Genomic DNA, 136,995 nt, shown 5'->3' on the forward strand with positions numbered 1-136,995 from the left:
TAGTTAACTGGAGAAAAGACTCTGCAAGACTTTCCTGCCTGGGCTGGCTTTGAACCTCCATCCTCAGATCTCAACCTCCTGAGATGACAGGCATGAGCCTGTGGCTAGCTTTCCTGGTTGTTAAAATGGGGGTGGTTCAAAGCCCAGCATTGCCCAAAGTAATAATAATGAATGACACAAGGAAAACGAAGGCAGCCCAGGTGTCCAATGGTGGTGGGTGCTCAGTACACAGTCTTCACTTCTGGGAGTGCCGGCAGGTTCCTGCGGTGTCTGTACCCCTGTGGGGACTCAGAGCGGCCCCTGGTAGAAGGGGCTTTCTTCCGGACACCCCATTCCTGGGGACCAAGCCGGCCTCCCCCCTCGGGCCGGGCTGTAGGTATGCAGGTAATGAAGACTTGCTTCCTCTCAGGAAAGGAGGCGGGAGGAAGGGACGCAGGTGCTGGGCGAGTGAGCTGATCGAGTCTGACGATTGTCGCCTCGGCCTGGGCTCGGCGGCTGCCTCCATGGCCCGCAGGCACGCAGGAGACCGGAAACCACCCAGCACTTCTTAGCCCTGCAGGATGCAGGAGGCCAGGGCCAAATGTCATCCTGGGCCCGGTGGGCGGCCTCCCCCAGCCCCGCCCCGGGCTCTGCTGAGAGGGGATTCCTAGGAGTGGATCTGCCGGGCTGGTGTCGCACTGGAGGCCTGGGAAGTGACAAGCAATGTGAGCCTCTTCCAGGGGACCAGGAAACGTTGACCCTCAGAACCTAGGACCTTCCTGCGTTCTTGCTTTACCTTCTTCTGGGAATTTAAGATATTGGAAAATGTAACCTGGTTTTTTGTGGTTTGATGTTGTAGAATATTCTCACTTGTTTCTCGGCGTGACAGGCGGCAGCCACAATCATTTCTGGAAGCTACCACGTCCCCCCGTTCCCGGGCTTGGTGGGGAAGGAAAGCCTGGTGCACACAGGCAGAAACTGCCTGTAGACGAGGTGACGCAGCAGAGCCTGCCCAGCAGCGGGTCTGGTCCACACGAGGAGCACTGAAAAGAGAGTTTAAAACGGAAACAGAATGTGGGATCTTTGCTGTAGGCTCTGTCTGGGATTGGGTTCCTGTGAAGAAAGTGGAAGGGGATTCATGAGGCAGCGTGTGTGTGTGTGTGTGTACACGCACGTGCTGGGACTAGAACTCACGGCCTTTCATGCTTGTTTGGCTTTTTTTTTTTTTGCCAGTCCTGGGGCTTGGACTCAGGGCCTGAGCACTGTCCCTGGCTTCTTCCCGCTCAAGGCTAGCACTCCGCCACTTGAACCACAGCGCCACTTCTGGCCGTTTTCCATATATGTGGTGCTGGGGAATCGAACCGAGAGCTTCATGTGTTGGCTTTTTTGTTCAAAGCCATACCTCCACTTCCAGCTTCCTGTTGGTTATTTGGAGATAAGGAATCATGGACTTTCCTGCCAGGGCTGGCTTCAAACTATGATCCTTAGACCTCAGCCTGTTGAATAGCTAGGGTTACAGGCGTGAGCCACAGTGCCTACCCAGAACGCAGCTTTTGTGTCTCCATTCAGACAGGAGACCCAGCCCAGTGTCGCATGAAGCCCTGGTCCAGGTTCAGAGCCACCTCCTCCAGGCAGATGGGCCGTATAGCTCGGCCTGGGATCAGCTTGGCACTATTTCTCCTGGGAGTGGGCAGTGCTAGCTCCCCTGGGCTCCTCCTGTGCCTCCAGAGCTCCCGTGCCCCCCTCCTACCTCCACCCCCCCGGCTGCCCCGGCGCCTAGAAGCTCAACCTAAGTACAGTGAGAGAATCTTTAAGTTAAATTTTACTGTAAGCGTGACGTACATAGGGGTTACAGTTACATAAGCAAGGCAATGAGTGTATTTCAGTTTGAAGATCATTATTACCCCCTCCCTCATTTCCTGGTAGCCTGATTATTTTGGTGGGTTACAAGGTGTTCCACTTCCTGTCCCAGGCTGTGGCCACTCAGCCTACGCCAGCCTTTATTTTCCCTTCAGTTTGTTTCCAGAAGCAAATGTTGGCATCCCGTGTGCCTACATGTTGGCATTCCCTGTGTACAAACATATGGAGATGTGACAAATTCCAGACTCAGGGTGGTTGTTAGTTCACAGTTTATTACAAGCCTGTAAATGTGCCACTGGGGTGAGACATGGGGAAGGAGCTCCGAGACCGGTCCCGCCAGTCGTACAGGATAAGATGCCTGGCCTCCACCCACAGAGCCATCCTGCAAATGTCTGTGTGGATGTGAACTCACGTGGGGACAGGTGGACACGGGCCTGCACTTCCAGTTACCCCAGTTAGGTTGGCAAGAAGTCCGGCAGGACTTGAATCACTCAACCAGATAGATCTGGCTACCAGCAGGCAGGAAATAGATTTCACCCCTCCCAAAGAGAAGGGTTTTTGTTTGTTTGTTTGTTTGTTTTTACCTAAGACAGCTTGGATGTAAGAAGGGTAAAGGAGCAATTCCCACTCAAAGAGCAATTCCCGCGGGAACATGCCGGAAGCACCTGGGACTGTCCTTATTCGCATGGTCCCACAGCAGATCCGTGGGGAAAGAAAGGCTGGTTGGTCCCCAGCTCCCCCGGGCCCCTCAGTGTGATTCCACCTCCGCCAGTTCCTGCACGGTTCCTCCAAAGCCCACCCAGCTGCCTTCCCAATCCTTGTCCGGGAAGGACCCACGGGGGCTGGGTCAGGAAAACACGCGCGGATGGGAACAGCTGCTGGCCCTCAGCCCCCTGCGGGCGGAAGGACGGATGGGGGACGCCGGGCCCAAGTTCGGGGTCAAACCCGCTCACAGCTGCCGTAGACGCGCTGAGCCAGGGTCTCACCTTTAAGGTTGGTCTTAGGCCCCGGAGAAGCTCCGGCATTCCTCTGCAGGGTGGGTGCTCCGGCTGGAGAGTGTCACACACCTCACAGTCATCGCACAACCACGCACGCGCGAAGCCATCGCCCTGCACCACGCGCGCGGAGAGGGGGCCCGGCTGTGTACAGCCCAGCCCGGCTCCCCTCCTCGGACACGGAGGAGGGTGGGGAGGCCAGGCCCACGCCCAGGGGGTTCCGGCGTCTGGGCCCGCTGGGGGCCGCGCGCCCCCCGGCCCCGCCCCCCGGAGCGCCAGGGCCTAGCCCCGCCCCTGGCCCCGCCCCCAGACACGCGCCGCCCCCGGGCGCCCCGGCCCGCCTCCCCGCGCACCGCGGCCCCGCCCCGTGATCGCCCCGCCCACCGCCCTGCGCCGCCCGCGGGCGCCCCGCCCCGCCCCCTCGGCGCCCCGCCCCGCCTCCTCGGCGCCCCGCCCCGCCCCCTCGGCTCCCCGCCCCGCCTCCTCGGCGCCCCGCCCCGCCCCCTCGGCGCCCCGCCCCGCCCCCTCGGCGCCCCGCCCCGCGCCGGGCCCTCCTTCAGCCACTGCCCGGCGGCGGGCGGGACGCCCGGTGAGGCGGCGCGCGGGGAGGAAGCGCGCCCCGGCTGCGGCCCCGAGAACCTGCCCGGAGCGCGGGGTCGGGAGCGCCCGCCGCGCCCGCTGGTCCCGCGTGCCGGCTTCCCAGGTGTGCGGGGATCGGGGCGCGGAGCCGGGCCGTGGCCGGCGCGTGCGCGCGCGCCCGGCGTTTCCTCCGCACGTGCCCCGCCCAGCCTCGGTCGGGCCTCCGGGCTCGGCGCCGGGCTGGGCTCCGGCCGCCGGCGGCGGATGTCCTGAGCCCGCCGCCCGCGGGCTCCGCTCGCTTCCCGGCCCGAGGGCTGCGCGGCGAAGGGGGCGCCCGGCGGCCGGGCATGCGCCGTCAGCATGGGCCGGCTGGGCTGGTGGCTCGGTGAGCTGCAGTGGTTCGCGCTGGTGTCGCTCTTCCTCGCCGCCCTGGTCACCGTGGGCCTCTACCTGGTGCAGTGGGCTCTGGCCAGGACCCGCGCCCCGGCCCCGGCCCCGGCCCCGGCCCCGCCGCCGCCCGCCGAGCCCGCCCGGGGGCCGCGCCCGCAGCCGGACGCGCTGCTCGCCTGGATCCTGACGCTGGACAGCTGGCGGAGCCAGTGGCAGGCGGCCTGGGTGGACGCCCTGAACCGCGAGGCCCGCAGGAACGCGGTGAGTTTCGGGCGAGCTCCGGGGCTCTGGGTGGGGGCGCCCCGGGGGGTCCCCGGGCCGGCGATCGCGGGGCGCCCCGTGGGGTCCCCACCTCCCCCCACATCGGCACAGTGATTGCGGGGGACACGCCACCACCCTGCCCGCCGAACCTCCCCGGCTGGCCGTTCCCTGTGCGTGGGACCCTTCCTGATCCTGCACCCGATGAATGAGTAACTGTGACCCAGATGTGCTTCCGTCTCTCATCAAGCCCAACTCTTCTCCGCCAGGCGTTTATTTCTAAAAGGCTTGCATTTCTGGGCGTGTAAAAACCGTCCCCATTTGTTTGAGGTCCCGCCACTTGGGCCAGCCATTTTGACGAGCGTTTTTAGGTTCCTATGTCATCTCTGAGTCAGCACCAGTCCCGGCAGAGGTGTTCTGGCCATTTTACAGGTGGGGAAACTGAGGCTGCCAGGGGTGAAGGGCCGCCCCGGCCTGTGGGACGGAGTCAGGGTGTGAACTCAGCTGCTTTGACCAGAGACCCTGGGGCTTGTTGCCGTCTCTGGTGCCTCACGCTTCTCGTTTCATTCACTGTTTATTGCTGGTGACTTATTTTTACTTTTACGACACTTAGCTTGATGACAAGCTCTTGGTCGGCTGTTTGGAGGCACTCCATGGGAAACCGCCGGAGCTGGTGGTGGGTTTCAGGCAGCCCCTTCTAGCACTGCGGCTGCCCCCGGGCCTTCAGGTGTCCGCCTATCTTCCTGCACCTGCTGGGAGACCCTGTGGAGAAGCCCGGGGCCTCTGGCCCCGGACACAGCCCTGCCCCAAGACTGGACCATCAACCTTCAAAATATTCCACAGCAGGCTCTCAGCCTGGTCCTTGTGCCCTGGCCTTGGCACGTGTGTCTGTGGAGTTAAACAACAAAACAAAACAAAACAAAACAAAAAACCAGGCTTCCGGTGTAAGTCAGCATGAATCCAACAATCCGAGAGACTTTGTTCTGAACCCTTGGAAATAATCGTCGTGCTTTTTGGATGGAGGCTTCGGGGTCATCTAGCTGACATCTGTCCTGGTGCCTAGAATTCAGGTCCGGCAACTGAGAGCTGGCCACCAGCCAGGGTCAGCAAACATAGGAGCAAACATGATCTCCCTGCCCCCCCCCCTCCCCCCAGAAGCTGCTGATGGCCTTGCTGTCATAGGCCTCGCTTCTGTGCTGGGCCGGCTGCGGGCTGGCAGCCTGAGCAGATGCCAGCCGGGTTCACATCCCCTGCAGGGTGCCAGCAACGTCCTGAGCCAAAAAACTCCCCGTGGACTCTCGGGCCCTAAGGCCATGGCCATCCTTTCTATACACGGAGAGGGGTGGCTGGCTTCATGTCCCTGTCAGCTTCCAAAGAGCTGAGTGAGTACCTTAGATAAAATATTCCCGGCTTTCCTTGAACCTGAGTGTTACTGGAGAGAGAGTGGGGACAGCTCTGGTCCTGGCGTGGGTCTTGATTGAGGGTTTGGGATGAGGACCTGTCACCTGAGTCACTGGAGTCATCGTGATGGAGACGAGGGCTGGGGGAAGCACTCGGGAGATTGCCTTGTTTGCATTTTTCAGTCCCTTGTCTGCTACGGGCCGGGAGTGGTAAGATCCTGGGTTCAGGTTCGGAGCGGCCTGGCATCTCGGACGGAGCAGCCACCGCGTGTATGGACGCACACGGACCCTGGGCGTCGGACGCACTGCGCTCCGCGAGGTGGTGGGGTCCTGTTTTCCTGGCACAGAACTGCCTTAGCTGGGAGGGGTGCCTGATTTGAATGGAAATGGATGGTTTTGCAGGGCGATAGCATCTCAGTAAGTCACCTCCCTGCTGTTGACTTGTCACTTCTTCCACGCCTTGGCCACCCTGTTGTGAGAGTAATGACAGTGTGGGTGAGTAGGTGCTGGTGTTTGTGCTCCTGGGAGCCCGGCAGCCACGCCTACCCACAGGAGTTTCTCTCTGCACACCACCCCCCCCCCCCCCGCCTTAATTCCCACAAATCTGAGATTAAGGCTGACACTCCCAGCTTGTGCTCTGCAGAGGGAGCCCCGGCTTAGTGGCCCCCCCGCCCCCTCTGTCCCAGTGCTGTTCATCCAGGGAGGAGGGGACCTTGCAGTCCGTCACTAGTGGGTGGAGAGAGCCGTGGAAAGTGGGGTTTTCTATCCACTGGAGACAGTGATCCCATCCATCGTAGGCCTTACTGCAGTTCTGTGTTTTAATTTGCGTGGGAGCCCCATGCTTTTGGGTGTACTTGCCAGTACTGGGGCTTGAACTCGGGGGCCGGGGTGGGGTACAGCCCTGTCCCCACACACTCAGAGGTCCTCCCGGGAGGACCAGCAGCGTGCGCTCTCACGAGTCACCACGCGGCCAGGAGTTACAAACACCCGGTTCTGTGGACGGGCTCCCCGGGAGCAGGAGGTCTCTGTGTGGCTCCGGCCCCGGCCGCCAGAGCCGCTCAGGCTCCCCGCCCCCCCCCCCCCCCCCGCCCGAGTTCACGGGAACGCACGCACACAGGAGGGGTGCTGATAATCATCAGTTTCACCAGCGATGCCCCACGCCCGCCGCCTACCCCGCAGCCCTGCCATGGGTCGTTGCTTCCACCGTCTCTCTGGCTCTGGCAGCAGCTGGCATCGCCATAGTCCAGGGGTTCCTCCCCCGGCTGATGTCCTTGTGACAGCACGGGCCCCGAACGAGGGCGGAGGCGCATAACCAAGTGTCCCTGGTTAGACCCCTGAGCCCAGCTGGCAGTGGACCTAATCAGGAGGGTCCCCAAAGCTGTTGATTTCTCCATACCACACACACACACACACACACACACACACACACACACACACACACACTTTGTCAGTGCTGGGGCTTCAACTCAGGGCCTGCACTTGTCCTTTAGTTTGTTTTGCTCAAGGCTTGGCCCTCTACCGCTTGACCTGTGGCTCCATTTCTGGCTTTTTGGTGGTTCCTTGGAGAGTAGAGGCTCATGGACTTTCCTGCTGGGGCTGGATTTGAACTGTGGTCCTCAGATCTCAGCCTTCTGAGTAGCTAGGATGACAGATGGGAGCCTCTGGCTCCCAGCCAGCCTGGGATTTCTTCAGAATGTTCTGATGCAAGTTGACCAAGACTGTGTGAATCTATGCAGTCCTTGTGGGAACAGGATACTGTGCGAACTTCTTAGAACAGGATGCAAACGACTTGGACTTGTCCGTCATTTTCTACAAACTACATGTAAACAAAACTTGGGGTTTTCTCCTCGCATAAGGACCTTTGAGTTTGTGCTTACAAAATCCAGCGACAGCGATGGAGGCACAGCAGATCCATTGGCGACACTGTGGCAGCCCTTGTGGGTAGGGCAATGACTCTGCCCTTCTCAAAGAAGAAACCAAATAGAAGGGGAGGGGGCCTGGGGACGCCCTGAACTCTACACCCTTCCCTCACCCCATCTCTGTTCTGCCAGGGCCTTTCACGGGTGGTTGTTCCTCCGTTTCTTGCCTGCTTTCTCCTTATTTAACTTCTCCAGATCGTTTAGATGGCAGCTCAAAGGCCCCCGAGTCCCGCTGGTCCGCAGAGGTGCCGCTCCAGGCTGACGGCGGCAGCCGGCGTTGGTCCCCTAGCCGGCACGTGGAGGTCGTTTGTGCTTCCGGCCTGGTGAGCCTGGGAAGAACTCGGTCCGTCCAGGCAGAGCTGGACCCAGCACCTGACTCAGAGCTGGGTGGGAGCAGGCCCTGGGTGACGGCAGGGTGAGAGGGGCAGGCCCAGTGGAGGGGCCGTGCACATGGGGCGGGCTGGACACTAGCCCCCTGGCTTGGGAGCCCATGCACACCTGGGCAGAAGAGCGAACGTGAAGGGAACTGGCCGGCGACCTTGCGGACGTCCGTGGGGAGCCCAGCAACAGCGCCTCAGCGCGCAGCCCCGCGCCCCGCCAGACAGGAAGTCAGGAACGCGCGGGCGCGGGGTCACCGCCAACCAGAATTCAGCCAAGCTCAGTTTTTCCCGCCAGCCCACGGCAGCATGCTGGAGGAGGAAAGGGACTTCTTTAGCCCCCTTGAGAGCTGTGTGAGGCGGCCCCAGAACCGACTGAACCCTGAACCGGACTGCCAGGGGTTCAAACCCAGCATTTGGGACGGTGTTACCGCCATCCGCACTGGAGAAATTAACATTGTGCAGCACAAGAAGTTAACTTTGGTACAGTGTTGCCGTAATTCACAAAGCCACAAAGTTAACATTATAATAATACAAAGAAGTCAACCTTGTTGGGACACCTTTAATAATAATGGACTGGCACGGAAACCCCCAGGACTCTGGGTTGGTACTTGGCAGCCTCGGAGTCCGGGTTCCTCCTTGCCTTGCTAAAGCAATGTTGCTCATTATTTTTGTGTACATGTGCCGGTCCTGGGGCTTGAACTCAGAGCCTGGACACTGTCCATTTGCCTTTTGACTCAAAGCTGGTACGGTAGCACTTGAGCACACCTCCACTTCTGGCTTTTTGCTGGTTAATTTGGAGGTAAATCTCTCGTGGACTTTTCTGCCCAGGCTGGCTTCAAACCACGGTCCTCCGATTTCAGCCTCCTGAAGAGCCAGGATTACAGGCGTGAGCCACCGGGGCCCTGCGGTTGATCAGTACATTGATGAATGCCCCCCGTTTTTCTGGTGCTTCCCCCCAGTTGGACTGAGTGGCACCCCTGTAAATGCCATGTGGCAGGGGGCCTGTGGTGCCGGGGTGCCTTGTGGCCGGGAAGTTTGGTCCTGGTCCCACGGACAAGGTGGCGTCCTGCAGTTTTCCTCTCATACTTTGTCTGCTGATTCCGCTACTTGCTTAATGGTTGCAGGAGATGTTTTTTTTAAGTTTGTCCTGTGTTTTCCCCGCCACGAGCCCCAGCTCCGGCCATTCCTCTGAGCAGCCTTGATTGCAGTCATCGGACAAGAGATCCGGGTGTGCTCCTCTGCTTGGCTGTCATTCCTTCTAGAAGCTTCCTGTGGGCCGGGCACAGCTGTGTGTCCACCAAACTCGTGTGGCCCTGGTCTGTTTTCCTGTCCTTGGCTTCTGAACCATGAATGTCCATACTTGGACTCCCGGCTCGGCAGCACCAAGAGCCTTTTAGCCTTTTCTTTTTTCTCATTTTTTTAACTTTCTTCTCCAAGAGAAGACACTGGAATGAAGACGTGGGGTGTGATCAGTCTTAGTCTGTGCCAGGTGGTTTTCGGATCCTGGAGCCGCCCATATCCTGTCAGCACTGACTGCACATTTACACTGTCCTTAGTCAGAAGTTTGTGGCCTGGAGCTTCTAGGCCGGACTTGTCATCCCGACCCCTTCAGGGCGGTTGGGTTATTCATTTGTGAGTGTCAGGCTCATTTGTTAGTGTTTGATTCTCTCTGATGTTCTTCCAAATACCAGTACTAGGGCCTGAACTCAGGACCAGGGTGCTGTCCCTTTGTCACTCAAGGCTAGCACTCTGCCACTTGAGCCACAGCTCTACTTTCAGACTTTTGCTGGTTATCCAGAGAGAAGAATCTCACAGACTTCCCTGCCTGGACTGGCTTTGAACCGTGATCCTCAGATCTCAGCCTCTTAAGTAGCTAGGATGACAGGCGTAGACCACCAGTGCCTGGCTTCTATCTTTTTTTCGGGGGGGGGGAGGGGTGGTTGGTTGGAGGGGTGGTTGGTTGGGTTTTTAACTGTATTTTGTTTGTTTTGGTACTTACTGGGGATGTTGCACTTGCTAGGCAAGCACTTTGCCACCGAGCTACATCCCAGCCCTCTATCTGTTTTGAAACATGGTACTTTTTCTTCTTTTGTTAGGCCAGCCCTTCCTTCATGCTGGCTCCCAACACTGCTGACCACCGTGGCTCACACGGAATCCTACCTTCTCGAGAGGCTGAGCTTGGGAGGGTTGCAGCCCAGGCCAGGGGGGCAGCTCCTTCCCAACAGAGTTGTGTGTGGTGGTGTATACCTGCGCCTGTCATCCTAGCTACAGGAGGAGGAGCCTGGGCGCACACCTCGGCAGGAAGCAAGACCTGTCTTAAAAGGAATCAGCAAAACACAGGACTGGAGGCGTGGCTCAGGGGTAGAATGTGTGCCTATAGCAAGCGTGAGCCCCGAGTTCAAACCCGACTACTGCCAGAACAGCACCGCTACTCATATGTTTGCAAGCCAAATCTCACCTGTTGTAAGCAGAGGCCCCCTAGGTCATAAGGTGCACCTGCCTTCACCCCGTCTGCAGGGCCGCGTTTCCAGGCTGCTCAGAACCAGCGCCGCGGGGTTTGCTTGCCGTGCCAGCCGGTGCCCGCTTGGCTCTGCGCTAGGTACTTTCCTCTGAGCCACGTGGCCAGTTACACAGTTTTGCCTGTCCAGAACAAACTCCACAGCCGGGGGGCGGTGCCCCAGAACGGCCAGAGGCTGATTTCGTCCCTCCTGATGCTAGGGAGCTGCTGCCTCCCTGGTGGCGTTCGGGGGAGGGGTGGGCGTTGCTAGCTCGGGGTGAGGCTGGTAGCTTGCCCTTTGGGCTCGCCTTGATGAACTGGGAGTTCCCAGGCCGCCGCTGGGCGGTCGCCGCGTGGCTCGCTCGCTCTCTGCACCACCCTGGCCCCCACGGCGTCTGCGTGGCGTGTGCTGCCTCTGCCCCCCACCCTCGGCCCCATCTCGTGCGTCGCTGGAACTGGCTCCCCATCGAGTCTCTGGAGCGGAGCCACACGTGAAGCTGGGCGGGCGTCCTGAGCGCTCCGCAGAGCTTGTTGAACCCGGACGGGCTGTCTACAGCATGTCGGGCTTCCGTGTGTGGCGAGCCTCTGCGGGAAGTTCATTTCTACAAGGACGAGACTTGGTTGGCTGCTGCTACCCGTATTTGCTCTTTTATAAAGCATTAGTCACATTCATCTAATTGCCCTTCTTTTGGAGATCCCCCCCCCCCCGTGTGTGCCAAAATGAGGGCTTGAACTCAGTCAGGACGTTGCACTCTTACTTGGCTTTTCCACTCAAGGCTGACGCTTGAGCAAACCAACCACTCGAGCAACAGCTCCACTTCCGGCTTTTTGCTGGTTGCCTGGAGATAAGAGTCTCTCTTGAACTTTCCTGCTCCAGCTGGCTTCGAACCACGATCCTCAGATCTCCACCTCCTGGGTAGCTAGGATTACGTTACGGGTGGGAGCCCCCGGTGCCCGAATGTCTTTTGGGGAACCAAAACGCACGTGAGCCCATGCGAGCTACGGGAGCCGTTCCTGGAAGGAGCTGGTGAGCCAGGAGGGCTGATGGTGGTCTTGAACTGAGGCCCGAGGGTAGAAGCCGGACAGCTGTGGAGGGCTGAGGACACGCCATCTGTCCGCTCAGGCCCCCGGGAGAGGCCAGGCCCTGGGGTCCTTCCCTGCCCTGCATCGCTCGGCCGTGGGAGAGGGGGATGGGGGCAGCGCGTCGCTGTCACGTCGAGTCACGTCACAGTGTCACGCAGTCCCATGCAGCAGGGACAGGCCGCACCCTCAGACCAGAGGAGGGGCCCGACACCCGAAAGCTGGCTCCTCTGTGCAGGCCAGGAAGAGCCCTTGGGTGCTGTTGGTCTCGGGGTTCGACACCCCCTCGTGGGTGGTGTTGTGTCCTGCGCTCCCCCTCCCCCCCGGGCCCTGCCCACCGGTGCGGCTTGGCAGGCTGGTGAACCTGCGGCTAGGGGGCCAGGGGGGCGGCCCGGTGGTGGGCTTCCTCACGTGTGGGGCGTTCCGCGGGAAGTGCATCGCTGTCTGAAGCACGCTGCTTCTCTTGCAGGCCCCCCTGCCCCTCTCCTTCCGGCAGCACCCGCAGCCGCGGCCCCTGGAGCTGGCCGTCGGGGAAGTGTCCAGCCTGGCGAAGTCGGCGCAGGAGAAGGTGAGCAGGGAACCGGCACGGCACGGGCTCGCCCCGCAGACGGCGCACGCGTCCGTCGGGGGAAGGAAAGAGGTCCGGCCTGTCCCGTGGACTAAGGGACAGGCGACAGGGCTCTGCCCATGGGTGGGAATAGCGCTCAGCCTTTCCAAGGGGGAGCGGCACCGGCAGGCACCGCGCGCCGGTGTGCTACGTCCGGAAGATCCACAGCAGGCGAGTCAGCCCACGCAGAGCGGGTCGAGTTGCCGCACGGCGATGGCGGCCTGGGGTGGGGCGGTGGCTGCCAGCGGGCGCAGAGGTCTCGTCGGTGAGACGAAGTGTCCTACAAGCGGTGAGGGTGATGGTGGCAAAAGGCATCGAGGTACGGAGCTTGCACGCAAGAGTTAGGTCTGTGAGCGCTGCTGACACGGTCTTTGTACCCGGGGTCTCGCTGTGGTGTCTGCCTTTGAGCCGTGAAGGAAGTTCCCAGAATCCCCATCCCGCAATCCCAGGAAAGCTTCTGGGCCACGCCCGGCACAATGTTTCCTCAGATTCGAGGCCCCAATGTGCCGCGTGACTCTTACTTGATGTTAATCGGGTTAGCCTTGCTGGTATTACAGTTGGCCTGTGTGCTCTGACCTGTCCCCGTTATTTAAAATTGCCAGATACTCAGCCTGCCTCGCAAGCCCTGCTCCGAGTCCCCCTGGACACTCGGCGCTCCAGACTGCGGTGCGCATTTCCAGGAGGCACGAGGTGCTGTCTATACGTGAGGAAAAAGCAATCCATCCGTGTCGTGGCGATCGCGCCTCCGTGTGTGTGTGTGTGTGTAGGTGTGCATGCACACGTGCACACACGCACACACCCCCCCACCCCCCACAGGGGCTTAACTTGGGGCCTATGGCTCCCACTTGGCGATTTTGCTCAAGGCTGGCACTCTTAACACTTGAGCCACAGCGCCGTGTCCAGCTTTGTACCGATTAATTGGAGGTAACAGTCTCATGGACTTTTCTGCTGTGGCTGGCTTCAAACTATGACCCTCGGGGCTGGGGTTATGGCCTAGTGGCAAGAGAGCTTACCTCGTATACATGAGGCCCTGGGTTCGATTCCCCAGCACCACATACACAGAAAATGGCCAGAAGTGGCGCTGTGGCTCAAGTGGCAGAGTGCTAGCCTTGAGCAAAAAGAAGCCAGGGACAGCGCTCAGGCCGAGTCCAAGGCCCAGGACTGGCCAAAACAAACAAACAAAGACCCTCAAATCTCAGCCTCCTGAGTAGCTGGGATCGCAGGGGTGAGCCACCAGCACCTGGCTCTTTTTTTTTTTTTAATAGTTTTTGGTGTGTTTCATTGTGCTATTTTCATGTGTCGATAATGTACATTATAACATTCACTCCTCCCCAAGAATATAAAGGTTAAACTTTCGCCTAGAGAGAAGCTCTGTCTCCTGTCCCTTCCCCCCCCCCCCGCCCCCCAGGCAGTGACAGTTCTCAAGTCCAGCTGCTTGGTTCTCAGCCCTGTGTGTTGGCACTCCACCTGTGCGCTTGTCGGCAAGATGCTGTACCGAGCCAGGGATGTGGCATGGGAGGTAGAGGCCTGCCTAGCTAACACGAAGCCACGGGTACTATCCGAAACACAAACCTGTCGGTCCCGAGGAGATACTTAGCTGTATGCTTAGAAATAGTTAAGATGCTGCCTTCTATGGTGTATAGAATTCATCACAAGAATGAAAAAAAGGAAGTGTATACGGCCTTTTCCGGAGGCTCTTCCACACGATCAGAGTTGTGGTTCACCAATCTTGTCAGGTGCCCCTGAATTTATGACTGTGGGGGACCGTATCTCCAGGTGTGGACAGGGCCTGGTCTGCTCGGTCTCAGGTGTAGACCTTCTATCACTACAGAGCCCCGCCCGTTGCGGTAGGAAGCGTGCGCACCAGAGGAGCCTATTAAACCTACCTAACAGTCTCCTGAGTCATGAGCCGCTGGGCAGCGGTCCCGTGCTTGCCATGGTGTGCGTTGCTGCTCTGTGTTCACGTATTTCCCTCCCCGGTTAGATCAGGAAGCATCTATCCCGCGTCCTCCCACGTCGATACAGTGCTTGCATGGGCAGCCTGGGCGCGGGGGCCCGGAGTCCACGGCGCCGTGGTTGTGTGGGAATGAGCAGGTGCCCTGGTGGGTCCCGGCCCGCCCTCTGTGGCTTGGCGCTGCGTCTGTGGGAGTCGAGCGGGGCACGGGGCGGGCACGCGGGGTCGGGCACGCGTGGGGCGTCTGTGGGAGTCGAGCCGGGCGCGGGGCGGGCACGCGGGGCCGGGCCACGCGTGGGGCGTCTGTGGGAGTCGAGCCGGGCGCGGGGCGGGCACGCGGGGCCGGGCCACGCGTGGGAGTGCCGTGTGTCCTCCCACCGCGCCGCAGGCGAAGCGCAAGTGTTTGCCAGGGTCTTGAAGCACTGCGCGGGGAGCCCTGGCGCGTGCATGGCCACCGCGTGCGTGTGACGACACGACCCAGGAACCGGACGTGGAAGTGCACAAAGCTGGATGGGGCCCTTAACCCCGTTCGTGGCAGCGGACTCCCTGCCGGGGAGGAGTGTGCGCCGTCTCGTGTGGATGTGTGGCGGTGTCCCCCCTCATCCTGGACTTCTCTGTCTTCCTGGCCCGGGGCGGAAGCGAGTCCTGTCTCGGCTTTCTCACGGGCCCGGCAGGTGCTGTCCTCTGTGTTCTCGTGGGCTGGCGGTCAGGTCGGCCAACCCTCTGCCTCCCGCCTCCAGAAGCCAGGCCCCTGCGCCTGCCCAGGCCCTGGGAGCGTGGGGCAGTGATTGTAGTCATCATGGCCCTTACTCAGCGTAATTCCTGAGAGGAAATTGTGACCCAGGAGGGGGCCGGGCCCCCCGATCTCCAGGGTTCTGTGAGACGGTGATGAGCTAGGATGGGGGGGCTGGAACCGTGTTCCCTCGGTGCCGTATTTTCCACTGATGACCAGTTCTCCGGCACTGCTCCCAGCTGTCTGTCCTGCAGTTCAAGTCCCTCCTGACCCTAGCTTCTGGCAGCTGTTGCCCGCCTCAGTGGCAGGCTTCGTCTCTTCCGACTGTCTGGCACTCAGTCGGAGTGTCGGTGCTGTACCTTGCAGAACTGGCTCGTGCAACTCTGTGTACCCGCGGCATACCGTCTATGGCCGAGGGTCTGACTCGGGACCAGGCACGTGGAGGAGGTCTGGAGCCCGGAGTGCAGGGTGCGGCCCTTCCCGGGGTGCGGCGTACGAGCCCACCGCCCAGCGGGGGGCTGCGTTGCTTTGACGTGACGATACTGCCCCGTGGGTCTCTGGGTTTGACCTCAGGTCCCCTCTCTGAAGCTGTCTAGAGGTCATCCATCTTGTTAGCACACAATGAGTACCCCTCACTCGGAGACCCCCAGGGCTCGGGGACCTGCAGCGGGGAGCCAAGGACAGAGGTAGGATTTCACGGCTTGCTGTAACTACCCCCGCGAGGAGGTGCCCTTCTCCCATCGAGTCCCTGAGCTCGCCTCCAGCCCCCTTTTCAGGAGAGGCTGGTCTTCTGTGTGTGGGCACAGCCGGGCTCAGCCGGGCTTGTGGGTTCCAGCATGCCTGCGATAGATAGGAGAGGCCTCCCTGGGGCGCCCTGCCCCGGGGGCCTGGTCTGCGGGGGCCCGCTGCCGCCTCTGCCCGTCTCAACGGGTACTGAAGGCGTTTCCTCCTGCCAGACCCCAATGACGCTCTTACATAAGAACAGGCTCCTACCTACGTCCTCTTCCCTCACGTGCCGGGAGGAGCTTTTCTAGAATGTTCTGTCAGTAGACAGCAGCCTCGCCTGGTGTGCGGTGAGTGGCACTGGAGCCAGCCCCGTCTCTGCAGGGCACCTCAGGGCCCGCACGGGGCCTCGTGATCGGTTTTGTGGGTCCGACATGCTCAGGCAGAAACCCACCATGGCAAGAGGGATGGCTGCCCGCTACTCCAGGCCGCTGCCCAGAGACACTGCGTTTCCTTAGCGAGGGTGACAGGTGCCTGAGTGTAAGGTGTGCTTGGAAAACTTGCCTGCCTAAGCAGCGTCACTGGGGAGCGGGGGGGGGGGGGGGGTCCTGGGACATCGCATGTGACATGCCCTTACTCCCAGGGGCTCAGTGCCCCATTAGACGCTTTGGTGGTCTCCATTTTGGTGCCATTTCTAAATAAACCAGAGCTTCTACCCGTGTAAGAAGCAACTAAAAGTTGCCTCTTTGTGTTTGGTGCTGGTACTGGGGCCTGAACTCAGGGCCTGGGCACTGTCCCGGAGCTTCCCCCCCCCCCGCCCTCATCGAGGCTGGCGCTCTACCACTTGAGCCACAGCTCCACTTCCAGTTTTCTGGTGCTTCATGGGAGAGAAGAGTCTCACAGACTCTGGCGCCTGGGTGGGCGATCCTGGGATCTCAGCCTCCCCGGTTGGTGGGATGACCCGGCGCGAGCCACCGGCGCCCAGCCGGAAGGTTTTAAGGTCACACCCGCCCGGTGTGTAAACCACCGAGGCTGTTGGGCCAGGGGGGTGACGGTGGGGGTGAGCTCGCCTCTCCCTCCCGGCCTCAGGCTCTGCGGACACACCTGGTCACGCACACCACCGCAGCGTCCCCCAGGGCTCACGAGGGCCGTGGGCGGGAGCAGACCTGGGTGGGGACTTGCGTGCGTCCATCGTCACTCACGCTCCGCCGACGGAAGATGAGTTGTCCCCCGTGGTCCAGAGAGAAACCTGGGGTAGAAGGTGGCGTCCCCGATGAAGCACGCAGCCCCCCAGGCGGGGAATTGGCACCGTAGAGCCCCACGAACAGGGCCGCTGGCTGGGCGTTGTCCATTTGTGCTGTCACCCATTCACCGAAGCTCCGGCTTCCCCCATCTGCCGTGAAAGAGGCCGGAGGAAGAAAAGACGGGGCAGAAAACTGAGAAGCACCGGCCCTCCTCTGTTTATGTGAAGCCATGGCGACCCGGAGAACGCGGACAGTGGCGTGGCACCCCCCGCATTCTTAGCCCATGATGTGGGCGGGGTGTGGGCGGTGGAGTGTACGCATTTGCGTCTACCTGTGGTGACTGGACTCTGAAAGCATCCCGAGAGCCGGGGTCTCCTGCCCCCCCCCCCCACTGGTGTGTAAGGACAGTGTAGTGTAATTCACAGCTGGGCATGTTTGTCTCTCTACTTACAATCAGGAAGCTTAGGGCTTTTTGTTGTTGTTTTGCTTTATATGAGTTGAATTCCAGGTACTCCATCCATCTGATATTTAAGCTAAATATGCTCATGCTAACAGTCCGTGAGATCGTTTTGAACTGGCATCGTTCCAAGGGCAGCTAGTAGAGTCTCCACACTGGAGTCCAGCCTTCTGAGGTCCAGGGGAGCTGCTGGCTACCTCCCCCCCCACCCCCGGAGTCAGGCCACCACCTCAAAAGCCACCACCTGCTGGGTGGTTGGCCAGGGTCAGCCCTCTGGGACAGGCCGACTCTGGAAGGGTGCAGGGTGAAGGGACCCTTGAGGGTTCCAAGATTTGGTTTGGTTATTGTCATATGGAACATTTTGGGGTCGGTGACAGTGACCTGACCCTGAGCACGGAGTGCCAGCTGCCAGCCCAGAAAAGACCTAGTTCCTCCTGCCTTCCATTTAGAATTCTCTCTCTCTCCCTGCCTCTCTCTCCCCTACAGAGTCCATGAATGAAAATAGCACACCTTAAGCCACGTACCCATATGCGCAGTACCTCCTTGTAGTGCAGTATTCCTGAAAAGCCTCCCTGTTCGCTTCTTAGTATCCCAGCCAAGGAGGGGATGGGGACCTTTGCTGAGGAGGGGGGTGCGTTGGAGCCAGGCATGCCTATCTACCCAGCATGCCCTGGGTTTGGCTGCCATCTTGTTTCTGATATCTTTTATTTCCCTCTCCTGAGGCAGTATGTCTTCAGCCACCCGTTGTGACTTTGCTGTCAAATGGGGCTAACTTTGTAGATGCTCTGGTAGTATTTAGCTCCAGTGGACTTTGCTTTTTTTTTTTTTTCAGTCCTGGGCCTTGGATTCAGGGCCCGAGCACTGTCCCTGGCTTCCTTATGCTAGCACTCTGCCACTGGAGCCACAGCGCCACTTCTGGCCGTTTTCTATATATGTGGTACTGGGGGATTGAACCCACAGCTTCATGTATGGGAGGCGAGCACTCTTGCCACTAGGCCATATTCCCAGCCTGAACTTTGCTTTTTTAAACTGAGGATTCATGTTCCATTCATATTGTCTAAGAATATTTACTGAGGTGAGCATAGATTGCAGAGTCAGGAAAGATATGTGATTTGGAGCCACAAATTAGTTTGGGGTTTATTTCCATGGGGTGGGGGTTTCTTTCCTTATAGAGTGTGATTTAAGAAAAAAAAATTCCATAATTTAACTCTTTAAGATGCATTTTTCCCAGCTGTGTGTTGCTAGTTCGTTTGGAGAAAAAAGTGATTAAATCATTTCCAGGTCTCTACAGTCTTCTAAGAGAACAAGCGGAGGCCAGAAACTTAATTGAGGAAGAAAGGGGAAGAGAGCCACAGGATTTGCAGGTGTTAAGGATCTTTCTGGTCGGCCAGCAGGCCTGAAACTTGACTCGGCCTGGGGTCCCAAGGGTTGGGTTCCAAGGAATTCCAAGAAAAGAGAAGCGTGGCTTCTTAAGCCTAAGGCCTTGAAGCTGGAGAGAGAGGGGGCAGAGAGGAGGACGGAGGCTCCGGCCGTCCGTGCTGGCGCAGGACCTCGTGCCGGTGATGCTGGTGCGCTCCTTCACCTTCTGACAGCGCTCTCAAAGCAGTGCTCTCCCGTCTGTAGGCAGCACCAAGCTTCTCTCCCGCGTGAAAACCATTACCTTCCACCACAGCCCTCGGGGCTTCTCGGTCCTGGACTTCTCACCCCTCGTGGCCCACCCTCCCCAGGGAGGAGCCGTGCAGATTGGGAAGCCCAGATCAGCCTGCTGCGGATTCGGATGGTGTACCTCCTTTAGGATCCTCGCTTGTAAATCGGAGGAGGAAAGCCAGGTCCCTGACTGGCTGTTTAGCAGGGAGCTTGTTCCCGGTCTCAGCGTGTGTGGAGGCCCTCCTGCTGCCTGGCCGCCAGGTACTAGGTAGACGCTGCTGGAGATGACTCTTCAAAGAGCCAGCGTTGGCAACGGGCATTTCAGCTGGTGAAACTTGAAACCCAAGTCATAGGACTTAAAAAGAAACGGCCCTTCCTGTTCCTCATACCCCACGCTGTCGGGAAGCTCACTGGAAAGCAAGAGCATTGCACAGGCAGGGCTGGGCTGGGGCAAGGCGGGTGTTCCTGAGCCTGTCACAGGTAGGGAGGGCCCTGTCCGACAGGGAAGCCTTGACCTGCCTGGTCTGTGTGGTTGGGAGAATTTAATCCTCCTCGTGGATAACACCTTAATTCACTAAAAGAAGCTTACGTGGCTTTTAAACCTCTTTTTCATTTTGCTCTTGTCCATTTGCAAATGGGGCATTATGGTTCTCAGGCGTCACAGGGCAGAGTTGGGCCCAGGAAAGAGCTGGGTCCTCTCTGGCACACCCAGTGGAGGGTGGAAGGGCCTTCTTGGGGTGCACCCAAGAGTTGAGTCGGGTTTGCAATGGTTTCTTGAGTGAGCTTCCTGGCAGAACATCGAAGGTGGCCGGCTTTATATTCAGAGAGTGAGAGCTGTAATGCTAACCACTCAACAGGCTGAGATCTGAGGATCAGGGTTCAAAGCTAGCCTAGGGAGGGAAGTCCATGAGACTCTTCTCTTCAATTAACCAGCAAAAATTGGAAAGTAAAGCTGTGGCTCAAGTGGTAGGGTGCTATCCTTGAGTGAAATGGCTCGGACAGCACCCACAGGGAATGGGAAAACCACCCCCCACCCCAGGACTGGGGTCGGCTCTTCTTGTGTGTCTTGAGAGATTGGCTGTCGCGAGCTGGCAGGGTGGTGTGCCTCAAGTTTTAAAGCCTTTTCATTTGAGCTGTTTACTTTTGAGGGTTTGTTGTTGTTTTGTTTTGTGTTTTGCCAGTCCTGAAGGCTTGGAAGGAACTCAGGGTCTGAGCGCCGTCCCTGGCTTCTTCCCGCTCAAGGCTAGCACTTTGCCACTTGAGCCACAGCGCCATCTCCAGCTTTTTCTATATATGTGATGTTGAGGAATTGAACCCAGGGCTTCATGCATGCTAGGCAAGCACTCTACCGTTAAGCCACATTCCCAGACCAACTATTTGAGCTAGTTATTGACTTGTTTGTTCGCTTCCTTTTAACTAAGCATGCCAAGTGCTTGAGTGTTCTGTGTTTTCAAGGAATGTGTGGTGGGAAGCGTTGCGTCCTCCTGGAAATCAAAGCTGCTTCCCCCTACCTCCCCCACCTCGGTGCTGCCACTGGGGTTTGAACTTGGGGCCTTGCTTGGCTTCTCTGTTCAAGGCTGGAGCTCCACTACTTGAAGCACACCCCCCCACTTCAAGCTGGTTAATTGGAGATAAGTCTCTCAGATTCGTCTGTCTGGGCTAGCTCTGAACCTCAATCCTCAGATGTCAGCCTCACAAGTACCTAAGATGACAGGCGTGAACTGTCAGCACTTAGCCTGGGCCATCTGCTTTCTCCGTAAAACTGTAATTCACTTGAAGATTTCCAAGACGGGCCCGTCCGTGTCTGCTCCCTGCTCCGTGGCGGCTTGACTTGGGCTTGGGCTGAAGGTCGAGGGGCGGTCCCTGGTCCCTGGGTGACGTACTAGGTTGCGGGGAGCTCATCCAGCCTTAAAAATCGGTGTTTCTGGGCTGGGGATATGGCCTAGTGGCAAGAGTGCCTGCCTCATATACATGAGGCCCTGGGTTCGATTCCCCAGCACCACATATACAGAAAATGGCCAGAAGTGGCGCTGTGGCTCAAGTGGCAGAGTGCTGGCCTTGAGTAAAAAGAAGCCAGGGACAGTGCTCAGGCCCTGAGTCCAAGGCCCAGGACTGGCAAAAAAAAAAAAAATCGGTGTTTCCGGTGGAACTGCCTACAGACCGTTTACCTTTAACGTGCCTAGGCGGCATTTCTTTTTTTTTTTTTTTTTTTGCCAGTCCTGGGCCTTGGACTCAGGGCCTGAGCACTGTCCCTGGCTTCTTCCCGCTCAAGGCTAGCACTCTGCCACCTGAGCCACAGCGCCACTTCTGGCCTTTTCTCTATATGTGGTGCTGAGGAATGGAATCCAGGGCTTCATGTATGTGAGGCGAGCACTCTTGCCACTAGGCCATATCCCCAGCCCCGTGATAGCTGGCATTTCTTATCCAAACATGTCTTGTTCCAGTGCTTCGTGGACCGGGGGAGGTGATGGCCGTACGGAACCAGGCCCCGCTGCGGGGTGGGCAAACGCGTTGCGTCGTGCAGCTTTCTGCCAGAGCGGGAGAGAGGCTCTGCTCCGGGCTCTGAGCCGCTGGGACGTGTTGGGATGGGGGGTGGAGGGGGGGGGTGTGGGAAGCCAGGGATGAGAAAGGAAAAGGCAGAGGGCCTCGCCTTGAACTTTGCGTAATAGCCGGCCTTGGCAGAATAGTTATTTTGATAATCTTTCCTCCTCTTCGTATTTTCGATGCTGATAAACCCACCAGAGGATTGAGGAATTTTCCTCCAACCCCCCCCCCCCGAGTGAGTTCCCACAGTGGGGTCAGCCGCTCCGCTGGGGAATGGGGAAGTCCTTCTTGTATGGACTCCCTGCGGCTCAGCGGGGGCCACGCTGGTGGGTGGTTTACCAGGCTGCTCCGTCCAGCCTGCCCTCAGGGCCCCGCGCTCCCCGCCACACACCTGGCACCTGGCCTTGGGCTTGTTCGAATCCTGCCTGGGGATGCTGAGATCTTTCTAGAAGGTCTACTCCCAGGGGTTCCATGGCAGAAACAACCCATTTCTCTGGGCTGTGGTGGCAATACATGGATGAATGAGGGCTCTGAACGCTTGGAGAGACCTGCCAGCACTAGAGCTTAGTTTATGCCTCATGTAATTACTTGACTCTGCCTTTAGATGTTTATTCTGTAAAATATGTTCATTGTAGAACTGAACTCATGTAATTCTGTTAGTTATGGCTATACTATTTTGCAATCATTTACTATTTCATAGGTTCTCTAAATTCCTTCCACATTTATGAAAAACAGTGCTATATTAAAATTGCAAAACCATTTTTTTTTAGCTTCTGGGGAAATTTTTTTTTTTTACTTGTAACACCTGTGAGTCATTTACTTCTTAAGACTCATTTTGAGGAAGAAAAGATAGCTGGCTAATGGATTTTACTCTGTCGGAATTAGAGACGTGTCTAGAGGATCTTAGACCTGCTGCTGTGGGAAAATAACCAATCAGGATTTGGGGGACAAGCGCTGCTTGTCTGCAGAGCGGTCCCAGCCGGATCAGAACGAGCCAGTTTAGCTCCTGAGAAATCCATCAAGCAGTGAGGCTTCTAGCTTTGGGGTTAGCCCGTGAGAGAAGAGAGGCACGCGGAATGCTTCCCGTCGCTTCAGGTCTGGTCTAGGCGGCCACCGGGAAGGAAGGGCGGGTGTTTTCCTGGGGGGTCTCACCTGTCGCCTGTGCCTTCTCCAGGTGGTGATGTGTCATGTGGTCGGCGAGGCCCTTCAGTTCTTGGTCACGGCAGAGCCCGCCCTGGCCGCCAGCCCACAGCAGCAGCTCTACGACGTGCACCTGTCTCCATTTCACTTGCAGGTAAGTCTGGGGAGGGTGCCAGGCCTGGCACAACAACTCCCGCGGACTCGCCACCCTCTGGTTTCTCTGGTGAGGGATGGGCCGTGAATATCCATGCTTTTATCTTAGACAGCAGAGTATATGGGCTGGGCCTGGCTTCCTTAGTTTGGGGAAAAGTCAACTTAAAAAAGAATCACAGCGATCCTAGCTAGGCATGGTGGTTGTATGCCTGTAATCTCAGCCACTCTGGAGGCTAAAGCAGGAAGGTCCCAAGCTTAAAACTAGCCTGCGCCACTTAGTGAGAGTGTGTCAAATTTAAAGCCTGGCACGGGTGGCTCGTACCTGTGATCCTAGCTGCTCAGGAGGCTGAGACCGGAGGAGGGTGACGCAAAGCCAGCCCAGGAAGGAAAGGCCGTGAGTGAGTCTCTTTCCTCCAGTTAACCAAAAAGCCGAGGTGAAATTGTGACTGGTAGAGTGACAGCCTTGAACGAAAAAGCTACTGGACAATGCCCAGGCTCTGAATTCAAGCCCAGTATAGGTACAAAAAATAAATAAATACAATTAAAAAGAGTACAGTGAAGGGAAGGAGAAAGTAGGGTAGGAGGCAGCTGGAGGAGAAGGAAGGAGGGATGTACTTAAGAAAGTAGGAACAGTTCCTAGACCGGTGGTTTTGAACCTATACTGAACAATAAACTACTTTCAACAATCAGATGAAAACGGGGATCCCAGGCCAGGTACTGGGTAGCTCACGCCTGTAATCCTAGCTACTCAGGAGGCTGAGACCCGAGGCTCACCCTTCAGAACCGGCTTGGGTAGGTAAGGCCGTGAGATTTCTTAACTTCAATAAGCTAATAAAAACCAGAAAGTGGAGCTGAGCTCAAGAGGTAGAGTACTAGCATTAAGCCGAAAAGCTCAGGGGCTGCACTAAGGCCCTGAGTTCAAGCCCCAGGGCTGGTACATAAGAATGAAAGAAAGACAAAAAAGAAAAGGGACTCCTTATTCTCATAAATTAAAAAAAAGAATCCATGTTTCCCTTCTTCTATAAGCACTGTGCTAGAGTTGCAGAAACTGGGGTCCTGTCTTGGTTTCTGTACTAACACCAGCAGAGTACACACAAGAAGTATCTGCTCTAGAGCCACAGGACAGAGGTGGGCCTCTTTCCTAATGTCCAGTGTCCTTTGTCTTAAGATTTGATGCAATATGCTGATAGATAATAAGAAATAGATTTCTGGTGAAAAGTTGAAAACTAAATGCTACCTTTTCTTTGAAATACTTAAAAAAAAATCATGTTGTCTTTCTGGACTTATCTATGGAAGGTCCACCCCCGGGAGGGCTCCACGCAGATGCCCCCCCACCTGTTTAAGTCTGCACCTGGTACCCATGTTACCTAGGTAACGGGCACACCTGGAGGCAGCTACCTCCTCCTCCTCTGAGGTCAAACCCAACCCACCCAGCCATGCCTTTCCCTATAGAATCCGGCTCAGCACGAGTCCCCGCCCTCTTTCCCTTTCTCTCTTACTCCTCTCTTTATCCTTTTCTCTCTTGCTCTCATTTTCTCTTCTCCGCCCTCCCCCCCCCCCATTTCCCCACACCTCCATCTTGTGTGGGCTGGCAGTTTGCTTTCACCCCAATAAACTCCTTTCTGCCAGAACCACGCGGCGGGTTTCCTTTCCCGTGAACCTGACGATCTGTGTAATATGTAGTACGTCATATAGTTTTATAGGGAAGCACATGTATCTGTAATAGACTTGGAGAAACTTCCAGATGCTCACCTCATCTTGACTGTGCATCTCTTAGGTGAAGCAGGACATTCTCCGAATGCTTCCACGTAGCCAGTGTTTAGAAACCCCGCATTTGCAGGCTTGCTGTAGAGTCACCGCTGGCTCGACCTCCTGTTTCATCTCCTCTGCCCTTCAACCTCACTTCTGATTTTGAGAGGGAGTCAAGACCACTGCGGGCGTTGCCTTCAGAGCCCACACACGTTCTCCCTCAGTGGCTGTCGTCTGAGCCCTGCCCCCAGCCCCCGGCCGCCCCGTCTAGGGAGTCCAGGAGCTTGTTGAGAGCTGACACCACGGCACCCCCACAGCGTTTGGGCAACAATGCCCGAGACGTCCTTACCCAACACCTGCCGCGTGCTTGGGAACCCAGTGAGCTTGGCAGGGTGGCACGCGGGCGGAGGGGGTCACCCCGAGCCTGCTCATGGCACCAGAGCTTCCTGCCGCCTCGGCAGCTGGTGCGTCCCCACGGTACCGAAGCTGCTGGCCGGGTTCCCTCCCCTCCCCCCGCACCCCCCGCCCCCCCGCCAGAGCAGGCAGCTCAAGGTGGGAGAACTTTCTGAGTCGTGGTGGGGTGGTGGGGGGTGCGGGGCAGGCATCGGCAGAACCACCTCGCCTGCCCGGTAGGGTGGGGAACACAGTTTGGTACTTGTGGCAGTGACATTAAAGTATACTTTTTCTAGAACCGTCTGCAGTTGCAGGGTGAAGGAGGCCTTATTCCCTCCCTGCTCCTGGCGTGAGTTCAGCTGAAGCCAGGGTTCCCTTCCCTTCCCTCCCTTCCCTTCCCCTCCCCTCCCCTCCCCTCCCTTCCCCTCCCTTCCCCTCCCCTCCCCTCCCCTCTCCTCCCCTCTCCTTCCCTTCCCCTCCCCTCCCCTCTCCTTCCCTTCCCCTTCCCTCCCTTTCCTTCCCCTTCCCCACCCTGCCCTGCCCTCCCCTCCCTTCCCCTCCCCTCCCCTTCCCCACCCTGCCCTGCCCTTCCCTCCCCTCTCCTCCCCTCCTCTCTCCTTCCCTTCCCTTCTGTCCCGGACGGTGCCGGGGCGGCTGAGATCGGGGTGCTCAGCCTCCTGTTTGCAGTTGCTGCTGAAACTAATGATCAACCCAGACGGCACAGGCGCCGTCACCAAGGCCAGCGTCGCGGCCATGTTTGCAGCCGCCGAGCAGCTCGCTTCCTTGCTCGTTGGTGGCGTTGGTGGTCAGTTCCCTGGGGCTGCAGGACCGAGGCCGGGGTTCCTGTGCCTCAGGCTGCTCCTTGGCCCATGGTACCCTCCCCCTCCCCCTCCCCCTCCTCCTCTTCCTCCTCCTTCTCCTCCTCCTCCTCCTCCTCCTCTGCTTCCCCTCTGCCTCCCCTCTGCCGCTATGGGGCGAACCTTCCAGCCAGGCCTCTGGGCCCCCTCTTCTGCCACCATCGTCTTCCATGTTTAAGAACTCTTGTGACTCCTTTGGGTCCCCTAAGGAGCCCGGGAGCTCTGCCCCCCTCGGGGCCCCGGCTCAGTCCTCTGCCGCGTCCGGCCCTGTGTGCGCTGGCTCCAGGGTGGGGGCTTTGAGGGTTCTTCTTCCTTCCCCAGGGGCGAGGGATCGGCCGGGGCGTGAGTAGAGTCGGGGCTCCGGGGTCCCCGGAGGGGGAAGGGCTCCGCTGAGTCCAGGCACGGTTCCCAGGGGTTGCGCAGGCAGAGGCCCCGGGGGGGTTGGGGGAGGTCTGTGTCCAGGACTAGGGGTCAGCAGCGGGGTCCCAGGTCCTTCCTCTTCCTCCTCTCCGGGTGACATGCCCAGAAAGGGACATGGGAGGCGCCGCGAGATGACTCCTTTCGCACATTAGCCGCCAGAGCGGAGGGTCCTTTCGGAGGGCGCAGCTGGGCCAAGGAGGAGGCCGGACAGGAGTTGGGGTCCTCGCTGGCGTTTTGAAAGCACGCGGGAGGCCGGGGTGGGGGCCGAGCCGTGAGAAGAAGCGGACGTGGCGCCAGCAGCGTCTGCGGGAGGAGCGGCGTCCGCTCAGCTGCGTGCGCTGTTTCCGCAGCTGGAGTTCCACGTGAAGGAGAAGAGGGAGGACATCCAGATCACCTGGTCCTTCATCCACGCGCCCGACACGGCCGTCCGCATCCAGCCCTGGGATCCCACAGAGGTCAGTCCGTGGGCTCGCGTTGGGGCAATCTCCGTGGGCTGGGGCGGTCCTGGGCAGCCTTGGAGGCCATGTTGGGGTGGGGGGGCGCTCCTGGCAGTGGGGGGCCCCTGAGAGCCTCTCTCTCGCAGCAAGGGACAGGCTAAAGGCCGCTGTGTGCTTCCTGGCATTCCTTCAGGATGCATCCGGAACTGAGGGCACTTTCCCTGGGTCTCCTTCAGGTTTGAGGGAGAAAACTTGGGAGCAGGAAGCGGGCCTGCAGGTGGCACGGGGGTAGGGGGACACTGGGGTGACACTTTCCCTCCCCCTTGCTGTTGAGCTCAGAAAAGCCGTTATTCCAGAGACCTGGGTTATCCGGAAGTTGCTTCCTGGGGGCTCTCGTGGCCTCTTGTTGTCATTTGACTCCCATTGAGTTCAGCTGAGGTATATGAATTTAACAATTTAATTCGCTTCTTTGGGGGTCCCCAGGATGGAAGGTGGCAAGGGCTCCTGTATCTAAACAGTGTTCTACCACGAAGCCCATCCCCAGCCGCGTCAGTAAATATGTTAACCTTTATGTCTTAATGTTGTCGTGGTTTTGTTTTTGTTTTTGTTTTGGCCAGTCCTGGGGCTTGGACTCAGGGCCTGAGCACTGTCCCTGGCTTCCTTTTGCTCAAGGCTAGCACTCTGCCACTTGAGCCACAGCGCCACTTCTGGCCATTTTCTGTATATGTGGTACTGGGGAATCGAACCCAGGGCCTCATGTATATGAGGCAGGCACTCTTGCCACTAGGCCATATCCCCAGTCCTTGTCGTGGTTTTGGGGGGGATTTCTTTAGGGGGTGCTGGTCCTAGGGCTTATTTGTTTTGTTTTTGTTGCCAGTCCTAGGCCTTGGACTCCGGGCCTGAGCACTGTCCCTGGCTTCTTTTTGCTCAAGGCTAGCACTCTACCACTTGAGCCACAGCGCCACTTCTGGCCTTTTTTTTTTTTTTCTATATATGTGGTGCTGAGGAATCGAACCCAGGGCTTCATGTATACGAGGCAAGCACTCTACCACTAGGCCATGTTCCCAGCCCCTGGTCCTAGGGCTTGAACTCAGAGCTTGGGTGCTGTTCCTGAGCTTCGTGCCCAAGGCTAGTGCGTTACCACTTTGAGCCACAGCACCATTTCTGGGTTTTTTGGTAGTTAACTAGAGATGAGAGTCTCATGGACTTTCCTGCTCAGGCTGGCATCAAACAGTGTCCCGTTCTGTTCTGTCTTTCTTACATGAATTTATTAATATGAAAATACAGGTGGAGCATTGCTCATCTGAGAATCTTCTATTTCATTTTTATTTTTTTTAATTATCTTCAAGTGTTGAACAGAGGAGTTGCCATTTAACAAAGGAGGTTATGCATACAATGCATCTGAGTCAGTGACACCTCTTTCAACATTCTCCCTTCTTCCCTTGCGTTTCTTAATTGTAGGGTGTACACGTTGAGTTATTGACTGCATTCTCCCTCTTCCCTTCTCCATTTGTCTAACCCTCTCTTCTTGGCCCCACCCTACCCCTTACAAGTACCCACTTCCTGCTGTTTATTTTGTTGAGCTTTGGCTTTGTCTTTCTAAGGAATTACATGATCTGAAATTTCCCTTGAATCTGCTGTATTTCAGCTAATACATTTGTCAACATTTGAAAGCCCCCAACATGTTTACTTGCAGGTTTGTAAGCTAATTCTAGCTTCCACATTTGAGAGGAAACATGCGCTTTGTCTCTCTGGACCTTACTTCACTTAATATAATTTTTCTCCAAGTCTTTCCATTTATTTACAAATGGTACAATATCATTCTTTCTAATGGATGAGTAAAAGTCCATTGTGGATACCACCACACTTTGATTCATTCATCCACTGAGCAACATCTGGTCTGATTCTATATTTTTGGCTATGGTGAATAGTGTTGCAATGAACATGGTTGTGCTGGTGGCTTTATTGTTGCCTTGTTATGTTTTTTTTAAATGCTCAGGAATGGACTTGCTGGGTCATAGGGTAGTTCGAGGCTTAATTTTTAGGGGAACCTCCATACTGCTTTCCAAAGTGGTTGAACAAGTTTATATTCCTACCAACAGTATGTTAGGGTTCCGTTTTGACCGTATCCTTTGCAGCATCTGTTATCATTTGTTTTCTTGATAATGGCCATTCTAACTGGAGTTAGGTTGGATCTCAGTGTTGTTTTGATTTGCATTTCCTTTATGGCCAGAGAAGTTGAGTATTTCTTCATGTGTCTATTGGCCATTTTCACTACTTCTGAGAAGTCTCTCGTTAGCTCATTAGCCCACTTATTAATTGGGTTGTTGGTTCTTTGAGGGTTTAACTCTTTAAGCCTCTGTATATTCTGGATTGAGGCCTCCTTGTTTTGGTGTAGATTCTCTCCCTTGGCCTTTCCACTCCAGGCTGGTGCTCTTACCACTTGAGCCACATCTTTACTTATAATTGGATAAGCATCTCTAAGATTTGTCTGCCCAGGCTGGCTTTGAGTCTCGAGCCTCCGCTCTCGGCCTCCTGAGTAGCTAGGATGGCAGGTGTGAGCCACTGGGACCCAGATGTATTTGTTTTACTTTTAGCTGACAGGTTTGAGGTGTCTTCCTTTGAGCTTGCACACGTGGGTGCTACCCTTTGGGCCTGGCATTGCACTTACACAAAGGCTGTAGAGTATAAGCACCGACCTATTCAAGCTCCTTTTGTTTTTCTTCTTCTCGCTGCTGTTGGCGTCTCCATCCTTCACACGGCCACTTGTGTGTCCCTTCGTGGGGCACGCACCCCTGTGTGGCACTTGCTCCCCGTGTCTCCGCTGCCAGGGCCGCGATGGCAGCCCTGCCCTTTGTGGGAATGTCTCCTGCCCATCCACAAAATACCTGGATCATAGTGTCCTCCGCAGAGCACCGGTTCATTTGCCTCTGCTACACGCAGTGGTGTGCCTCTTCCCTCTGTGTGCTGCTTTATAGATAGCATCAAGGAAGAGATAGCTAATGGAGTGAGGCCTTGGGTTGACTTTTTGGGGGTGCTGAAAGTGTTGGCAACATCTTACAGGTGGCAGGTCCCCAACATTGCAAGTATGTTGCGTGCCAATGAAATGTCCATTCTAAAAGGTTGGCTTTATGTCCTGTGAGCGTCACTGGATTTAAGATACAAGGCAGATTGTCAGGGACCTGTTCGCTGGGGAGAGGAGGATGGTTCCAAGTGTAGGCCCTGCAACCTTATCTGTCAGGACTTGACTCCTGCCTCTGCTGCTAGGGGCTGTGTGACCTGCACATGTTAACTGTCTTCTCTGCGCCCCCAGTTCCTTATCTGGGAGGTGGCAACAGTGATGTTCAAGGCTGTTGTAAGGATTAATACTTGTGAATTCATTGATACACATACATGCACCGACCTGAGCTCGGCGTGGGGTCAGAGCATGGTACCAGCTGTTTTGATTCTTATTATTTTAGAGATCCTAGCAGAGAACCAAGTTTAATAGATGGACTGGCCCTGTAAGAAGTCTGTCCTAGCAGGGGATGGATCCCAGCCAGTTCTGGGGGACGGCACAGACTGGCCGCAGACTGACCGCTGAAAGCCCAGGCAGGGAACAGGGCTGGGAAGCAAGCCTGGGCTTCCTACTGACTTCAGGGTTCTCCTGAGCGACAGCACTCTATCTCATTAAAACAAGGCCCAGGAATAGAGTTCGGCGGTAGAGCACTTGCTTACCGTGCACAAAGCTCTGGTTTGAGCCTCAGCTTTGCAAAATACGTAGGTAGTTCCTGTACACCTGACAAACACTTTATTGAGACCTGACGCGTGCCCACTGCTGCACAGTGAGCTCCCCGCTCACGCGGTGGCACGGGCTGTCTCCCCAGGAAGTGCCCCGTGGCCCTTGCACGGCCCCTCCAGGGGCACCGGGACCCTGACAACTTCCGGGTAGGAGAAATAACCGATCCACAGACCCCGCAGCTGGAGGCAACATGCGCTTAGTACCCGTGGCTCCTGGGGCCCGGAGCTGGCCCAGCTTGGAGAGGTCCTAGCTCAGGGTCTCAGCCTGGCTGCACCCCTCAAGAGCTCAGGACCTGTTCCAGGCTCCTGTGTCTGTCGGCCAAGCGCAGCTGTGTGTGTGGCTGACGGAGTCAGGTGTTGGATTTCTCTCTGGCTGGCTGTCAGAGCTGTGCTGGGCGCTGGAAGCCCGCTGAGCACCAGGCCTCTCCCAGGCAGAGGAGAGCTACAGCCCAGGACGAGAGCCAGCGCTGCCCTCTCAGATTGCTGTACGTGATGACGTCAGGCCTGCCCGTCAGGCGTCCAGCACCTGGTGATGGACGGATCTGACTCTCCCTCCCGGACCCAGGATGCCATATCCAAAGTCTTCCCCCCCCTTCCCTCTCTCACCTCCCAGACCCAGGCCGGTGAGGCAGACGCCATCTCTGAAGCGCTCCGGGACATCTTGAAGCAGCTGGTTGGCTCCGCCTCTCCATCAGTGGTTCTGAGCACCAGGCCGGCGGACGTGCGGGAAGCTCAGGTGAGTCCGGCCGGTCCTGGGGTCCCGGGGCTGGCTTCTGAGCTCGGCTGGGGTGCAGCCACAGCTCTTGGGGACTGTGCATCTCCAGAACCTCCGCCTCCGTGCTGCAGCCAAGACGGCACCGCAGGTGCCTGAGAGCCGACGTCCGAGGCCTCCGGATGAGGCCTGAGAGTCGGGGCCCGGCCTCCCCGAGCTCCGCGGGCTGGGAGTGGACCCGGCCACCAGCAGGGTCTCCTCCCCAGGCCGTCACGGCCGCCCGCGTTGCGAGCTTCACGGGACAGATGCCAGTTGGTCTAAGGGTTTGCGCTACGTGCTGGGTACCAAGGCCTTGGACACACGGGGTACCGTTGTCACCCCCACGTCACTGCCGGGACGGGACAGGAGGGGCTGTCGGCACTCACGGGGGCCGGGCATGCATCCCAGGAGGTGGGGTGGCCCTCCACCCTCGGCCCCCTTCCGGTAATCCTGTCCTAGGCGATCCTCGCAGAGCCGAGGGGCCTGGCTGGCCCTGAAGGTCAGTGCTGAAGTGTGAGAGAGCCCCCAGAATGTAGAATGGTTTCAGCGCCTGTGGATTTAGAAGCAAAAGGCTCACGGTGGTGGGCGCCGGCGGCTCCTGCTTGTCATTCCTGTTTGAGAGCCGGGATTGGGAGGGCTGTGGCGTGCGGCCAGCCTGCCGGGATTGTGTGCAGAACCCCTGCCCAGCCAGTAGCTGGGCGCGGGGGCACCTGTCACCCAAGCCACCTGGGAGTCCAGCTTCGAAGGATTCTGGTTCCAGGCCAGACAGGGCAAAAAGTCCACCTGAGCGGAAGGAGCTAGGCAGAGCAGTGCACACCCATTGTCCCAGCTGTGGAGAGAAGCTTCAGATAATCCGTACATCGTGCTGCCCCCCAGGGCGGAGGTGAGGCTCCACCTGAGAGATGACCAGAGCAAAGTAAGAGGACCGGAGGCACGGCTCGGCAGGAAAACTCCCGCCTCGCCAGTGTGAGACCCCTGAGTTCAAACCTCCGGGTCGTTCTAAATCAATCAATAAAAACGCACATAGATCTGGGAAGGCTTTAAAATAAATTTGTAGAATATTATAGGAGTAGTATGTGCATTGGTCAAAGTTCTCCTGGGAAGCTGAACTGGGGGGAGAGGGAAAGAGGAGAGGGGAGAGGGAGAGGGAGAGGGAGAGAGAGAGAAAGAGGGAGGGAGAGGGAGAGAGAGAGAGAGAGGGGAGAGAGAGAGAGAGAGAGAGAGAGAGGGCATTTATGTTCCCATAAGGCTTTACTCTGCCATGCGGCCCGGCCTTTCTATTCAGATCTTCAGCTGATTGGACGAGGCCCGCACCTCCCATGCCAGGAAGGGCAATCTACTTGACCCGGCCTCACAGTTTACATCCAAATCGTCCTCCCATTAGCCCCACAATAGAGTGTGAACAAGCATATGAGCAGGCCTGGCCCAGTGAAGTGGACACCTGACGTTCACCGCCACTCACACGTTGAGGGAATCCCGCCCAGTCCCAGCTCGGGTGTGTGGCCTGTCCTCCCTGGCTCACGCACGCATGTGTGTCCCCCCCCCCCCCCCGCCCCTTCAGCCTTCCTACGCCCTCAGCTCCCGGCTGAGCAGGGCCCGCTTCAGAACAGCGTGTGCCAGATGGTGCCTGCGGCACACGGTGTCCCCGGAGGGGTTGGCCTGCCCCCCTGCCGAGTCCTGGTCCAGCTGGCACCCAGGAGCTCTGCCTGCGGGCCGTGTGGAACCCGGTGCTTTAAGCAAGCAGACTCAAGCAAGCGGGAGTTCAAGGAGCCCATCTGAGGAGCGCCGGCCTGCAGACGTCCTCGCTGACCGAGCACCGGCCCCCGGCCCGCGCGCGGAGCTGCTGCTGGTCTCCGGCCCCAGCTGGGCCCGAGGTTGCCGGGGGCGGGCGCCGAGGAAGCAGCCGCCCCTGGCTCTGGCTCGGGGAGGGGCTTCGCAGGGTCTGCTCCGTGTCCACGTGCCCGCCTCGAGGGACGTCAGGGCTCCAACCAGCCGCATCCACTCCCCCAGCTCCAGAGCCTTTGCACGCAAAGCCCATGCTGCGCTCCGCTTCTCCCTACAGAGCCCGCGCCGCGCGTCCTCCCCCGCTCAGGAATCCTGTCCGCCCAAACCCCCGAGGGCCCACGAGCTGAGACTCCACGTGAAGAACCTCCGGGCCTCGCTGCTCAGCCATGCTGCCGCTTCAGGTGGGTGGGTGGCCTCTGGGGAAGGAACTGCCCTGGGACCTGACTCTGCCGGGTTCTCGCGGGCCTGGGGGGGCCCCCGGGTCCCCGCGGTCGGGCCTTCAAAGCAGTCTCTGTCTCTGCTGGTTGCCGGGCCCTTGGGGGGCCCGGTGGTGATGCAAGGTTAACAGTGCAGGCCTGGGTGAGGCGGGCCCGTGGGTTCCGTAACACAGAAGGGGGATTGTGGTGGGGGACGGCCACATGATGTTTCTCCATAGCGAGGAGAGGACACAAAGGAGCCATAGCTGTCTGAGGGGACCCTGTGCCCGTTACTCTAGGCCTGGTGGGGGCACTAAGTCAGTCCAGGCCCATTGCCATCAGGTTCAAGGGCTTTTTCTTTTGGGTGTGTGTGTATGTGCATGTGTGCTGGTACTGGGCTTGAACTCAGAACCTAGTGCTCTTGCTTGACTTTTACTTGCACTCTACCACTTGAGCTGCACCTTCACTTCTGACTTTATACCTGTGAGACTGAAAAGAGTCTCCCCTGACTGGCTTCAGAACGCAGCTCTCAGATCTCGGCTTTCTGAGTAGCTAGGATGACAGGTGTGAGCGCCACCAGCTCCTAGCTTCAGGCACTGAGGTTGAGGGTCTGTAAATGGCAAATTACAGAAAGAGTGGACTGTCAGGAGTGGGTAAGTTTATTGACTTTAGTCTTGCTTCTATGTGTGCACGCCACGTCTTAAAGCAGCTCGGAGACCAAGCCCGTTGACGTTACTCTCTTTGGTTGTAGGCAGCGTTAACCTCGTGTGCACCGTCCAGCTGAACGACCCTGCTCAGAGCTTCACCGGCATCCTCGAACAAAACACTACTGACCTCACGTGCGAGGAGGAATTCACCTTGTAAGTACCACCCATGTGGTCCCAGGCTGGGGGCCACTGCGAGGTCTGCTTAAAGCCCACAGATCCTGAATCCTCGTGTAGCGCTGCTATAAGGAAACACTCCATAGAAAAGGAAGAACTTTTGAAGCGTAGTCAAGGTAGCTCGAAGTCGAGCTTGGATTTCCCTTTCTCCTCTGGCTCATGACGAGAGTATCTGGGGTTCCCCCAGCCCGTGGAAACCACCCAGGGCAGAACTGAACAAACTTCCAGCTGGTTCCAGAATCCAGTCAGGTACGGAAAGGGAGCGTGCAGACCACTTAGGAATAATAAGATACAGGGTTATAAACAAAATGCCATCAAATAGAATCAAGCAACACACTGAGAGTAAATCCAGTTGAGGCACTCCCCAGATAAAAAGATGGTTCAGCATTAGGAAATCTGTTAATGACTCTCACGCTATCGATAGATCAAAGAAGATAAGCTTATTATCTTTATATGCCCCAAAGATAGTCAGTGACAGTTAATTTCCACTCCTGATATTTAAGAAAAAAATCTTAATTAGAGCTGGGTGCTGATGGCTCACGCCTGTAATCTTAGCTACTCAGGTGGCTGAGATCTGAAGATCATGGTTCAAAGCCAACCCGGGCAGGAAAGTCCATGAGACTCTTATCTCCAATTAGCCACAAAAAAATCCTGAAGCAGAACTGTGGCTCACGTGATGGAGCACCAGTCTTGAGCAAAAAAAAACAACTCAGGGACAGCACCCAGGCTCTGAGTTCAAGCTCCAGGACAGGCACAAAAATTAAAAAAAAATAAAAACTTAATGAGAACAAAGTTTATAGATATTTAATAAGATCTCTTTTAAACCACTGCGAGGGACTGGGAGTGTGGCTCAGTTGTATGAAACCACTGTGAACGGTGAATGCCAGTAACAACCTACTAAAGTTAAAAAAGGAAAAGAAAAAAATCCTGGTTTTGCTCTAAGAACTAAGAGAGCAATCAGAGAAGAAGTTACAAAAGAGTATATACATCCTGGTGGGCACAAGATCCAGGTTTAGTGCCTGGGACAGGAGAAAAAGAGAGTGGCGAGAAAAGGAAGAAACAAACAGAAAGTGCTAGAAAGGACAGGCGCTGGTGGCTCACACCTGTAAGCCGAGCTACTCAGGAGACTAAGATCTGAGGATTGTGGTTCAGTGCCAACCAAGGCAAGAAATCAGAGAGCCTCTTAACTCCAGTTAGCCACAAAATCACCAGAGGTGGAGCTGCGGCCCCTCAGCAAACAAAGCCAAGGGACAGCCCTGATCACAGAGTTCAAGCCCTAAAACGGCATGGAAAACACACGGACGAACAAAACAGAAAGGAAGGGACAAAATGAATGATTTCTTAGGGTAGTTGTTTACTGAATTTCAAAAATATCAACCATGGGCTGGGAATATGGCCTAGTGGCAAGAGTGCTTGCCTTGTATACATGAGGCCCTGGGTTCAATTCCCCAGCACCATATATCTAGAAAACGGCCAGAAGTGGCACTGTGGCTCAAGTGGCAGAGTGCTAGCCTTGAGCAAAAAGAAGCCAGGGACAGTGCTCAGGCCCTGAGTCTAAGGCCCAGGACTGGCCAAAAAAAAAACAAAAAAACAAACAAAAAACATCAACCACAACGATTAGAGGTAATAACAGATGTGAGATAGACAAATATTAGAAAAGCAATAGGAGCAATAATTCCATAATGTGCCCACCGTCAAAAGAGAAATCACTTTTTTTTTTTGCCAGTCCTGGGCCTTGGACTCAGGGCCTGAGCACTGTCCCTGGCTTCTTCCCGCTCAAGGCTAGCACTCTGCCACTTGAGCCACAGCGCCGCTTCTGGCCGTTTTCTGTATATGTGGTGCTGGGGAATCGAACCTAGGGCCTCATGTATACGAGGCAAACACTCTTGCCACTAGGCTATATCCCCAGCCCGAGAAATCACTTTTTAATGTTTAAGCCATAAACAACTATAAAAGATAATGGAAGAGAATGTCCTGTGTATGTGTGTGTATACACACTCAAAGTATTTTCTAAGTTGCTAGTGAAAATATGAACAGTTCCTTAGGAAACTAAAAGTTTCCAAAGCCGGAATTCAAAAGCAAGAGCCCCGGAGGGCCAGAAAGTTCTAAAGGAGAGAAATTGGTTTTTCATTTTCCAGTCTGGAACTGGAGAAGAGAGTCGAGCTGGGCATGGCGGCGTATGCCTGTAATCCCGGCACTCGGGGTTCAATGCGGGACAGTCATCTCAACTACACAGTGAGCTCCAGGCCGGACGAGGTCACATCATGAGAGATCGTCTTGACAGTTGAGAGGGGCACGATGTCTGCTGGGGGCGTTCATGGGAATAAACATTCTAGACACTTCCAGAGTTCCTTTGTATTAAAGGAAACACACACACACACACACACACACACACACACTTCATCTGTAATCCCAGCTCGTTAGGAGGTGGAGAACGGGAGGACGGCATTTGAGGTCAGTCCAGGCTCCTGGGGTAGTAGCCCGTGCCTGCCACGTGAAGCTACGCGTGAGGCTGAGCCGGAGACGGTGGGTGTGGTGGTGCAGTGTCCTCATGAGCCCAGTGATGACAGGAAGCCCAGAAGCGGCAGGCGGGCCGTGACTCGGGCACAGCTGGTTAGCAAGTGAGACCCTGTCGTAAACGTGGTGAAGAACAGGGCTGGCAGCTCGGCGGCGTGGCTCAGCAGTAGAGCGCTGACCTAGCAAGCTCAGGGTGCCGAGCTCAAACCCCCAGTGTGAGTATCTTGAAGAAACCATGAGGCACTATTATTTTGATGGATTTCTGGTTGTTTTTCCTTTCCACAGCGAGCTGAATGCCAAGTCCAGGGAGTTGCACCTGCAGATCACAGAGGACGGGCGGGCCTCGGACGGTAGGTCCCGTCACGTGAGGCAGACTCTCCTACTGAGCTGTCCCCCGCGGACGGGATGCTTTCAGGTCCCCAGAAGCATGTCGAGGTCGGGAAGAGGGGTGCCCTCACTGGGTTTACCCAGCGGTACAGTCAGGACTGATGGCAATGTGCACAGCTGAATGTTCTTGTCTTGGGTTCCTTAGGTCTGCTGGCGATGACGACAGTGGCTCTGGACTTGTTCAGGAAGCAGCCTTCGGGCCCGCAGATCTTCACCCTGAGCAGCGAGCCGGCCCCTCGCAGCCCAGCGCTGGGCTCCGTCACTGCAGAGGTACGGTGCGCGCGCCCCATGGCCGCCCCCAGCCGCAGCCTCGCTTCCGGAGGGTTCCCTGGAGTCTGCAAGGGCTTCCCGTCACCTCTGTGTGGTGTGAGGGAGGAGGCTCACCTGGGGGAGCACAGCTTCTGCACCGGTGCAGACAGACCCGGGTGCTCACGATGGGGTCCAGCCCTCCGCCGTGCAGGGCGACTCCAGCCTCGACGCTCTTCTTTTTAAAATCTTCCTTCACGTGTTATCTTCACGGGCTGGGTTCGGCCCTCGTGGTTCTCTGCCATTGCTGGGGAAAATCCAAGTTAACAGACAATGCCGGATGTCCCGGGTTATTCCAGAGGAGGCCCGTGTTCCACGGCGACTCAGCATGCCGTGGGGTCAGTTGTGGACTGAAACTCAGTGAGAGCAATTCAGCCCCATGAAACACGCGTGGGCCTTGTGCTCCGGGCCACTGGTCCTTTGGCAGCACAGAATGAACAACTCTTTGCAGAGGGTTTACCTTGGGGTGCGGTGTGGGGTCCTCTAGAGGCCGTTTAAGGGCTGGAGATGTGTGTGGGTGTAGAGTGTCCACCTGACACACACAGCCTGAGTTAAGTTCAAGGCCAAGTGCGGGTGGCTACGCGGGAATCGAGACACGGCTCGAAGCCAGCCCCAGCTAGAAAGCCTGCGAGGCTCTGAGGTCTCCGGTGAGCCAGCAGAAAGCGGGGAGAGGCGCTGCGGCTCCAGTGACAGAGCGCCGCCGGGCTTCGGCAAGAAGGCGCGGGGGCAGCGCCCGGGCCTCAAACCCACGCCCTGAGACCGGCGCCAACCACGGCCCGCGGGTGCGGGGCGGAGGGGGGGGCGCAGGGCGGTGGGAGGGAGCGCAGGGCGGCCGGGGGGCGCAGGGCGGTCCGGGGGGCGCAGGGCGGCGGGAGGGGGCGCAGGGCGGTCCGGGGGGCGCAGGGTGGTGGGAGGGGGCGCAGGGCGGTGGGAGGGGGCGCAGGGCGGCCGGGGGGCGCCGACAGCGCGCTGACCAGGGCCTCTCTGCAGTTTTCCTACCTAGAGCCCGGCGAGGGGAAGGCCTGTGCGGCGCCGGGCCCCGCGCCCACCGCGAAGGTAGAGAAGGACCGCACCGTGCTGCCCTGCGGCACCGTGGTCACCACGGTCACCGCCGTGAAAACCAAGCCTCGCTTCGAGGTGGGGAGGGCGGCCTCCCTGAGCGCAGGTGAGACGCGGGGGGGGGGAGGGCGGGGGGGGGTGCTCCTAGGGCGCGGCAAGCCGGCGCATGCTCACGGGGTGCACCTACCTTGCGGGACGTCCGCGCATGCTCCTAGGGTGCGGGGAAAAGGGCGCATGCTCACAGGGTGCACCTACCTTGCGGGACATCCGCGCATGCTCCTAGGGTGCGGGAAGCCGGCGCATGTTCACAGGGCGCACCTGGACGTCCGCGCATGCTCACAGGGCGCACCTGCCTTGCAGGACGTCTGCGCATGCTCCAAGGGTGCGAGAAGCTAGCGCATGCTCAGTGCGCGCTTGCCTTGGATGGGGGAGACTCAACGCCTGCTCACAGGGTGCACCTGCCTTGCGGGAAGCCTGCACATGCTCACAGGGCGCGCCTGTCATGCAGACGTCCATGCATGCTCAGTGCACGCTTGCCTTGGGGGAAGACAGCGCATGCTCACAGGGTGCACCTGCCTTGCAGGGAAGACAGCGCATGCTCACACCACGCACCTGCCCCCGCAGGAAGTCGGCGCATGCTCACAGGGTACACGCAGGAAGTCAGTGCATGCTCACACCGTGCGCTTGCCTTGTGGGAAGTCGGCGCATGCTCCCACGGTGCACCTGCCCTGCAGGAAGCCAGCGCATGCTCACACCGTGCACCTGCCCTGCGGGAAGTCTGCGCATGCCCTTAGGGCGCACCTGCGCAGGAGTCCGAGCTAGCCCCCAGAGGCACCTGCGCGTGCCCCCGGCCTTCAGAGGGCCGCCCTGACGCTGCAGAACCCCAGGGCCCGGGAAGGCGGTCCCAAGGCTACCCCATGCCGGCTCTGGCGCCAGGCCCGGCCAGCGAGTGCGTCCCGCAGCACAGGTGTGGAGGCTCCTGACAGCAGGTGCAGCCCGCCCTCCCCGGGGCTCACCTAGGGACCCGGCGCTGCCCGGCGTGAGACTCGGGTTTCCAGTTAGCCAGCAAAAAGCCAGGAGGGAGAGCCAGATGGAGCGCTTGCTTAGTGTCCAGCCCCGAATGCAAGCCCCAGGACTGCTACACCACACACACACACGTGCGCACATGCACATGCACACACACACACGCACACCCTTGGTGAGATGTCTGACATGCCTTATCTATTCAGATCCAGTTGAATTCTGTACCTGGCCCCACAGCCTCAACCTTGGAGAAAGCTTCTTGTGGTGTGTGACGTATCGTTATTTCATTTCTACAGTGTCTCTGCATGCAAAAGCGTTACCTCCCCAGACTAGATGCCTTGGCACACACAGGTCAGGAATGCAGTTCTGGCTTCATTTAAGTGGCTCCAAAGCCTGGGCTTCCAGCCCCACTTTGGTCCCCCCCCCCTCCAAGTAAAGAATGATGGAGATTGTAGATCTGAGGTTTGGCTCTGGTGCCAAATGCAGGGCCTAGCCGCGTAGTGAATGTGTCCCTCCCACCCCCGGAACCTTCCACTCAGCTTTGTTGTGCCCTTGGTGATGGGTGCCTCCCTGGCAGAGTCTCCCGTGAAGACCCCGGTGAAGGTGAAGGTCATCGAGAAGGACATCTCGGTCCAGGCCATTCCGTGCCACAGCACGCCTGTCAGCAAGACCTTCTCTTCCTCGGACACAGGTAGGGGAGCCCCTGCTTCTCCTCTCAGGTTTTGCGTTCTTTGAGGTGAAGATTCCCAAGTTTAGGAAGAGGAGGGGTTTTCAGTAGGAAGTTGGAAGTGAGATCAGGGGCTGGGGCCTGGCTAGTTCCGGGGAAGACTTTAACAAGATCTACAAACCCTAAGGAGGCGTTGCTCTGTAACTCCCTACAACTGTGTTTCTTATCTTTAACGCATCAGTGACCCCAATGCCATCAGGTGAGCATGACTGAAGGGACCCCACCACCCCGCCGCCTTCTGTCCTGCACTCTGCTCTTGCCTCCTAGCAACAGCCAACCCTCCGGGTACCAATTCTCACATTTAGTGACATCTTTAAAATCACAGCAAGGACTAACTTCTCCTCCCCCCCCCCCCTTTCTCTCTGATCTTGCCCAGGTCAGAGTTGGGACAAGGCCTTCTCTGGGAGTTCCTGCCCACCCTGGGGGCGGTCTGTTTTCTCCAGGGCACTGCTGCCCTTCCCTAGAGGGTTCCATGGCCTCTGTGGACACGGCCCTGCTGGCCTCCCGTGGCCTTGCGGACGCCGGCCGTGCGCTCCTCCGCCTGTGACTCGCTTCTCTCCCCCCCCCTTCTCTCCTGCGCCAGGCCCCTCTCCTTGGCAGAATCCCGTTTTGTAAAAGGCTCCTGGCTGATGGAGCCAGCTCTCGGGTCATGGGCTTCCCGGGCCTCCCCAGAAGCCCCTGCACCTCCACCCACCCAGGACTGCTCAGCAACCAGCCTCAGGGGCGGGCGGGCACGCTTCTGCCCACGCTTCTGGAGCCAGCCGGGCGATCCCGGATAGCCACACGTTCCAAACAGGAGTCCTGCAGCTTAGGTCACTTGTGACAGTAACCACCTGGCTGCAAGCACCCAGTCCCCAGGTGGCCCGGGCTGGGTCTGACTTGACATACAGGCTTCTGGGTATTCCCTTCCTGGGTCTCTGGGGTTCGGTGTCAGCTCGGCCTTTCAATGCAAGGCAACCCTTCTCAGGTTTACCGTTCCACTGGGAAGCTTGTCCCTGGACAGCCAGGGGAGAGGGAGGGGGAGGGCAAGACCCATGAGGGTGACAAGCCGGGTGGTTAAGGCTTGGGTGTGCCTTCCTCCTGGCACTGGCTGTGGGGGCCACCCAGAAACTCCGGAGTCGGCCACTTAGGGATGTAGGGCCCTTCCATTACCTGAGCATCGTTTCTGGAGTCACTGGTCGTTAGAGATTGAACTCAGCCTCCATTTTCCCTTCCTCACCTTGCCCCACAAAGTGACAGTTTTCTGATCATTGTGTTGTTTCCCGTGGCAACCAGTCCCCATCCTCCTTAGCGTCAGTTGGATGTGGTTGTGAGAGGCTGATCGTGTATAATAACAGACAACACAGGAGATTCCCTGGGCTCCCGCAGCTGTTGTGTCAGGACCTGAAGAAAGGCCAGGTCTCTCTTTCTCCCCTGTGCCTCTCAGTACCTCCAGCCGCTGCTCCCTGCCCCAGCCCCTTCACTCCCCTTGGGAAAGGCTCCTTTTAACCTCCTGCTCTGCCATGTTTTGGGGGAGGTCTTGGGGCTTGAGCTCAGGGCCTGGGCACCGTCCTCGAGATTTTTTTTTTTTCTCAAGGCTAGCTCTCTACTGCTTTGAGCCACAGTGCTACTCGCTACTTCTGTTTTTCTGGTGGTTGGTTGGAGATAAGAGTCTCATGGACGGATTTTCCTGCCTGGGCTGGGCTGGTTTTGAACTGCTACCTTCAGATCTGAGCCTCCTAGGTAGCTAGGATTACAGGTGTGAGCCGTTTACACAATCTTATCACAGCGAAGAGGAACTTCCCTGGATAGGGCGGGGGAGATATTAGCCAAGATGGAGTCGGCTTCTGCTCTCTTTAACTAATCTGAGATGGAGTCGCTCTGACCCCCCTCAACAGCCCATGATCTGACCTCCCCGTTACCTCAGCTGGTCCTTCGAGCTCTGACTGCCGTCCCGTGACTTACTACTACTCTTGGGAAGGAGGAGGAAGAGCTAGGTGCCTTTTAAAAATCTAAACCTTCTAGAATTCTGAAGGTTCAGTCGTTCTTTACTCTCTCGTTCTTTGCATCAACCCTGTGGATGAAAATCCTCGCCTTGCCTGTAACACAACACCGGACGCTAAAGTGCACGCGTTAGTGAGGAAGCACACAGGGCTTCCCGCCACATGAACACAGTTCGATTGAAAGCCAGCCGTGCCTGTTCATTCCGCGTGGCCCCTGGCTGCTTTCACTCCCCACGACGTGAGGGGTGAGCCGCGTCAGAGACTGACAGCCTGCGCGGCCGAAACGACTTCCTTTCTGGCCCTTTGTAGAAGATCTTTGCTAAGCACCGCGTGTAGACCCAATTCCCATTCGCCCTGAAGTCTTCCTTTCTGCTGGTGAGCTCAGCACTTCCTCTCTCCGGCAGAGCTGCTGGTGTTGAACGGCTCGGACCCTGTGGCTGAAGTGGCCATTCGCCAGCTCAGCGAATCGTCCAAGCTGAAGCTCAAGTCACCTCGCAAGAAGAGTACTCTCATCATTTCAGGGATCTCCAAGGTAGGGTCGGCCCCGCCCCCTCCCCCTCCCCCTCCCCCTCCCCGCCGGGCCACACGCCTGGTCAGAACGGCAGCTTGCTGGTCTTACGGTGACACACGCAGTCCCGTTGGAAGGGAGTGTGCGGGGCTCTGCCCGTGATGCTTTGCGCGTGGACGAGTTGGTGTATCGTTTCGTACGCGAGGGGAGGCTGCCTTGTGCTGCAGGGGCCCCGTGGCCGCCCGACTTGGGGGGACCGCCCCTGGAGCTGCCCGTGACCCATCTCTAAAACGCCTTCATTTTGTTATCAGAGACAAAGGAAGGTGACTGTCCAGCGTGTCCTGGTCCTCGCTCCTCCCTTCCTCCCGCCGACGGCCCCCCGGCCGGGCTGCAGGGCAGGCCGCGCCGCAGACCCGGGCTCGCTCTTGACCCTTGCGAGCGTACCCGTGGAGGGACGCTGGGGAGGCTTGTCTGCAGTGAGACAAAGAGGAAGCAGTCTGGCTCATGGACTGGCTATTGAGAGGGTGGCTAGGAGAGAATGCTGAGTACCAAACACCCAGGGCCAAAGCTTCCATGTACCCTGGGCACAAGCCCAGGGAGAGCCCTGGACATCCGCAGGGTGGGCCAGCTCTCTTCTTGGAGCATGCGGCAACAAGGTGGGGACTTCCCGGCTCAGGCTGGCTCCGAACCATGATCTCACATCTCAGCCTCTTGAGTAGGGTGATACGAGTGACCTGCCCCGGCACTTGTTTTTATAGATAAAGGTGGATTTTTTTGTTTTTGCCAGCTCTGGGGCTTGAACTCAGGGCTTGAGCACTGTCCCTGGCTTCTTTTTGCTCAAGGCTAGCACTCTGCCACTTGAGCCACTTCACAGCATCACTTCCGGCCGTTTTCTGTATATGTGGTGCTGGGGAATCGAACCCAGGGCTTCACGTATACGAGGCCTTAGTCCCAGCCCTATGGATAAAGTCTGATTGGAGCATTGCCATGCTTGTGCGTTTGCGTTTCAACAGCTGCCTTCTGCACACAGCGCTTGGGGGCTTCGCTCTGTCGGGGACGTTGATGCCCCCCCACCCCCGTCAGTGTCGTGGGCAGCGACGTTCCCGGTGGCTCCCATCCCCACCCTTGTGGTGTCCGCCCGGCCTCGGCCTCTGACGGACGGCGCGTTCTCCTCCGCAGACCTCACTATCTCAGGACCACGAAGCCGCCCTCATGCTGGACTACGCGGCCTCCCTGGACAACGCCCGCCAGGAGGAGGCGGCCCCCAAGCCCGCACCCCCAGAGGCAGCAGCCTCTGCCCCCGCCGCCCCGCCCGAGCCCCGGGACGGCGACCTGGACCCCTGGGACCTGGAGAAGGGGTCCCAGGCCGCGGCGTGGTGCGGCCCAGCCCTGCTGGAGACCGACGGGGAGCGGTCAGAGAGCTCGCTGAGCGCCTCGGAGCCGGGCGCTGCCAAGAAGCCCAAAGGTACCTGTTGGGGGGCCCTGTCGGGGGGCCCCGGCTCTCCGCTCGGTGGCTTTGCCCCTGCGCCGGCTCCCATGGGGAGGTTGTGTTCTCATCAGCCTCCCGTCCCTTCGTCGTCCATGTCGTCCATCCAACATCACCTCCTTCCTCCTAAACCGCCCTGTGCAGAGTGCTCAACCACCCCCCCCCCGAGCTGTGGGGCATGCTGGGGGTTCCTGTGTGTGTGTGTGAGTGTGAGTGGGGGGGGCTTCATCATCTCTTGCGCTTGGGGCTCCTTTGTGCTCATGCCCAGGGCCACTCCCTCCGCCTGGCCTGCTCCGGAGCTAGCCACGGCGTCTGAGGGTCACCAGGGTCACGTGTCAAGGCGGCCAGAGGCCCCCAGGAGAAGCCAGCGGAGACCGGGGCTCCCGCTGCAGAGCCGCTCAGCTTCCTCTTCCAGCTTGAATCAAGCTGAGCCTCATTCCTGGACCTCGAGGATCTACAGGAAAGGAAGGCCCTAGAATCAGGGATTGCTCAGCCTCATATGCGTGTGGCAAGGAGCTCCAATTAACCACCAAATACACGAATGTCAGTGGAGAGGAAGGAGAAGGGAGGAAGAGGACTCGAGACCCCCGAGTCCTCAGTGCTCCCTCCCTGTTGACGCTGGACTAAGCCTGGCTTCCTGACGCAGTCACAAAACGCCGCCCTCTTCCGGGGCTTGCTTGCTTCCTCCCGGGCCAGCGCCCCCGGGTCCCGGCCTCCCGGGCTGCGGCTGCCCGGAGCCTGGGCCGCCGTGCTGGGGCCACCCGTCTGTGGAGGACGGGGCCCCTGTCGGCGTGTGCTTGGAGCGTCTGAGGGGCCGGGCTCTCGGGAGGGACACCCGTGTCAGCCACGCGGCTGCCCCCACCCGAGGTTTTCTAAAAGGAGGTCTTTGGCAGAGGTTTTATTCCTTGTTTTTGTCACGTCAGGGTTTTCCAGAAGATTCCTGTTGAGCATCTCTTGAGATGTTTTGCAGACTGTTAGATGAGTCTGCACTGTGGTTCCCAAGTAGTTTTCACTTCACAGCAGAACCTTTTTGTCAGCTAATGCTGTGGGAGCCATTTGCAGAGTCCGTGTTATCTCTGCCCCCACCCCTCTCTCTCTCTCTCTCTCTCTCTCTCGGCACTTTGGGGTTGGGGGGGGGCTGGGAAGGGAGTGGTTGCTGGCAGGGTCTCACTTCGTACCCAGGCTGGCCCTCAAACTCTTGGTTCTCTTGTCCACTTCCATTAAGGCTAGGTCCTACAAGTGTGGACTCCCATTCTCTTCTCTGTGTCAGTACTGGGACTTGAACTCATAGACTGGGCAATGTCTGAGCCTTTTTTGCTCAAGGCTAGTGCCCCCACTTCTGGCTTTTGGTGGCTAATCGGAGATGAGAATCTCATGGAATTTGGGGTCTAGGTAGCTACGAACCACAATTCCCAGGTCTCAGCCTCCTCAGTTAGCTGGGATTACAGGAGTGAGCCACCGGTGCCCCAAACTTATTTTCCCATTAGCATGCCCCCTGCGCCTTCTGTCTTATTGGCAAGGATTCTCTTCGGGGGTTCCTTTGGAAACCTCTGGAATTTGGCGGGCTGGCTAGAAATCTCCATACGGCGGTGCTACAGCTAAGCTTCCCAAAACATGAGCTCATTTTTTTTTTGTCTTGAAAAGGATTAGCGACATTGTTCAACACCAAGCGTGGACGTGATACCCCTAAACTTCACACGCAGAAATGCTAAGCTAGTAAGTCTTACCCGAGCTGCATGGTTTATCGCGACAGCGTCAGGGGAGGTTTTGAAAAGCCACCTGGCAAGGAAGGAAGCCTGGCCGATGCCGTCGGTTCGCGTCTCTGCACGCGTGTGTCCCCGTGTTTGCATGCCCGTGTGTGCGTGTGCGTGCGCGCCCTGCGCCTGGTCCCCACTCTGACTGCCCTTCATTCTGACGGTGTTCTCGCCTGCTTTTCTTTTTACCTCTCCGTCTCCGCACCTCGTGCTCATTCCTTTAACCTAAGAGGACCGCTGTGTCTGCCAGAGTTCATTGCCCGCACCGTAAGTGACTTTCCGCTTCTGTTTTCACATCGCGCGTCGCTGTAGTGGGAGCAGTAGGGAGCAGGAATGGCAGTGCACGCCCGGAGCCCCAGGGCGCTGCTGGGCCCCCGGCCCCGGCCCCGGCCGCCGGACGGGTCCTTGTGGTGCTGCCTACTGGCACGGGTCGCCGTGGAGTGTGTCTGGGTCAGGGTCCCTCACGGGGCCTGGAGTCATCGAGCCCGGACGAGGGGTGACTCTGGGCCCCTCGAGGGGCCTCCTGTCCTAGCGGTTGGTGCTGCACGCGAACCATTGTACCTGCCTGTTTGGAATCTAAAGCTCTTTGCTCTGGGCTGTGGTTTTCCTATTTTAAAGATTTTACGAGGGCTGGGGATATAGCCTAGTGGCAAGAGTGCCTGCCTCGGATACACGAGGCCCTAGGTTCGATTCCCCAGCACCACATATACAGAAAACGGCCAGAAGCGGCGCTGTGGCTCAAGTGGCAGAGTGCTAGCCTTGAGCGGGAAGAAGCCAGGGACAGTGCTCAGGCCCTGAGTCCAAGGCCCAGGACTGGCCAAACAAAAAAAAAAAAAAAAAAAGATTTTACGACACTTATTTCTGTATTTTGCTAGTGCTGGTGCTTGAACTCAGTGACTTGTACTCTGGCTTGGCTCTCTCGCTCCAGTTGGCACTCTACCACTCGAACCCCATCTCCACTTCTGGCTTCTTACTGCTTGATTAGGGAGAAGAGGCCCGTGGACTGTTCTGCTCAGGCTGCTTTCTAACCTCAGATTTTAGCCTCCTGAGTAGCTGAGATGAAAGGAATGAGCCAATGGCACCCAGTTTAAAACGTTCCTCACCTAGCTGTCTCTAGCTGCTAGGGATTACACGGACGGGGAAGATACATTTAGAAACGCATGCCACACGAGGGCAGTCATTTAGAAGGCTTCTGTTGTAACTGTGCATCAGCCTTCGTGTGTGTGTGTGTGTGTTTGAACAATACTTGGGTTTTGAACTCAGTGCCTTCTGCTTGCTAGACAGGGGATTTACCAAGGGAAGAAGTCTTTCTCTCCTCTCTACCCCTTGTTTAAAAATCAGCTGAAGGACTGAAAAAGCAAAACCTGAGGCCAGTTCATCTGGGGTGATCTCCTTCCCTTAGCACCGGGGATTCCGGCCGCCTGCACAGGCCCTAGCCCAGCATTTGGCGGAGTCGCTGGGCACCAGGGCCGGGTCAGTACCGGCCCTGGACTTCCCGGGCCCGTTCCCAAGAGCCGGCGGGACACGGCCGTCTGTGCCAGCCTCGGAGCGAGGGAGCGGGGGGACTGTGTCCTGGTCACCCAGCGAAGCTCTGTGCCTCGGGGGGGTGATTGTCGAGCTGTGTGGCAGTCAGGTTTAAACAGACTTTTTAGTGGTTGAGGGACAAGGCCCTGGGTTGGATTCCCTGCACTGACACACGAAACAACCACAAAAACTGCTGTTTAGAAACGAAAGCCAGATGAGCTCCGGGGGGCCAGCCGTCCCACGTGGCCGATCCTGGGGTGCTCTGCCCTTCCCCAGCACCTCGCTGGAGATGAAATGGTTCCAGAATCCGGCTGGAGCCGGTGTGGGGTCACAGGCCTTGGCTGGAGGCCCTGCCCGGGGCTCCGGCTTCCGGCCGTCTTCCTAGAGGACAGCGCCTACCTGTGGGCAGCCCGGGAGCCGGGGCTTCCGAGTCAGTGTGGCCGGCGGACACCCCAGGCCCGTGCAGATCGGTGCCAGCACCTCAAGACTCGGGTTCTCATTTGTGATCTGGGTCCTGGCTCCTCACCCCCCACCCCCCCGCCCGGCTCTGAGTAGCCCCTGGAGTCCACCGGCGGAATTGTGAACCCCAGTCGTCCCCCCCCACCACCCCACCGGTGTGCCCTCTGTGCCGGCAGAGAAAGCAAGACGTTGTCTCAGAAAATAGCCAGCACAACCTAGGGGTTGTGGCTCCGATGGTGAAGCGCCAGTCCCTGAGTTCAAACCCCAGTACCACCAACGCATTGTTTTCTGGTACTCCATCCATTCTCCAAACTTCCCCGCTCCTCTGGGACCGCCGAGAGGCGGGAAGTTCAGCCGCAAGTCAGCCCCGCGGCCAGACTGAGGTCGCTCTTAGGCTGGCGGCGAGGCTCGTTGAAGGAGCACCGGCGCCTCACCGAGCGGCCCCGGCCTTGCCTTCTCCCCCGCCTCCGGGGGTGGGGGCGCTCTGTCCTGACCCCCCCCCACCTCCCTCTTGCAGGAGGAATGCTGAGGAGAGGCGCCAAGCTGTTCTTCCGCCGGCGGCACCAGCATAAGGACCCGGGCATGAGCCAGTCGCACAACGACCTCGTGTTCCTCCAGCACCCCGAGGGGCCCCGGAGGAGGGGGGCCACCCTCACCAGGCTCCTCAACCGCAAGCTGCTCGCCCGGCACCGAGGCAGGAACCGCGCCGGGAGCCGCAGCCCCGACGGCAGCCCCCGGGAGCCCTGGGCTTAGCTGCGCCCCTCACGCCGGAGCCCCGGCCCCGCGGGCTCCAGCCACGTGTCCGCGCGTGGGGCTCGGGGGCCCCCGACCCCCCGGCCTTCTCCAGGGAAGAGGCGGCCTACCCGGGGTGGACTGGCCAAGGCCAGCGGCCCCCGGGGGCCCCGCGGGACTGCCCGGGCTTGGGCGGCTGCGGCCGGGGTGAGGGGTGGGAGGAGCCCGGGTGTGGTGAGGGGTGCAGGGGTGCAGCCCCGGGCCGGGCCGCGTCCCCAGGAGCAGGTGCCTCGGGCCGTGGCTGTTCCAGCCGCTGCTTGGCATTCAGGAGCGCACCTGTCGGTGGGGGGGGGGGGGCTCCCCGGCGGTGGGGTGGGGGCTCCCCGGCGGTGGGGGGGGCTCCCCGGCGGTGGGGGGGGCTCCCCGGCGGTGGGGGGGGGCTCCCCGGCGTTGGGGGGGGGCTCCCCGGTGCAGGCGGTGAGCGCCTCCGCCAGGCGCCCAGGGGCTCTGGCCGGCGCAGGGGGGTATCTGCCCCTAGCGTTGGCCACGGGACTTGAAACCGCGCCGTGCACGGGGCGAGGAGCGCTTCTCCCGCGTTTACCGGGAGCCCGCTCGTCCTGGCCTCCGCAGTCCCACGCTGTGCTTCCCTCGCACGCCAGGGGCTCTGCTCACACCCGCGGCACAGCTAGCCGCTGGCTGGCCTTCTGGCGGGCCGGCCGGGCGCTTGCTCCCACAGCAAGCCGAAACGGGACGTCAGGAACGGCAGTGGGCAGCCACTTGTGAAACACACGCGCGTGTGCGCGCGCACACACACACAGGTTTTGCCAAATATTGCCATCAGCCAAACCAAGTACTTGTAGAGGAACAGAGGCAGTGGTTTTGGCTCTCAGGTACCACCCCGTCTTAGGGATGGAGGATTTAACCCACGGGCCAGGCACGCGTGGGGACGCGTGGGGTTCCTTCAGCATTCCGCTGTGGACACGCTTCCGGCCATGTGGTGGGGGGTGGGGGGGAGACCTGGCCTCGGGTCTCGGGCGTGGAAATGACGGGCTTGGCACACAGCTTTAACAGGACCGCGGTGGCGGTTCCCTCCGCGGCCCCCGTGGGCGCGGACACCCGTACCCGCTAAAGAGATCCTCGGGTTGGGCACCCCTACTCAGAAAACCACTCAGACTCCCGTCATCGTGTTCTTAAATTCTGGGTGCTCGACCTGACCGTTTATTCCCCCAGCTTGTTTGGTTTTAAATAGGCAAGTTCAGCGCACTCACGTGGGAGCGGTCGCAAGTTTGGGGTGCACTTTCTCACTCTCGAAACCAAGCCCAAACCGTCACTTTGGGCCACCCCGGGCCCGTCGTCCGAGGCTCGGTGCCTGTCTGGGGCTCTCCTCCCCCTGGGCACCCCGGCAGAATCTCCACCCGACACCCGACACTAACGGGCGGGACCTCAGGGAGCCCCGGGGAGCCGGGCCTTCCGCGCCGCCCCTTCACGGTGCAGGATGCCTGGGCGGGTCGCGTGTCACCCAAGGTGGAGATGGACGCGGCGGGGGCTGACACGCGTGTGCGCTGAACCTTGAACCTTGAACCCTTACCTCTGATGCGGGCTCTCACGTGGTGTTCGTCCTGGTGGAAGTTTTTTTTATTTTATTTTTTCGCCGAGCGATGTTTCACAGGCAGCTCCTCGTGGGCACTGACGCGGCCGTGGGTTGTGACTCTGAGCTGGCTACTTGTCCCTTCCACTCGGTTCACCGTGTCCTCCGTGGAGGCGTGGCACAGAGCCGTGTGTGTGTGTGTGTGTGTGTGTGTGTGTGTGTGTGAACATAGCAATAAAAAAGATCTTTGTTCCAACTGAACACCTCCTGTGGGAAAGTGGACTGGGACAGAGCACTTCATTTTAATCGAGTTCAAGTTCAGCCCGGGCCCGGGGTCCTCGCCGCGCCTCGCCGTCAGCCGCCGCCGGTCACGAGACTCCCAGGCCCTCGGGCTGGACGGGAAGCGCGCGTCCGGGGCTGCCCGCCCGAGCGGGGGTGTTCAGGGCAAGTCCACGCCGGGCACGGCGCCTCCAGCCGTGGGAGGCAGTGGGTGCCGGGGGCCCCGGACCTGTCAGGCAGAAACGGATCTCAGCGCCCCCACCCTGCCGCGCTGGGCCCCCTCTCCACTGACCAGCACTGGCCAAGAGGCGATTTCCGAGGCGCCCAGCGGGCGGGGCCCCGTCACCGCCCCCGCTCGGCGGAGCCCCTGGCGGAAGGAAGGCCGGTGGGTCGGCGGCGGGTCGGCACCGCGCACTGACACGAGGACTTGCGGCGCGCGCGTGTCTCCCCCAGTCAAGCCCACGTTTCCAGAAGCCGGAGCCAGCCCTGCCCGGGGGAGAGGCGGGGTCCATGCCGCCCGCCGCCCCAGCTCCCTCACTGTGATTGTATTCCTTGCCAGCACTTTAGACGGGGCGGGGGGGGGGGGGGGCGGGGGAGCCCTGGCAGCTTCCTTTGCAGAGCTGGGGCTGGAAGAAATAAATGTACACGTGAAGCACCGCATGCACGCCGGGTCGGTTTTCTGAGTCTGGTGCAGTCCGCGGCCTCCCCCCCCACCCCCCCCCACCTGCCCACTGGCCCACAGAGCTTCGCCCTCCGGGAAGGGGCCGGGGCTGGGCTTGAAGGCCCCGTGTGCTGGCCTGGCGTCTTTGCTCAGGGCCGGTTGGGCCGCACCTCCCCTCCTGCCTCGGTGGCGGCTGGCTGGGGATCGTTTCTGTTGGCGTGGGGGCCGGGCTTGGGGCTCAGATCCCCTTTCAGGGTGCGAGGCACTGTGGGTGCTGCGGGCCGGGCTGGCTCGGCCTGTGGGGCGCGTCTGGGAGGGGGAGGTGACGGCGGGGTGCGGGGTGCCCGCCTGCCGTCTGTGGGAGCCGCTAAGGCCCGCGCTGGGCACTTGGGGGTGAGGCGGGAGGGCGCCGCCCTGCCCCCGGGCCCCACGGCCCGTGCCCGTCCCTGGCAGGTGGCCCGGTGGGCGGTGCAGCCTGGCGTGACGGGATCTGTGTGTGCTGGGGGGGGGGCGGGCGAATGGAGCCTCCGCGTGGCAGGCGAGCCCCACGCCACCTGCTGCGGGCGCCTCGTCCCCCGGTGGCCATCGGCGAACACCTGAGGACCTGGAGACCTGGTGCACTGGGGGGGGAGAGGTGGAGAACAGAGGGAAGGGAAGGGCCGGCGGGGCGCGGCGGGGCAGCCAGAGGACATGGAGGGCACTCCTGGCAGCACAGGCAGCGGGCACTGAGGAGGGGGGCTGGGCGGGCCCCCCCCTCACCCCCCCCCCCCCGTGCAGCTCCAGCTCCGCGGCCTCCCTTCCCGTGGCGTTGGGCGCCTCCTGTGGCGGCCCCGGCCCCAGGGCGAGCCCTCGAGTGCGGGACTGCCGGGGCAGAGGCCCGGGGAGTTCCTAGGGCAATTCAGCTGCCCCGACGGCGGAGCTGTGGCTCGGTGGTGGAGCACTAGCCTGCAGTGAAAAAGCCCAGGAACAGCAGCACCCGGGCCCAGCTCAGGCCCACGTATGGCGGAGCCGCTGCCGTCCATCACGCCAACGCTTCTCACACGCGGAGCCGGGCACTTTGCAGCCGGCCCTGGGGCTCGGCGAGTTCAAAGCTCCGTGGAGACACCGTGGAAGGAAAGCCGCGTGCTCGGGATGCCGTTGGACACCGTGCGGCAGAGGCGGGGTTCATGGCCACCGCTCCGCGGACCTCGCTCCCGCCTCCGCCAGTGACGCGGGCTCCCTGCACTTGCACCGCGTTAAGGACGTCTGCGGGGCGGGGCGGGCGGGCTTTCTCCTCCCTGTGTAGGGGGGTGGCGCGGGCACCGCTGCTGCCAGGCCGCAGGGAGGCTACCCCAAGAATCCCTTCCAGGATGGGGGTGCAGCCGTGGGCTTTCCAGGCGGAGCTGGAGGTGGAGAGGGGCGGACACACAAAGGTGGAACTTCTGCCCTACTTAGGTCACACTTCCCCCCACCCGGGGCTCTAGGCCAGCTGTGCCGTGGCTGAGGGCTGGGTATGAGGGGGGCGAGGGATGGTGGGGGGGGGTAGTTGTGAAGTGGTTCTGGGGTGCTGTGAGGTGGTTACGCAGTGCTTACGGGATGGGGACGGGGTGGGTAAGGAATGGTTCTGAGGTAGTTGTGGGATGTTAGGAGGTGGTTATGGGATGGTTTTCAGATGGTTGTGGGGTGATTGGGGGTGGCTATGCAGGGCTGAGGGGCGGTTGGGGGTGGCTATGCAGGGCTGAGGGGGTGATTGATTGGGGGGTGGCTATGCAGGGCTGAGGGGGTGATTGATTGGGGGGTGGCTATGCAGGGGCTGGGGGGCGATTGATTGGGGGGTGGCTATGCAGAGGCTGGGGGGGCGATTGATTGGGGGGTGGCTATGCAGAGGCTGGGGGGCGATTGATTGGGGGGTGGCTATGCAGAGGCTGGGGGGCGATTGATTGGGGGGTGGCTATGCAGGGGCTGGGGGGCGATTGATTGGGGGGTGGCTATGCAGGGGCTGGGGGGCGATTGATTGGGGGGTGGCTATGCAGGGGCTGGGGGGCGATTGATTGGGGGGTGGCTATGCAGAGGCTGGGGGGCGATTGATTGGGGGGTGGCTATGCAGGGGCTGGGGGGCGATTGATTGGGGGGTGGCTATGCAGAGGCTGGGGGGCGATTGATTGGGGGGTGGCTATGCAGGGGCTGAGGGCCCGGTTCGGGGCGCCCTTCTGGGCAGCAGCAGGTCCCTGCTCCTGGCACTAGGGAGCCGCGGGCTTCTCCCCGCTCCGCGAGTGTGTGGGGGCTTAGTCAACGGAGAGGAAAGGTGGCCACGACCCGCAACATCACCCGGCTATGTCAGAGACCACGGGGCTCTGGAGGAAAGCTCGAGGTCCTCCTCCCCCCTCCCGTGCGCCCCGTGCGCCCCCCGCGACCCGCGCGCCCCTCCACGCCAGAGGCAAGGAAGGAAAGGGGAGGGGACCCCCAGCCGCCCTTCCGCGGCCCCGCCCAGAGCCCCCCACGCCCGCCCTGCGCCCCCCACGGCCGCGCCGCCCCAGCCCGGGCGTCCCGCTCGCGTCCGCGCCGCCGGCCTCCAGGCCTCGGCCCGCGCGCCCGGCCCGGCCCGGCCCGGGGACTACAACTCCCAGCATGCCGCGCCGCCGCCCCGCGGCTTCCGGTGCTGCGCGGTTTCCGGAGCGGATCGCAACCCGGAGTCCGGATCCGACCCCGCTCGGCACATTCCAAAGGCAGGTAAAGCCCCGGGCCCGCGCCCGCCGCCCGCCCCGCCGCGCGGCCCCCGGCCCGGCCCGGCCCGCGCCCGCCCCGGCCCCGGCCCCGGCCCCGGCCCGCCGCCGCCCGCGCCCGCCCCGCCGCGCCCGCCCCGGTCCAGCCGCCATGCCGACTGTTCTTTGTTACATTCGCCGGCCGCGGGCGCCGCGGGCGATCGGAGTCAAAACCCGGCTGGATTTCCGGAGCCGCTCCGGGATCGCCCCGCGCGCCCGCCCGCCCGCCCGCCCCGGCCTCCGCCCACCGCGGCCCGGCGCCCCCGGCCCCGGGCGGGCCCGCCCCGCCAACCGTCCCCCACCCCCCTCCCCGGCCCGCCGCCCTCACGCGAGCCCAACCGCCCCCGGCCCGCCCGGCGCTCGCCTCCCACCGCCCTGGGCCGCGGGCCCGGCCCCGACCCCGGGGCGGCGCGCGGGGCCCTCCCTCCCGAGACCCGGGGTCCCCCGGGCGCGCCCCTGCGCGTTACCTTCCCGAAGCCCCCCGGCGGCCGGAGGCGGGCGGGGTCGGGGGGGGACGGCCGGGTGAGCCCTGCCCACCCCGGGCGCCCCGGGCTCGGGGACGAGGCCTCGCCGCGCGTGGGCCCCGCGGAGCCCCGCGCCCGTGCGGAGCCGGCGCGCGCTCCCCTCGGCGCGCCCGGAGAGGCCGCGCGCCCCGAGCCCCCGGGGCGCCACCGCGGGCGAGACGCGGGCGTGACCCCGAGGCGCCCACGTGGGCCTGCGCGTGTGCTCACAGCCGCCGCCGGGGCGCCCCGTCCACGCGCGCCGCGGTGTCCGTCCGCGGGGGTGGCAATGGAGGCGCACCTGGCTGCCGTGGACCTCCGGGGACTCGGGGAGCACTGCTCCCCGCAGGCGGCGCCCGCAGGCAGGCCGGCGCTGGGCGGTGAGGAGGTTCCGCCGGGATCCCCACAGGCCCCCAACCGTATTTTGTTTTAAACCTGGCTGGTGTCGAGTTCTCCACATTTTCCCCGCTCCACTCGGCTTCCCACAGTTCCTGGAAATCACTCCCTCACCAGAACCGTGAAGAAGTGCTCAGCTCCAAACCTCCAGCCTTTAAGATACTCTGCAGTCGTCTTGCTGGTCTCATGTCTGTGATTAAAGTTCTGCAAAACAAAACAAAACAAAAGGGTTGCAAGCAATGTGTAACAGGTTCAGTTTGGGAAGCGGATAGGACAGTCAGGAAAAAACAACAACAGCAATTGAACCAAAGCTGGGTGTCGTGATGTATATTCATAATCCTAGTAGTCAAAAGGCTGAGACAGGAGGATTGAGAGCTCAGGGTCAGCGAGATCCATGCTAAATACACGCACACGCACGCACGCACACGCGCACCTCTACTATTGCAAGGTCAGTAGTTTGTCTTAAAATGATTGTATTTTCTTTAAGACTGAAACTGGGTCTCTAACCCCAGGCACAAAATCTAGGAATTCCACATTCCGGGTCTGGCCGTTCTTCCCCCAGATGCCAAATACAGAGCCGTGGCGAAGGGCGGATGGAGGTTTGTTGCGTGGCAGCTGTGGGAAGACGGCTCTTGATTCATCTTCACCTGCCCGGGGACCTTGGCCCCGGGTTAACTAGCGCTGAGACCCGGGAGAAGGGTTAGCACGATGAAAGCAGCCCCCAGGCGCAGGCCTGTTTCTCGGTGCCGGAGGTGTTTTAGGTGACGGGAGGCCCGTGGCCTCAGGGCTGCTCGGATGGGGCTCTGAAGAAGCTACGGGAGCTCGGGGAAGTGAGCTGGTCCGTCTGAGTTGCTGGCAGGTTCTTGGCTGTTCTCCTTTGGAAAAGTTTTGCCTTTTGCCCGGTGGCAAGAAGATGGCATTGCCTGTCCAAGGGGCAGTTTTGCCTCTTGTCACGGATTATTATTATTATTATTGGTAAACCCTGCCCCTCCTGGAGGTGATTGCAAAGTTCCCAAAGGAGAGAATGGCCAAAATCAGGGAGCTAGGAGGTGACTCGGGTCATTTTCCGCGTTGGCATCCGTGCACGAGGCCAGGGAAGACCACTGCTGCCATCATACTGCTTGAGCGAGCTAGAAAACTGCAGTCTCCGCGCTTCTCGCACTCAGTCCCTCCCTTGCCAAGTACGGGCGAGACCGCTCAGCACACCTCGAAGTAAATGCACTCTGAGCCCCGATCGCGTAGGCAGCCCTGACGGGGCCCTGCTGGACCTCAAGTCCTGGCAGGTGGGAGAAGCAGTGTAGACCGTGAGGAATGAAAGCAGTAGGTAAGAGGAGTAAAGCTAAGAAGTGGGGCGGGGGGGGGGGGGGGGAAGGAAGTTGAAGCTGCTGGGCGGGGCAGTGGGGGAGACTGGGTGGAGATCAGGATGAGCTGGTCCCAGGTGCACAAGTTTGGTGGGGACAACCTGTGGGGCTCGGGATGGGAGAAGCCAGTGGGCAGACGGGGAGAGAGGACAGGCCTGGGCCCCGGAAGGGTGTCCCATCGAACAGGGCTGGGCCAGAATCCTTGACCTCAGAGCAGAGCCTGGGGCCACGGAGTGAAGGCCCAACCTAGGGAGGCGGGGAGAGCCGGACCCGCCAGAGAGGAGCCGCCCACTGAGGTCTCGAGGTCCCGGGGAGGGCCAGCCTCCCCCGGCTGAGCCCTCTCCCCGGCCGTGGGTTAGGACAGGCCTGGCCCTCTGGCCTGATCGTCCTCGGTGTGTGGACGCAGGGGCGCCCTCGGAGGCCCGTCCCCCCCCCAGCCCACCCGCCTCCTCCGGGAGGCCTCACGGTGACCCCCACGCTCAGCCTGGTCCTAGAGGTCACGCGCGCAGCACGGCAGCTGGGCAGAGAAAGAGCTGGGCGGGGGGACCTTGGGGAGGAGCCTGCTGAGCCCCGCGTCCCCCGGCCCGCCCCGTGCCCTGGCCTCCTGGGGAAAGGGGGGTGTCTGAACCCTCGCCTCGGCAGCCTGGGATTCCTGGGGGCGCCGCCTCTCCCTGCCCGAGTCGCACCGCGTCTGGTGTCACGCGTGTGGCCCCGTGTGTGGTCCCCGTGGTCCAGACCCCAGGACATGCTTCCCAGGGACGGCAGAGGGACGTGGCCAGAGGCCCCCGCGTGAGCCCCGTGGGTCCTGAGTTCTGATCCGCTCCGGCCTGCCCGAGGCTGCCGTGGGCCGCTCTTGGAGACGGCATCTCCCCGTTGTAGCCCAGGCTGGACTAGAACCTCTGACCCTCCTGCCTTAGCTTCTGTGTGGACCGGGTTGCAGCTTGTGTCCTGCGTGGAGGGGTTGAGAAGGCCCATCAGGCGAGCCGCGGCTCATGAGCTCGGTGGCCCCCCCCCTTACCGCCCTCCCCTCCCTTTCTTCCCTTTCTTTTTTTTGGCACTGGAGTTGGATCTCCTGCCTGCTGTCACGTGACCTCCTCCATCCATTTGCTCGTAGTAGTAATCATCAGACAGACTGGAGCGTGTGTGGGTTTTGTTTTGGTTTAGTGAAGGTAGTGGGGCGTCATGCTCAGTAGTTCTATGTGATCCATGCTTCCCTTTGTAAGTTTTTTTTTTTTTTGCCAGTCCTGGGCCTTGAACTCAGGGCCTGAGCACTGTTCCTGGCTTCTTTTTGCTCAAGGCTAGCACTCTGCCACTTGAGCCACAGCGCCACCTCTGGCCGTTTTCTATATATGTGGTGCTGAGGAGGAATCGAACCCAGGGCTTCATGTATAGGAGGCAAGCACTCTTGCCACTAGGCCATATCCCCAGCCCCCCTTTTTAAATTTTTTGTAATTAAATGTGTTATTGTTATTGTAAAGGTGATGTACAGAGGGGTTACAGTTATATAACTCAGGTAAAGAGTGCATTGCTTTTTGGACAATGTCATCCTTCTTCCTTTGTGCTCTCCCAGTTTGCTCTGGTTCTTTCTTTTTTGCCAGTCCTGGGGCTTGAACTCAGGGCCTGAGCACTGTCCCTGGCTTCTTTTTGCTCAAGGCTAGCACTCTGCCACTTGAGCCACAGCGCCACTTCTGCCTTTTTCTGTGTATGTGGTGCTGAGGAATCGAACCCAGGGCTTCAAGCTTGCTGGGCAAGCACTGTACCACCAGGCCACCTTCCCAGCCCGCCGCGCTGCGTATTTCTGAGATAGCCTTTTTGCTGGGCTAGCCTGGACCACCGTTTTCCTGTGTCTGCCTCCTGTACTTGGGCTGCCCGGTGTGGGCCGCCACCCCTAGCTTGCTTCTGTTGAGGTCGGCTCTTGTGAGCTTTCCGACCGAGGCGGGCCTGGAACCTCAGGACTCCGGACCTCAGCCTTCTGAATAGCTAGATTACGGGCGCCCGGCACCTTGCACAGGGGAGAGAAGAGGAAGCTCGGGACGGGGGCTTGAGGTGTGATTCGGGGGGGGGGGGCCCTCGCTGAGGTACTGGGGTCCTCAGGCTTCAGGGACGTGTCGGTGATCATCGGAGCAGCCCCGCCCCACCTGGCCGATGTGGGAGGCTTCTCCCCAGCAGATGGCACCCTGGGGCGCTGTAGACGGTTTAGGAGGTGGGGTCCAGTTGGAGAGAGCAGGTCCTCGGGTGTGCTCAGGAAAGGGGCGCTGGGAGCTGGCCTTCCCCTTCCCTCCTTTCCGTACCACAGAGCGGGTGCTTTGCTCTCCCGACACCCCTGCCGTGGTGTTCTGCGCAGCAGAGCCACGTGGGCGTGGACGGAACCACCAAGACCCGGGCAAAGCAAACCTCTCCGCCTCGGAAGTTGTGTATCGCAGGCAGCGTTTTGTCCTGGCAACAGAAAGCTGACCGATACATTGACTCTCTTCACCCCCTGCTGTCCCCGTGCCAGAGCATGGCGCCTGTCAACCAGGGAGGGGGGCTGTGGAGGTGAGGCTGAGGACAGAGATCCTTCCGTCGTGTGTGTGTGTGTGTGTGTGTGTGTGTGTGTGTGTGTGTCCTAGGGCTTGAATTTGGGGTGTGAGCACCGTTCCTGAGCTGTGCTCAAGGCTGGCACACTCTACCCCTTGAGCCACTGCTCCACTTCCAGCTTTCCTTTGAGGTTAATTGGAGGCGAGGGTCTGGAGGGCGTTCCTGCCCCGGCTGGCTTTGCCCCAGCATCCTCGGGTCTCAGCCTCCCGAGTGGCTGGGACGACGGGCGTGAGCCGCAGGTGCCCGGCTGCTCCCGACTTCTTAGGGGCAGCGTGGAAATCCGTCCCTCCGGGCTTGCGTGCGCTCCGCCATGGTGGATGGACCGCTCGGCCGCTTCCCTCCTCGCCCGCACACGCAGACCTCCGGTGAACCTGGGCTTCGGGCGGGGGGGGGAACCTGGGCTTCCGGGGGGGGGAACCTGGGCTTCCGGGGGGGGGAACCTGGGCTTCCGGGGGGGGAACCTGGGCTTCCGGGGGGGGGAACCTGGGCTTCGGGGGGGGGGAACCTGGACTTCGAGGGGGGGGAACCTGGGCTTCCAGGGGGGGGAACCTGGGCTTCCAGGGGGGGGAACCTGGGCTTCCGGGGGGGGGGAACCTGGGCTTCAGGGGGGGGGGAACCTGGGCTTCAGGGGGGGGGGGAACCTGGGCTTCCGGGGGGGGGAACCTGGGCTTCCGGGGGGGGAACCTGGGCTTCCGGGGGGGGGAACCTGGGCTTCAGGGGGGGACCTTTCGGGGGGGGAACCTGGGCTTCCGGGGGGGGAACCTGGGCTTCGGGGGGGGGGGGACCTGGGCTTCGGGGGGGGGACCTGGGCTTCGGGGGGGGGACCTGGGCTTGGGGGGGGGACCTGGGCTTCGGGGGCCTCCGCGTGTCTGCTGTGGGTTGGACGGCGTCGAGGGCACGCGGGGTCGACGCCCCCGAGACCCACGCTGTGCGGCTCCTTCCTGACGCCGCGGCTCGCGGCGGGGCGGGTGGCGCGGGTCAGGGGCGGCCGGCTGCGAGGAGGCTGACTGGGGCGCGTCCCCCGACGCCGCGTGGGGTGCGCCTTTTCATCTCCATTTTACCGCTGAAGGACCTGCGGTTGCGGAATGAGCGCCGCGTGGCGGCGTGTGTGTTGTGGGGCGGGGGGGGGGGTCCGCCCGTGCCCGGCTGCCCACCGTGGAGCTGGCTCGGAGCTGAGTGTCGCGGGGGGACCGGGGGAGCCCCCCGAGGCCACGCCTTGCCTCCCTCCCAGGGAGGGGCGCACACCGGCCCCGGCGGGGGGTGGCGACCAGCACCGGAGCGGCCGTGTCGACACTGGCTTTGCTTCTTTTTTAACTGATGTGTGTTTTGTAAGTGGACCCCAGCGGCGAATACAAAGAGACGGAAGCCCCGGCCGCGAGGACCTCTGAGCCCCGAGGCCTCCAGACGCCTTGCTGCTGGCTGAGAACCCCGTTCCCCGGGGTGGGCGGAGGCAGTGCTCCCGGGGAGCTGGGAGGAGCGGACCCCTCCCCTCGGCTGGCTCCCGAGCCCCGCGGGCGGCCTCCCCGCGCAGGCCCAGGCCTGGACGCTGCGGGCAACGCTCACCGTCCGCGTGGCTGTCTGTCCTTCCAGGTGGCAGCGATGTCTGAAGATGGCGGCGAGGAGATCATGTTCATCTGTGAGTGGCCCGGCCCCTGCGCTGCCCGTGCACGCGCTGCCCGCCCCTTCCCTGCCCACCCCTTCCCTGCCCACCCCCTGCCCTGCCCGGCCCTGCCCTGCCCGCCCCTGCCCTGCCCACCCCCTGCCCTGCCCGCCCCTGCCCTGCCCGCCCCCCTGCCCTGCCCGCCCCTGCCCTGCCCACCCCCTGCCCTGCCCGGCCCTGCCCTGCCCGCCCCTGCCCTGCCCACCCCTGCCCTGCCCGGCCCTTGCCCTGCCCGGCCCCTGCCCTGCCCGGCCCCTGCCCGGCCCAGCCCGAGCCTTCAGCACACAGACGGTCCCGGGCGGCCTGGCGTGAGGGGTGTCACCGGGGGGGGGGGGGGGGGGAGAAGGATGGAAGTCTTGGCGTGACTCGATTCCCGTTCTTTGGGGGACACCTGGGACTTGAGACGTGTGGGGGCTGAAGCGTTGGGGGTGGGTCTTGTCCCCCCACCGCTTCCGGGGGCCCCGACGGCGGCTCTCACGGTGCCGGTGTGTGCCGGCTGGGGTGGCCTCGGGGTGTGGCATGTGGCTGGCGGCCGTGGCCCCCCCACCGGGCAGGCTCCCGCGTCCGGGCTCACGGACGCGTTTCTCCCCTGCGGCTCTCCGCGTCTCCGCAGGGTGTGAGGACTGCAGCCAGTACCACGACTCCGAGTGTCCCGAGCTGGGCCCCGTGGTCATGGTCAAGGACTCGTTTGTGCTGAGCAGGGCTCGGTGAGGACGGGACTCTGCAGACGGGGGAGGGCGGGGGCGGGGGGGGGGGGGCTGCGCGCGGGCGTGGAAGCGTCTGGTGGGCCTCGCTTCCTGGGCCGGCTCTGAACAGCGACCCTCAGGCCTCAGCGCCCCGAGGGGACGGGACGACGGGTGCGAGGCCTCAGAGGCCTCCCCCTCCTCCCTCCCAGGTCCTCCCTCCCCCCCAACCTGGAGATCCGCCGCCTGGACGACGGGGCGGAGGGCGTGTTCGCGGTCACGCAGCTGGTCAAGCGCACGCAGTTCGGCCCCTTCGAGTCCAGGAGGGTGGCCAAGTGGGAGAAGGAGTCTGCGTTCCCACTGAAGGTGAGGGGCTCCAGGCCAGCGCCGCTCAGCCCCGGGGCGGGGGGGGGGGGCCACGGGAACCCCTCGCCCGCGGCGTCAGATTTCACCCCCCCCCCCCCCCCAGCGCACGATCTCCCACCGGAGCTGGGAGCCCGGGCCGGGCCAGAGCCCCGCGGGCCCAGCTGCGACGGCGGCGCCCCGCCCGTCGGTGCCTCGGGGGGGCGGGGGGCCCCCCCCGCAGGCCGCGGGTGACCACGCCCCGCCCTCCCCCAGGTGTTCCAGAAGGACGGGCACCCCGTGTGCTTTGACACCTCCAACGAGGACGACTGCAACTGGATGATGCTGGTGCGGCCGGCGGCGGAGCCCGCGCACCAGAACCTGACGGCCTACCAGCACGGCAGCGACGTGTACTTCACCACGTCCCGCGACATCCCGCCCGGCACGGAGCTGCGCGTCTGGTACGCCGCCTTCTACGCCAAGAAGATGGACAAGCCCACGCTCCGGCAGGCCTGCGCCGCGGGCCAGGGTGCGTCCGGGCCCGGGGGGGGGGGGGGGGGAGGCCCGGGGGAGGGGCCGCCCGGGGGCCGGGGCGCCCCAGACCCCGTCACGAGGCGCCTCCCTCGCCCCCCTCTCGTTTCTCGCAGCCGCGGGCCCCCCCGAGCCCAGCGCTCCCCCCGAGCCCGAGCGCGGCCAGTGGGCGTGCAGGGTCTGCTCCAGCTCCTTCTGCGAGCTGCAGCTGCTCAACGGTAAGGGCGCGGGGCCTGGGGGTCCCCGGCTTCGGCCCGCCCCCCCCCCCACGGCTCCCCCTCAGCCACTCCCGCCCCCCTCCCACCTGCTGCCACGCCACGCTCAGCCGGGTCATGCTGCGGCCCCAGCCACCGCCACACACGCACACATACACACACGCACACACGTGCAACACACGCACACACGCGCACACACACACATGCACATACACACGCACACACACACATGCACACACGCACACACGCGCACACATGCACATACACACGCGCACACACTCTTCATCCCCCGACAGCCTGTGCCCCGTAGCCACCGTCTCACGCGCGCGTGCACACACACACACACACACGTATATTCTTAAGGAGGAAAACTGAAACGGCTTGTTATTCTGGTATAAGGAAAACACACTGGTTTTTCGACGTAGCCCTTCCAAGTTTCTTCCGCGTGGGTTTGTCTGTGCTTTTAGTTTCCCCCCTTTCCTGAAGCAAACCTACCCTGCCTTTATCTTTTTTTTTATTTTACTTTTTGTCAGTCCTGGGGCACTGTCCCTGAGCTTCTCTTGCTCAAGGCTAGCACTCTGCCACTTGAGCCACAACGCCACTTCGGGCTTTTTCTATGCGGTGCTGAGGAATCGAACCCAGGGCTTGGTGCATGCCAGGCGAGCGCTCTGCCGCTACGCCACCTTCCCGACCGGACAACCAGTGGGCTGTGGCCGAGTTCTGATGCTCAAGGCAAAGCGATCCAACGGGGGTGGGCGGGTGGCGGCCGACCGCGGTGATCTGACTGCCGTCCGCGCTGTCGGTCCCTCCTTACAGAGCACCTCGTGGGCCACTTGGAACAAGCCAAAAGCCTCCCGCCGGGCGGCCAGCAGGAGGGGGCTCCGGACAAGGAGCCCGGCGCGGCCCGGGGGGAGCCGCCCGCCGCGCCCGAGAGCGCCCGCGTCCAGAGCGCGGGGACCGCCAAGGAGCCAAAGAAGAAGCCTCGCAGAGGGAGGAAGCCCAAAGCCTTGAAGGCGGAGCAGCCCGCGGCCCTCGCGGAGGAGAAGGGGCCTGCGGGTGAGGGGCTGGGGCCGGCGCGCCCCCTCCGTCGGGTTCCCGGAGGGCAGGCGCCCTGCAGGCTTGGCGCCGGCCGTGGCAGCTCCTCCCACCCTCCGTGGGGCGGGCCCCGGGCACTCGGGGGCTGCAGGGCTTCCTCTGTGAACGCGGGAGGAGCGCCGTCGGGCGCTGCGCGTAGGCCCTCCCTCCTTCCGTCTCCGGCCGCCCCTGGGGATGTGCATGTTCGCTTTGGTTTGTGTGTTCACGTGCTGGGGCCTGAACTCAGGGGCTCGCTCCTAAGAGTTGGCTTGTTTTTGCGCAAGGCTGGTGTCTACCCCTTGAGCCACGCTTGCTGGTTTTTGTTTTTTTTCCTTACTAACTGGAGGCTAAGAACCTCACAGTCCCTTCTGCTCAGGCTGGCTTCAAACCTCAAGCTTCAGGTCTCAGCCCCCAGGTGGCTGGGATTGTGGGCATGAGCCACCGGCGCTGGCTTGCTTCGCTTTTTGTTCTGTGCTTATGTCCAGGCCAGCTTGGACTGTGACCCTCCTTAATGCCCGCCACACAGTTGAGATGACAGACACGGGACACTTGCCCAGCTTTTTAATGGTTGAGATGCAGTCTTGGCCTCAATCCTTCCAATTTCTGCCTTCCAAGTGGCTAAGATGACAGGTGTGAGCCATCATGCCCCGCTTTGCTTTGCTTTTTTGTGCAGATAACTATGTAGTTCCAAACTGTTGTTAGTCTTCCTCTGCATTAACCTTCCCGGTTATGCCCACACGATCGGCTGCGGTGCCCGGGGTGGGGCGCGTCCTGGGTCTGGCGTGGCCCCCGGTGACTTGGCTTGGTCCCCATCCCATCCCCTTGCACAGAGCCAGTGGCAGAGACCATGGCGGAGGTCCTGCCGGGTGAGCCTGCCAGTGCCGCACCTGACGAGCGGATAATGGAGCTGGTCTTGGGGAAGCTGGCCACCTCTACCAACGACATCAGCTCGGTGCCAAAGTAAGTCCCGCCTCCTCGGGGGCTGGGGGGGGGGGCACTGGCAGCATGCGCTGGGTGCTGGAAGGAGGCCACCCCCCTCCAGGAAATCCTGACAGACTTGCATGTGCTCAGGGAGCAATCAGGAATGTTCTAGAACTTAGAAGTGTAGTAGGTTGTCCACCATGAAAACTTAGAAAGTTGTCTTTTAAAAAGCTGTCTGTCACCAGACCCTTCCGTCATCCCAAACAGAAGCTCTGCTCTCTTGGCCAGAGGCTGCCAGCTGTGGCCCCTTCTTTGTTGGTGTCTGAGGTTGTCTGCTCAGGGTCTCTCCTAAGTGGAGTCCTCCACTCCTGGTCCTGCTGTGACTGGTGCAGCCTCAGGTTTATGATTCTTGGGTCCGTTTTCTCCCTGAGTAAGCTAAGGCCCCGTGCAGTGCCCCGCACAGTGTCACCGTGGAAATACCGGAAAGGAAGATTGAAGTGCCATCAGAAATGCTGGCACCCCTCCCCGGGGCCCTGGCTTACCATTTCTGGTGCCGGGACTCTTTCCTGTGCTTCTCACCAAAAATGACAGACACCTAAGAGGAGGAAGAGAAGTCAGGTTCAGCTCCCCCTTAAGACGATGGCCAGGACGGGCAGGGTGCCGGGGCCGGCAGGAGCAGCTGCGGGGCCCTTCGAGGGAACCTCGGGTAGCATGCGCCCGGCCCCGTCCCCAGGCAGGCCCTGCGCCCCGCCCCCCTCTGTCTCCCGTGCAGGTTCGCCCACCACGGGAGCGGTGCCCTGGCCCTCAAGAGGGGCCTGGTCCTGTCCAGCAGACACGGCGCGCGGCGCAGGCTGGCGCGGCAGCTCGGGGAGCACAAGCGGGTCCACCAGTGCGGCACCTGCAGCAAGGTGTTCCAGAACAGCAGCAACCTGAGCCGGCACGTGCGATCGCACGGTGAGGGGGGGCGGGGCGAATGCGCCGGGGGCGGGGCGTCGGCACGGAGGGGTGGGGCTCCCGCATCAGGGGCGGAGCGTCTGTGCGGGGGGGCGGGGTGTCCGCGCAGGGGGGGCAGGGCCAATGTGCCGGGGGCGGGGCCTCCACGTGAGGGGCGGGGCGTCAGCGTGGAGGGGTGGGGCATCAGCACGGAGAGGCGGGGCGTCAGTGTGGAGAGGCGGGGCGTCAGTGCGGAGAGGCGGGGTGTCAGCGCGGAGGGCGGGGCGTCAGCGCGGAGGGGCGGGGGTGTCAGCGCAAAGGGGCGTGGCGTCAGTGTGGAGGGGCGGGGTGTCAGTGCAGAGGCGGGGCGTCAGTGCAGAGGCGGGGTGTGAGCACGGAGGGGCGGGGTGTCAGTGCAGAGGGGCGAGATGTCAGAGCGGAGGGGCAGGGCGTCAGTGCGGAGAGGCAGGGTGTCAGCGCAAAGGGGCGGGGCGTCAGTGCAGAGGCGGGGTGTGAGCACGGAGGGGCGGGGCGTCAGTGCAGAGGCGGGGTGTGAGCACGGAGGGGCGGGGCGTCAGTGCAGAGGCGGGGTGTGAGCGGGAGGGGCGGGGCGTCAGTGCAGAGGCGGGGTGTGAGCGGGAGGGGCGGGGCGTCAGTGCAGAGGCGGGGTGTGAGCGGGAGGGGCGGGGCGTCAGTGCAGAGGCGGGGTGTGAGCGCGGAGGGGCGGGGCGTCAGTGCAGAGGCGGGGTGTGAGCACGGAGGGGCGGGGTGTCAGTGCAGAGGCGGGGTGTGAGCACGGAGGGCGGGGCGTCAGTGTGGAGGGGCGGGGCGTCAGTGCAGAGGCGGGGTGTGAGCACGGAGGGGCGGGGCGTCAGTGCAGAGGCGGGGTGTGAGCGCGGAGGGGCGGGGCGTCAGTGCAGAGGCGGGGTGTGAGCACGGAGGGGCGGGGTGTCAGTGCAGAGGCGGGGTGTGAGCACGGAGGGCGGGGCGTCAGTGTGGAGGGGCGGGGCGTCAGTGCAGAGGCGGGGTGTGAGCACGGAGGGGCGGGGCGTCAGTGCAGAGGCGGGGTGTGAGCGCGGAGGGGCGGGGCGTCAGTGCAGAGGCGGGGTGTGAGCGCGGAGGGGCGGGGCGTCAGTGCAGAGGCGGGGCGTCAGTGCAGAGGCGGGGCGTCAGTGCAGAGGCGGGGTGTGAGCACGGAGGGGCGGGGCGTCAGTGCAGAGGCGGGGCGTCAGTGCAGAGGCGGGGTGTGAGCACGGAGGGGTGGGGCGTCAGTGCAGAGGCGGGGCGTCAGTGCAGAGGCGGGGTGTGAGCGGGAGGGGCGGGGCGTCAGTGCAGAGGCGGGGTGTGAGCGGGAGGGGCGGGGCGTCAGTGCAGAGGGGCAAGGTGTCAGAGCGGAGGGGCGGGGCGTCATCGCCGAGGGGTGGGGCTCCCACATCAGAGGCCGGGTATCAGCATGCAAGGGGCGGGGTGTCAGCGCAGAGGGGCGGGGCGTCAGGAAAGGGGCGGGGCTTGTGTCAGGGCAGCGGGGCGGGGCTCACCTCCCTGAGGGAGGTCCTCACGCAGGGAGGCAGCCTTCTATTGGTCGGTTCCTTAGGTGACAAGCTGTTTAAGTGTGAAGAGTGTGCAAAGCTGTTCAGCCGCAAGGAGAGCTTAAAGCAGCACGTGTCCTACAAGCACAGCCGGAACGAGGTGGGGGGGGCCCCCGGGGCTCCGTACCGGGGACGCCCTGCAGTCAGGACAGCCTGGGGGCCAGGCCCCGCGGGGTCCACGGCAGCCTGCGCAGCGCATTGGGGGGGGGGGTGCTGGCGAGTGTGAAACGCATTAAAACCTGTTGCTAGCCGGCCCCGGCGGCTCACGCCCGTCATCCCAGCTACTCGGGCGGCTGAGGCCTGAGGATCGCAGTTCAAAGCCAGCCCAGGTGGGAAAGTCCATGAGACTCCTACCTCCAATTAGCCAGCGAAACCAGGGGTACAGTGCCAGCCAGAATGCTAAGCGGCCTTGTCCAACCCTGGGTTCAAGCCCCAGTATCATCGCCCAGAGCCTGTTTCTAGTAGAGAAGAAGCGGGGCCCGGCCGCCCTGGGAGCTGGGGGGGGGGGATGAGGGGGGGCTTGGGGCAGGGCCTGCCCACGTGCGGGTCTGCCTGGCTGATGCTGTGTCCGTTCGGCCAGGTGGACGGCGAGTACCAGTACCGCTGCGGCAGCTGCGGGAAGACCTTCCGCATGGAGAGCGCGCTGGAGTTCCACAACTGCAGGACGGGTGAGGCCGGCCGCTCCGCGGTGCTCCCGCCCTGTGTCGCCGGCATCGGTGGCTCGGGGGGGAGGAGCGGCTCACAAGAGGGGCTGGGGCCCCCCGCGGGGGGGGCATTGGGACAGGATGACGAGGGGTGGGTGGGCTGGGGGGACCGGCTGCTTTCCGGGGGGGCTAGACATGGGGCCCAGACTCAGGGGCGTGTGTGCTTATTTGCGTGGTGTGTGCTGGGAACCCCAGGTCCTGCGGGAAGGTGGGGAACTTGGGGCGCTGCCTGGTAGGAGGGGCGGTGAAGGGCACAGGAGGGAAGGGCACCTAGGGTTGCCCTGGGGAGCCCCCTGGATACAAGGGGCCTTAGCCGAGGGGGGACAGAGGCGGAGGGCAGGGGGCGGGGGAGGAGGGAAGGAAGGCTGGATGACTGGTACAGAGGATGCACTCCCGGCCCGTCCGTGGCCGCGCGAGGCTGTTCCCCGCTGCACGCGCCACGAGCAGAGCAGGGGCGCGCTCCTGGCTGCACGCGCCTCCGGCCCCGATCCCCGATTTTTGCCCCGGTGAACACCCAGGCTGTCCCTGTGTCGGGCCATTTACCCCAAGTGTGCGTTTGCCCCCTGGACAGATGACAAGACGTTCCGGTGTGAGCTGTGCTTCAGGTTCTTCTCCACCAACAGCAACCTCTCCAAGCACAAGAAGAAGCACGGGGACAAGAAGTTCGCCTGCGAGGTCTGCAGCAAGATGTTCTACCGCAAGGACGTCATGCTGGACCACCAGCGGCGGCACCTGGAGGGTGAGCCGGGGCGGGGCGGCTCCGCGGCCTGGGGCGGGGCCTTCAGGAAAGCGCTTGGAAGCAGTTGCCCCGCGGTTGTGGGGCTTGAACCCACAACCCCGAGCCTTTTCTGCGTTGAGTTGGCACGCTGCCGCTTGAGCCACAGCTCCGCCTCCGGCTCTTTGCTAGTGAACCGCAGGCGAGGATATCCTTAACTCTTCCACCCAGGCGGGCTTCGAACCGCTGTCCTCGGGTCCGGGGCACGATGGGTGGCTAGGATGGCGTGCACGAGCCGCCAGTCCCTGGCTAGGAGCGCTTCTTTAACGAGATTTCCTTCACACCGTGAAAAATGCCGTCGGGCACGGAGCCGGGCAGCTCAGCCCCACGCGGGGCAGCTGAGCGTGGGCCTCGGGGCTGCGCGGCAGGCCGCACGGCCAGACCCGGCTGCTGGGGTCCACGTGGGGGAGGCGGGGCCCGGGCGGGCTGCGGAGGAGACCCCCCCCCCAGGCGAGGGGCCTGGCCCCGGGTGACCCCAGAGGTGAGGGGCGTGGCCGGGGAGGCCCCTGAGGCGAGGGGCGTGGCTGGGGGGGACATCCCTGAGGGGAGGAGAGTGGCGGGGGGGGGGGGGGGGGGGGGGGGGGAGACCCCCCCAGGTGAGGGGCGTGGTCCCTGGGGGAGGCCCCTGATGCGAGGGGCGTGGCCCCGGGGTGACCCCTGAGGCGAGGGGCGTGGCCCAGGCATGACCCCTGAGGCGAGGGGCGTGGCCGGGGAAACATCCCCCAGGTGAGGGGCGTGGCCCGGGGTGACCGCAGCCACTGCGCCTGTGGCCGGGGGCCGGGCCGGAGCGTCCTCCAAGGCCAGTCCCGGCTTTCCGCTGTGGCCCGCCGCCTTTCCCCCCCAGCCCCAGGCGGCAGAGCTCGCCCACCCGTTATTAACACCAGAAGGAAGACGACCGTACCACCAATCCGCGCAGCCCCGCGGCTCTGCGCTGCCCTGTCCCCGGCCCCCGCCCTCTGGGATCCCTAGAGACGCACACACACAGGCTCCCCCCCCCACGGGGGCCGGGATGCACCTGCCCCGGCTCCCTTGCTTGTCCCCCTCTCCCCAGAATGGAGTCGGGGACCGGGCGGCCCCGACAGGAAGCACCCAGCTTGGCTCCACCCAGCTCTCCTAAATTGTAGGAGAGATTATTCGTTTCACTTGCACTTTCATGTTCCAAAAACTAGAACCATCTCTCTACGTGGCCCGCACCGGCCCGGGATCGGCTCCACGCAGCCTCCCTTCCCAGCCTCCCGCCTGCCCATCCACAGCGTGTACCGCCACACCTCTCCCGGGAAACTTTTTAAATTTTTATTTATTTTTTTGGCCAGTCCTGGGCCTTGAACTCAGGGCCTGAGCACTGTCCCTGGCTTCTTTTTGCTCGAGGCTAGCACTCCGCCACCTGAGCCACAGCGCCCTGTCTGGCCGTTTTCTATCTATGTGGCGCAGGGGAATTGAACCCAGGGCTTCATGCGTGCTAGGCGAGCACTCTGACACCAGGCCACCTTCCCGGCCCTCTGTGGGAACTTTTGAGTCTTTTTTTCCAAAGCTTGAGCATATTGGTTCACTCCTGAAATCCTAGCTCTTCAGGAGGCAGAGACAGAGGAATAGTTGTTTGAGGCCAGCCCAGGCACAACGTTAGTGAGGCCCCATTTCAAAATCACATCGAGTGTGGCGGTGCGTTCCTGTGACCCCGGCCGCCCTGGGGGCACAGGCGTGAGGTCCCGCCTCGAGGGCGGAGGCCCGGCGATCGACCCCCGGCCGCGGGAGGGAAGCGCGCTCACGCGTCCGGGGGGTGTGGGCTTGCAGGCGTGCGGCGGGTGAAGAGGGAGGACCTGGACGCCGGCGGGGAGAGCCTGGTCCGCTACAAGAAGGAGCCTTCCGGATGCCCCGTGTGTGGCAAGGTAACTCTCGGCGTGGGGTTGGGGGTGAGGGTTCCCGGTGGGCGCCAGCTCTGGGCACTGCGCGCGCGTGGGGGGGGGGGTTCCCCATGAAGTCCAGGGGAGCAGGCTGGCTGCGCTCGGGGGCGTGCTGGTCACGTGAGCCGGGTTTCCGGTGCCTCTGTGGGGAGAAGCTCATCTTCCTCAGCAGCCACGGTTTCCCCTTCCGCCTGGCCGCAGCCTCGAGCTTATGGAAAGGGCCGGGCTCAGCACTCCCTCCCGGGGACACCGAGGCCCCAGGGCCCGAGGGCCTGGCCCGCAACAGCCAGCTCCGCCTCCGTGTGCCCGGGGCAGCTGCCCACGCCCCTCTGGCCCCCCAGGGGCTGCTGGGACACACACATCCGTCTGTGCTGAAAGCTACTCGTTCCTGAGGCTGTAGATACTCAGGCGGCCTCGGCCCGCGTCCTGTGGTGTGGACGGCAGCGCCTCCGGCTCTGCCTCTGCGTATGCGTATACACCCGCGTGACGTCTGTACGCGTGTGACGTGTATACCTGGGCGGTGTATATACCCACGTGGTGTGCGTCCCGCGTGGTGTGTATACCACGTGACGCACGTACGTACCCGCGTGGCGCCCAGCGCTCCGGCCTTTGCCGCTGTGTATGCGTATACACCCGCGTGGCGCTCGGCCCAGGGCCCCTGCACGTCTCGGGCCGCCTTGGGCGTCGCCGGTGGGGGAAGGCGGAGGGGGAGAGGAGACCCCGTTCACGTGAGCCGCTGACACCCTAGAGCGTCCGGTCACGTGTCCGGGAAGGCCAGGCCCCGCGCGGCGGCCGGCTCCGGCCAGCTCCATCAGCGCAGGGCAGATGGTTTTCCTTCCTGCTTTCTTCTCGACCTGCCAGCGAGCCGGGGTCAGCGGCTCTCACCTGGCGCTGCGGGTCGAGGCTGGAGGCCGGGATGGGCCGGCGCTGGGAAGGCGCAGCGCCGGCGGAGCAGCCCGGCAGGCTCCAGGACGCCCGCGCCCGCCTCCTGGCCTCGGGGCAGGCCGTCGGGTGGAGGTGCCCCCCACGGTCCGTGCCCCCAGGACCCAGAGCCAGTCCACCCGTCTGCCTCACCCGCGGCTCTGGGCCCGTGGCACGGGGGCCTCGCCTAGGCCGGCACGGGGCGGTCGTTGATGTTCATCACGCACGGGGACTTAAAGGCCGGGAGGAATCACCTGTGGTCTGTGCCTGCCTGGCCATGGCTTACCCTGCGGGCCAGACAGGGCTTCTCCCCGTGTAGCCGGGCTTCTCCCCGTGCAGCCTGGCCTCTCCTTGCCCAGGGCTTCTCCACGTGCAGCTGGGCTTCTCCACATGCAGCCGGGCCTCTCCCTGCCCAGGGCTTCTCCACGTGCAGTCTGGCCTCTCCCTGCCCAGGGCTTCTCCCCGTGCAGCCTGGTCTCTCCATGTTCAGGGCTTCTCCACATGCAGCCCAGCTTCTCCACATGTAGCCGGGCCTCTCCCTGCCCAGGGCTTCTCCCCGTGCAGCCTGGCCTCTCCACGTCCAGGGCTTCTCCACGCCCGGCCCGCCCTCTCCACCGCCCTCTCTGCCGCTCCCCCAGGTGTTCTCCTGCCGCAGCAACATGAACAAGCACCTCCTCACCCACGGCGACAAGAAATACACCTGTGAGATCTGCGGGCGCAAGTTCTTCCGTGTGGACGTGCTCAGGGACCACATCCACGTCCACTTCAAGGTGCGTGTCCCCAGCCCGGCCAGGCGGCCCCCGGCCTGCGGGCCCCGCCTCAGAGGGTACGCCTCCCCCACCCCCCCTGCCCCGGCCTGCGGGCCCCGCCTCAGAGGGTACGCCTCCCCCACCCCCCCTGCCCCGGCCTGCAAGCCCTGCCTCAGAGGGTACGCCTCCCCCACCCCCCCTGCCCCGGCCTGCAAGCCCTGCCTCAGAGGGTACGCCTCCCCCACCCCCCCCTGCCCCGGCCTGCGGGCCCCGCCTCAGAGGGTACGCCTCCCCCCCACCCCGCCTGCGGGCCCCGCCTCAGGGTGCACCCCCCACCCCCCCAGCCTCTCCAGGTGGCACCCGCGGGCCCTTGAGCCTGTGGTCTCTGCTGTAGTCCTGACAGTGCCCTGGATCGGGGCAGTCACAGAACGAACGCACCCTTGCAGGTCTGGAAGCCCGGCGTGGCCTCCCAGGCGGGCCCCGTGCCGGTGCCGGCCTCCCCGGCCTTCCTGCCGGGTCCCTCCGGGTGGGGTGGGCACGACGGAGCTCCCGGGCCCCTTTCACCAAGGGCCTGCCCTCCTGACCTCGGGTGGGTTCTGGGGTGCAGGCTCGCAGACCATCGCTGCACCCCGGCGCAGCAGGGGTCGGCATGGCCGAGGAAGCGGCCGTATCTGCATCCGCTTGGCCCGTGGGGTGCGGTGGTTGGACAAACAGTGAGATTCCTGGGAGACAGTGAGCGGCAGAGCCGGGCTCCGCTTCCCGCTGCCGAGAGGAGCTGAGGGGCGGCGGGGCGATGGACGGCGGGTGGGGCGGGGGGGGGGGGCCGTGGCCGTCCTGCGTGGCCGGCACTGGGGGCCCCGCCCTCCCCGGGGACAGCAGGCGCGTCTCGCTGGCACCTGTGCTGCGGGCCCCGACGCGGTGGGCTCGGTGGGGGGGTGCGGGGGGACTGACGGCCGCCACCGGCCCCCAGGACATTGCGCTGATGGACGAGCACCAGCGGGAGGAGTTCATCGGCAAGATCGGGATCTCCTCGGAGGAGAACGAGGACAACTCGGACGAGAGCGCCGACTCGGAGCCGCACAAGTACAGCTGCAAGCGCTGTCAGGTGCGCCGCCGCCTGCCGTCCACAGAGGCGGCCGCCCGGGCCTCGCAGCCCACCAGGCACGCGCACAGCGCTGGGGGGGGCGGCCCACGGGGGGCACCGAGGCCCGGCCGGCCTCGTGGCCCATCGTCCCCCCTCCCCCCCCACCCGCAGCTCACGTTCGGCCGCGGGAAGGAGTACCTGAAGCACATCATGGAGGTGCACAAGGAGAAGGGCCACGGCTGCAGCATCTGCCACCGGCGCTTCGCGCTCAAGGCCACCTACCACGCCCACATGGTCATCCACCGCGAGAACCTGCCCGACCCCAACGTGCAGAAGTGAGGCCGCGGGACGGGGGGGGGACGGCGGGGGGACGGGGGGCCTGGGCAGAGGACGCCTCCCTCCACGCCCCGCCCCCGCCCTCCCGCGGCGGCACGCCCACCCCCTCCACCCGCGTGAGGGACGCGGCCCCTCTCCCCCGGGAGCTGGTGTGGGGGCCGGGCCCCTCCCGTGTCCTCCGGCCGCCCCGCCGTGGGTCCGGCCTGGCCCGTGACGAGGACACCGTCGGGTTGGGTGGCGACCACGCGCGGCCTCGCTCCCCCTGGGTCTCCTGGACGTGCCGTCCCCCGGGGCAGCGGGGCGGCGGGGCGGTGGGCCCCGGCCTCGGCGGGGCTCGGGGAGTGTGGCTGAGCCGTCTCTGCCCGCAGGTACATCCACCCCTGCGAGATCTGCGGGCGGATCTTCAACAGCATCGGGAACCTGGAGCGCCACAAGCTCATCCACACAGGTAGCACGGCGGGGGGGGGGGGGGGCGGGCGGGGGAGGGGCGCCCCGGTGCGGACACGGAGGCCGCCCGGCCTTCCACGCGGCGCCCCGTCCCGTCACAACCGAGGCTGGAGGGCCTTGGCGTGCGCACGCCCCGGGGTGGGGGGAGCCGGGGAGCCCGCTCCGGCCCCCCCACCCTCTGCAGCGTGGCCCTGGGCCTGCAGGTGTGAAGAGCCACGCCTGCGAGCAGTGCGGCAAGTCCTTCGCCAGGAAGGACATGCTCAAGGAGCACATGCGCGTGCACGACAACATCCGCGAGTACCTGTGCGCCGAGTGCGGGAAAGGTGGGGGCCGGGCGCGGGGCAGGGGGCGGGCGGGGCGGGGGCGGGGCGGGCGGGGGCGGGGCGGGGGCGGGGGCGGGGTGGCCCCCCCAGGCTGACACGCCCGCCCCGCCCCGCCCCCCAGGCATGAAGACCAAGCACGCGCTCCGCCACCACATGAAGCTGCACAAGGGCATCAAGGAGTACGAGTGCAAGGAGTGCCACCGCAAGTTCGCGCAGAAGGTCAACATGCTCAAGCACTACAAGCGGCACACGGGTGCGTGCCCCGCCCCCTCCCCCGCCCCCCACCCCGCGGCCCCCTCCGGGGGCCCCCGGCACCGGGGTCGTGTGCCCCACGCGGGCCGGTAGGGTGTGAGCTGTGTCCGGTCTGCTTTGGGCCAGTTACCCCAGGCTGGACCCGGAAACCCGGGGCCCCGGCGGGCCTGGGCGGGGCCCGGAGCCCACTCCCGGCCTGCGGGTTCTCTCCACGCCTCCCCGGCCCCTGTTGCTCTCCGTGCCCGGGCAAGCGCCTCTCCTGGTTGTGAAGTTTCCCCAGGTGCGCCCGCTGGTCCCGGGGCCTGCAGTCCGAGCCCGAGCGCTGCCCCTCCGCTTTCGCACTCAAGGCTGGCGCTCTTCCACGGAATCCGCACCCCCCGCTTCTGGCTTTTTGCGGGATAATTGGAGATAAGAGTCTCAAAGACTTTCCTTGCCAGGCTGGCTTTGAACCACGGTCCTCCGGTCTCAGCCTCCCGAGCAGCTGGGATGACAGGCGCGAGCCGCCCCCCCCTCGGTCCCTTCTGGTTTTGATCTGCAGTTCTCCGCTGGCCAAGGACGCTAAGCGTTTTTTCCCCCTCACCGTGTCTGTTGTTTTCGCCCATCTGTCGAGTTCCCCCATGTTCTGGAAATTACTCCTCTGCCAGAAGGCAGAGGCTGCTCTTCTCCTTCAGTCGGTCGGCCTCTTCTCTCGGACTGCTTGCTCTGGGGCTCCAGGCATCTTACTTGGATGCCATGCCGTTTCCCGATGCTTCCTTTTCTGTCTCGTGCTTCGGGTCCTATCCAAAGTCATTACCTGAGCTAATGTCAGAAAGTGTTTCCCGTTTTCTTCTGCTAATTCCAGGTCTTGCGTTAAGGTCTTCCTTCCACTCTGAGGTGGATTTTGTGCCGAGTCAAGGTGGGAGGCAGGTTCCGTCTTCTGCGGGTGACATCCGTGTCGCAGCACACGCACCGAAGAGCCCATCCTCTGGCCGTTCTGTGTTCTGTTTGGGTTCGTTGGCTTCTGATGTGTGCGCTCACGCCTGGGGTCTTTGTGCCCTCACGCTGGCCTCTGGGTCTGTTTGTTTGTGTGCCGGTGCCATGGTGGGTTGGTCCCGCGACTCTGCGGCCGGTCTTCAAGCCCGGAGGAGCTGAGCTGGCGGCTTTGTGCTGACGCTCAGGGTTGCTTGGCCTCTGCCGCGTCTTTTACGTTTGTGCCCCTTAGCCCTGTGGGGAGGTCGTTGGTGTGTGTGGCACGTGGGTGAGAGGCTGCTCTGTGGTGGTTGTGCAGCCCGGGCTCGCCCCACAGGCGTTCTTCAGCTGATCCTCTTGTTCCTGTCTCCTGAGTGCTGGGATTACAGGCGTGTGCCACTGCGTTTGGCTGGGATGGATATTTTGCCAATATTCATCCTTTAGGTCAATGATCATGAGTTGCTATTCTGGTTTTTATGCGTCAGTTGTCAGTTTCTTTCACCATGTTTTGCACTTTTTATTGAAGAGGTCTTTCACTTCTTTGGTTATACTCCTAGGGGTTCCCCCTCCCCCTTTGGAACTATTATTATTTTTTCCCCCATTCCTGGGCCTTGGACTCAGGGCCTGAGCACTGTCCTGGCTTCTTTTTGCTCAAGGCTAGCACTCTGCCACTTGAGCCACAGCACCACTGCCGACTTTTTCTGTTTACGTGGTGCTGAGGAATGGAACCCAGGGCTTCATGCATGCTAGGCAAGCGCTCTACCACTAAGCCACCTTCCCAGCTCTTTGCAACTATTAAGAATAGATTGTTGTCATGATTTGTTTCTCAGAAGATTTGTTGTTGATGTTTAAATTCTTCTACGTTGGCTTTCATATCCTGCAGATTTACCAAATTTTTCAGTATTAAGAGTCTTTAGATTTTCCTCTAACTGAAACATGTCAATCTGTGATGGATAATTTGATTTCCCCTTCTTTTTTGCATGTTTGATGGCAGTGCTCTACTGAATATGAGAGGTGAGAGGGGGCTCCCTTGTTGTTTTCCACATCTTGATCAAAATGCTCTCAGCTTTTTGCTGTTCAGTCTGTTTACCCATAATCTTTACCTCTATACCTAGTTTCTTTAGGGTTTTTTGAAGGGATGTTGACCTTTGTTAAATGCTTTGTTGTTGGTGGTGGTCCTGGGGCTTGAACTCGAGGCCTGGGTGCTGTCCCTGAGCTTTTCTGTTCAAAGCTAGAGCTCTACTCCTTGGAGCCACAGCCCTACTTCTGGTTTTCTGGTCATTAATTGGAAATAGAGTTTCAGGAACTTTCCTGGGCTGGCTTCAAACCGTGATCCTCAGATCTCCACCTCCTGAGTAGCTATGATGACAGCTGGTGTGAGCCACCAGTGCCCAGCTTAAGTGCTTTTCTTGTATCTGTTGAGATGATCGAATGATTTTTCTCCTTTATGCTGTGGATGTGACGTAGTAATGCTCGTTGGTTTGCATACATTGAACCATCCTTGCATTTCCAGTATAAACCCAACTTGACCATGGTGAAATATTTTTGATGTGTTGTTGGATAGTTAAAATCATTTTTTCAAACATTTTGTGTGACCTTGCCATTTTTGTTGTTCCTATCTTAGCATATTTACGTTGTCTTTGCATTTGGGCTTGGCTTTTATTTATTGTTTTGTACCATTGTATATATCAGACATGCGATGGGTTTCTATCTACAGTGAGTGAAGAAGGTAAGTTAATACTCTCAAAGAAATGGTTGTTTTCCCTCGTCGGCTCCAGTCTACGTCTGTGTTCTCTAACAAGCCTCCCTACGCCTCCTTATTTGTTAAATATGAAATGTCCCCATAGAGGAGTGAGTTTTTTAAGCCCCGTCTTCCTGGCTGAGTTTGGAATGGACTTTGTTTACCTCTCCTGGTAATTGGCGGCTCCCCAGAGACGCCGTAAACACGGCAGCCTGCCTGTGAGGGACGAGGCGTCCTTTGTGTGCAGCTCCGGAGGTTGAGGTTAAGCCGGCCTTCCTCCGTTCCGCAGGGATTAAAGACTTCATGTGCGAGCTGTGTGGGAAGACCTTCAGCGAGCGGAACACCATGGAGACCCACAAGCTCATCCACACAGGTAGGCGGGTGTGCGGAGAGGAAAGCTGCGTGCTGTTCTGTGGACGCTTCTAGAATATCTGGCGTCACCTCGGCTCCGTGCTGGCTCGTCCGTGGCCTCCAACACCCACCGGGAGCTCTGGGTGTCCGTCCTTGAATGTCCGGTTTGGGTGCGGTGACGGGACTCGGCCGGGGCTGCGGGCTCCTCTCCGGGGCGGCCCTGGCTGCCCGTCCCCGGGCCGGACCCAGCGGGGTACGGGAGGACCGGAGGCCTGGGAGGGGGCTGGGGACCCGGGGGTGACTCCCCCCGGTGACGCCCACTTCTCCCTTCCTCCCCGCGCGTGCGTGTGCGAAGTGGGCAAGCAGTGGACGTGCTCCGTGTGCGACAAGAAGTACGTCACCGAGTACATGCTGCAGAAGCACATGCAGCTCACCCACGACAAGGTGGAGGCGCAGAGCTGCCAGCTGTGCGGCACCAAGGTGTCCACGCGGGCCTCCATGAGCAGACACATGCGGCGCAAGCACCCGGAGGCAAGCGCCCCCCCCACCCCTGCCCTCCCCCCCCACCCCGCCCTCCACGCGGGCCTCCATGAGCAGACACATGCGGCGCAAGCACCCGGAGGCAAGCGCCCCCCCCACCCCTGCCCTCCCCCCCCACCCCTGCCCTCCCCCCACCCCGCCCTCCACGCGGGCCTCCATGAGCAGACACATGCGGCGCGAGCACCCGGAGGCAAGCGCCCCCCCACCCCTGCCCCACCGAGGACAGACGGGAGGCCGGGGAGGCCGGCCACCCCCAAAGCCTCCTCGGAAAGGAAGGCCCGGGGGACGCAGTGATGTGACGCGCGAGGCGGAAGCGCAGGGCCCGCCCCCAGGTCCCCGTGAGCGCGTCCTGGGTGCGGCCCCCGTGCTCGAGGCTGGAAGGAAGCAGGGGGCGGGCTGAGGCCCGGCGTTCCCCGAGGCTGGCTGGAGCGTTCACGGGGGAAGCATGCTGGGGGAAGCGGAGGGTTCACGGGACCCGCGAAGCCGTGGGCCCGGCGGAGTCTCCCGGAGCCCCTCGGGTTCCTGCAGGCCTGCCGCGCCCCAGAGATGCCTGTGACACCAGCTCTGTCACCGACATCCCATCCGTGTGTGCGTGCGTGTGTGCGTGTGCGTGTGTGTGTGTGTGTGTGTACCAGCGCCGGGGCGGGGACTCGGGGCGCGGCCCTTGAGCTTTTCTACTCAAGGTCGGCACTCTACCACCGGAGCCGCAGCTCTCCCTCCAGTGTTCTGGTGGCTCATTGGAGAAAAGACTCCCACGGGCTTTCTTACCTGGGCTGGCTTCGAACCTCAGTCCTCAGACCTCAGCCTCCCGAGTAGCTAGGACTACAGGTGTGGCCACCCGTGCCCGGCTCTCCGTCTTCTTTTCCCTTGGCTGAGTAGCACCTGGCAGGCGCCCGTGCGGTTGTGGGCTGAAGTTGGAAGGCGGCCCGTGTCCACAGCCGGCTCCCCGCCCCCCTCCCAGCCGCCTCCATCCGATCCGCCCCCCCTCCCCCAGCACGTGCGTCCCGTGGTCTACAGCCTAAGCCACGCTGGCACAGTGACGAGTGGCATGAGCAAAGTCAGGTTGGCGAGGCGCGCCGGCTGCCCTGTCGCAGGAGCTGGCGTGAGACCCACGGGGCCGGTCCCGGTGAGCCGGGCGCGAGGGAGGGCCGGGCAGGGGCTGACGGGTGACCGTGCCTGCGCCCTTAGGAAGGCGCAGAGAAGGGCGTTCTAAGGTGCGAGCCTCGCCGGGCACGGTGGCTCCCCCACTCCTGCGGACCGGGCTCAGCTCCTCGGGATGCTGAGACCCGAGGACCGCCGTGCACAGCCCCCTCGCAGGCACGCAAACCCGTGAGACTCTCTGTCCTCCGTGAACCAGCAGCCCAGAGCCGGAAACGAGGCTGGATTCCAAGTGGAAGAGTGCTAACCCTGAGGGGAAAAGCTAGGGGGCGGCACCCGGGTCTCCAGTTCGAGCCTCAGTGCTGGCATGAAGAAAACAAAAAGCCAGTGGGGCGGGCGGGGCGGGCGGGGCAAGCGTGCCTTTCCTCACTTAGCATCTGTGAGTTGACGGAGGGCAACCTGGCCTCTCCCTGCCCAGAGCACCGGTCACGGGCAGCAAAGGGATTGTCTACACCTGGGGTCGTGAGAGGGCGGGGGGGGGGGCGGGGCGGGGGCAGGGTGAGGGAGCGGGAGAGGGGCAGGCTCGGGGAGACGGGGTCTGTCCCCAGCACAGCAGACCCAGCTGCCACTCGGAAGCTGCCGCCGCGGTGACCCAGGCAGTGCCCCGGGCCGCCACCGGGGGGCGCCGCGTCCCCACTCGCCGCCCTGCGTCCCCTGCAGGTGCTGGCCGTGCGGATCGACGACCTGGACCACCTCCCAGAGACCACCACCATCGACGCCTCCTCCATCGGCATCGTCCAGGTGAGCGCGCGGCCCGGGCCGGCTGGGGGCCGTGCAGAAAGAGCATCCAGGGCCTGCGTGATTCAGGTGCTGGCGCTGGCACCCGCGGCTCTCTGTGGGGAGCGCTGGTGTCAGCTGCCCCAGGGAAGTAAATGCCAGAGGACCTGAGGTCTGAAAGGAATGTTCCGTTGCTCCCCCCGTGACACGAGGCCGCGTGCCACGCTGGGGGCGCCCGTGGGTGGGCTGGGTGCTTGCAGCGAGTGAGCGTGGAGTCGGGTGTTAGGTTGCACGGGCGGGGCTGAGTGTAAGCCTCCCCCAGCCCAGACTCCCGCAAGCCCTCTGAGCCCTGACGTGCCGCAGCGTGGTGGGGGTTACCATGACCGCACCCCACCGCGGCTGCTGGGTCTGCGGCGCCCGGTCTCCCCGAGTCTCGCCAGACAGCGCCGAGGCGCGAGCGGGTGACAGTGACGGGTGCCGCGCTCCGCCCCCCCCCCCCCGCCCCGGGTGAGGCTGGCACGGTGCCGGCCTGGCTCTGGAGACCCGGGCTCGGCTCCTCTCGCCCCGGATCCCGCCCCAGGGGACGTCGGGTCCCTCGCGTGAGCGCCAGGGGGCGTGGGGGGGGCAGGGGCTCCCCCGGTGGAGGAGAGCTGCCAGGCCGCACCCGGTGGTCCCTTTCGCCCCACGGCTGTCCAGCCTAGCTCTGGGAGACATTTACAGCTGAGCCCGCCCCCAGCGCGTGTCCCCCCCGCCCGGTCGGTCCCTGACCCCGGTCCCCCCGCAGCCCGAGCTGGGCCTGGAGCAGGAGGAGCTGGCGGACGGGAAGCACGCCAAGACCCCCAAGCGCAGCCACAAGCGGAAGCGGAAGCCGGAGGAGGAGGCGGGGACCCCGGTGGCCGAGGAGGGGGCCCCCTTCGGCGAGTACGCGGAGAAGGAGCTGGAGCCCGAGTTCACGGGCGGCGTGGGCGACGAGACCAACTCGGCCGTGCAGAGCATCCAGCAGGTGGGTCGGCGTGTGTCCTGGCGCAGAGCGCGGAGCGCGCGGGGCTGTGCACGCGGCCTCCCCACGCGGCCTCCCCCCCCCCCCCGCCTCACGCTGCCCGCGGCTCTTGCAGGTGGTGGTGACCCTGGGGGACCCCAGCGCGGCCGCCCCGCCCAGCTCCGTCGGCCTGACCAACATCACCGTCACGCCCGTCACCACCACGCCCGGGACTCAGTTTACCAGCCTGCAGCCGGTGGCCGTGGGGCCCCTCGCCACCCCCGAGCGCCAGCTCCAGCTGGACAACTCCATCCTGACCGTGACCTTCGACACGGTCAGCGGCCCCGCCATGCTGCACAACCGCGGGGAGCGACGTGCAGCTGCACCCCCCGCCCGAGGCCGCGGGCGCGCCCTCGGTGGCGCACTTCATCAACCTCACCACGCTGGTGAACTCCATCACGCCCCTGGGGAGCCAGCTGGGCGAGCAGCACCCCCTCACCTGGCGGGCCGTGCCCCAGACGGACGCGCTGCCGCCGCCCCGGCCCCCCGCGCCCCCCCAGCAGGCCGCGCCGCCCCAGGGCCCGCCCGAGCAGCCGCAGATGTTCAGCTACTGAGCCCCCCTCCCCCGCCAGCCCGAGCGCGGGTCACGCGCGGCGGGGAGGGCGGCGAGGCCCCCGGGCCCCGGCCCGCTGTGGTGCCCGCCAGCCGTCGGGGGTGGAGAGCCGGGGACGGGCGCGCGTGTTCCGGGGGCGCGCGTGTTCCGGGGGGCGCGCGTGTTCCGGGGGCGCGCGTGTTCCGGGGGGCGCGCGTGTTCCGGGGGCGCGCGTGTTCCGGGGGCGCGCGTGTTCCGGGGGGCGCGCGTGTTCCGGGGGCGCGCGTGTTCCGGGGGGCGCGCGTGTTCCGGGGGGCGCGCGTGTTCCGGGGGGCGCGCGTGTTTGGGGGGCGCGCGTGTTCGGGGGGCGCGCGTGTTCCGGGGGGCGCGCGTGTCGGTCCGTGGCGCCACCCTGCAGCCGCTGCTCCGCGCTCAGATCTGATGGTCGCGGGGGTGGGGGAGGAGGGGGGCCCCGGGGTGAGGGGCTCCTTGGTTTCCTTTTGAGCACAGTGGCTGCTGACACCCGGAACCACGGCGCGGGTTCCACGCGTGCCACGCGAGCCGATAGAACTTCCCTCGTGTTCCCGTTGACATCCGCGCTGTGGGGGGGGGGGGGTCCCCGGGCGGCGCGTGCCCTCCGCGGGCCTGGCGGTCACGCCGAGCGAGGGCGGGGTTCGGCGCGCAGCACGGGGGGCTTTGGGGGGCTTCTGGTTTCGTTCGGCAAACCCCGCGGCGCCCAGGCCTCCCGCGGCCGGCGTGGCAGTGTGTTGTTTTACTTTAACGCGAAGTCGTTTACACTGTGGACCTGTCCGTCTGTGTCCAGCTGTGCGCTCGCTGCCAGGGGCAGCGTGGACGCGGCGTGGACAAGGCCCCCCCCCCCCGCCTCGGGGCTCCGCCATCGCTGTCTTTGCCGGGCTGAAGCTCCGCCGAGCCCCTGGGTGCCCCGGCGGGGGAGCGGGGAAGGCGCTGCGGTTTTGTTCTGCGTGGAGGGGCTTCCTAGCCAATCGCCGCCTGGGGGAGGCAGGGCCCCCCTCCCCCCCACGACCGGCGGGGCCGGCGGCGGGCGAGGTGCGGAGCGAGGCGGGGAGGCGCGGTGTGCTCTCCATCCCCGTGAGCGCTGCCGGGCGGCCGTGGCACCCTCACTTTGTCTGTGGTGACTCGGGGCCCCGGGCGGGACTGCCCCGCGAGACGCCGGGAGGGCGGCGGCGGCCCAGAGCGGCCGGTGGTGCAGAACGCATCCCTGGGCACGCGACTCCGCGCGGCGGGCTTGGGAGGCGGCGTGGGCTGGCGTGCCCGGTGTGCCGGCAGGGAGGACCCGGGCCTGGCCTCACCCCCCCCCCCCCACACACACACAGCCCCACACTGGCTCCGCCCCTGGGGGACTCCGTGCGAGGTGGCTTGAGTTTTATTTATGATAGCTATTTTATTTATGTATATAATGAACTGCTTTCTATGCAGTACTGTCATCAAGTGAACTTGGGCTAGACGTGAATTCTCTCCTACAGTGTTGTCTTTACTCTCCAAATACCAGGAGTCCAGCAGGAGATCCGAGCCCCCTGTTATTTTCTAAAAACCAGTGGCGGTGTCTGCGCAGTCGCAGAATCTGCAGGTTGTGTGAGCTAGCCGGGAATCCACCGGGCCTCCACCACCCTCGGGCTCACGGTAGCCTCCGTCTTTTATTCCTGTTCCTGATGCAATAAAGGCCTTCAAACGTTACATTTTTACTTTTTAAAAAGATCTGTTTTGTGCCTCCGGTAAGACGGCATTTGATGTTTTTAAAGAACTTCTTTTTGGTCGTTCGGCCCCGTGTGTGGCCGTCATTTGCTTAAATACACAGAGGTGTCTACTTCTTGGTGTAATAAATGAAAACGCAAATAAAAGCCAACTTTTTCCCACGGTTTCTGTAGACCTGTGGTGTTGAGAGGGCTGTGGAGGTAGAGCAGTTGTCTTAAAGCAGCTGCTACGGGTTGCATAGGGGACACGGGACGGCCACAGTCACCCCTCCGCCCGAGCCGCGCCCTGGAATACAATATTGGAAGTTTTCAGCTTGCCCGAGGCGTGCAGCTAAGAAGGTGGACTGAGCCAGGTGCCGGCGGCTCACGCCCGTCACCCCAGCTACTCGGGACTGTAGTCTGAAGACGGCCCGGGCAGGGAAGTCCGGGAGACTCTCATCTCCAATAAACTACTGAGAAAAAGCTGGAAGTGACGCCGCGGCTCGAGTGGTACAGCACTCGCCTTGCGCAAAAGAAGCTCAGGGACAGTGCCCAGTCCCTGAGCTCACAACCCGGGACCAGCAAAACAATGAGAAGGCGGACCAAGGCGTGTGGCCTTCAAGCGGGTGACTCCACCGAGGTTATTGCAAACTAAGAAGCCCTGGGTGTGGAGATAGAAAATCACAAGGCCGGTAGCCCCAAGGCCAGGGGAGGAAATGAAGGAGCTGATTCTGCTGCAGGGGAAGAGAATGTCCATAGAAGGCCGGTGGTGCGATAAGATAGAGCCTAGCTAGTTACCCGTGAACAAAGAGGCATCATTAGTGCATCGCTAACAAGGGTGACAGGTGGAATGAAGGGACAAAGCTGCCGGAGGGAGAAGGAGCTATGGCAAAAGAATAGCTCAGTGGGGAATCTGAAACCAGCCGCTGCAGTCAGAGCACTAAACAAATCATCCGGCAGCTGGGCTCGCCTTGCGTACACGAAGCCCGGGGTTCGATTCCTCAGCCGCATATATAGAAAAAGCCGGAAGTGGCGCTGTGGCTCAAGTGGCAGAGTGCTAGCCTTGAGCACAAAGAAGCCAGGGACGGTGCTCAGGCCCTGAGTTCAAGGCCCAGCAGCCTGTGTGGCCCAGCTTGTCACTGTGGACAGCTTAGGGAGAGGAAAGGACGGGCTCACGTTTCAGAGGTTCCAGCCCCACCGTCGGCTGGGTCTATGGCACTGGCACTGCAACAGAGGAAACCACTCAGCTCATGGCTGGGAAGGAAGAGAACGTGGCCAGGGCCCCGCCCCCGTGCAGGCCCCGCCCCCGTGCAGGCCCCGCCCCCACGCAGGCCCCGTCCCTGCTAGGCCCCGCCCCTCATGACCTGAAGGCCTCTCACCAGGCCCCGCCTCCTATAGGTTCTGCCTTTCCGTGCCAAGCTGGGGCCTTTGGAGGAACTTTCCAGATCCAAACTCCAGCGCAATCCAATTACAAAGCAGCTATCCATCCGGAGCTGCCAAACCCCACCACTGCCACCTGAAAAAAAAGGAAGGAAGGGAAGGAGATTCTCAGTAAAGACCACAGTGGGGGGGAAAATAGCCGTGCCCCTGTTCTTACTCTGTTTTGTGTTTCTGGTCCGGTACGGATGAACGAGATTTGCTTTAGTGCGTGATCCTGGGGCTGGAGGATCCACCCGGCACCGCCCCAGCCTCTGGTGAGGACCGCCGGGCTGGGCCGCCACAGGGCAGATGGCAGCCAATGGCGGAGCCGCGCCAGACAGCTGAAGCCTGACGCTGGAGGGGGGCCGGGGGCCCTTCTGGGGCAACCCACTCAGGCAGCGCGGAGCCTCTCCTGAGAGCCCCCCCCACCCCACCGTGAGTGTGTAGAGGGCAGCTAGAGCTTTCCCCGGGTGTAGACTTAGATCCTGGTGCTCACTGACAGACAGCTGGGATTCCGGCCTGGCCCCACCGCGTCGAGCTCGCTGTGATACTTTGCGGGGTGCCGGTGGCCCGCGCCCGTCATCCTAGCTTCTCGGGAGGCTGAGCTCTGAGGATTGCGACTCAAAGCCAGCCTGTCCACCGGAAAACGGGAAGTGGCTCTGAGTGGTAGAGTGCCAGGCTTGGGGGAAACAACCCGGCGACAGCACCCAGGACCCAAGTTCAAGCCCCACGACTGACAGACCAAAGAAAAAAATAAGAGTTAGAAACTTTTCTGCTTGTATTTAGATGGTAGTATTTTACAGAAGCCGTGATGTGTGTCTGTGTGTCTGCGTGTCAACACTGGGGCTTGAACTCAGGGCCTGGGCGCCATCTGGCTCGTTTTCTGGTTAAGTGTGGACTTTCCTGCCTAGGCTGGCTTTGAGCTCCGAGCCTCAGATACCAGCGCCTTGAGTAGCTAGGATCACAGGCGCGAGCCACTGGCACCCGGCACCCTGAATTTTGAGGGCCTGCCCTGCCCTCCGCTGGGCAAACAGCGCCCTTAAGCAGTGGGTGGCGTGGCGGGAGAGCTCCTCAAGGCCTGAGACCCTCACCCCGCCAGGACTCACGGAAGGCTCTGGAACTTGTGGTTGTGGCACCTAGTGGCACCTAGACTTCGAGAGACCCAGACATCTATCTATGTTTCCACTTTTCAACAGAGAAAGTAACACAGGCCAGCCGCAGGTGGCTCCCGGCCGTCATCCTCGCTGCTCGGGAGGCTGAGGGGTGAGGATCAGGGCTCGAGGCCAGCCCAGGCAGGACGGCCCATGAGAGTCGTGTCCACTCGACCACCGAGGAGCTGGAAGGGAGCTGTAGAGCCTTGAGTGACAGCGCTCGGGCCTTGACTTCAGGCCTCAGTCTCTCTCTCTCTCTCTCTCTCTCTCTCTCTCTCTCTCTGGCACCCCCCCCCCCCCCGCCCAGGTAGCTCCCACAAGTCTCCTGCCCCACCCCCCTCCCGCCGCCGGGTAGAGTCAAAGCTGGACTTTCTGGGGGAGATCATTCACCCCCCAGAGCCAGGCTTGTGACTGGGGGGCCCGGCCGGGCCGGGCCCTGGGAGCCGCGGTGACTCAGCCCAGCGGGCCGCAGCGTCTCCATCCTCAGCTCCGAGCTGAATCAAGTTTTATAGCCCTGGGCCCTCGTTTCAAGCCGGGAACAGGAGCGCGGCTGAACTGCCCCAGACAGGATTTATTATTGTGTTAGTAAGGAGGGCCGGGGAGATTGCACAACCGCACACCGAGCCCCGGGGCAGGGAGCCGGGGACCTGTTTGCCTTCTGTTCCTGGCGAAGGTCAGCTCAAGGAGACCTGATTATAGCCTCTGCCTTTCACTTCCTGGGCCCCTGTGCTAACTGCGCAGCAGGTCTGATCTTCCAGAATCTTCTCCAGATACTTTCTCCTCTCTGGCTCTCCCGGGAGCCTTCGCGGACTTCAGAGGGTGGTGGAAAGGCTCCCGGTGTTATTTTGCGTGTTCTCACAGAAGGACCTGTCGGGACAGGAGCTCTGGACGTTCAAGAAGCACGGGGCCCGCACAGAGCAGCAGCCTTTGCTTTGGAATTGGAAGTTAGGATGTGATGAGGTGGGTAAAAGACAGATAGGGGTGACTAATTTTCACAGTTCCCAGGTCGTGTGTGTGTGTGTGTGTGTGCGCACACATGCACACCAGTTCTGGGGTTTGAACTGAGTGGGTGCTGTCCCTTAGCTTTCTTGTTCAACACCGGTGCTTTACTACTTGAGCCACAACTGCACTTACCGCTTTTTGCTGGTTAATTGGAGACCATTCATATCTTAATATAACTTCATGTCACTAGTGGGTCACACAGGCTTTATCTGGGATGACACATTTAGGGAAAGTCCGGATTCTGTCCTCTGGATTTTCTAGGACGTGGGTATTCAGAGCCCTTACCCAGCTGTCTGTACAGAATGCGGCTGGCCCTGGCTAAGACAGCGCCCAGGCCCTGAGTTCAAGCCCCAGCACCAACCCCCAGACAAAATAAAATACAAATCTTTTCTTCTGAGCGACGCTTTAGTAAATCACGGGCCAGTCTCGGCAAGTGCCCACGGGTGGCTGCTTCCGCGCACTGAAGAGCTTCCGGCCTCGCTGTCCCCAGCCGCAGTTTATAGAGACGCCTCTCCTGGCAACAAGTGACCCTGCTGATTTCTGTGACCCAGAAGGCAGACGGACACAGGTCAGGGTCGGTGGCCACCAGGAGGCCTTCGTTGTTCGCGCTTGGCAGTGAGCCTTGGAGCCCACCCGCAGCAGGTATCATAGGGATTTGTTTTACTGGAAAAGACTAGAAAACACCTTCCGCCAGGCGCTGGGGTGCCTGGCATTCAGGGCCAGCCCCCCCATCCCCCCCACCCCCCCACACTGGGAGGGGGCCAGGCCCAGCGGCGCCAGGCTGTCAGTCCTCATGCGGCCAGCGCCCGCCCGGGCCCCGTGTTCACCCTGCATGTGTGCCCGCGGTTTACCTGGGCCCTGCCTTCCTTGTGGCGGGCAGAAATTATTTCCCAAGAAAGCATGCCTTCAATACAGCTCTAAAAATACGGGGGGGGGGGGCGGGGAAGAGCATATTTCGAATGTTCGGTGAAGGCCGGGCACCAGTGGCTCACCCCTGTAATCCCAGCTACTCAAGAGGTTGAGAGCTGAGGATCAGGGTTCAAAGCCAGCCCGGGCAGGAAAGTCTGTGGGACTCCTATCTCCAGTTAACCACACAAAAAACGCCAGAAGTAAAGCGGTGGCTCGAGTGGTAGAGCGCTAACCATGAACACAGTGTCCGGGCCCCGAGTTCAAGCCCCACCAGCACAGAACTTAAGTAAATGAAACGCTCCGTTAATCTAAGCGTTCGTGTCCGTGTGGTTGGTTTGCGTGTCAGTTTGACATGTTGGTGAGTAACAGTTTGGGTTTAGCCCTGGAATCCTCATGTGCATTTGCACTATGCCCCAAAGCAGCAGTTTCGTGTGTGTGTGTGTGTGTGTGTGTGTGTATGTGTGCACCGTGTGCACATGCCTGTGCTAGAACTAGGGCCTGAACTCAGGGCCTGGGCACTGTCCTTTAGCTTTTCGGCTCACGGCCGGCGCACTGCTGCTTGAGCCACGGCTCCGCTTCTGTCCTAACGGTGGTTAGTTAGAGATGAGAGTCACAGATGTCCTTGCCCGGGATGGCTTTGGGCCTCGGATCCTCTGACCCTCCGAGGTCTTAGCCTCCTGAATAACGAGGATTTCAGGCGGGAGCCACTGGCACCCGCCTTAGTTGATTTTAGTACTGATGCGGTGCTAGTATTATTTCCTGGCAAATTATAGCTCCTTCCATCCAAATCCCCCGTTTCCTGAGGCTCAGGTCACCTTCGAGGTGAGTCTCTCTCTCTCTCGCTCTGTCTGTCTGTCTGTCTCTCTCTCTGTCTCTCTCTCACACACACCAGAGCCCAGCACAGTCACGTTGGCCAGGCCTGGCAGGCCACGCAAGATCAGCGGGCACGAAGGGGAGAAAAAGACGCCCCCCCCCCGTGAGAAACCCAACGAGCCGAAGCCCACCCAGCGCCCAGGGCTCCGGAGCGAGATGGAAGACAGGAGGAACCGTGTCTGCCTTGTCTAAGTCGCAAGGTGCGGACGTGTTTTGTTTTAAAGACTCTAAGCTGTGAGTCCAGAGAAGAGAGCGTCTGCCGTGGGAATGTGGCCTGGAAGAGTGGCCGCGGGGACACCCCGAGGCATGGCGGGGAGCCCCACAGAGCAGCTCCGGGAGGAGGGGGGATGGCTGTTCAGAAGGTGCTGCACACGCTCCTTCTTTCACGTCGGGGGAAACTGAGGCAAGACAGACCTCCCCCCCCCCCCCGACCCCCGGGACTGTGTGCCCAGGACTGACCCCCGGCCGGCTGGGATGCCCGCTTCTAGGCCGCGTCCAGCGGCAGATACCGGGCCACCGCCACCGGCCCCCGAGGGGCTGCGGCTCCCGCGGCCGCCCTGCCGTCCCCAGCCTGACCTGCAGGGGCGCCGGGCGGGGAGGCTCCGGGGGACTTGGCAGCGCGGAGCGGGGGGACCCGTGAGAAACAGCCCAGACGGACCCCTTCACGGGGAGCTTTGGCTGCAGACGTCTGATGGGAGCGGAGATAGGAGACCCTGCTGGCAGCTCCGCCCGTGACTCACCGCAGGGCAGGAGGCAGGGCCGGGGCCGGGGGAGCAGCAGCCCGGGGGGGGGGGCGCGGGAGAGGGGCTGGGTCCTCCCAGTTATCCCTCCTGGGTGGCCGGAGGGCAGGCCTGGACCTCCACGCCCGGCTTCTTATGGGCTAAAATGCGATCTCGTCAACTTTTTCCCTGTCCGGCCTTGAATCTCGAGCCTCACGATGTCTCCCTCCTGGGAGCTGCGATTAAGGGGTGAGCCGTCACCCCCAGTGGGCACGTGGGCGGAATGGGACACAGCGCCTGGAGGTCTCTGGAGTCTGGAGCGGCTGCGGTACCGCCTGGGCACGGTGGGGGGCACTCTGGAGGTGACGAACGTCGGACTCACCGCGCAGAGCCAAGTTTAGGGTGCAGTCGACGGGCTGGCGTCTGACTGGAGGGAATCAGGCCTGTTGTAGATGATGTCACCCGGTCTGGAGGAGGGGAAGGCGGGGAGAGGCGGGGGGGGGGCGGGGAGAGGAGGGGAGGGGGGGTGAGAGGCGGGGAGGAACGCTTCAGAAAGGGGAGCAAGAGCCGAAGGTCGGAGGAAAGCAGGCCATTTGTGTTATGGAAGAATAAAAAGAAGGGGCGGGTGGCGGGACCTTGGGACGGGGCGGGGGCTTAGCACAGGGTGGGGTGAATGGGATCAGCTAAGCACCTTGCTAGGAGAGAGTCCTGCACCCAGGACTTCCCGCCGCCCAGCAAGGCACGTGGGGCTGTCCTGGGCAGACGGGAAAGGAGGTGACAGAGCTCCCCTCCCCCCACACCCCCCCCCCCCCGTCCTGCACAAGACCCTGCCTCAAGTGAGTTCAGGTCTGGCACTATTGCTCACACCTGTAATCCGAGTTACTTAGGAGGCTGAGATCGAAGGATCGTGGTTCAAAGCCAGGCAGGGCAGAAAAGTTGCGGAGACCCCGATCTCCAATTAACCAGCAAAAAGCCAGAAGGGAAGCTGGGGCCCGACCCGAGCGGCAAAACACCAGACTCGCGTGGACAAAGCTAAGGGACAGAGCCCAGGCCCTGAGTTCAACCCCCCAGTGCCGGCACCAAAACAGTTTTTAGGAAACTAAGGGTCCCCGGCCACTGCTGGCCCTGGGCAGGTACAAAAGGGGCAAGATTTTTTTTTGGGGGGGGGGAGGTGCTAGCGTGTGCGAGGTTCCCTTTGTGGGTGCAGGTAGCAGGTCAGCTTTTGGGGGTGGTAGAAGCAGAGGCTGGGGCCTGGGGGAGGCCCAGGTGTGCATTTCCGCAGCCAGCCGGGACTTGGGAAGGGAGGGGTGGAGAGGCCGGGCGGCAGCTAGGTTAGCACCGCGGGATCCCGGACACTAGGCCCCGGGGCAGGCAGGCTATCTTCTCCGTGTCCCCGGGGCCCGGAGTGAATGAACAGCCTCCAGCGAGACGGTGGGAAAGGCAGGTTCAGAACTCCAGCCAAAGGGGTGGCGTCTCCGGTCTGAGAAGTGAGAGTTCTGTCAATAAAGGGCATTTGCTGGAGAAGGGGGGAGGGGGAGGGGGCACGTCCTCTCACACCACGCCCTAACCACTGCTTTGGGCTTGATGTCAGCGTCGGGGGCAGGTGAGAAGCTCACACTCTCCCAGACGCGGCCTTCAGAACACACGGGGAGCTTGCAGAGACGGGGTGCAAGTCCCGGCAGGAGCCGTAGCGCGAGGGTGGGGTGGCAGGAGGCTCCGCCCCCCAGGGGGCGGGGCCATCCCCTGGGGCCTCAGAGCTGCACTGGGCCTGCTGTCTAGGGGGGGTGGGGTGGCAGGAGGCTCCGCCCCCGGGGGCGGGGCCAGCTCCCTGGGCTCTGGGGCCTCAGAGCTGCACTGGGCCTGCTGTCTAGGGGGGGGGGTGGCAGGAGGCTCCGCCCCCCGGGGGCGGGGCCAGCTCCCTGGGCTCTGGGGCCTCAGAGCTGCACTGGGCCTGCTGTCTAGGGGGGTTAGGATCACTCCACAGACCCTGAGGAGGACAGAGGCTCCATTTATAGCCCCTTGGGGCACTAGCAGCGGTAGTAAAGCCCCCCCCCCACCTGGCACACTGTCATCACGGCACGAGGCACTGGCTCCTCAGAGCCCCGCGTGGGGACGTGGAGAAGCAGCTTGCGTGAGATCCCGGCCCTGGGACCCCACTCCAGACCGCATGGCTGCCGGCCCCGAGCCCTCCACCCCTTCCTTCCCCCCGGTCGGTTCCCCACAGCAGGACGTGAGAGCCAGCTGCCCTTCCCACATGCAGGGCCTTTGCTGGCCTGGCTGGGACGGGGACCGTCGGGGCGCCCATGGCCTTGGCGCAGGTCAGATCCTGAGGACGGGGTGGGGGGGGGGCAGACGGTGGGGTTGGAAGTGGGCTCAAGGTGGGGGGCAGGGCGAGAAGTGGGTGGGGGTGGACATTCGTCCTCCCCCAGCCAGAGGGCATCCCCCGAGCTGCCCAGCCTCCCCTGGCACCCCGACTCCCTGTCTGCGTGTTGTGACTGGCCCTGTGCCCCGGGACTCCCTGCAGCCCCCACGCAGCCCCCACACAGCCCCGGTGGCCACGCAGGTCCTCCTGGGGCCCAGGGGTGCCGGGGCACAGATCCTCCGGGCAGCCACCCACCCTCCAAATCCAAGGTGCAGACCTTGCACTGTTATCCACTTTCTGTCCTCCGCCAGCCACCCCACTCTTCTTTTGACCTACCGTGTGTGTGTGTGTGTGTGTGTGTGTGTGAAGTGGGGCTTTGCTTTTACACTTGGGGACATCCACGACACTTGCCAGGGACCGCGGACCGTGAAGAGAAACAGCAAGCGTCCCTTGCCATGGGGGGGGGGGTGGGCGGTCAGGGGACGGGGCGCAGTGGGGTGTGCCCGGCCTTGCAGCCGGCCACACACTGTGCCCTTTGTCCCCGAAGCCCAGGGCCCGGCTGGTGTCGCCTCCTCGGGGCTCCCCGTCCCGAGCACGCAGCAGACGCTCCATAAATATTTGCCGAGTGAAGCACAGATGATTAAATAAATGAAATTGGAGTGTTTTATTGCTCGGCTCCCGGGCTGTTAGTCACGGGCTGCAGAGCCCTGTGCGGGGCGAGACCAGGAGCTTCGGGGAGAAAGCCACCCGGAGCCGGGCCCCGGAAACGGGCGTGACTCACTTTCCAGTCGCTCGGTTCTCCCTCCGACAGAATACTGTGCGGTGTTTATTTCAAGTGATCTTCACTCTTCAAAGTGATCCCCGAAATGGCAGTCACACGGGGGGGGGGGGGGACAATCCAACTTTGAAACGACTCGTCAAGGCTAGCAGAACCACGGGAGCCTCCCTGGGTGGCTGGAAAGCAGGGCTGCGCTGAGCCCGGGGGGGGGGGGGGAGGGGGAGGCCGCGGGGATCCCCACTGTCCTACCTGGAAGTGCCGCCGGCCGGGCACCCCCCTCCTCCACTCGCGCTCTTCTGACACAACACACAGTAGAGGCCATGAGTCCTTAGTGCGCAAGAATGACAGGCAGGCGCCTCCGCCCCGACCCACCTACCCGGCCGAGGCTGGGGATCCCCCCCCCCCGAGGCACAAGGAACCCCTTTCCCTTGCCTCCCTCCCTCCCTCGCTCCCTTTGTGTGCGCACACAGTACGGAGGCCTGAGCTCGGGGTTCACGCACCGTCTCAGCGGTGTACCCCTCAAGGCGGGGGGCGGGGGGTCCTCTGCCACTTGGGGCACACCTCCTTCGACTTCCAGTGTTTTGCTGGTTAACTGGACTTTCTGCCCTGGCCGGTCCCAAGCCGTGGTCCCCGGGCCCCGGCCTCGTGGGCGGCGGGAGCGTCGGCCGGCGGGAGCCCCCGGTTCCGGTGTGGAGGCCGCGGGGACGGGGCGGGGGGGGGGGGTGGGAAGGGGCGTCGGGGGGGCGGGGGTCCACGTCCCGGAGGTGACGCTCGGGCAGGGCGAGGCCCTGGGCTCCGGGGCCGCACTCGCCGAGGGCGCAGGTTCTTCCCCCCCGCCCCACCGGCGCCCGGGCGCACGGGCGGAGCGCGCGCCGCCCCCAGCGGGCGTCCGGCCCCGGAGGGCGGCGGGGGGCGGGGCCGGGGCGGGGCCGGGGCCGCGGGCGGGGCCCGCGGCGGACGTGACGTCGCGGGGCGGGCGCGCACCTGGGCACCTGGGCGGCCGCGGCGGCGCCGGGCGGCTGCGAGACGCGCGCGATGGAGGGCGACGGCCGGGGCCCGTGGGCGCTGGGGCTGCTGCGCACCTTCGAGGCGGGCGAGTTCGCGGGCTGGGAGAAGGTCGGCTCGGGCGGCTTCGGGCAGGTGTACAAGGTGCGCCACGTCCACTGGAAGACCTGGCTGGCCATCAAGTGCTCGCCGAGCCTGCACGTCGACGACAGGTCAGCGCCCGGGCGGGGCGGCGGGGGCCCGGGCTCGGGGCGGGGGCGGGGGGGGCCGATCGGCCCCCGATCGGCCTCGGGGGGGGGGTCGGCCCGGGCGCGGGGAGCCCTGCCCGGCCAGGCTCGGGCTCCGGATCGGGTTGCGCTGGTTGGGGCGCCGGCTCCGGTTCCTTCCCCGGGGCGCCCGGGGCGGGGCCGGCGCGCGGCGCCCTCGGGTGCCGGCCGAGCCGTCCCCGGGGTCCGGGCGTCCGCCCGCCGCCCGCCCCGCGCTGCGCCCGGGGCCCGGCCGGCTCGGGGCCCGCCCGGGCGCTGCGGTCGGCGGCGGGCTTAGGGAAATTGCCGTGCGGGCGCCCGGGCTTTGTGGGTGTACTTAAGGCTCCGTGGGGCTCACTCGGTAATTTACGCTGCGGCACAAATTGGCGTAAGACCGTAATTATTTCGGTCGGAAGCCACCGGCCTGCCCCGGGCGAGGCGATCGCGGCCCCGGGGCGATTTCACGCCGACAGCTCCTCCGTCGGCCTCCCTCCCCCTTGCATGGCCCACCTACCCGTCCTTTCGTGAACTCTGCTGCCCCGTGGAAGCTAGAGTTCTATTTTACTCCAAGACTCATCCTGGAACCCCTGGCTTGACCGGGGCCCCCGGCTGGGACGCGGTGGGGCAAGTGCTCCTCGCGTGTGTGGGGGGGGTGGGGGGGCCTCTGAACCGCAGCCTCTCGGTGCGGTGGTGGCCATGCGTGTGTCTGGGCGTGCAAACCGTGCTAGGACTGCCATGTTCTGGGAGCGAGCCCCCAGCCCGCTCCTGTTCACTGTCACCAGCCGACAACGGTCCCCGAGCCGCTGGTGGCTTTTCCTGTAACCTGCAATCGCCGCGGCATTCCCGGGGAGATTGGCTGTCCGGTCGGTGGTCACCACCAGCTTGATGTTATCCCGGCTGTGTGTTTGAAAACCCTTCTCCCCCCCCCCCCCCTCGGCTCCGAGAGGGGGGAGGGCGCTGCGATTACCTTGGTGAAATCTAAGACATTTTGCACACCAGCCAGCAGTGAGATTCTTTAAGGGAAGACTCTGTGTACCCCAGCGTCTTTATGCCGTCGGATGTGGACGTGCTCTGGTTTTCTAGGCGCCGCAAGCTCCCTTCACTAGTGAATATCGTGACACTGTTTTCTTGTGTTGGAAAGTGCGTAAACAAGCACCGCCCGGGGCGGGCTGCGTGCGGGCAGTGGCCAGCCGGTGTTTCCTGGGCGGCTCGTCACAGGCTTCCCTCTCCACCCCCGGCAGTCACTGGGGATGTTGCCTTTCTTGATTGGAAAGTGTGTGTCCTTTAACTGGAAGTCTTTCCTGCTCTGCCCCAGCCGGGGCAAGTGGCGGCATGTCTGGGGCTCAGTCAAGGTCAGAGGAATTTTGCCTCCTGCCCAGGGCCTTGGGGCTGCTCGGGCTGGACCGGTGGCTCCGGAGCCCGGCTGCCCTCAGTAGCCGAGCTGCTGAGGTCCCTGCTGTGTAGGTAGCTTCGCGTTCCACCCGCTCAGCTGGCGTGAGACGAGGCTCAGGAATTTGCCTCTGTCAGCGCTGGGTGGTACCGGCGGGCTTGGCGGCTTCCTGGCCAAGCCGGGTTGCTTCTGAATCTTGAAGCAGTTGTGTTTTGCACAGTGCTTTTCTCGTAGCTGTTGGCCCTGCATTACCCTGAGAAAGGAGTGAGACTCCCGAGGGCCCCCCACCCCCCTCACCCCCCCCCCCCACCCTCCCTCCCAGCTCGGCCTTACCCTGCCCGTGAGAGGCCTTTGTCTAGGGGGACGGAAGTCATTTATGACTTTCTCCACCTGTTGCTTCGGTGCCTGCCCGTGGGTATGGGTGAGGATCAGGCCCATTTTATTGGCCGGGGCTGCTTGCTTGGGCCGGGATCTCGTGGCCCCCCATGGCTTCCCTAGCTCCAGCTATTATCTGCTCGAGGCTTAACTGGCTTGTCTCAGGCCCATGGTGCCCAAGACACTCACCCAGGCCTCTTGGGGCAGAAAAGCGTATGCCCAAGGGAGGCCACAAGCCGCCACCCATTCGCTGCACCCCTCTTGTTTCTGGGGCCAGGAGCCTTGGTTGGGGGTTGGGGTCGTGGTGCTGTGCAGGCGCAGACTCCGGGCCCCTCTGGCTGACTCTTACTTGGGCCCCCCACCGAGGCCTGGCTCCTTTGCCAGTCAGGTGAGAGCAGAGTGACCCCAAAGCCCCGTTCCTCCCCCACCCCAGGCCCCTAGCCAAGAGGAAGCTCAGAATCAAAAGAGCCTGGCCAGGCGACCGCCAGGAGCTGCTAATGCAGAATTGGGCCCTGGCTAGTCGGGGCGAGCCTGAGCAAACCCCGGGTTTGTAAGCACAGTGCTGACAATCGGACAAGCCTGATTCTTGTCAGTTTTAAAAATAGCAGTGTGGGAACCCCTCCGAGGCTCCCTGGGAATGTAATTGGGTTGGTGTGCTCAGGCTGGCGGGGGCTACGTCTTCGCCGGCTTCTCCAAGGTGCCTGTGTGCCCTGGCCCGTCCACCTCTCGGCCGCCCCTGGGCTTTCGTTCTTCCCGGCTCCAAGAACCTGTGTTCATGGGGAAGGGATGGGAAGCCCAGGGGACCTGGGCTTGCTTGGCTGACCCCCAGGTTTTTGGCTCTGGGATCTCTGAGTCAGCTGAACCTTCTCCCTCCTCCCACTCCATACCTCTACAGTTCCTTTCTGAAGGGATCAGCACATGCGTTTTCCTGGCATTGCTTATTTTGGGGGCGGGGGGTGTCCTGGGATGGGGTACACTTTGCTAACAACAAATTTGGAGTGTGGAACCCCCAGTTTTCCCTTTCCAATCTGAATGTGGGGGGGGGGGCTGTGGGCATAAAGGGAACTCTCTCCGTTCCTATTCGGAAGCCAGGTTCCCACCCCTTCACCTGGGCCCCGAGATAAGAACATGGCGCCCACCCTCTGGGACCGCGGAAGCAGCCTGAGCTACCTGAGCATCTGCAACGCTCCTGGGGGGGGGCTGTATTTTACATAATGATCGCCGTAGAAACACCTCCCCCCCCAGAAGCCTGAGTTCTTTGGGGGCTGGGGATTGTGCTGAAAGAGCTTGTCACCTTTCAGGCTTTTTAAGTTGTAGAAAGCTCCTGCAGGCTAGAGCTGGGGAGGGGGGTGTCGCCGTCCAGTTGCAGCTCGGCGGGGTGCCCCGGGAACCTCCAGAAAGACTGCGGGGTGAGCTCTCAGGTCTTTTGGCTTGGAGGATCGCGGGTGCCATAGGGTATGTGAAGTTTCTGTGAACTCGGGGCTCAGTTGAGGCTAGCATTACCCCTTTCCCAGCCAGCCCCGTGTGCCCTGAGGCTTTTCTGATTGTGGTCCTGTGGCCTGGAGGCGGGGGGGGGGGGGGGGGGGAGTCGCCCAGGGCTTCCTCCAAGCAAGCCCCGGGCAGAACTGAGCGCCGCACTCCCTTAGCACTGCAATCCAGCCCCGAAGCTCCTTCCTTTTCAACGGGGTCTGTGTCGCGGAACGGCCCTGGGGCTGGGAGGAGAACTTGCTAACAATGGAGAGGGGACGGTGATCATTGCCAGCCTCTGTTGACCATCACAGCCCAAGTCCCCGGCCTGTGCAGCTCTAGTCCCCCGGGCCGAAGAGCTGAGGGCTTCCACCAATGAGAGATTCATGATTAACTGAGTGGACTTTGTCTTGAAATACCTACCTGTGCTCCTTCGAGCTGGAGGGAAGGTGTCACCGTCTGGATGTTACTTAGGAATGGCTGGCTTGGAAGTGAATCCTAGCCGGTCCATGTCTCCAGCCCTGCCCACTGGAGGGCATGCCCCGCCCACTCGGCTGTGTGTGTGTGTGTGTGTGTGTGTGTGTGTGTGTGTGTGTGTGTGTTTGTGGTTCTGGTGCTTGGACTCAGGTCCTAGGAGCTGTCCCTGAGCTTTTTTGCCCTAAGCTAGTACTCTACCACTTGAGGTACATCTCTGCTTTGGGCTTTTGTTGTTGTTGTTGTTATGTCAGTTGTGGGGCTTGAACTCTGGGCCTGGGCGCCGTCCCTGAGCTCTTCAGCTCAAGGCTAGCTCTCTACCACTTGAGCCACAGCGCCTCTTCCAGTTTTCTGGTGGTTCATTGGAGACAAGAGTCACACAGACTTTCCTGCCCAGGCTGGCTTTGAACCACAATCCTCAGATCTCAGCCTCCTGAGTAGCTAGGATTACAGGCTTGAGCTATTGACGGGCTTTCTGCTTTTACCGTGCTTAATTGGAGGAGATAGGAGTCTCATGGACTTTCCTGCCTGAGCTGACTTTGAACTGCTATCCTCAGGTCTCAGCTTTCTAGGATACAGGTGTGAGCCACGGGTTCCTTGCCCAGCTCAGTCACTATGAAGGGAGGTCTACAGTGCCACCTTGCAGGAAGGGCCACCTGCAGGGCTGGATAGAAACTGACCACTTTCTGTGTTGTTGTTTTTCTTGTCAGTCACGGGGCTTGAACTCAGGGCCTGGGTGCTGTCTCTGAGCTTTTTCACTCAAGGCTACTGCTCTACTTCTTTGAGCCATAGTGCCACTTGCAGTTTTCTGGTGGTTAATTGGAGGTACCCGCTTAGACTGGCTTTGAACCATGATCCTCAGATCCTAGCTTCCTGAGTAGCTAGGATAAAAGGAAATAAAAGCGGGAAGAAAAGGGCATTATAGCTTTCGTTCTGAGCAAGACAGAAAAGGCACCAGCTGATAGCAAGTCCCATGGCGACACAGTAGGTATTTGAACTAAGGGCTGTTTCTTAAATTTATCCCATCCTGGAGTTTGAACTCATGGTCTCACGTCTGCTACGCATTTGCTCTACCATTGAGCCACGCCCATAGCCCCATCTGGACCGGTTTAACCAACCAGCCAAGTGGAGAAAGGAGCCCAGCCGTGTCCTTCCTGTCCTGCTTCTGTGACCAGCTTCCTTTACGTGACGCTTGGCCTGGCATCCGTCCGTGGATCGGCCTTTTCCTCAGACGCCTGTGGTTCCGCAGTAGGGCCGGGGTCTCGGCCGTGCCGGTCGCCGAGCCGGAGGAGGTCCCTGGGCGCTCTTCTTCCTGGCGGTCTCCAGCTCGAGGCTGCAGGTCTGGCTGTCCTGGGCCAGGCCCTAGGCTGGGGAGGGAGGGGAAAGTAGGGACTGGAACCTTGCTTCCCCCACAGGAGAACCCCTGTGGTGGGGGCTCTGGGGGCCCAGCTGTGCGGGAGGTCACCCCCAGGGGCCCGTGCTGGGCTCTGCACCCTGCCCCAGCTCCGGTGGCCGCTGCCCTTGGGGGCGTGTCATTAGAGCGCAGACTGTCCAGGAGGGGGGCTGCGTCCCGAGCGTTTCCTGCGTCCGCAGCGGGAGCCCCAGTGGCTGGCGCGGCCGCCGGCATCCAGCCCTCTCCCTTCAGTGCCTGCTGACTTCTGACCCCTGCCCTGGCCAAGAAAAAACAACAACGCGGCCCCGGGAATCTGTCAAAATACCAGGGGAGTGACCTCAGCCCAGGGGTTACCAAATGTTCTCTCTGTAGGGCCGGAGGGCGAATGTGCCGGCGGAGGGAGAGGGCATCTCTGGGAAGAGCTCCCGATGAGGCCGAGGGTGTGCACGCACGGAAGCCTTAGCCACGGAAGTGAACTTTGTGTGCGTGTGCCAGGGCGTGGTCTCGAACTCAGGGCCTGGATGCCGGGGCCCCTCTGTCTCTTGAGCCACAACTCCACTTGCAGCTTTTTGCCGATTCACTGGAGATAAGCGTCCGGTGAATTCCCAGCACCACAAAAACGCCCCCCCCCCCACCATCCCACCCCCCCAAGAAAAAGAATCCCTAGGAGTCCCACGGACCTCCACGCCTGGGCTGGCTTTGAACGGTGGTCCTCAGATCTCAGCCTCCGGAGCGGGGAAGGCGAACCTCTGACCTGCGCCCTGAACCGGCCTGGACAGCCGAGATTCCCCCCCCCCCCGGAGGTTTCCTAGAGCAGACAGCTCACGGACAGAAGGGGCCGTGGGCTCCCAGGTCCGGGCTCGGGCTCGGGTCGGGGTACGGGCGTGTATTTTGTGGGGCGGGGGAGTTCTGGGTGTCGGTAGCAGTGGTTCTACCGCACCGTGGATCTCCGGATACGGTTGAAACCACACACGTGCATCATTTATATTTTTTCTCTTTTCTTTTATTTCCTGCCAGTCCTGGGCGTGTCCCTAATCTCCTTTTCGCTCCGGGACCGTAGCGCTCTGCACCTCGAGGTGCAGCACCACTTCCGCATGTTCTGCGATTAATTGGAGATAAGAGCCTCCTGGGCTGTCCGGCCCTGGCGGGCTGTGAGCCGTGGCCCTCAGGTCTCCGTCTCCTGAGTGGCTGGGGTGACAGGCGTGAGCCCCGGCGCTGGGCGTGTTATTTATGTCTTAGTGGAATGGGAAGCGTGGCCCTGCCGGTGGCTTCGGGCCGCCCCTGCTGCGGGCTAATGCTTTTCTGTGTGCCTGAGTGGGGGGGGGGGCGACCCCAGCCATGATTGACTGGGCCCGTGGAAGGGTTGGGCTCACACGGGGGACTTGCGTGGGGTTCCTCTGGAAGATCACGAGCGGCTGTCCATCAAACCTAAACGGCTCCTCCGTCAACCCTGACCGGGTCGTGGTGTGTGTCTCCAGACACCGGGGGCCCCCACCTTACCACCACCCCAGGTGCTGTTGAGGCCGCGGACCCGGGAGGCCCCGCCCACGCCGGGGCCGGCTGGGTCCCGGCCGAGGCTCCGGGGGCGTAGCCCGGGCCCCGTGGTCTCCCCGCCCCTCACGGCTCGGTCTTTTTCAGGGAGCGCCTGGAGCTTCTGGAAGAGGCCAAGAAGATGGAGATGGCCAAGTTCCGCTACGTGCTGCCGGTGTACGGCATCTGCCGGGAGCCCGTGGGCCTGGTGATGGAGTACATGGAGACGGGCTCGCTGGAGAAGCTGCTGGCCGCCCAGCCGCTGCCCTGGGACCTGCGCTTCCGCATCGTGCACGAGACGGCCGTGGGGATGAACTTCCTGCACTGCATGGCCCCGCCCCTGCTGCACCTCGACCTGAAGCCCGCCAACATCCTGCTGGACGCCCACTACCACGTGAAGGTGACCCCCGGGGAGGGGGGCAGACTCTGGACCGGGGCGTCTGGGATTCCCTCAGGGATGGAGCTGGACGAGTTGCTCTTCCTGGGGAGGAGGACTTGCAGGAAGTGAGCGGCTTGCCCTCACCTTTCCCACCTTCTTCCTCGGAGGGGATCGGGGCAGCTTCCCTCCCCCCACAGAAAACGGAGGGTCCCGCGGGTCCCCGAGAGCCCGGCCCTAGCCCCCTCCCCCCCCGTCCCGCCCTTCCGTGCGGAGCGGAAGCCGGCGGAGGCCCGGCCCCTTGCTGCCCACTGGGCTCTCCCCGCCGAGTGGCTCCCGCGGCTGCCCCGCCTCACGCTGGCCTGGCCCTTCGGGGACCTGAACTCAGGACCCGCCCCGCTCCTCGTGGGGCCTGTGCGGTGCTCGCCCAGCACCCAGGCCTCGCCAGGGGACGTCGGTTTGCCCTGAGCAGAGGTGGCGAGGGCACTGCGGGGGAGGGGGGGCCCGGGCTCCTCCAGCATGCAGGGGAGATGGGGAATGAGGGGGGCGGCGTCACGGGGCGGGGGCGGGGGCGGGGGCAGCTGTCCTCAGCTCCCCTCAGCTCCACATCTGTCTGCCCCACGTGGCCCTGACGTTCCTTCCTGCGGGCTGGCAGAGCTTCCCTTCCGTTCCCGGGCTAGCCGGCTCCTGTGCCCTTGGGGTGGGCGGTGTCACCCCGGGAGCGTGGGGCGGGGGCTTGGGGGGGCGGCCCGCCCTGGAGTGCCCGGCAGGGCCTCACTGGGACTCTGCGCTCTTGTTAGGGGTGGGTTCCCTTGCCGGGCCCGGGGGGACGCAGCCGCGGGCTCTGAACACCCGGCTGGGGAGGGAGGGGGCGCTGACCCCCACCGTGCAGCCGGCCTTTGCAGGTCGCAGGGCCTGGTCTCCGGGGCGCGGCTCGGCGCCCCCTCCCTCTGGCCCGCGCCGTCTGGCTCTGAGGAGTCCTGAGCGCCCGGCTCGTCGTGACCCCGGCTGCTAAGGGTCAGTGCCTTTCGGCCCGGCCGAGCCCGGTGCTTCACGTCCGTCAGCCCTCGGGTTTCTGGGCAGTTCCCAGTGGACTGTGAGCCGGGCTTCCCTTCTGGAATCCTGAGGTAGGAGCTGCCCTTCCGCCCACCCGGCCCCGCGTGTCCCCCGCCCATGCCGCTACCGGCAGGTGGCACGGGAGGCCTGAAATGTCACAGCAGTCCCCCGTGGGCCCAGCGTACCAGATGCGCTTCAAGGGCTGACTTCCTGGTGCCATTATTCCTGTTCTTAGACTGCTCCTGCTGTTCAGCATCCTATAGGACGCTGGATGTCTGTGTTGGGAACCAGTGAGACGCCATGGTTTGGTTCTCAGGCTTTATTCATGCGCCCGGCTGGTAACTACCGGGCTCTGTGCAAAGCCCCGGCGCAGGGGGTGCCTGGAGCAGGGGGTGCCCGGCGCAGGGGGTGCCCGGAGCAGGGGGTGCCCGGAGCAGGGGGTGCCCGGAGCAGGGGGTGTGGCCCGTTGTATCCGCTGTGCCTCCCTCCGTAAGGCCCCAGTGGGCTGCGGTGCTGGTCCTGGCCGCCTGGCCGGACTTGAAGGTGGAGGGATGACGCTCTTGGGTGCTCCTGTGAGCCTTGAGCTCGTGGGGAGACTGAGTCATAAGCCAGCTGGAGAGCGGGTTTGTGAATCACGAGGCGTTTGCTGCCGGTCGCCGTGAGCTCAGGGTGAGTGGAGGAGAGACTGTGTCTCGCCCCCCCCCCCCAAGCGCACGGGTGATGCTAGATCTTTCTCACCACCGAGGGTAGTCTGAAGGTCTGTCACGGTGACGAGGAAGAACAGGAATGGGAGGCACCCGCGTCGAGCCCCCGTGTCCCCTCAAACCTCGCCCGTCGCTGGCCCTTCTCTCTCCGGACCTGTTCTTAGAGGTCCCGCGTGCTCCTGGCGGCTCTGCCGAGCGGGGCGGTGGCTTTCCCCTGGGGAACTGGCAGGCTCCCTCTCAGAGCCGGGGGGGGGGGGGGGGTTGGGGGTCTCCCCAGGCCGTGGGGGGCTTGTGGAGTGAACAGGACCAAGGGGGCTGGGATGGGTGTCCGGGTCTGCCCGGACTGCAGGGCCGGTCCTGAGGGCTGTCCTCCCCCATCTTCTTCTCTTCTGCTGTGCTGGGGGGGGGGGAGTCACTGGAAGAACAGCCACCCCCCACCCCCCCCACCCCCCCCCCCTCCGCCCTGGCTTTGGTCCTTCCTGCTGTGAGGCTGTGGAGACCGAGGCTCGCGGTGGCGAAGCCCTGACTCAGCCATTTCCTCTCACTGCTGGGGCGTGTCCCAGGAGGAGCCCGGGAGCAGATTAAAGGGCTTCCCAATCCATCCGCCTCGGAGGGGGAGAGAAAGGGCCCGCGGCACGCCCCTCGAGGAGCCCACCATAGCGGCGGAGCCCGGTCCGCAGCGGGGAGAGGGCGCCCTCCCCACGGGGGCCGGCCTGCCGGTGGTCCCTAGGACACAGTGCCCGGAGGCCACCCGCCTCCACCCCGGGCCGGGAGGGCGGCCGTGGAGGGCTCTGGGCGTGGGTGGCGGGGGTGCCTGCCTGGAGGGGTCAGCCATGTCGCTGCGGTACGGGGCGGCGCGGGGGCCCCCGGTGCCCGGTGCCCGGTGCGTGTTTTGCTCTTTAAAGCGCTCTGGAGGTGTGTGCGCTCTCCAGGGCGTGCTGCCACTTGCGCGGCCCCAGCTGGAAGGTTGCATAACCGGAGGCCCCGGCTCCGTCACGTGTCCGCGCCGCCCTCTCGGGCCCAGGGCCGCCTTTCTCCGGGGCTCCGTGGACGCTGCTCACGGGGGGAGAGGGGGGGCGCTTGTCCTCCCGTTCCTGAAAGTCGGTGTCTGCCCTCAAAGCACCGCGTTCCCCCCCCCCCCCACCCAGCACGCTCAAGTTCACAGCTCACGACGCCCCCGGGTCTGGCTCGGCCTCGGCCCCCACCCGGAGGCGGGCCCAGGGTGGGGGGGACCCGGGGGGCGGGCCCGGAGAGCTCCGGGGGCCGCGCGGCCGTGGGGGGAGGGGGACAGGCTGGCGTGGCTCCGCCGAAGACCAACGCCCCCTGCCCCCGCGGCCGCGTTGCAGATCTCCGACTTTGGACTGGCCAAGGTCAACGGGCTGTCCCAGGCGCACGACCTCAGCATGGACGGCCTGTTCGGCACCGTCGCCTACCTGCCCCCGGAGCGCATCCGGGAGAAGAGCCGGCTCTTTGACACCAAGCACGACGTCTACAGGTAGGGGCGGGGCCCGGGCGTGGGGGGGCGGGGGCCCGGGCGTGGGGGCGGGGCCCGGGCGTGGGGGGCGGGGCCCGGGCGTGAGGGGCGGGGCCCGGGCGTGGGGGGCGGGGCCCGGGTGTAGGGGCGGGGCCCGGGCGTGGGGGGCGGGGCCCGGGCGTGGGGGCGGGGCCCGGGCGTGGGGGGCGGGGCCCGGGCGTGGGGGGCGGGGCCCGGGCGTGCGCACCCACCCACCCGCCCCGCAGCCCGTCCGTGGGGAGAGCCTGCTGCGTGCCGTGGCCGCGGATCCGTGGGGAGTGACGCGCGCTGGGGACACCGGCCGCCCCTCCCCGCCCCCTCCACACGGCACCGGCCTCCCCCACCGCGCCGCACCCCGCCAACCGGGCCTTTCTTCTGGGAGGAGGAGGGGAGGGAGAGAGCAGGTGCGCGCCGCACCGAAGCCATCCGGCCCCGCCTCTCGCCACCGCCACTGTCTCTTCCTGGCAGACTGGTTTGACGAAGCCACGGTGCCTGCCGCCGTGCGTCCCCGGGGAACGGCCCTGTGGGTGCGAGTCCCAGCCCGCACGGGTCGGCCACGGTGCCTGCCACCGTGCGTCCCCGGGGAACGGCCCTGTGGGTGCGAGTCCCGGCCCGCACGGGTCGGCCACGGTGCCTGCCGCCGTGCGTCCCCGGGGAACGGCCCTGTGGGTGCGAGTCCCGGCCCGCACGGGTCGGCCGCGGTGCACGCCGCCGTGCACGGCCCTGTGGGTGCGAGTCCCGGCCCGCACGGGTCGGCCGCGGTGCACGCCGCCGTGCACGGCCCTGTGGGTGCGAGTCCCGGCCCGCACGGGTCGGCCGCGGTGCACGCCGCCGTGCACGGCCCTGTGGGTGCGAGTCCCGGCCCGCACGGGTCGGCCACGGTGCACACGGTGAACGCCGCCGTGCATGGCCCTGTGGGGTGCGAGTCCCGGCCCGCACGGGTCGGCCACGGTGCACGCCGCCGTGCACGGCCCTGTGGGTGCGAGTCCCGGCCCGCACGGGTCGGCCACGGTGCACACGGTGAACGCCGCCGTGCATGGCCCTGTGGGGTGCGAGTCCCGGCCCGCACGGGTCGGCCACGGTGCACGCCGCCGTGCACGGCCCTGTGGGTGCGAGTCCCGGCCCGCACGGGTCGGCCACGGTGCACACGGTGAACGCCGCCGTGCATGGCCCTGTGGGGTGCGAGTCCCGGCCCGCACGGGTCGGCCGCGGTGCACCGTGCTGTTTGTCTTGGCGTCGAGTTTCAGCTTTGGAACCTGCAGAAAGCAGTTCATTTCCAGTGGGGAGTCGAGTCGCGGGTCCCTAAACAGCCGCCGTCCGTGCAGGCCGTGGGCAGGCTCAGCTCACTCGCTCGAGGCTTTTATGTTTCCGTCTCTGGTTTTTAATTGCCGGTTGAACCCACTTTTGGTGTATCCAGAGTAATTTATCTTGTATTCTTACGGCTTTACATATATATATATATATATATATATATATATATAATCTTCTTTTGCCAGTCTTGGGGCTTGAACTCGGGGCCTGGGCACTGTCCCTGAGCTTCTTCTGCTCAAGGCTGGCACTCGACCTCTTGAGCCTCAGCGCCACTCCCGGCCTTTTCTCATTATGTGATGCTGAGGAATCAAGCCCAGGGCTTCATGCATGCTAGGCAAGCACTTTATCACTCAGCTGCATTCCTAGACTCTACACACACACGTGTATGTAAATGAATATGCACATATGTCTGCATATATATGTATGTGTATAATTTATGTGTCCGGATATTGGTGGCTCATGCCTATAATCCTAGCTACTCAGAAGGTGGAGATATGAGGATTGTGGTTCAAAGCCAGCCCGGACAGGAAAGTCTGTGAGACTCTTATCTCCAGTGAACCACTAGAAACCAGAAGTGGCACTGTGGCTCAGTTGGTAGAGTGTTGGCCTTGAGTTGAAAAGCTCAGGCACAGTGCCCAGGCCCAGAGTTCAAGTCCCGCAACACATATAGACACACACACACACACACACGCACACGCACATAAACATATATATGTTTTTATGTGCATATGTATTAAATTACTCTGGATATCCACATATATCTATATATTCAGAGTATGTTTATATATATATCCATATGTATATATATATATGTGTGTGTGAATAGAGAGAGACAGAAATACAGCTCAGCTACTTGCTTCCTGATCATATTTTCTGTGTACTTTTGGTTTGGGTGGAACTAGGGTTTGAATGCAGGGCTTTGTGTTTGACCCGTGCTCCACCCCCTCCCCCCCCCCCCCCCGAGATTGCTGTCCTCCTGTGCCATATCCCCTCCCCCCCCCCCCCGCCCCGCACAGCTAGGCCATGGCCGGCGTAGGTGCTTTGGTCCGCAGCCTTGTGGGGCTGTCAGGCCGTGTGGTGAGAAGCTGAGGTTGTGTCTTGGACGGTTGGAGCCACGGCAGAGACCAGCCCGCGGCTCCTCACGCGTGTCCTTCCTGGGCCTTGCGGAGCGCCGGCCTGTGCTGGGACCGTTCCTCCCGAGAGCCCAGCCCAGCGGCGGAGCGGGGCTCCACACCCCCCCCCCCCCCCGCCCCGGGCCGTGCTGCTGTCCGAGGCCGTGGCCCCGCAGGCAGCCCCAGCCGCTGGGCGTCTGAGCGACAAGCGATGGGTTTCCCCGGTGTCCCCCCTCTGGCAGCGTAGGAGCCGGCCTCTCCCTCCTCCCCGGGCCCGGGGCCGGGTACCAGGTCCCCCGGTCTTCCTGGAGGCTCCCGCACGCGCTCACGGGTGAACTCACATCTCTGCGTCCCTTGCAGCTTCGCCATCGTGATCTGGGGTGTGCTGACACAGAAGAAGCCGTTTTCAGGTGAGTGGCCCCCCCACGGCCCCCCGTCTCTCCTGAGGTGGTGGGGGGTGCGCTTCCTGTGCCGTCTCGGCCCCTGGTGGAGGCCCGGCCGCCCGCGCTGCCCTGCTCCGGGGCACGGAGCCGCCCCATTGCAGGCTCCGGGTTCTCCCTGCTGACAGAGCTCTTCCCAGTGTGATTTGCACACGCATGCGGGACCAGGCACACCTGAAGAGGTCCCTTTGTTATGGCCTAGTCCCTTTGTTATGGCCTAGTCCACTTTGGGGGGGGGGGAAGGAGGGTATAAAATACACCTAAAATTTCCTTACCTTTACCATTTAAAACGTGTAATTCAGCATGCCCAAGCAGCACCATTATCTGGTTCTAGAAGATTCTCATCTCCCCGGAAGTCTGTCCTCATTCCTGTTCTCCCTGCTCCCAGTGACCATGAGTCGGCTATCTCTCTCTGTGGAGTCGCCTCTCTTGGACATTTCCAGATAATTCCTTTTCCTTTTAGTTGCAAACAAACACGCATCCAGGCACCAGTGGCTCACACCTGTAACCCTAGCTACTCGGGAGGCTGAGATCTGAGGATCATGGTTCAAAGCCAGCCCGGGCAGGAAAGTCTATAAGACTCGTATGTCCAATTAATAAGAAGAAGAAGAAAAAATAGAGCCCTGCCTCACGTGGTAGAGTGCCAAGGGGAAAAAAAGCCAAGTGACAGTGCCACAGCCTGAGTTCATGTCCCAGCACCAGCACAATGCTACATGCACACACATACGTACACACATACATACACCCACACTATGCCAGGCGGTGCCGTTCTGCTCTCCCAGCACTTGGGGGTACTGAGGCGGGCGGGGGGGGGTGATCATGAGTTTGTGGACAGCCTGGTACCATGGGAGACCCAGCCCCAAGAAAAATAAATACACGAAAAGCAAAGCAAGGAGCAGTCGTGGCAAAGACACCATGTTGACTACCAAGAGTGCGGCTGTGCAGTGCGGACGCTCGCAAACCCCCCCGCCCCACCCCCAGAACATCCGGAGGTCACATGGGTGGACCCCCAGATCGCCAAGGACACTCAGAGGTCACATGGTGGACCCCCAGATCGCCAAGGACAAACGGAGGTCACACGGGTGGACCCCCAGATCGCCAAGGACACTCAGAGGTCACATGGTGGACCACCAGATCGCCAAGGACAAACAGAGGTCGCATGGTGGACCACCAGATCGCCAAGGACAAACGGAGGTCGCATGGTGGACCACCAGATCGCCAAGGACAAACGGAGGTCACATGGTGGACCACCAGATCACCAAGGACAAATGAAGGTCACATGGTGGACCACCAGATCGCCAAGGACATCCGGAGGTCATGTGGTGGGCTGCCAGATCTCCAAGGATAAATGAAGGTCACATGGTGGACCACCAGATCGCCAAGGACATCCGGAGGTCACACAGGTGGGCCGCCAGATCGCCAAGGACATCTAGAGGTCACATGGGCACTGCCAGATCGCCAAGGACATCCGGAGGTCACATGGTGGGCCGCCAGACCTCCACATCGACTCCGGTGCAGCGGGGAGCCGGTGTCCCCCAGGCGCGCACTGCTTGCCCTTGCCCGTGGAGCTGGAATACGGTGACTTGGGTGGCTTCTCGCCGCGTGGGGACGCGGTCCTTCCTTCCTTGGCCGGCACGCGCGTCGTGTGGCGTGCCCAGAGAGGCTTGGCCGTGCCGATCGCGCTTACACGCCAGGCCCGGGGAGGGCGCCCGCCGCTGGCCCAAGGACAGACGAGGGGCCCGGATGGGCCCCTCCACCCGCACCCCTTTTCCGAGAGTCCGCATCGGGGCTGTCTCCTTGCCCAGCGGGGTGCTCCGTGGAACCCTGTGCTCTGGGTCCTCCGAGCCAGCCTGCCCGTCGGGTAGTAACTCGTCTAATAGAAGCGGCGCCCAGAGCTGGCTGTGTGGTGTCAGCGTGGACGACCCCGGGCCTGGGGTGTCATTGCCTCCCCTCTCGGGGTGCGGGCGCCGGGAGTCCTGCGGGCCTGTTCAACCCCACCCTTGGCACGGAAATCCTCCCGGTGTCCCCTTCGCTTTCGTCTGGCTCGTGGGCCTGTCAGGGTTGGAAAAGTCTGCGAGGCGATGGAACTAACCCGCCGGGGCCGGACGTGGCCGTCGCACAGGACTCGACGGGAAAGCGGAGCGGAGTCGGTACGGGGCCCTGCCGGCGCCGCGGTGCCGGGCCGGCTCTCCACACCCGCCGCCGCCGCCGCAGAGGACGCGTTCGGAGCTGCCGGGGACACCGGAGGCTTCGGGAGAGCGCGCGCGGCTCCGCGGACCGCACGGGTTCAGTGGAGCGGGGGCCACCCGGGCTCCTTCCCACGGACGCTGAGCCGGAGCGATCGCCATAGCGATGGCAGAGCCCCAGTGACGGCCGTGGCGGCGGCCGAGCCTGGAGCCGGGCCGTGTGTGCCGGCGCGGGGCCGGCGCGGGGCTGGCGCGCCGGGCGGCACGGCCCCGGAGCTCCGCTGCTGGCTCTCGTAGGCTGAGCTGGAGATTCGCTGTGTGCGTGTGGCGCGTTGAGATGGGGGGGCGGGGGAGGCTCGCGGGGTCCCGACCTCAGCCCCCCGGGCGGCGGGGCGGCGCGGGCCTCACGCGTCGCCCTCTCTCCGCCGCAGACGAGAAGAACATCCTGCACATCATGGTGAAGGTGGTGAAGGGCCTCCGCCCCGAGCTCCCGCCCGTCTGCCGGCCCCGGCCCCGCGCCTGCGGCAGCCTCATCCGCCTCATGCAGCGGTGCTGGCACCAGGACCCTCGCCAGCGGCCCACCTTCCAGGGTGAGCGGGTCACGTGACCCGGGCGGGTCGGGGGGCCGGCTGGGGGGGGTGCCCGTGTCAGGGGGAGGCTGGGGGGGGTGGCTCCTGCGCGTGGCCCTGCCGGCGGGGCCCGGCTCGCCGCCTGCCGCGCGGGGGGGCGGGGGGTCTCGGGGTCCGGCGTCTTCTGTCACCGCGGAATCGCACGGACGGCGCAATCCGAGTCCCACGCGCTTCTCGTGTCTCCCCCCCCCCCCCCCAAGAGATCACCTCCGAGACGGAGCCCCTGTGCGAGAAGCCCGACGAGGAGGTGAAGGAAGCCGCTCCGGAGCTGGGCAGGAGGAGCTCCCCGCAGCCCCCCAGCGAGGTAGGGGTTTGCCACGCTAGAACTTTCCAGACCCTCCTCCGCTAATCCCTGCGGCTCTCCGCGCGGAGCAGGTCCCGCCTCCATCTGCAGGGCACGCGCAGGTGGGGGGGGGGCAGCGGTGGCCCCGCCCTGCCCCGGGGCTTGTGCTGTGCGAGCTGGGAGGGGGGATACCTGACACCCACAGAGCGGAGGTCAGTCAGAGGCCCCGCCCCGTGCCCCAGGGTGGGGGGGGCGGGGAGGCAAGGTTCCTCTGCACCCTGCTGTAAGAAGCTGGTCACTTTTTAACTGTTCATCAACGGTCACTTAGTTTACTTGAGAGCTGATAAGAGGTTCCCAGTGCCCGGCTAGCCGGGGTCCTTCCATGCTAGCCGGGTCCTTCCGGGGTCCTTCCGTGCTAGCCGGGTCCTTCCGGGGTCCTTCCGTGCTAGCCAGGGTCCTTCCGTGCTAGCCGGGGTCCTTCCGGGGTCCTTCCATGCTAGCCGGGTCCTTCCGTGCTAGCCGGGGTCCTTCCGTGCTAGCCGGGGTCATGCTAGCCGGGGTCCTTCTGTGCTAGCCTGGGGCCTCCCGTGCTAGCCGGGGGCCTTCCCTGCGGTGAGGTCTGATAAGCCAGCTCCACAGCTCGGCCTTATCTGGATCCGGCAGTTTCTCCAGGGAGATGGGTAAACATTGAGGCTCAGGTGAGAGTCAGGACAAAGGTGTTGGTCGCCGCTAGCAGGGTGGACCTGGCCCCCTGATAAGGCAGCCAGACCCGGCATGCCGATGGCACTCATGCCCCTCGGCACGCCAGGCCCCCAGGTCGAGTCGGTACGGCAGGTTCGTCAGGTCACGCTGCGCAAGCCGGCCCTTCCGAGCGGCCCCAGTCCCGCCGTCATGGTTTCTGATGGTCACCCCCACCCCTACACGGACCCCCATGCTGGACTCATACCGCGGGGCGGGGCAGGGGACCGGAGCCCCCCTTCCTCTCCGTCCTTGGCTTCCTTTCTCAGCCCGTCCCGTGCCGCTTGCCTCTTGTCCGGACAGTGCCTGGCCCGGAGCCAGGGCCCCGCAGAGGGCTCGGGTTGGGGAGTCTGTGTTGGGGAGTCTGCTCTTAGGATGTCTCCGTGAGGCCGAGAGGCCTCACCGTCCACCTTCCTCCCCAGGCGGGGCCCGGGTCCGCCCGCCTCCAGCAGGCCTCCGCCCCGCCCTTGGAGAACGACTGCAGCCTCTCGGAGCTGCTCTCCCAGCTGGACTCCGGGATCTCCCAGGCCCTGGAGGGCCCCGAGGGGCTGAGCCACGGCTCCTCCGGGTGCAAGCGCCCGTCCTCCACCAGCAGCGGCAAGAGGCTCTCGGGGGTGTCCTCCGTGGACTCCGCCTTCTCCTCCCGGGGCTCGCTGTCCCTGTCCTTCGATCGGGAGCCTCCCGCGGGCGGTGAGTGGCCACGTCAGGGGGCGGCGGGAGGGACGCGGCGTCCGGGTTCCCGCCTCGATGGCGTCGCGTGCTGGCTGGGGCTCTCGCTTCACCGAAGAATTCCGTTCGTGCTTGAACTCGGGGCCCTGGGCCCCGGTTGGGCTCGGGTGGCGAGTAGGTCTCGTCCTGAAGTACGCCGGGCCGGCGGTCCTGACACGAGAGGCCTCGTCCTTTGAGGATTATTCTAGAAAAGGTCCCCTGGGAGGTCCTGGGGGGAGGGAGGGGGTGACGGGTGCGGCGGACCGTGCAGGGAGCTGGGGCCTCCTCCTGGCTCCAGGACTTGGTGGGGCCCGTGTGCCCCCCGGAAGAGGCAGCTGGGGGGCGGCCCGGCCGTCGGAGCGTGAGGCTCCTGCCCGGGCCCGCGGGGCGGCCGGTCCCCCGCCCCGGCCGCTCCCCCATGCTTCATCCGAACCCCGGTGTGGGTGGGACGTGCGGCCGCCGCACCCCGAGGGCCCCCCGGGGCCGGAGCTTCTCCCGCCGGCAGCCGGGCCGCGCGCTGACCCCTCCCCCCCCCCGCCCCGCAGACCCGGGCCCCGCAGACGTGCAGAAGAAGAAGCTGGTGGACGCCATCCTGTGCGGGGACACGAGCCGGCTGATGAAGGTGCTGCAGCCGCAGGACGTGGACCTGGCGCTGGACGGCGGGGGGCGGCCTGCTGCACCTGGCGGCGGGGGCGGGGCAGGAGGAGTGCGTCAAGTGGCTGCTGCTCAACCACGCCGACCCCAACCTCGCCGACGGGAAGGGCTCGACGCCGCTGCACGTGGCGGTGGAGCGCGGCGCGCGGGGCGTGGTGGAGCTGCTGCTGGCGCGCAAGGTCCGCGTCGACGCCAAGGACGAGGACCGGTGGACGGCCCTGCACTTCGCGGCCCAGAACGGGGACGAGGCGAGCGCGCGGCGGCTGCTGGAGCGGCAGGCGAGCGCGCACGAGGCGGACTGCGAGGGCCGCACGCCCCTGCACGTGGCCTGCCAGCACGGGCGCGAGCAGGTCGTGCGGCTCCTGCTGCGCCGCGGGGCGGACGCGGGCCTGCGCGGCAAGGACGCCTGGCTGCCCCTGCACTACGCCGCCTGGCAGGGCCACCTGCCCGTCGTCAAGCTGCTGGCCCGGCGGCCCGGCGCCGGCGTCAACGCCCCGACGCGGCAGGGCCACACGCCGCTGCACCTGGCCGCCCAGCGCGGCCACTACCGCGCCGCCCGCGCGCTCCTGGACCTGGGCGGGGACGTGGACGCGCGCGGCCCGCGGGCGCACACGCCCCTGCACGTGGCCGCCGAGACGGGCCACACCAGCACCGCCCGGCTGCTCCTGCACCGCGGGGCAGGGGCCGGGGCGCTCGCCGCCGACGGCCGCACCGCCCTGCACCTGGCCGCCCGCGGGGGCCACCTGGCCACCGTGAGGCTGCTGCTGGAGGAGAAGGCCGACCCGCGGGCCCGGGACCCCCTGGGCCAGACGGCGCTGCACCTGGCCGCGGCCCACGGGCACTCGGAGGTGGTGGAGGCGCTGGCGGGCCCCGAGCTCCGCGACCTGTGCGACCAGCAGGGCCGCAGCGCGCTGCAGCTGGCCGCCCGGGGCGGGCACGCGCACACCGTGGAGACCCTGCTCAGGCGCGGCGCCCACGTCAACCTCCAGAGCCTCAAGTTCCAGGGCGGCCCCCGCGCCGCCGCCGCCGCCGCCTCCGCCGCCACGCTCCTCCGGCACAGCGAGACCTAGGGGCTCAGCCAGAGAGAGGGGTGGGAGCGACAGCGGGCAGAGGAGCCCGCGTCCCCGGCTGCCGCCGGCCCTCGTGTTGGAGGCGCCTCGCGCCAGGGGACTTTGCCGGAGCCGGGCCTGCGAAACGCCGGACGGTCCAGCCCGAGGGCTGACTCTAAACGCTAGCGCTGCCTTTGGAAGGCCGGTGTCAGCAGCGTTCACCAGGGGCGGGGTCCCGTCCCGACAGCCCCGCCCACCGCCCCGCCCCTCGCCGGAGCCCCGCCCACCGCCCCTCGCCGGAGCCCCGCCCACCGCCCCGCCCAGCCCCTCCTTAAGGCGCAGCTGGGGGCTGGTTCTCCGTCTGACGTGACACACCTGGAACTCCAGAGCAACCCGGGCAGAAGTCATTCACGAGTTCCCGGCACCTTCCGGGTGGGGCTTGCGGCGTGTTACGGACTTGGGGGACTACGCTTGTCTGGAGTCTTGGACATTGGTGAGGTGGTTGGTTGTCTGTGCCAGGGCCCCGCGCTTGGCGTCCTGGGGTTTGCTGACCTGCTCCCTGATACTCCCCCCCCACCCCACCCCACGTATGATCTGTGGTCCTGAGACAGGCCGCGTCCCTCGAAGCGACACGGATCGTGCCTTCCGCCTACTGTATGAATTCCTTGTAGAAGACCCCGCGTGTGAAGTGTGTGTGTGTGTGTGGCCCCGTGTGTGAAACAGATGGACGTGAACGTACCGTGTACGTGGATGTGCTTCTTTTCTATGACAGAAAGTACCTAACCGTAGAACTGGCTATGTTTTAATAGGCCTCTGTGTGCCCGCGCCGGCCCCCCGAGGCAGGATGGCCGGGGCTGTTTGCCAATAAAGCAAAGTGCACACCTACCCGGCCGAGGTTTCTTGTGAGAAGCAGTGAAGAGCTGGTTCTTGGGAATCAGAGGTCCGCGGGGGGGGGGGGGGGGGTCGTGTGGCTTGGAGATGCCTTTCGGAAGGTGGTTGTGGTGAACCGGGCCCTGGGCTGGGGTCGGGTGCGTGTGTGTGCGCGCGTGCGTGTGTGTGTGTGCGTGATCCTCCGCCCCAGCCACTCCTTTCCACACAGCGTCCAATGACGGGGGAGCCGGTCTTGCTTCAAGTTCTCAGCACCCAGGTTTGCTTTGCGTTGAGTGCTTACTGCTCTTGAGCAATTGCTTATTGCTGAAATACACGCGCTGGCCACCACCCACCCGTCCACCCCCACGCCGCCCACTCCTCCGCCCCTCCCCTCACTCAGCTGTTCATCTCCTCGCCTGTCCACCCGGCCTCCAGCCTCGCAGTCCATCCGGACCGTCCGTCTGCGGCGGAGCCGCGGGTGGACACGGGGAGTTGGCAAGGATGCAGGGAAGAGCCCCGGTCCCGAACCTCACCGTCCCCCGAGGCCTCCTGCCCTGACGCTGGGGTCTGCCGGGAGTCGCTGGGGACGCAGTGCTCCTGAACTCGGGAGGGAACAACTCTGATCGGGGTAACCTTGAGCCTGAAGGAACGTTCCAGAGCCTCCTGGGTCACCCCCCCCCAGGCTGTACGGAGGGCTCAAGGCAGAGTAAGGTTCCCTTGGCTATGGCGAGAGCTGTTCTTACGCTGGAGAGGCGCGTGCTGAAACAGGAGGCTGGAAAGCCGCTCGTGCCCGGGCGTTGGACGAGGAAGGACGGAGGGGAGGAGCTGGAGGGGCGCAATGAGCTACGCGTGCAGCCATCACCATGTACAGCCCTTGAGAAAGCTGGTCCCCCGATCATGCCGGGCCCACGGGTGGACTTGGGGTGCTGGGGGAACACCCCCCATTTACCCTGCCATCTCGGGGCTGGCTGTAGATGCTTGGGCCCGAGTCTGCAGGCTTCAAGCCGCCTTAGGGTTTCCGGGAGCCCGGAGGAGCGAGGTCGCTGGCGGCCCTGCCCCTCTCCCGTCGCGGCCCCACCTGCCGGGCCGCTGGGAAAACCGGGGCGCGGGCGTGGCCGCGTGTGGGCTCGGCTGACCGGCGGGCTGTCCCTGTGCGGTGGACACGCACGCACGTCGTCGCCGCCGGGAAAAGGAGTTTGAGGGGGAAAGGGAAGGAGGTGAGCGCAGCCATGGCCCCGCCATCAAGGACAGAGGATGGCCGGATGAACGCCTGGGCTGAGAGACCGGGCCCCGGCGCCTCCTGAGGGGGGCCCCGCCTCCTCAGTCCTCCCCGGGGGACCGGAAACGGGGGTGCAGAAGCCAAGTCTCGAGAGAGAGTCCAGAGGGGACTTGAACAAGATGGGGAGGGCTGCCTCCCCGGGGGGAAGGGCGAGAGGCCCGCCCCGGTCACGGCCCGAGGACGTTTGCGGGTTCCCCTGGTCACGCAGGGCCAAGCGTGCGCCTCTTCCAGGGCGAGGGCCCCGGGCATCGCGCAGGGCGGGGCAGGACTGCCCCCCCAAGTCTCCACTGGAACGAGCAGACGCCCGGGGCTCCACACACACACACCCCCCTCTCCCTCAGCGTGCACCTGCTCGCGTGTGCGGGGGACCCCGGAACCCCAGGGTCCGGGAGAGGGGACAATTGTCACGTGACCGTCAACAAATAAAAGCCAGCGTAGGTGTGTGCGTGTGTATGTGTGTGTGCGTGTGTGCACTTAGAGACAAACTTCTTTTGGGCTCTACTGCTTCTCTTTATTTTTTTTATCTTGTTTGACATTTTATTAATTAAATCTTATTGACAAGGTGATGTACAGGGTGGGTACAGTTGCATAATAAGGCAGTGAGTACATTTCTTGCCTTGTTTGTTACACCCTCCCTCATTTTTCTTTCCCTTCCCTAGTTCAGGTAAACACATATACAATATCCAGTGTACCAAAATCATAAACAGTGACCACAGCGGGTACGCCGTAGGAAATTCACCTAGAACATTAAACATAACGTCAACAATAGAATCCTCCTGTGTCCTCTTGGAGTTCATCTTGCTTAGTCTCATATAATCATGTGTACATAGCTGTTGAGCTATTGTGATCCTCTGGTAGGTCTATCCTAGACCTTTTTATGTCTGTTTAGTAATTGTTTGGTTTTAGAGGCATACTGTAAAGTCGCTGACCAAAACATGTGGAAATACCATTTGAAAAGAAGTATGTTATTTTGCAGACCTGTTTTCTACTGTTCTCCCTACCCCCCAACAACCACATATCAGGGAGACCATGCCCCTTTGTTCTCTGTGTTCTAGGCTTGTCTCGCTCAACATTATTTGTTCAAGTTCTGACCATTTCCCTGCAAATGCCAATATTTCACCATTTCTAATCGCTATGTAGTATTCCATTGTGTATAGGTACCACATTTTTGGGATCCATTCATCTGTAGAGGGGCATCTGGGTTGTTTCCATATTTTGGCTATTGTGAATTGTGCAGTGATAAACATGGAAGTGCAGATGTCTCTTTGATATCTTGAGGCCTGTTGTTTAGGATAGATGCCTAGGAGTGGTATGGCTGGGTTATAGGGTAGGTCTATGTTGAGCTTTTTGAGGAACCTCCAGAGTGGTTGTACTAATTTGCACTCCCACCAACAGTGGAGGAGGGTTCCTCTTTCCCCACAGCCCCTCCAGCATTTGTTGTTTCCTGAGTTCAGAGTATAGGCCATTCTAACTGGGGTGAGGTGGTATCTCAGGGTTGTTTTTATTTGCATTTCCTTTACTAGCAGGGATGTGGAACATTTCCTCATATGTTTCTTTGCCATTTTTATCTCTTCTCTTGTGAAGTCTCTCTTTAGCTCCTTTGCCCATTTAATAATTGGTTTACTGGGTTTGGAGGGGGTTCATATCTTGAGTTCTCTGTAAATGACGGATATTAGGCCTTTGTCTGTTGCTGTGCTGGTGAAGATCCTTTCCCATATGGTTGGCTGTCTTTCTAGTTTGGTGGCTATGTCCTTAGCTGTGCAGAAACTTTTTATTTTGTTGTAGTCCGATTTGTCGAGTCTCTCCCTATCTGTTGTGCCCCTGGGACTCTGTTCAGGAAGTTCCTGCCTATGCCCATAAGTTCTAGTGTAGAGACACACTTTGAAAGCATTTTAAAGATGATGAGAGAAACAAATTCCCAAGGAAGAATATAAGGTCTGAAAGTCACAGACAAGACATTTTCACAGGAAATGCGAACGGATACAACGAGGGAAACATGGACGAAGGAAGATAGAGAGAATTGTTCCAAAAGCTCCAACAGTTACAGGAAAATTAAAAGAAGAGTGGGCTACTCAACCACCAAGAAAGCAGCTCCTCAGATCTGGTAGAGTGACTTCCGGGAGGACATCTTTTCTCCAAAGCCCACCTACCTTGACGGGGACCTGGAATGGGAGGGGAGCGGGCTCTAGGTCAGGAACCAGATGCTTCATAATTCTAGACAACAAAAAGAAATCAGCCCCCCCAAAAAACAAGGGAACACCCAGCCAGAGCACTATCAATTCCCACCCCCCCCCCGGCACCCCACACGTGGGGCTACTGGGAACATTTCATGCCAAAGCCGTCACCCGATGACTTCACCACCTGAAGCTCTTTGGGGAAGAAATTCCCCCGATGGAGTTGTCTCCTTGAGCAATTTATAATTTGGGGCGGTAAACTCCTCTCTAGCGCTGCGCTCGCTGTCTGTGGGAATCTTCCCAGCCTGACATTTTGTGTTTGCCAGACGCCCAGCTGTACATTTTAGGCTGTGTTCACGGGTCTGTGGGTCCTGGATCATGCAGGTCGTACGGATTCAAATTCCAGATTTAGAGACCAGGTACTGTGGAGGCCGAGGCAGGAAGATCAGGAGCTCAGGGGCAGCCTAGGCTACGCGAGGAGATCCAGTCTCAGAAACTAAAATCCCCGAAGCTCAAGAAGAATAGACTCACCATTGCAATTTCTCGAAGGGATTCCCGTTCCTCCCCCCGGGCACAGGCTGAGGGAGATCCGCTTTTCGCTCAGGTCTCTGAGCTGGTGGGTAGTTCCCTGCGGCAGTGGCCCTGTAGAGACTTCCTTTGCAGTACTCGGCCTATCTAGGCCCTGGGCCTTCCCTTCCGCGTGTCTCTGGAATGTTCTGCTTGGGCTTCCTGGGTACAGAGACTAGCACAGTCCTTATGCCGGTCTAGAGCAGCCAGTGTCTACCATGACAGTCTGTCTGTCCCTGGAGCTGTCAACCCTCTGGGTTGAGCTGGTTCTTTGAAAGGACTCGCCAGCCCAGCACCAGTGGCTCACGTCTGTCATCCTAGCTACTCAGGAGGCTGAGATCTGAGGATCGAGGTTCAGAGCCAGTCTGGGAAGAAGAGTCTATGGCACTGGTACCTGAACTGCCAAAACCCAGAAGTGGAGCTGTGGCTCAAGTGGTAGAGTGCCAACCTTGAGTTAAAAAAAGCGCAGGGACAGTGCCCAAGCCTCAGTTAAGTCTGTTGTACTAGCACATGCAGGCAGGCAGACAGATGCACAATAAATAAATAAGTAAATAAATAGGGGCTGGGAATGTGGCCTAGTGGTAGAGTGCCTGCCTCGTATACATGAAGCCCTGGGTTCGATTCCTCAGCACCACATATATAGGAAAAGCCAGAAGTGGCGCTGTGGCTCAAGTGGTAGAGTGCTAGCCTAGAGCCACATGGTTACTGTATATGATTTTGGTACACTGGGTATTGTATATATGCCTACCTGATCTAGGGAAGGGAAAGAAAAACGAAGGTGTACGATATCACAAGAAATGTACTCACTGCCCTATTATGTAACTGTACCCCCTTTGCACAACATCTCGTCAACAAAATTTAATTAATAAAAAAAATTAAAAAAAGAAGCCAGAGACAGTGCTCAGACCCTGAGTTCAAGCCCCAGGACTGGCAAAACAAACAAACAAATAAATGAAATGATTCTCATGGCCAATTCTAGTTCCTTCACTAGGAATATTTTCAATTACCAATGAAGAAAGCTTTCTGACCAGGCACTGGTGGCTCAGGCCCGTCGCACTGCTCGGGAGGCTAAGATCTGCAGGAGAGTCGGTGAGAACTCTCATCTCCAATTCGCCACCAAAAAGTCGCCCGCGAAACTGTGGCGCCTGTGGTAGAGTGCTGGCTTTGAGCCTGAAAGCTCAAGGACAGTGCCCGGGCCCCCAGGTCCAGGCCCGGGAGGACTGGCACCAAAGAGAAAACCAGAGGGAAGAAGAAAGGGAAAAGACCGTCTTGTCCCTGCTAGTTAGTGCTCAGTGCGCCACCTTAGCAGGCCAGGAGCGGCTGGAATGACACCGCCTGCTCGTCCTGATGTCTCGGCAGTGGATTTGGATTTCATTGTCAGCGGTGACGCAGCCAGATGGTGGGCGTGGGTGGGGCCCGCGTGCTGTGCCGGGCGCTGGTGGCTCACGCCTGCCATCCGAGCGACTCGGACGGCGAAGATCTCGGGGCTGTGGCTTCAAGCCGGCCACGGCAGAAAAGGCCGTGACACCCGCACCTGCGGCGAACCACCGGACAGCCGGGCGTGGAGCTGCGGCTCAGGGCAGAGAGAGAGAGAGCTGCGGCCTCACCTCCCACACGCAGAGCCTCACAGGGGGCGCAGGGACAGCAGGGTGACCGCGTGGTGGGTGGGCGTTAGAGGTCACGGCCTGGCTGCCTGGGCTGGCTTCCAACCTGGATCCTCAGCTCTCAGCCTCCGGAGCAGGGAGGATGGCGGGCAAGCGACACGGAGTCTGCCGCACACCCCAGTGGCTCCGCTGGGCCGGCGGGCGGGGCCGGGGTGGCCGCCTGTCCCTCCGTCCAGCCGCTGACGACGGAAGCGGACGCCTGGGCCTTCTGCCCTGGACCTGGGCAGTTCCAGCCTTGCTCTCCCTCTGACTGCCGGGCGGCTGCTCTGGAGCAGCCTGGAGAGCCAGGCCCGCGGAGGCACCCCGCCCCCCGCCCTGGCTCCCGGCACTCAGGGCCCTCTCCCCCGGTCCGCGGTTCGAGGCCCCCGGCCTGCCTCTGTGGGAGGGGGGCACCCTTGTCCCCCGCCTCCTGCTAGGCACCTGGGTCCCCTCGCCTCTCCCGAGCCTTGTGCAACCCGGCCTCGATGCCCAGCACGTCTTCTAGACCCCGTCCTCCGTCCGTTCCTGGTCCTTTCTGCCGTGGCAGCCGCAGGCCTCCCTCCTGGGGTTCGCAGCCCCCCGCGCCCCGCACGCTTCCTCGTGGGAGGAATGGCTTTGCAGTAGGATCACCTCTGACCGCAAAGAAAGAGGAGCACGGGAAAGAAGGGGAAGGTGGGAGGATGGAGGAGGGAAGAGAGGGAGAGAGGAGGAGGAAGGAAAGGAGAGGGGGAGCGAGGGAGGGAGGAGAGGGAAGAAGGGAGGAGGCAGGGAAGCCACGTGAGGATCTGGGACTACCCGAGGGCACTCGCCTAGTCCTTTGCTGAATTGATTTTACTTCACCCTCAGTGGAGGAGGGGACGCGCTTGCTACACTGCCAGGCCCTGCACGCGGCCTCGGTCAGAGCCACACCGCAGCTCTGCAGCTCCACCGTCACCTCAGAGCTACAGTCGCCATCACCCTTTTCTCGGTGGCAGCAAAGTGGGACTGGAAGCCTAGGCATACGAACAATTTCAGATCCATTTTAGGGGAGCCAGAGCTGCATTCCTGACCTGTGTGTGCCAAGACATCTAGTCTGGGGAGGTGACGCGTTTGCATGCAGAGACACTGTAGAAATGAAATAACGATACGTCACACACCACAAGAAGCTTTCTCCAAGGTTGAGGCTATGGGGCCAGGATCTGAATAGATAAATCATGTCAGACCTTCTTTTGTTTTGTTTTGTTTTTTCCAGTCCCAGGACTTGAACTCAGGGCCTGAGCACTGTCCCTGGCTTCTTTTGGCTCAAGGCTAGCACTCTACCACTTGAGCCACAGCGCCACTTCTGGCCTTTTCTATTTATGTGGTGCTGAAGAATCGAACCCAGAGCTTCATGTGTATGAGGCAAGCACTTTACCACCAGGCCATATTCCCAGCTCCATGTCAGACCTTATCAATTGTGTGTGTGTGTGTGTGCTCACACGTGCGTACACTCCAGTCCTGGGGCTTGAATTCAGTACTCGAGCACTGTCCCTGAACTTTATTGCTAAAGGCTGGCCTTCTACCACTTGAGCCGCAGCTCCATTTCTGGCTTTTTGCTGTTTAACTGGAGGTAAGTCTCACAGACTTTACTCCCTGGGCTGGCTTTGAACCACCATCTTCAGATCTCAGCCTCCTGAGAAGCTAGGATTACAGGTGTGAGCCACTGGTGCCTGGCTGATTAAAAAAAAAAAATGGTTTGTTGTATTTGAAGTTCAAGTTCAGCACAGCGCCTTGTGTTTGACCTGCAATTCTACTTTCGTGAGATGGTCCTGGCACGTAGCCCCAGTGCCTCTCCTGGTAGCAGGCAGGGCCGGAGTCTGTTTCCTGCCTCTCGGGATCTCCGGCCTCTTCTGATGAGTCTGGATGAACTGGCGGGATGGGTGCCAGCCAGGCCCCGTGGGTGTGGTGGGCATGGGGATTTTCCGTGGGTGGAGGAAACGTGGGCCAGCTCACAGGGTGGCGTCGGCATGAGGGAAGGAAGCCCGTTCCTTTTTCTAGGGTGCCAGGCCGGTGGGCAAGGCGCTAATGATGCAAGCGGGCCCTGATAGCGTGGGCTGGGGCTGGTGGTGTGGGCACGCTAGGACCGTGTGGGCGGGGCCTGGCCCTGTGGGCGGGGCCTGGCCCTGTGAGCAGAGCCTGATTGGTGTGGGCGGGCCCTGGCCCTGTGGGCGGAGCCTGATTGGTGCAGGCGGGGCCTGGCCCTGTGGGCGGAACCTGATCGGTGTGGGCCGGGCCTGGCCCTGTGGGCGGAGCCTGATTGGTGCGGGCGGGGCCTGGCCCTGTGGGCGGAGCCTGATTGGTGCAGGCGGGGCCTGGCCCTGTGGGCGGAACCTGATCGGTGCGGGCGGGGCTTGGCCCTGTGGGCGGAGCCTGATTGGTGTGGGCGGGGCCTGGCTCTGTGGGCGGAGCCTGATTGGTGCGGGCGGGCCCTGGCCCTGTGGGCGGAGCCTGATTGGTGTGGGCGCCTGTGGGCAGAGCCTGATTGGTGCGGGCGGGGCCTGGCCCTGTGGGCGGAGCCTGATTGGTGCGGTCGGGGCCCGGCCCTGTGGGCAGAGCCTGATTGGTGCGGGCGGGGCCTGGCCCTGTGGGCGGAGCCTGATTGGTGCGGGCGGGCCCTGGCGCTGTGGGCGGGGCCGGACAGCCTGGGCGGGGCCTGAGTGCGTGGCTTGCTGCCGGCCTAGCTGGGAGCCCTCTGCGGAGCCTGGTTTTGGCGGAGCCTGGCCGCGGAAGGGAGAGCCTGGGCCAGGAGGAGGCCGGGCCACCATCCTCAGAGCTAGAGGCTGGGCAGAGGCCACCCTAAGCGGAGCAGTCAGGCCTCCGCTGCAATCGTACAGACGGCCGGTGGGAGCTTACAGCCTTTGGCTCCTCACCTGAGCCCACTCTGTTGGATGATATGAATGAGGAAGGAGCTGAGTGTCGATCTGTCGTCCGCACATCATCTGTCCGTCATGCACCTGTGCACCTATGGACCTACCTATTCATCTCTCTCTCTCTCTCGTCTATCACCTGTCTATCTAGCGACAGTGGGATTCGACCTCAGTACTTCCTGCTTGCCAGACCCTCTTTACTCTTGGTTACTTTTTCAATAGGATGCCACATTTTTCCTGGGTCTGGCCGTAGACCTAAATCCTCTGCCCACAGCCGCTGTGAGGAAAGGTATGAACCCCCATCCCCAGCTTGTTTGTTGACATTGGGGGCGGGGGGTGTCTTGCTTGCCTTTGGCTCCGGCTGGCCTCCTGCATCACTGGGATCACAGGTGTGAGCCTTTGGGGCTTCTTTTTGTTAATCTAGCCGTCTCTGGGCCCAGGTACAATGGGCAGGATGGGAAGGATGCGGTCCCCTGACCCCCGGGCCGCCTCCAGCCTCCACCTGCCTGCCTTCCTTTCAACCAAGTGTCCGTCCCGCCGTGCCCTTCCTACGCGTCTCCCCGCAGATCCCTCCACGGCCTCCTCCCGCCTTCTCCCTGCAGCTCCCCGTGCCCAGGGGGTCCCAGGCCCTGCCCTGGCCACTGGCCAAGTAGCAAAGGTCCCGCCCTCACCTCTGCAGGCCCCTGCCTCACGGGGGGGGGGGGGGGTCCCTCTCCTCAGGGGGGAGGGACTGGCCTCCTGCTCTCTTCCTCTGGCCCCCTGGTGTGACGCATCCTCAGCTGGCAGCGGAGGGAGGAGGCTTTGCTGCGTGGGGAGGTGTCTCCCCGACAGGTCCCCAGTCCCCAGAGAGGCCTCTCCTACCCCCCAGCCCTCCCGGCCCCATGGCCGGCCAGGGCCATCTATGCGATCAGCCGGAGAATTGGGGACACGGTGGAGGAAAAGGAGAAGAAGCAGAAAATGAGGGATCTGGGCAGCCTAAAGAGAGAGAGAGGGAGAGGGAGGGAGGGAGGGGGGTGGGGGGGAGGGAGAGAGAGCCCACTTCCTCTCAACGCCAAGGGCAAACCTGGCTGCCGCCCCACAGTTCTGAGCTGACTCCTACGATGTGTGGCACTCTGTGCACGTGGCCTCTGGAGCTGCTCCGTCGAGAACCATCCACGTGCCCTGGAGGGCACTCAGTTCCTTGAGTGCCCAAAGCGGATGTGTGACATGCAGCCTGGGGGGGGGGGGGTCAGGGTGTCTCAGGACTGGTCCCCTGGGGAAGGACGGATGGACGGACACCTGGACAGCCGGCTTCCAGAGGCAGCTGGACCGCATCCTCCAGCCAGCCTCCGTATGGGTCCCGTCGAGCCCGGCGGGGCCTCTGGCCAAGGCTGGGGAGGAGCGGATTCCCACAGCGCGCCCGCCGCCTGTTCTAGAAGCGGCACTCGGGCTCCCGTCCTGGCACCCGGAGGGGAGGCGCCCCGCCTCTGCCCCGAGCCAGGCTGCTCGAGGTGGGGGGGGGGTGTCGCAGAGCCGGGCTTGCGAGGGCGGGGACGGTGACCCCCCCCCCCCCAGCCCCGAGGGCAGGGATTCATCACTAGACTCCTGAGTAGAAAGATTACACTTGGGGCATGGGGGGGGGAGGGGCGGACGTGCCCGCCCCACTCCCTTCCCCGGGGACAGAACTCCGGACCCACCTCACATTCCTCCGCCGCGGCAGGTGCCCGGTCTCCATGGCGACGAGATTAGGGCCCCGTGGGAACGGCGCGGCGAGGGAGTCTCAAGGAGCGAGGTGTTCGTTTACAACCCCTCGGTAGGAAGGCGTCGGGGCAGGTCTCTCTCGGAGCCAGAATTCTAGCAGAATGACTCAGGGCCGGGAGCAGAACGCGCAAGCTGGCTCCCTGGCCCCGAGCCCACAAACCGCAGGAGCGCTACGTTTCCGAGGCGGAAGCCATGCCGGCCTCGCGGACACCGGGGCCTTTGGGGTGCGTGAGGTTTTTCTCGGCTTTCCTTAAAGTGTCAAGACGGCGTCAGAGGCTCCGGACATCACATCATCATCCCAGTGCTCTGCCTGTGCTCACGGCTCCTCCTCCCCCGCGCCACGCCCCCCGCCCCACGCGTGGGGCACGCACACCTCCACGCGCACGCCCTTTCCCTTGCCACGCACACGGGCACACGAGGCCCGCGCACGCGCGTGCACACTGACCCAGGCGCCTCCCGTGGGGTGGACCCCCCTCCTGCCTGAGGCCGGCAGGAGGGCGGGGGGGGAGGGGGGTCTCGCTCACTGAGTCCTGGGTGGGGGGGGGAGGCCGGGGGTCACTGTTCTTCCCGGGGAAGGCGGGATCCACTCTGCACCCCGCCATGCGGAGCCCCAGCTCTCCAGGGGGAGAGCGTGGGAGCTTCTCCCCCGCCCCCCCTGCCTCCCCGGGTCCCCTCCCTCCCCCCCCCCCCCCGCCCAGCATGAACCCTGCCCCGCAGTGCAGCTCCAGATCCACGCGGAGCTCGTGGGAGCGACTCTGAACTTTGCTGTCCAATGACACTCCTTCCAGCTCTCCAGGGCTGAGTCCGTGTCCTTGCTCCCGGGGTCTCTGCTGGGTCCCCCCACCAGAGGTGGAAGTGCCCCCTTCCTCTTCCTGCCTGGACACTTCCCCCTTGCTCCTTGCTTACTTTAGAGCTAGCAGCTATGCATTCAACCGCAGGTGATCACGTAGCACAGACGCAAGCGGTCAACGCAGGGGCAGAGCAAGTCACAAACGGGTTGAGCACGCGGTTTACAGAAGCAGAATCACGCGGTCGGGCTGACCGAATATCAACTTCATTTGAACAATTGTTACCGTGTTCCCCTAATATCAACTGAGCAAGCATGAGCGGGCTGAAACAATCCAGTACTCAATCGTACGTGGACCAACCCGACAGTCGCCATGGCATTGCTGTAACTGCTACTATGGTTGCTACCTAGATACAGAGAGGAACAAGGGCTCCCTATATTTCTAAATGTCAGACTACAAGGAACTAGTCTCACGGGTGGGGGTGCAGCCCTCTAGCATGGAGTCACCGAAATGGAGTTGTAGAGAAGCTAAGCGTAAAGTCTGAGACAGTGAATTTTTACAAGCCCTATCGTTTCTGGGAGCTGGGGGTGGGGTACACTTTCCCTTGGTTTTCACAGTTTCCAACATGAGAGGAATGAAACCTGTGATCCTTGTCTCTTACGAGGACTCTAATTGTGCTTAACACGGCGGTCTCAGTTCCAGCCATTTCCTAGCAAATATTCCTCTTAACGACACGGTAAGATTCCAGCGTGCGCCTAGACCTCATGTCCTTTATCCATTCACGTGCTGACGGGCTGGTGCTGCAACTTAGCTATTGTGAACAGAACACAGGTGCGTGCAGGTGACTTACAGAGAGCGACTTTGCTTATTTTGGGCCATATACCGGAGGTGATAGGGCTGGACTGTGGAAATCCTGTTTCTAATTCTTGGGAATCTCCGCGCTGATTTCCATAGTGGCTGCACTAATTTACATTCCCACTGACAGTCTATAAGGGTTCCCCTGCATTTATTATTTCCTCCCTCCCTCCCTCCTTTGCTCCCTGGTTCTAGGCTTGAGTTCAGAGCTTTGTACTTGCTAGGCAGTTGCTCTTCTCCTTGGGCTGCACGCCCAGCCTCTTCTGTTTTAGGTAACTTTTCTGATACGGTGTCACTCTTTTTTTTTTGGTGGGTCAGGAGGCTTGATCTCTGGGCCTGGGCGCTGTCCCTGAGCTCTTCAGCTCAAGGCTAGCACTCCACCACTTTGAGCCACAGAGCCACTTCTGGTTTTCTGGTGGTTCATTGGAGATAAGAGTCTCATGGACTTTCCTGCCGGGGCTGGCTTTGAACCGCGATCCTCAGATCTGAGTAGCTAGGCTTATAGGCAGGAACCACCCGTACCTGGCTTGGTCTCACATTCTTTGCCTGGGATCCGGCTCAGATGGTGTGATCCTCTTACCCACCCTCCTACCTTCACTTCTGCCCAACTGAGATTACACCACCAAGCCTAGCCCAGTTGTTTGTGTTCCTGATGAGGCATGAGATAGAATAGCTTCTCAATGCACTTTCAACTTGCATTTCCCCCATGACTAAGGTTGCTGAGCATTCTTCTTGTGCTTATCGACCATTTGTACTTCCTTATTTGAATAATGTCTGTGTAGTTCATGCTCCCCAATTCTTGATTAGATTATTGGTTGCTTGGGCATTTACTTTTTAAAGTTCTTTTTATATGATTTGAATATTAATCTCTTGTCAGATAAACATCTGGCAAAGATTTAGTCCCATTCTGTAGGTTTTCCGGTAACTGTATTTGTTGCTTATCTTTGTTTATTTGTTGTGCATTGTGCAAGGCTCCTGAACTTGCTAGGCAAGCATTCTACCATTGAGTCACACTTCTAAACCTGATTGTTGTTTTTGCTGTGCAGAAGCTATTTCTTGATTTTTTTTTTTTTTTTTTTTACAGATTATCGTGGTGCTGCGGTTTGCTCGGTAGGCGAGTGTTTCACTACTTACTCCATGCCCTCCTCCCCTGCCAGCCCTCCCCGCCCCGTGCTGCTTTTTAGTTTTATGTAATCGTCTCTGTGGATAGATATGCGGAGTTAAGAACCCACGGCCCAAGCTCAGAGACCAAAGGTGCGCATGTTTTCTCCCATGTAGAACTGAGGTGAAGATACACTGGGACATGATAAATCACAGCACCCAGGCACTTGTATACACTGAGACCAAAGGAGGAACAGAAAGGTACAACGCCTGCGTGCACCCGATCCTATAAAATAATACCGATCAGGGCTGGGGATATGGCCTAGTGGCAAGAGTGCTTGCCTCATATACATGAGGCCCTGGGTTCGAATCCCCAGCACCACATATACAGAAAACGGCTAGAAGTGGCGCTGTGACTCAAGTGGCAGAGTGCTAGCCTTGAGCAAAAAGAAGCCAGGGACGGTGCTCAGGCCCTGAGTTCAAGGCCCAGGACTGGCCAAAAAAAGAATAAAATAATACCGATCAAAACGAACTCCAGGAGATGGAAACGAGAGGTGCTTTATTGCTCTTGCCTTCCATTTGTTCTGCGTGTTCGTTTACATGTCTTTGAGAGGGTAAGTGGGTACGCAGAAATGGAGGGACAAAGGGTAAACAATTGCAGCCGTGGGGCTCACTACGTTGAAAATGAGCCGTACCACTTATGGGGGGGCGGGGGGGCGGTGGTGGAAGGGAAAAACTGGGAGAGATCTAGGGAAGGGGTGACAGTGTGCAAAAACAAACGTCACCTTCACCCGACGTAGGCAACTGTAGTTCCTCTGTACGTCACCTTTATAATTAAAAAAAAAATTCAAAGATGTCTGAAGGTACCACGTTTACATTTGAAAGAAACATGCACGGCCGGACAGAACCCAGCGGATCGGCCTCGTGATCCTCGTGCTCTCCTTCCCGAGGTTCCTCGCGCGACGGCTTCCCACCGCCACTTTGGAATGTTCCGGACGGGAGCTGCGGTCAGCGGGAAGTCCAGCTTTCCCTCAGCCTTCAGGCCCCTTGTTCCGGGCGGGGTGTGTGTGCGTGTGTGTGTGCGTGTGTGTGTGTGCGTGTGTGTGCGTGTGTGCGCGCGTGTGTCCGCTCACCCTGCCCCAGGGAGACCCGGCCAGCACCCTCTGGATCAACCTGCTCGCCCGCATTCTTGGCGTGGGAGGGCGGATCCGCGCTGGGCGCTGCCGGGCTGGGCCCCGACAGGTGAAATCGCTTCCTGCTCCAGCCCCGCGGTGTGCAGGCCACGCCGCCGGCCAGGACACCGCGGCTCACGTTTACCGCGACCGGGAGCCGGACCCAGGGCCCCGGGACCCGCAGGGGCCGCTGCCGGCTCCGCCCCAGGCCCACGGAAGACAGCGGACTCGGGGGGCGCGCCCTGGAAAACCCCCTTCCTCCAGCCTCGGTTTCCGATTTCTCTCTCGTGGGTGGGGTGGGGGGTGAATGGCAGAGGCCTGGCACCCCACGGCGTCTGTGGGGACACCGGGCACGTCCGGCAAGACCGGCCCGGCCCCCTGGAGGACTGCCACGGCTTTCTGCGCTTCTTCCCCCCGGGCTTTGTGCGCCGGGGTGGCGCTCTCCCCGCACGGTGCACAATTGGCTCCTGTGCGCCCGCGCCTCCCTTCCCTGATCAGGAAAAGCGGGTGGTGAACGCCTTTCCCGCCCTCCCGCCGCCTCCTTCCCCCCTCCCCCCCGCCCCCTCCCGGCTCCGCGTGGGCTGCGCCCCCCTGAGTTCAGTGACCGAGGCGGGGAGGCGGGGACGGACGCGCAGGGCCGCGGCCGAGCACGCGCGTGCGGTGTTCACGGTCTCTGCGGGTGTTGGGGGGCTCGGGGTTTTGTTTCTGTTCTGTGGTAGGAGTCGTCGATTACAGATAAGGAGTCTCGTGGACTGTCCTGCCTAGGCTGGCTTTGAACCACAACCCCCAGATCTTGGCTTCCTGAGGAGCTGAGATTACAGACGTGGGCCACCGGCGCCCAGCTAGGCTTTCCAGACAGAGAGGTGCGGAGGACGGACGCCCAGGAAGCATGGTGGGTCAGGCCGTCGGGCCCTGGAGGCCGGCTTACACACACACACACACACACACACACACACAGGCGAGCGGAGGAAAAGCGGGTGCGCTTGGGGAAGCCACCGAGACTCTGAGCACCCCACCTCCGCGCCGGCTCCCGGCGTCCTCTGCCCGACGCCAGACGCGCGGGAGGAACGCTGCAGCCCAGAACCCCGGACGCGCTGAGATCGAGGGCCAAGGGAGCCGCAGGCCGGGAGCAGGCGGAGCCCCTCCGGGCAGGCCCGTGGGCTCAGGCTGGGACGTGAGGATCGCCGGAGCCCGGGCCGTCTGCGTCCGGCCGGTGCGCTGCGGTGAGGCCTTGTCTCGATACCCAGCCGCACCAGACAATGAACGAACCCCCTCGCTGACCTCGTACCCTTGCTTCAGCCTTCAGACTCCTGCCGGCGGCCGGCGCTGGTGAATGCGGTTCAGAAGGCCGTAAGGAGACGTAAGGAGACGTAAGGAGACGTAAGGAGACGTAAGGAGACGTAAGGAGCGTGGGCTGCAGCGAGCTGGGGGAAGAAGAGCTACGAGATGCACAGGGGAATGGCCCCCGATGCAGCTCAGCCAGGGAAACCCGCCGGGAGGTGGGGCTGGCAGCCCACCCCTTCCTTCCACTCCTCACCGCCCTCCTGCCCTCCCTGGGGAAGGAAAGGGGACTCTCGGGGCCTCGCCCCCCCCACCCCCATGGCTGGCATTCTTTCTGCCTTGTGCCAAAGGAATTCCAGTGTGGCCCCGTGGAAGAAGCCATCTTCCGGTCAGCGGGCTCGGTAGCCCAGCCCGCCGCAGGGCGCCGGGTCCCGCCGGAGGCCACCCGGCCCGGGAGCCAGGCGCTCCCTCTGGGAAGGGCTACTTCCCTCCTCAGGCTCCGCCCCATGATGTCACCGGCCCTCCATCCCATTGACCGGGAACCAGCCGCGAAGAACACCGGAGTCAGGTCACCTCCGGGATAACGGGTGGAACGGGAGGGCATCACGGGGAGGGAGCGTCCAGCGCAAACAGCCAAGCAGCGCCCTTTCTCACGCTTCGTGGAGCGCAGACCTAAAATGGAGATGGGTCAGGGTAGAAGAGGGGCCTCGTAGGAGGGGGTAAGGCAGGGTAAAGAGGCTTCACGCCTGTCATCCTAGCGGCTGAGGAGGCAGTTCAAAGCCAGCCCGGACAGGAAAGTCCATGAAAACGCCATCTCCAACCAAGACCAGGAAAACAGACGCGGAGCCGTGGCTCGAAGGGGTCGAGTGCTGGCCCGAAGGGCGGAGGCCAGCCCTTGAGTTTGCTTGTGTCTTAGGAAAGAGGATGAACGCCTCGCGAAATCCACCGAGGGCTGTTTGAAACGCGGGAGGAGAGTGGGGAGCACGGGGCGGGATGTGACAGAGGGGTGAACGTGTTCCACAGGCGGGGAAACATGACACCTCATCATAGGACAAATAGACAGCAATGCAAACATTAAAGAATACGTTCCAACTGGGAACAAAATATGCCCTTAACCTAGAGGAGCTGATCTCTCCCTCCCTCTCTCTCTCTCTCTCTCTCTCTCTCTCTCTCTCTCTCTCTCACACGCACACACGCACACACACGCACGTACACAATTGTGTGAGCTATGGAAGTGGCTTTTCCACAATGGCCATACAGTTCTACCTTCCGACCAGTAACGGACACCCGATTAAGTACTTGATCGCTATGAACGCCATCACAGAATGTAATCTGTAAAAATAGGTTCATAAGCTTCGATTTCTTCAACCTTAATTTCAATTATAGGTAGGTCGCCGTTTAAGATTTGTTTATATCTGTTAATATGCTTTCTATTTGTGCTGTTACTAGGGCTTGAACTCAGGACCTCCCAATCTTACTGGGCCTTTTCTGCTCAAGGCTGGTGCTCTACCACGTGAACCACACCTTCCCTTCCAATGTAATATGTGCTTCTGCCCCATACTTTCTCCCTTTCTTCCTTCCTTCCTTCCTTCCTTCCTTCCTTCCTTCCTTCCTTCCTTCCTTCCTTCCTTCCTTTCTTCCTTCCTTCCTTCCTTTCTTTCTTTCTTTCTTTCTTTCTTTCTTTCTTTCTTTCTTTCTTTCTTTCTTTCTTTCTTTCTTTCTTTCTTCCTTTCTTTCTTCCTTTTTTTTTGCCAGTCCTGGGCCTTGGACTCAGGGCCTGAGCACTGTCCCTGGCTTCTTTTTGCTCAAGGCTGGCACTCTGCCACTTGAGCCACGGCGCCACTTCTTGTTGGGGACTCAGTTTTGGCCTTGGTGGGGGAAGGGCAACAAGATCTCCCGAGACGCTGCCCTTCCCCCAGCCCTGGGACAGTGTTGGGGCTAGCCACTCCCACCTTCCGCCCCTAGGGGAGGCAGACACGTGCGTGCCACCATGATGGGGGTTGTCCAGCCCACAAAGGAAGTTTCATGACATCACCTGATGGACACAGTCTTTAGCCTATGAGTGGCCCTTTGGCCAGTCCCCCTCTTTTCCCCGCAATGACCGCTATATAAACCTCCCTCCCAATTAAATCCTTGGAGCCCCATTCAACCATCCAACTGTCTCCCCGACATCTTTGTCCTGCGGCTCCTGACACATTATGGGGGGCCGAGGAAGGGATTTCGGCATCCCACTTCAGCTTAGAGCAGTCGGCAAGGACACACCTTACTCCTTCTGCCGGTATGAGGGGCAGGGCGGAGTTTCTTTCATAATTTGAGGTTCAGGCATTTCCCCGGGAGATAGGGGGGAAGGGGTCCTCAGAGGCCCCGACAACTTCTGGCCGTTTTCTGTATATGTGGTGCTGAGGAATCGAACCCAGGGCCTCATGTATACGAGGCGAGCACTCTACCACTAGGCCATATCCCCAGCCCCCCCATACTTCCTTGATTTAATGAAAACATGTTTTTACCCTAATGCTGCACATATATAACATAATACGTATAATAACATAATATAATAATATGTATAATCACCAGAAAAACACAGTGACGTCAGCAGTGCTGATATTTAAGTGAATTTACATCCACCTAGTGCATTTCCCAAAACAACAACAGATGACGACACACTTCACAGAGCCAGTGTTCAAAAGGCTTGCTTCGGTTGAGTGACTTGGGTGAAAATTAAGCCATTATGCAAATTCACTTAATTGGCTTTTCTGTTTGGGGCATCTGATAACGCCCGCATTAGGCGGGCGCTGGCCGGTCAGCGGGGCCGTTCCGGCGTGTAGGTGCAGGACTGGACCTGAACCTGCACGAGAGAGGGGCGGAAGAGCCAGCGTGGCCGGGGCGCTCCGCCCGCCCTCCCTCCCCTCCCCCCCCCAAGGGCTGGCCCGCCCCAGCTGGGTTGGAAAGAGCGCGTGGGCTGGGGGCGCGCGCGGAGCCCCGGTCGGCTACACCGTGCGCGTCCTGCGCCTCCGCCAGCGCGCCGGAGAGACTCGGCGCCCGCAGGGCCCGGCTGCCCCGACGGAGGGGGCTCCCCGCGACCCCCGGGGACGAGGGGCGAGGCCCCCTCCGCCGTGCCCCGGGTCGGGCCAGCCCCCGAGGCCCGCCACGGCCCCGCCGCCTCCGCAGGCCTGCCGCCGCTGCCGTCCCCCAGCGGTTACCAGCGGAAGAGCCCGGGACCCGAACTCAGCACTTAATACTTGGCTCAGTGCTTGGCATGCTACCAATTGAGCCAAGCCTCCAACTCTCTCTCTCTCTCCGCCCCTCTGTTATGCTGGTATTGGGGCTTGAACTCAGGGCCTAGCTATTTCGCCCAAGGCCGATGGCTCTACCACGTGAGCCACTGCTCTACTTCCAGCTTTATTTGAGATACAAAGCCTCATGGACTTAGCTGCCGGGGCTGGCTTTGAACCACGGATCCTCAGAGCTTCGGCTTCCCGCATGGCTGGGATGACAGGCATGAGCCACCGGTGCCTGGCTCGGACAGTTCCCTCTTGGAATGTTGCTGCTGCGTTGGGGTTCACGGATCCGATCACGCCTGTACCTCCAAACCTGGTTTCCTTCTGCCGCTTTAACCCCTTCGTGCCCGGGATGAGTCTCTGGACCTACCCGTGCCTCAGTTTCCTCAACACTAATAGTCAATTAATCCTTCCCGGCCTCCTCCCCAAACCTCAGGAGGATTTGGCGTGAGAACTAAGTGTTTCGTGGGGCCGGGCACGCTATAAATCCAAGCCGTCATTACAATAAACTTAATTACAGGCCCATCAGAGTGATGCGGAGGCCCCCGGACAGAAGCGGGGCGCGGGGGGGGGGGGGGGATCTGGACCAGCCTCCTCTGTGACTGCGGAAGAGGAGGAGGGAGAGAAGGGGAGGGTGACGAGCAAGGCCCGCCCACCAGGACCTGCCCCCAGGGGCGGGAAGGTGGGCTCTGGCCCCCTCACCACGGGGCGCTACGCGGGTCTCCCCTCCTCCCCCAGCCTTCCCAGGCCTAGCAGCCCCGCCGGCCTCTCCGGACTTCCTCGCCAGGGTCAGCTTTGTTGGTATTTCCCCCACCTCAGGTCCTCAGCTCCTCCGGTCCCTGGACTCCCTGCCTTGGGGCCACCATGGGCCAGTCCCACTCGCCCTTCCGATCTACCTACTTCCCCTTCAGCGTTAGCCCCCACAGCTATAGAAGCTGCCACCCGGGTAAGGTGCAGACGCCATATTGCTCCCCCGCCCGAGGGAGCTACGGCCCCACTAATAAACCTGCTTATGAGCCTCCTTCTCCTGCCCCTGACTATCTCCGCGATGGCGGGGACAGATCCTTTCAAGCTTCACACAGCGATCCCGAGATCTCCGCCTCCTGAGCAGCTGGGATGGCCGGGCCTGAGCCACACCAGCTCCCTATTTGTGCCAGGCTGCAGAAGGGACGTCGGCCCGGCGGCTGGCCTACTTTGCACGCGAGATGTTAGCGAAACCGCTCCGCCGTCCACCTTGGCTGCGAGGCTGCAGCTGGTAGGACGCGGCCACCCTTGGGGGGAGCGCTGACCGCCCGCCCCTTCGCAAGTCCCCAAGCACAGGGACCTTCGGGCGCGGGCTTCCTCTGGGGCTGAGCTGGAGGTACACGCTTGAGGATGAGGTAGCCCACAGCGAGCGGCTAGGGCCTCTTACAGCTCTTCAAGGTCATTTACAAGGGCAGTGGTGAAGATGCCATTGAGTGTGTTTGAGGGAGTCTGACTGATCAGGTTTGTAAATGTGGCTGATCAGCAGTTTGAATCCGTTTGCTCCAACTAATCAAATTAAGACCCCCTTGCAAGTGATACCGAAATCCCCCCCCCCACCCCGGCTTCACAAACAAGATGATTTGATTTGTAGGCGGAGCTACGGAGATTAAGGAGGGCTAAACGGTGAAATGTCAGTCTTTCATCGTTGTTGTTGTTGTTTTGGTGCTGATACGGGGGCTTGAACTTGGGGGCCCGGACGCTGCCTCTGAGCTCCTTTGCTTAAGGCTGGTGCTCTACCGCCGAACCCACAGCTCTCCTTCTGGCTTTCTGTGACTAATTGGAGATAAGAGACTCGTGGACTCTCCTGCCTCGAGCGACTTTGAACGCCGGATCCTCGGGTTCCGACCGCCCGGTAGCACGGGAGCCCAGGCGCCGAGGAAGGCCGCCCGGCTGGCGCTCAGGTTGGCTTGGGACGCTCGGGCTGGCCTGGCCCTAACCCCAGCTCTCGCCTCGGCGGGGGGGGGGGGGGGCAGCCTGGAAGTCTCCCGCTGCTCCTCCGGGGCGTCTGCCGTGTCCCCCCGGTTGGAAAGCAGGACGGGGCTCTCGGGCGAGAAGGGAATTGTCTTGTGGCCTCCATGCTGGTGTGGCCGGCGCAGCAGCGGGCTCCGGTGTTGGCGGCCTCCTGCCTTCTGGCCTCTGGAGCCTGGACTCTCAAACACCGTGGAATTGGCCGGTATGTTCTCCCGGCGCTGGCCAGGACCCCAGAGGGCCGGGCCCAGAGATGGGGCGTTGTCAGCAAGTCCCTCCAAGATCCAAGGCTGGCCTTGCCGGGAGCACCCTGAGCACCCGGTGCCTTTCTGAGCTCAGTCTGTGTCCGAGACCCTGGGAAGTCCTGGGATCCCACTGTGGGTCACAGGAGAGGAGCTGGAAAGTTCCAGAGCAGGAAGCTGCTTCACCCTCCGCTCCCTCCTCGCGATGTCCCCAGCACGAGGTCGGGGGCAGTGACGGAGTCTTGGGGGTCAACTCCCAACCCTGTCCTCCACTTCACACTCACAGAAGAGCAAAGGGGGAGCCGGCGTTGGGCGGGTGGAGGATTGGGTGGAGGAGATGCGTGGACGATGAATGGATGATGGAGGGACAGATGAATTAGGGATGGGTGAGTGGACAGGTGTATGGATGAGTCAATGGGTGGCTGGCTGGATTCGTGGGTGACTGAGTGGGTGAACGGCAGGACGAGTGGGTGGGGGTGCATGGGTCGGTTGACGTGTGGGGGTGGGGTGGATAGCTGAGCGGGCGGCTGGGGGGTGGAAGGTGAGCGGAGGGCGTGGAGAAGGAAGGGAGGGTGGACCATCATGCCTGGCGGCTCGGGGCTGGGGCTCGGTGTCATCGCCCGTCCCGGCTGTCTGAGCTCCTTCAGGGAAGAGGCCGCACACCGGGCGAGCGGTCACCAGCGAGGACGTGAGGGGGAGGGGGTGGGAGAGACAGCGAGAGCGAGGTCGAGGGGGGAAGAGAGAGAGGGAGCGGGAAGCTGGGTCTGGCTCCTTTGAAGGTTTCTCTGATGACTGCGGGCCCAATTACCTCTAATAACAGCCTGCAGCCCCGCGGTGCCTGTCTCCCGGGGCACAGAGCGCCCATCGAGGAGAGCGGAGGTGCGTTAGCCTGGCCACCGCGTAACAGCGAGGCCGCGAGGCCCAGAGCGGTGCCGAGGCTCGCCCACGGGGGGGGGGGGGGGGCTGTCCCTGGCTCCTTCTGAGTCATTTGCTCTAGCGAAGTGGGACGTGGGAGGGGCTGAACTCAGGATGGGGAGGTGAGAGTTCGCCCCAGGACGGGGCTGCCCTCCCCTCCCCCCGCCCTCGGAGCAGGGCGGGCCCTTCACGGAGGGCTTGCCGCCTCGGGGTCAGGGCTGAGGGCTCGCCAGGCCGGGACGGAGGTGGGCAGCGCGGCGTTCCTCAGGCCTGAGTCAGGGGTGAAACAGCTCCCACCCCCAGGCCGCGGGCCAGCAGCCAGGAAGGCCCCCGGGGGAGCCAGATGCAGAGGCCCGGTCGGTGTCTTGGCTCCCGAAGCGCCCTTTGTCCCTCTATCGAAACAAGAAAAACGCAGCGCATTCTTCACCCGCAGTGGCCGTGGGGAGGACCCGTGGGGACGGGCCCAGGGCCGCTAATCCCGGAGCCCGAGGCCGCGAGCCTCCCCCGGCTGCCGAGCAGGTGAGGGCCGGGGGAACGCAGAGGCAGGTCTCCGGATGCTCCTGCCCCCCACGGCAAACATGCACGGCCCCCACCAAACCTGCCCTGTCTGTCTGCTTCCCTGACGCCACGGTGCCACAGGGCAAGTGTCTGGTCTAGAAAGAGTCTGTTCCAGGGACCAGCGTGGCCCTTGGCATACTTTTCTGTGAGACGGATGGATGGTGGCTGAATGATGAGTCCGTGGAAGCTGGACAGATGATGGTGGATGGATGGATGGGTGGGAATGAATGGATGGGTGAATGAGCGAGGGTGGATTTATGGATGACCAACAGTGAGTAGATGGTGGATGGGTGGGTGGGTGGGGGGGTGGATGGGTGGGTGGATGGGTGGATGGGTGGGTGGATGGGTGTGTGGGTGGGTGGGTGGATGGGTGGGTGAGTGGGTGGGTGGATGGGTGGGTGGATGGATGGATGGGTGGGTGGGTGGGTGGATGGATTGGTGGATGGGTGGATGGATGGTGGGTGGATGGATGGGTGGGTGGATGGATGGGTGAGTGGGTAGATGGATGGATGATGGGTGGGTGGGTGGGTGGATGGATGGGTGGATGGGTGGTGGGTGAATGGATGGGTGGGTGGATGGATGGGTGGATGGGTGGGTGGATGGATGATGGATTGGTGGGTGGATGGATGGGTGGATGGATGGGTGGGCGGGTGGATGGATGGGTGTATAGGTGGGTGTATGGGTGGGTGTATGGGTATATGGGTGTGTAGATGGATGGATGGGTGTATGGGTGTATGGATGGTGGATGGATGGGTGGATGGATGGGTGGGTGTATGGATGGGTGTATGGATGGTGGATGGATGGGTGGATGGATGGATGGGTGTATGGATGGGTGGATGATGGTGGGTGGATGGGTGGATGGATGGGTGGATGGGTGGGTGGATGGGTGGGTGGGTGGGTGGATGGGTGAATGGATGGATGGGTGGATGGATGGATGGGTGGATGGATGGATGGGTGGGTGGGTGGGTGGATGGGTGGGTGGATGGGTGTGTGGGTGGGTGGGTGGGTGGGTGGATGGATTGGTGGATGGGTAGATGGGTGGATGGATGGA

At 62.2% G+C, this 136,995-nt stretch overlaps 3 protein-coding genes and 1 non-coding gene across 6 annotated transcripts; all 4 read left to right on the forward strand.

Annotated features, from left to right (window-relative positions):
* The first annotated feature begins 3,662 nt into the window (after positions 1 to 3,662).
* On the forward strand, positions 3,663 to 48,602 carry C2cd2 (C2 calcium dependent domain containing 2). 3 transcript variants are annotated; one of them, XM_048346205.1, is made up of 16 exons: positions 3,663 to 4,064; positions 11,807 to 11,905; positions 22,421 to 22,540; positions 26,309 to 26,413; positions 30,789 to 30,911; positions 32,989 to 33,112; positions 33,879 to 33,987; positions 36,811 to 36,875; positions 37,058 to 37,182; positions 38,209 to 38,383; positions 39,878 to 39,991; positions 42,414 to 42,541; positions 43,697 to 43,982; positions 45,648 to 45,719; positions 45,988 to 46,024; positions 48,258 to 48,321. In XM_048346205.1, the coding sequence occupies exons 1-14, from the start codon at positions 3,774 to 3,776 to the stop codon at positions 45,713 to 45,715; spliced, it is 1,932 nt and encodes a 643-aa protein (XP_048202162.1). In that variant the 5' UTR covers positions 3,663 to 3,773; the 3' UTR covers positions 45,716 to 45,719; positions 45,988 to 46,024; positions 48,258 to 48,321. The 3 variants fall into 3 exon arrangements, with proteins under 3 accessions (XP_048202162.1, XP_048202164.1, XP_048202161.1); XM_048346207.1 differs by lacking the exon at positions 45,988 to 46,024 and having other exon boundaries at positions 48,258 to 48,368; XM_048346204.1 differs by lacking the exons at positions 45,648 to 45,719; positions 45,988 to 46,024 and having other exon boundaries at positions 3,665 to 4,064; positions 48,258 to 48,602.
* Positions 23,551 to 23,723, forward strand: LOC125352111. Its single transcript, XR_007211116.1, has one exon. It is a non-coding gene; the product is annotated as a small nucleolar RNA SNORA81 (small nucleolar RNA).
* Positions 48,603 to 53,651: 5,049 nt separating the features above from the next.
* On the forward strand, positions 53,652 to 81,063 carry Prdm15 (PR/SET domain 15). The gene is given in 25 exon segments (XM_048346208.1): positions 53,652 to 53,705; positions 60,166 to 60,211; positions 60,849 to 60,942; positions 61,131 to 61,284; positions 61,537 to 61,789; positions 61,908 to 62,009; positions 62,823 to 63,062; positions 63,911 to 64,040; positions 64,774 to 64,955; positions 66,529 to 66,623; positions 67,104 to 67,191; positions 67,799 to 67,966; positions 69,794 to 69,888; positions 71,463 to 71,594; positions 72,544 to 72,678; positions 72,829 to 72,992; positions 73,362 to 73,441; positions 73,644 to 73,763; positions 73,885 to 74,016; positions 76,994 to 77,077; positions 77,411 to 77,586; positions 79,414 to 79,494; positions 80,255 to 80,473; positions 80,586 to 80,813; positions 80,815 to 81,063. Coding segments are annotated over 24 exon segments (3,438 nt in total). The 5' UTR covers positions 53,652 to 53,705; positions 60,166 to 60,174.
* An 11,897-nt stretch (positions 81,064 to 92,960) lies between these two features.
* On the forward strand, positions 92,961 to 112,640 carry Ripk4 (receptor interacting serine/threonine kinase 4). The gene is given in 9 exon segments (XM_048346209.1): positions 92,961 to 93,183; positions 99,954 to 100,245; positions 103,328 to 103,476; positions 106,278 to 106,327; positions 108,975 to 109,133; positions 109,373 to 109,476; positions 110,616 to 110,883; positions 111,447 to 111,559; positions 111,561 to 112,640. Coding segments are annotated over 9 exon segments (2,382 nt in total). The 5' UTR covers positions 92,961 to 93,001; the 3' UTR covers positions 112,626 to 112,640.
* The last annotated feature ends 24,355 nt before the right edge of the window (positions 112,641 to 136,995 follow it).

Source organism: Perognathus longimembris, chromosome 5 (genome assembly GCF_023159225.1).
Source record: "Perognathus longimembris pacificus isolate PPM17 chromosome 5, ASM2315922v1, whole genome shotgun sequence".
Lineage (NCBI taxonomy): Eukaryota > Metazoa > Chordata > Mammalia > Rodentia > Heteromyidae > Perognathus > Perognathus longimembris.

Bases quoted from the DNA above. Each gene is read 5' to 3' on its own strand.
- C2cd2 (XM_048346204.1), top strand. From the start codon at position 3,774: ATGGGCCGGCTGGGCTGGTGGCTCGGTGAGCTGCAGTGGTTCGCGCTG. The intron at 26,414-30,788 runs GTCAGTCCGTGG...CTCACCTCCCAG, and splicing joins AGCCCTGGGATCCCACAGAG to ACCCAGGCCGGTGAGGCAGA. The intron at 36,876-37,057 runs GTAGGTCCCGTC...TGGGTTCCTTAG, and splicing joins GGACGGGCGGGCCTCGGACG to GTCTGCTGGCGATGACGACA.